The sequence below is a fragment of the Nicotiana tabacum genome, chromosome 17 (assembly GCF_000715075.1).
Source record: "Nicotiana tabacum cultivar K326 chromosome 17, ASM71507v2, whole genome shotgun sequence".
In the NCBI taxonomy this organism is placed as follows: Eukaryota; Viridiplantae; Streptophyta; class Magnoliopsida; order Solanales; family Solanaceae; genus Nicotiana; species Nicotiana tabacum.
In genome coordinates, this window is record NC_134096.1 from 48,912,008 (window position 1) to 49,056,186 (window position 144,179).

The following is a 144,179-nucleotide window of genomic DNA, read 5'->3' on the forward strand; positions in this document are numbered from 1 at the left end:
CCATCCAAACACTGATCCATATGAAATACCTCAGCTATCATGCTCAAAATCAATAACCACGCGCAATCCGACATCAAGTACTCAAAGTGCATTACCATAACCACGAAAAAGAAGATGACATAATGCCATACAAAACCCAAAAGAATATAACCCATACGCCATCAACCATGCAATGCGCAATTATTCATCTCGCTCAAATTCCATTATAAATCCCAAATAAAACCGCACCTGGTGTGCTTATACCCAACAGATCACAACTCCTCGTAGCATAGAAAAGTAACTCTCAGATCATTTCAGAACACGAATAAATTCAACAACAACCAAATGGTGCATCCCTCAACAATAGCAGTATGGAGCCAACCAATCCGGCTCGGTGTAGAATACACATCCTAACTGGGCCTAGCAATGGAACCCCAAATCAACTCCGGACACCCACAATTAGATAAATAACCCTCCGAAAGCCCAAAATGACCGAATCATAACCCATATTATCATCTGGCTAGCTTCAGCCATGACTTCACAGTCCACAACCATGAAACAAGTTGCTCTTGAGATCTCCCAGTCTCCAAATCCATAGAACACACGAATCACCATATCTGATCCCAAATCCACCGCCGGAATGTCTAACATATCTCTCATACACGATCATCCCATAGGAAATACTTATAAAATTCTTCCGTGCCACATAGCAAAATTTTAATATTAGCAGTCGATCAATAAGGACAGTGCCGCAGTACCAGTGAAGTATCCATAAATAAAAACACATTTCCCCTTCTGAAATGTATACTCTCATCAAGCCATACCAAATAGTAATATTATTTACCTAGTCATCTGAAACCGTCCATGCTACCTAAGAATTTTATGACCTTCACTTCAAAACTAAATTGTGATCTCGCTCACGTAAATCTCAATCCCACGCAGCACACCGCATATACCGTGCCATCATATGAAAAATACGAGAACTTCATAGTCCACCCTAAGTCACAAGCAACTACATACTCAAATAGCCAAGGACCTTCTATTTGATTTCATCCAGGAGAAATTCACTATACACCACATGCTCCTTATGCCAGCAGGAAATATACTCCTCGAACCATGGTAAAAACCATTGAGAACTCTTCGAAGTCCATTTGCACATAACCAAGCTATCAGAACCGAATCTCTCTAACTCAATCCAGCCACGCAGGTAGCCAAAACCCAAGAGCATTGCCACGAAACACCTGCGGAGACTAGCCACATCATAAGTACCCAAAGAACTGATTACATCCATTACTGTGCTGATCCAACCTACTATCACGCTGCCCTATTTCTCCAAGTCCCTTCCAAATTGCCTTCAAATTGATACTCCTCCTTGCTGTAACACCACGATCCTTAACCAAAATTCACCACACAAGCGACCCTAGTATAAAACCACAACGCCCTAAGGCCCGTAAGTCGCTGACTTCCCTCTTAAGCACCCCAAAACACCACAACCGCGACACTCACTCTAAAGAGACCTTATATGAACCTAAAACTGTTTCCTTCACCTTCTTGAAGCTGAAATGCATAATCCATAATGGTATAAAAATGCCACAAGTCTCGACACCATCCAATGTAACTCTCAGTTTCTAGCCATATACAAATCTTGAAAATTTCAAATCGCTACATATAAATCTTGAATCCATTAGAACCATTCTCGAGAGTCATCCACTCTACTCAAATCTCAATTAAACCGACCAAACGGACCGAACGACCTATGCCCCATTAGCACACAAACACCCAAGGGAGTAACCCACACTCCTAAGCAACCGAGAAAATTCTTAGTCCATGTACACTATATCCTTCACGAATAACCACTCAATTATTTTATGATTCCCATATACCCATAGAGTGTAATACAACCTGTATCCAGAAATTCCTTTACCCGAGTCATCCTCGATCTCGACCTCTGCAAGTCTTTACTCATTCACTAGTATACCCGAACTGAAACTAATACAACACATAACCGTGCAATCAACTCGTCGATAGCAGACTCCCCCACTTGGCTCAAAGCCATGGAATAAAACGTCTGATTACTTACAATAACCATACCCCATTACTACCATAATACCATAGTGAGATTCCACTAAATCCTTTATCCGCTCATGCAACACAAAAATCTAGTACCGCAAATCATCTGCAAATCTCACGTTCATCCTCGTAGTGGTTAAGCCAACTTCCACAAGCGATCCAAACTCAAATTTAAAAATATATGATTCATTGTAAAAGAGAACTCTCTACAAAACATCATAGGGATCACACAACCTCAGGACACCTCACAGGAGACAACCCACCTACTTTGCCTTAAACTGACATCTCCCTATACCCTTCCACAGTCACGACTACTATGCAATCACTTAATCTTCTCGATTCTGAACTCATTAACAAGACATGAGAATCTACTTTACTCCACAACTAAATAACATGAGAGATCCCTCAACACACCCATAACTCGAGACCATACGCCAAATCAAGACAGAAATCAAACACCCCATAGTCCTTGCTACATCTCAAGTAAACTCTTCTCGTCACATTCGAACAATCTGAACACATCTCGCAGTCACATCATACTCACCACATAGTCATCCAATCATAAATTCCAATAATGGGGACACTAACGGACCTATAAGTCCCAAAAGCACGTGCTCACACAATCAAAAGCTCCGTGCTCAAACTACCATCAAAACCTAGCCTCAAGTCCTCCATACTGTCCCTTCATCACCATGCCAAAATCACATCTCGCACCTCAACCATGGAATCACAAGCCGTCGACGCTCAGCCGATACCGACCGCTCACATGCGCATACGGATGCATGGAAGGAATTCAAAGAGTTACACTTCAAGCTGAATCAATGCCGTACGATAAGGAAAGAAAGATGGGAAGTATATCCTAAATGTCCTGTAGACTCTCGAAGATAGGTATGGAAGTCATCATATCGATCCGCAAGACTCTACTAGACACCTGCTCATGACTTGTAGAACCTATGAACCTAGGGCTCTGATACCAACTTGTCACGACCCCAAATCCACTAGTCGTGATGGCACTTAACCCAACCCGCTAGGTAAGCCAACTAGTAACTATCCATTTCCAATGATATTAATAAGACAATTAAACGAAAGTAATTTACCAAATCTTATACATTTCCCAAGGGCTGGTAGTATAAATCATGAGCTTCAAAGAATAGAATTCACAAAGCTGAAATGAAATAAATACATCGTTTGTTTGAAAGGTACATAAACAGAGTTTTATAGATCTAAGGCTACCACGAACAAGAGGCAGCTATAACCAGGATGCAGGTACATCCTTAATCCAGCTCACATCGATCACAGCAACATCAGCAGTCAACATCTGCATGCAAGGTGCAGAAGTGTAGTATGAGTACAACTGATCCCATGTACTCAGTAAGTAAAAAACCTAACCTTAGGTTGAAAGTAGTGACGAGCTAACGCAAAGGTCGGGTCCAACACCAATATTCCATAATAGTTCACAAAAGCATAGTACAAGTAATAAACGAGGTATCTCAAAAATATAATGCTCAGTTCGTTCACAGTTTCCAAAACAAATAGGCATGCTTTTCAAGTATCTCAGTAAAAATCCAAATCTTTTACCGAAAATGACAAAATACGAGTAAGTTTGAAAACTGTAATTTTTGCCAAAAATCCTTTCAACAATAAGTAAGATGATTCATTTTCAGATAGCATAAGGAAAGTACGTCTCTATGCCTATATATCAAGATACAAGTAAAATCATAAATGTCCCCAAAACTGGGTAGCAGAAGGAAATGCATCTTTATGCATGTATCTCAAGTACGCATGACAAATGCAATGCATCTCGATGATGAGCTCATGTACTCACACTCCTAGAGTACTCAATCTCACTGTCTCGCATTCTCTCTCACCATGCTCAATGCTCAACATACTCAATCACTCGGCGCTATACAATACATGCTGCGGCAGGCAGCCCGATCCACATATGACCATAAGGCATGTTGCGGCGTTTAACCCAATCCACATATATATAGTCGATTGCGCTCACTGGGGGTGTGCAGACTCCGGAGGAGGCTCCTTACACCCAAGCGCTATATCGCTACGGCATGTAGCCCGATCCCATAAAATATAATCAATATAACATATTGCGGCATGCAGCCCGATCCCAAAATATGTAAGAAATATAACATGCTGCGGCGTGCAGCCCGATCCCAAAATATCACTCTCACTCGGGCCCTCGGCCTTACTCGGTCATCAATCTCTCCTGTCTCACTCACGGGCTCACAATGTCATAAAACTAGCCTGACAACAATGATATGATGTATCAATAATTAATAACTGAGGCTGAGATATGGTATGAATGCATGGATATGATCGAGTACGAAATATCTATAAAATCAGTGAGATGACAATAAGAGACGACCACTATGGGTCCAAATAGTATCGGCATAATGACTAAACATGATATCTAGCATGATTGACAGCTTAACTACTTTATCACATGGTGGAAACATGGATATCAACAAAGTAGGACCACTATACAGTGCCATAGAAGCAACAGAGTCCGAATTCATATAGTGCACGCCCACAAGCCCGTCATCTATCATGTGCTCCACCTCAATACCGATCACATAATGCGTATTATGAGGTTTCATACCCTCAACACTAAGTTTAGAAGAGTTACTTACCTCGAATAAGCCAATACCAATGTCGAGCAAGCTAAATGCTCCAAAGATGCCATCACGCACGTAGCGACCTACGGATAGCCCAAAACAAACCAATAGCAACTCAAATACATCAAATAAAGCCAAAGGAAAAAATTCAAACTGATAAAGATCGAACCCTTAATCCAAACCCAAAATCGGCCAAAAACCACACCCGGGCCCACGCCTTGTAACCCAACAAAACTCACAAAATACGACAACTCATTCAATTACGTGTCCAACCATACTAGTTTCACTCAAATTCGACTCCAATTCGATGTTCAAAACTCAATAATTCATATTATGAAACTTTAAGCCAAAACCCCTAATTTCCTCTTTGAAATTTATAATCCAATTACCAAAAACGAAGGTAGATTCATGAAATATAACCAAAACCGAGTAGAGAACACTTAACCCTATCCTTGTGATGAAAATTGCTCCAAAACTCGCCTCAATCTGAGTCCCACATATCAAAATATGAAGAAAGAACAAAAACCTCGATTTATAGCTTCTGCCAGCATTTTCGCACCTGCGGCACATTAGCCGCTTCTGCGGCGTCGCTTCTGCGACATAACCTCTCCTTCTGTGGAATCAGATGAGTACTTGACCCTCGCACCTACGGACAATATATACGCTTCTGCGACCTCGCAAATGCGAGCCACCATCCTTACCTGCGAAATACCTCGCTCTTGCGCTCCATCACCTCGCACCTGCGCATCCGCATATACGCCCAAATCTCCATTTCTGCGATCTTCCTCACCCAGCATTCACCTCACCTCTGCGATGCCTCTGTCATTTTTGTGGCCATCGTACCTGCGCGAACCAGCCAGAGGTGCGATCACACTAGAACCATCAGCATAGCAAAAGTCCAAAAATGCAATGAAATGATCTGAATCTCGTCCGAAACTCCACCGAGCCCCTCGAGACCCCGTCCAAACATGCCAACAAGTATCATAACACGATGTGGATCTACTTGAGGCCTCAAAACTCACATAACAACATCTAAACGATAAATCACACCTCAAATCGAAATCTATGAACTTTGAACTTTTCAACTTCAATCTCGTGCAGAAACATAGCAAATCAACCCGGAATGAACCCAAATTTTGCGCACAAGTCCCAAATGAGAAAACGAAGCTATTCCAATTCTCGAAATCACAATCCAAATCTGATATAAAAAAGTCCACTACCGGTCAAACTTTTCAAAAATCCAACTTCCGCCATTTCAAGCCAAATTCCACTACGGACCTCCAAATCACAATCTGAGCGCGCTCATAAGTCCAAAATCACCCAACGGACCTACCAGAACCATCAAAACTTCGTTCCGGGTTCAAATTCACAAAAAGTCAAACTTGATAAACTCTCTCTATTTAAAGCTTCAACAATGAAATCTATTCTTCCAATTCGATTCCGAATAACCTAAAAACCAAAACCGACGATTTACATAAGTCATAATATATCAGACGGAGCTACTCATGCCCGTAAACTACCGAGCAAAGTGCAAATATTCAAAACGATCGATTGGGTCGTTATAATCAGAGGACCTATTCCATTTACAAGTTCTGTCTAGCTCATGCTTGACCTTGTTTAGATCCTCTTTTAGGACTCTTACCTGTTCATCCCTCTTATACAATTTATCTTTCACTTTTCCTACATTTTTTTCTAAAGTGAGTTGTGTGTTATCATCTGTCTTTTTACCTATTCCTAATTTCAATTTTTGATTTTCATATCTAAGTTCTAGGATAGTTGTGTCAAGTGCATGAACCTGGTTTTTCAACACACTATTTTCACTCTCAGTTTCACAAGCCCTAAGTTCCAGATTTTTGCACTTAGCTTTCAAAATCACACATTTGACAGTTGTTCCTTTTCATTATTCACATCCTCAAATTCATCAATTAGCTCTAATAGTAACTCAGATAACCTTTCTTTAGACAAAAATTTAATCTTTTCTTTGAGATAAAAGACACTTAACTCAGTTTCTTCATCAAATTCTCCAATGGCCATAAGTGCTTGTTCATCATCATCATCATCTACTGAGCTTTAATATGAGCTTTCTCCCCAAGCAGCGACCATAGTCTTGGTTGATCCTTTGTTATTACTTTTCTTGGGTTGAACATGTTCCTTCTTCCTATTCCTTCATTCAGCTCTTTCCTTCTTCCATTCAATTTCCCACAAAGGACAAATTTTGATGTGGTGATTAGTCTTTACACACTTGTAGCATCCATCATTGATTTTCTTCTCATGAGCTTTTGCCTTGCTGTAGCTTCCACTTCTTAAAGAACTCTTTCCTCTCCTCAGGTACTTCTTGAAGTCTTTGGTGATCATAGCTATTTCATCATCTTCCAGATCAGAACATTCAGTGATTGTGAGTACCAAGCTCCTTTCCTTTTTAGGTACATCCATTTTCATGGTTTGTCTCCTACGTTCATAGGCAGTGAGATTTCCAATCAATTTATCTAGAGGGAGAGTGACAATGTTCTTTGATTCATGGATGTCAGTGATCTTGCTTTCCCGAGTGATTGGCAGGACTCTAGTAAGTATTTTCCCAACTCTTTCTTCTTCAGGGATAATCCTTCCAAGAGATTTTAGTTCATTTGTCAATGTAGTGAACCTTGTGTACATCTCCTGAATGGTTTCTCCATCCTTCATAACAAAGTTCTCACACTGAGAATACAACAAAGTTCCTCTGGATCTCTTTACCTGAGTTGTTCCTTCATGGGCCACTTGCAGTGTGTCCCAAATTTGCTTGGCAGTGGAAAAACCTTGGATTCTGCTATACTTAACTGGACCAACCACACAAACAAGCCATTTATTGGCTTTAGCATTCTTCTCTCACTTCTTCAAGTCCTCAACATTGTAATCTGCTCTTGTCTTTTGCATATCTACTCCTTCAGCATTTTTCTTCAATGTTTCCAGTGGACTATCAATGACAATGTCCCATAACTCATAGTCTTCTCCTTGAATGTAATCTCTCATTCTGTTCTTCCACCAAGAGTAGTACTAGCCATTAAAGAGTGGTGGCCTAGCAGTGCATTGCCCTTCCCAATTTCCAGGTGGTGCACTCATCTTGATCTTCTCCTAAGGTGTTAGCCTCTTCAAGGATAACTCTCTATGATACCAATTGATATTTTATACTTCGATACTACACAAGAGGGAGTGATTTGTGTGGTGTCCAATTTTCGCATTCACAGATTATAGAAGGGCCTGGTTCTTCTATGTGTTCCTTATACTACTGTTGCAGAATAATAAATGTAGAAACTAAAGAACACAATTTTTTTTACGTGGATAACACGTGGCTAAAAAAGTAAAAAAACCACGACCTACTACCCAGTTGGATTTTTTTCAACACTATACTAAATCACTGAGCCAAAAACAACGTTTACAAAACTCTTGTAAAACTAAGGATTACCTCTAACCCTTTTATGGAAACCAGCCCCAGACTGTTGCGACAATTTCAAATTAACTCTAACTTGAACACTACACTCAGAGTACCTAGTACAAATGCTTCTAAAGAAAGCTGAAAGGTATAGCTCAAAAGACCTACTACAATTGAACTAGAATAAAAGACACACACTTGGAACTAGTTCTTCTATCTGGTTCATGTAGCTTTAGGTTCGAACACTTGAATCACACAGGAATTTGCTTGCAAAACGCCTTGCCATTTTACTTTCAACTCATGTTTAACTTTAGCATTTGTGCGTTTCTGTAGAAGAGAACAAACTGATATTTATTGAGTTAGTAGAATAGGATTAACTAGAGTTTTATTGATATACTCTTTCTTGGTGGAAGAGTTTTAGTAATCTTCAACTTCTAACTCTTTTCCTTATCTTTGATAGAGTTCTCTTCACATAAGGAGTCCTGCTCCTTATCAAATATGCAACTTTTTCGTTCAGAAAATATTTAGTATAACCGTTTATGCTTATCTCCGTCACACGCTTGCTTTGTACTTGAATCTGTCCGTGTCTGTATACACAGTGTATGGACCTGGTTCATGCGTGTGTTTCTTTATCAATCATTAAAACAAACTTACTCAGGCCAACAAACTTCCCCCTTTTTAATGATGATAAACTTCGTGCTTTTCATAAACCTGAAACCTGTTTTGACTCAACTCAACATCAACATACTGTTAGAACACTTTTCATTTTAAAGACATAAATCATTAAGGATCTAGTTTATTATGTTATAAACATCACAGTCCAAAGTAAAAGCACAACCTATCTTCCCCCTTTTGGCATCATCGAAAAGTTACATAATTATGTTAGGCAACCAGATTTTATTAGATCTTACTCATGGCCACTAGGACTACTTCAAATGCAATCATGGATTCAATTTTCTCTTTATCAATCTAAGGATATTAGCCATCTAAGAAACATCAACAAACAATTAGAGCAAAATCAGTTGATTAGCATTCACTTGGTCAATCTTCAAAACAAACTTACACGCCAACAAAGAATGACTCTTTGGCCTCATAGCTTATAGCCTAGCCATAGTAACATTCCAGCTTTCTAGTTGCTGAAAGCTTAAACAGATGACTGTTCAACCCATAGTAAAAGTGAAAATTAGTCTTTGGTGTGAAGAAATTAAGCAAAAAAATAGAGCTAATAGAACAGCCAAAATTAGTAGGAGAATATATGGTTTACTAAAGAGATTCCCACACTAGCCGCTCAACTTTCCACCAATTAAGCAGAAGCATTCAAAAGAACTCATTCTATCAACTTTTCCATCATAATTTAGCTACAGTAATTTTTTTGTGTCGGCTATCAACCTAGCACAACTCTTCTTCAAAACTATTGAATAAGGAGATTGTATATATATGAAGAAGGGACTTGGCGTTCAATAATTCCAACACGATTCTTGTTTTGGGCAAACATGAGAAGCGGTGTAGCACGATCTCAATCTCCCTGCTAAATAATTACAATAACATAGAAGGATCACATAATTTGTTTCGCCCGAAGCATTGGATCAATGATAGTACTAGTTGTTTTCAAATAAATACAAAAAAGAATATGTCACCTAGTTAGCACTATAAAACACTCTCGTACGGCATGAAATATCTAAATTTTTTGTTAGTATAAAGGTGAGATAGTGATAGCACAAAAAATTACTAGACCATGGTTAGTGTTTAGCTTGATCCTCTTATTCTTTCTTGTTCAATGAAATGAAACTTTTTAGAATACATGTTATTGCGTTTTCGATTTGATGCTGGTTTCTTTCTCGTTCTCTAGCCGAGGGTCTATCGAAAAATAATATCTTTGTCCTTCTAGGGTAGGGGTAAGATTGGATACATCTTACCCTCATCATACCCTACTTATAGAAAATTACTGAGTTTTTTTGTTGTTATTGTTGTTGCTTGTTTCTTTCTCGTACAAATTGATTCGTAAAATTCTTTCTCCCAGTTTTGCTTATTTCTTTTATTTTGTTCTCTTTTTCGGTTCCTCATAAAAACTTGTAGTCATCATAAAGTGCAAAAAGAAGGGACAAAAGAAAGTAAATCAATGAGGGACCACGTATTCTCTTGAAATAGTTTTGGGATAGTTCTTTTTTTAAAAATAAATTGTAAAGAATATATTGTTAAAAGAATAATTGTGAAATTTTTCTGCTAACTTAAAATCCGAATCGGCTTCTGGTTACAAAACATTGAAGTCTGAAGAAGAAAGGAAAAAAGGGAAGAGTATTATAATTTTAATTTGTTTCAATTTCATTTATTTAGGGTTCATAAACACTCTAATTTTCATTTTATGCTATTTATGGTTTAAATTAGGGGTGTACAAAAGAAATCGACAACCGCACCAGATCGATAATCCGAGTCAAACTGAGAAAACATATTCGACTATAGTTCGGTTTAATTTTATCACGACCCAAAACCTAACCCGTCGTGATGGCCCATATTGTGATACTAGGCAAGCCGACATCTCCAAAACACTTTCAACATTTAACAGAAATGCAACAACAACAACAACAACAACCACCCAGTATAATCCCTCATGTGAAATCTGTGGAGGGTAGGATGTACGCAGCCTTACCCCTGCCCCAGGGTAGAGAGAACATTTAACATAAATGAATTAATATATTTAAAAAAACCGGAGTCTTTCATAAAAATGGGGTAGAACCCAAAGCATAAGTGCGGAAAATAGCCCGACATCGGGGTGCCACTGAGTACATGAGCATCTATACCAGGAGAAGTCTAATACAACATCTAAGGAATAAGAACTGAAATGAGAATAAGATAATGAAGGAGAGCAAAGGCCTGCGAACGCCATGCAACTACTTCGATAGTCTCCGGAATTAGCTTCTCAAATATCAACACTCGCTACGACCGGGAATACCTGATTCTGGTGTAGCGTGAGTAAAACCAACTCAGTAAGTAACAAAATAAATAAGGAACTGAGAAGGTAGTGACGAGCTATACAATTTCAGTTGATTTTCAATAATTCCAGCATGGAATAGACATGCTTTCACATCCGTCAGTTTAAGTCAAATCAGTTTTATACAGTTAAAGTTCAGGTAATCCAGATATAGAATCTTTCAGGAATTTCACAACAATGACAGATAACAACTAAGTTTATCAACAAATGAAAAAGCAAGTAAGCCTCTCAGGGCAACAGTCACTCAATTCGTCACAACAGCTCAAATCACTCGACTCTCAGGCCTCAGTACTCACACTCAATAGGTTTGACTAGGGGTGTGCACACTTCGGAGGGGCTCCTTTCAGCTCAAACGCTATATCTGCACGAACAACTCACGTGCTGCACAGATAACTCACGTGTTGCACGGATAACTCACGTGCTATAATATCAATATGTGGATCCGCACGGACAACTCACGTGTTGCACGAACAACTCACGTGCCATAGACAGGCCCTCGTCCTCACTCAGTCATCAACCTCTCTAGTCTCTCGCGCTCTCGAAAATCACAAAGATCGGCCCAAACAAAGATAATATAGTGTATCAACAAGAATCAAGAAGAGGTTGAGATAATATACGCAAGTAAAACCATGACTGAGTACAAGACAATAATTAACAAGTAATTCAACAACTACGCGACCTCTGCAGGTCCCAACAGTACCTTGGGCGAAAGTCCCTATACCTTGAAATCCAACCCTGTAGCGCCGAAATGATCTCTCTGGAAGGCCGTATGCTATCCCCTTTTTAGGACCACCGACAACATCCAACCATATCTTCTGCACTTCTTTGTCGGAAACGGGTGGTCGCTCGCCTTCCTCATTCGGTGGCAAGCTCTGAGTGTACTCCTCCACATTAATCTTGTAGCGACCCTTTATTTAGAAGATAGAAATGTATTAACTATATAATATTATAAATATTAATTTTAAGTTATAGTATTTATGAAACTTACATATGTAGTCTCCGCCCGGTCCTCGACCCATCTACTTGGATCTGTCGGTGCCTTCTTGTTCTTGATGTGAGTCTCCATGGAGAACTCATCATGAGTCATCTTCCTCCCATATTTTTTTCCTACAAATATATAAAATATTTTAACTAGATTAAAATATATAAATAAAGTTTGATAAAAATAGAATTAAATATTTTAAGGAATTACCAGTAGTCTTCTCGCAGTCCCCATGCTCCTTGCGCCCACACAGTGCAAGAAGCCACCCTTCTTAGATGCCCGGGCCTTCTTTCCCTGTTTACTTTTATTCTCGAACTTCTCAATGGTCCACTGCCTCAGCAAACCCTCCCATATGTGCGGTAGAACCCATGAAGGCTTCTTGCTCTTCTTCCGAGCAGAATAGAAGGAATTGGATAGTCTCTTACGGCATTTGAATTCAAAGTTTTCAAGAATGACACTGTTATGCCGGTCCTCCCAGGCACACTTGGTCTGCAAATAAAGTGTATAACATTAGATGAAATTTTTTTAATATAATGCTTAAATAGATAAGAATTGTATTAAAACCTTAAATTGGTTGAACATTTGCTGCACGAGCTCTAGTGGAAAGTCACTCCAAGTCGCATAGGGTATGAACCTGCAACATAGCAATTACATTAAATAAACAAGACTAGCTATTATAATTCAGCAAAAACAAAGAACTAATAAATTAATCTTACCCATTGCCCTCAGGCCTGATGATCATCCTATGATAACGATCATATCGCACTTCCTCTGGATCATCATCCTCCGATAAATCTAAAGCATGCGCAGAAGGAGAGGCGTCTGGCTCACCGCTACTATCCCGAAGGCGAAGTCTAAAAATACTAGGAGACAAACTCCATAGAGAGGGAGACGAGGTCGCTGATGAAGATGGCTGCGATCCACACCCCTGCAACAATCTAGACTCCTGCTGCGATACAGACCACTACTGCGATTCGGCTGGCGGAAATCTAGATGGATGCGATCCCGCTGGTGATGAAGAAAATGGAGCAGATGATGGGTGTATTACCACATGGCCTTGTGACTACTGACTCGATGGACCCATGTAACTATATGCAGGATCATGTGGAGAAAGCGGGGTATAGCCCTGTGGTGGAGAATGATAAGAATACTGCTGGGAAGGCAAATGGTAGGTAATTTAATAAGTAGATGGATATGGTGGAATAGATGTGTGCCTAAAAGATTGTTGTCGGCCATCAGCAACGGAGAGATGCAAGTGTGGAGTGGAAGGAAGCGAGGGTGTAGCACTATCATCATGATTAATATGCCTCTTATCCTTTCTAAACCTACCTCGACCCCTACCGGTCATTTGGATAAATTAAAAAAAATGTTAGAATTGAGAATATAAATCTATATAAGTTGAGAGCTCTTGAAAAAACTAACATGTTAGTCGTCTTCGAAGTATCCTTCCTCGTCCGAAAATTCTTCCACTTCACTTATTTCATTTTCATTAGGTTATTGTTCATTTTCATTTTCTATGATTGTTATTTCCTCCATATCAACTTCTTATAATATGTGTTGAGGATGCTCCAAGTCATTTTTTAACTGATCATCCACCATTTGGTTAACACTTGAGGTATCATTTTGGTAAGCAACAACTAGCACATTCTCAACTTCCACCCTACCAACATGCTTAGTTTTGATTACAGCCAACCAATCAGCCTTATCCCTCCGCAATGGATATGGAGTATAATACACTTGCCTAATATTTTTTGCAATTATAAAAGGATCATAGCGATCATACTCCCTCTTTTTATTAACCTCAATTATGCTGTATTGCGAGTGTACATTTGTACCTCTTCTAGATGTTGGGTCAAACCACGTGTATCGGAAAAGTATGATCTTCTTATTTGGCCAACCTGAACATGATAATTCTAGAATCTCTTTGATCACACCATAATAATCATTTTCCCCATCCTGGTTTTCTTCATCACCTTTGACACACACCCCACTGTTATTTCTTTTTTTATACTTGGAGCATTCCTCGGTGTGAAATTTGTAACTATTCACAAAATACTTAGACATAGTTATAACCGTAGGTGCAGGTCCCCAAGATATGTCTTTCAAAAATTGATTAACACCGTTGTTTGGATTATTGACTTACATGTAGTGTTAAATAAATCACAAGTGAGAAAGTATAGTCACAAGTGACCAAGTATACATATTCACGTGTGAGAAAGTATGTAAGATGCACTTACACACTCTTTAAATAATGCCTCAAATGTAGAATATACAACATCATGGCCAAATTAACTCACGAAGTCACTAAGTGACGCATTAAAAATCTTGTTAGTTGCATCAACAAAATTAAATAGTAGTCCATGTAAATTAGTCTTACGTCAACACTTACTTAAGAAAGGGTTGAACTTCCGGACAATTTAGCAACTCATGATTTGAAGCTGATTTGTACTCTATACTACTTTGGCCCCCTTTTGTTCGATCTTTAGAATCTCGGCCTAGTTGATTGAATATGGACAATGGTGGATATAATAGATCAATCTCAGTCATGATATTGTGTCGATTGGGCTTATTTCTAGCACATGGCACATGATTGTCGAAGTAGTAAGAACAAAAATGGGCAGTTTCCTTTGCAAGATAGGCTTCGCATATGGATCCTTCAATCCTGTTCCTCTATTTAACAAATCGTTTACACTTGCCAATAGTCCTGCACATTATCATATTAGATTATAATGTTAAAAAAATTACAAGAATAAATCAAGGTTTGATAATTACCTCTCGAATGGATACATCCACCTGCATTGAACCGGCCCTCCAAGTTGTGCCTCATGTACAAGGTGAATTGGAAGGTGTTCCATCACATCAAAGAAACCACATAGAAAAATCCTTTCCAGCTTATTACTGATTACGAGAATGTTCCGATTCATTTGAAATAGGTTTTTTTCCCTTAATATGGTAGAACATAAGTCTTTGAAGAACAAACTTATCTCTGTGATGGGTTTCCAGATATTTTCAGGCAAACCACAAAATACAATAGGGATTAAGGTTTTCATGAAGATATGCCAATCATGACTTTTCATATAAGTCAGCTTTCCTTCAACCATATCGGCACATTTTCCCAGGTTCGAAGCATAGCCCCCGGGCATCTTTAGGTTTGCAACCCACTCACAAATATGTCGACTTTGTTCCAAAGTAAATGTGTAGATGGCCTTGGGCTTGAACAACTTACCATTATTCGTAGACTGCAAATGCAATTCAGGTCACCTACAATATTATTGTAAGTCCAGTCTAGCCTTCGGGTTATCTTTTGTCTTATTTTATCATCCATCACTGTTGTACTGCTTGTGGATGGATTTGGGGTATTTGGAGACCGATTCGAGAGGAAAAGGAACTTTGTAGTAGAGTTTTGCGTGGTTTGAGGTAAGTAACAATTTTAAATCTCGTCCTGAGGGTATGAAACCCCAGATTTTGTATTATATGATTGTTTGGAGGTGACGCACATGCTAGGTGATGAGCGTGTGGGCGTGCATCGGGGGGAATTGGGACTTGGTCCATTCCGTGAAACTGAAAAGTTGAATAAGCTTGTTGATAGCTATGTGCCTTCCCGTATTATAGAAATTTGACAGTAAATCATGTTATAAATCATGCTTAGGCTATGTGTTGGTGCTGTAGAGATCCATAGTGGTGGTGATACCCATTGAATCTTCCTGATTATTGTTACTTGTACTCAGTCGTAGTATTACTTGCATCTTATACCTCCGTCTTTGTTATTCCCTGTTGATACATTATATCATTCTATTTTGGGCTAATTCCTCTTTATTACTAAGGGCTGTGAGACTAGAGAGGTTGATGACTGAGTGAGGCCGAGGGCCTGTTTGTGAGGTATTGATACCATAGCACGTGAGTTGTCCGTGCGGATCATGATATTTATAATATAGCATGTGAGTTGTACGTGCAGATTCGGATATAATACTGTAGCACGTGAGTTGTCCGTTCAGATCTTGATATGATATTATAGCACATGAGTTGTCCGTGCAGCACGTGAGTTATCCGTGCAGATTATAGCGCTTGGGCTGTAGGAGCCCCTCCGGAGTCTGTACACCCCCAGTGAACGCGGGTACCTATTGAGTGTGAGTGTTGAGGGATGAAAGCCGAGTGTTTGAGCTATTCAGAGAGATTGAGTGATTGTTGCCCTAAGAGGCTGTACTTGTTTCAATTGTTGCTACACTTAGCTGATATATGTTACTGTTTCTAAAATTTCAGGAAGATATTGTATTCAGTTTTTACCTGAACTTGGTAAAGTGTAACTGATTTGACTTAAATTGCCGGAATTGAAATATGTCTACTTTCATTGCTGAGATTACTGAAATGAACTGTAACTGTATAGCTCATCACTATCTTTCAGTTCCTTATTTATTATTGTTACTTACTGAGTTGGTTGTATTCACGCTACACCCTGGACTTCGTGTGCAGATCCAGGTGTTTCCGGACACGGAGGGTGTTGATCTCGTGCGCGGTTGATTATCAGAGATTTACGAGGTAGCTGCCGGCGTTCGCAGTCCTTGTTTCTCCATCCATGTCTTCTTTTCTTTCTCTTTATTGTATTTGGATACAGACCCTTGTAGACATTATTTCCTTGACTGGTTGTTTAGATGCTCATGACTTAGTGACACCCCGATGTTGGGGCTAAATTCCGCACTGTACTTTGGGTTTATCTCCTATTTACGAAAACTCTGTTATTTAAAAACGTTTGATTTATCTTTCTATGAAATATTAAAAGTATTTTGAAAATGACGGCTTGCCTAGTACCATCGATAGGCGCCATCACGACATGTTAGGATTTGGGTCGTGACAAGTTGGTATCGGAGCGTAGGTTACATAGGTCTCACGAGTCATGAGCAGGTTTAGTAGAGTCTTGCGGATTGGTACGGAGACGTCTGTACTTATCTTCGTGAGGCTGCCGAACCATTAAGAAATTCCACATTCTTGAATTCTTGTCGTACGAATCTTTTAATTCTAGTAACTAAATTTATGTTGTTCTATTCTCTCACAGATGGTGAGGACACATACTATGGGACATGATGGACAACTTCCAGTACCACCTGTCAGGGCGGTGAGAGGCCGAGGTCGCGGTAGGGGCAGAGGTTCAGCTCGCACAGCAGCTAGGGAAGTACATGTAGATCCACTAGTTGCTCTAGTTCAGGAGCAGAATCTAGTTATGGATGAGCCTGTGGGACCAGCTCAGGCACCACCCATGCCCATTGTGATTCCAGGTCTTCAGGAGGCCTTAGCTCAGATTCAGACCATGTGCACCAGTCTTGCTCATGCGGTCTCTGTTCTGGCCGCAACAGCCACTTCTCAGGTCGGAGGAGGTGCTCAGACTCCCGCCGCCCGCACACCAGAGTAGGTGGTAGAGGGACTCCAGACACCGGGGGTACGACCAGCTCAGCCTGTTGCAGCCCCTCAGGAATATGTGGTTCCTGTCATGCCTAATGTTGAGCAACGGAGATTGGAGAGGTTTGGAAGACTCCAACCTCCATCTTTCAGTGGTAAGAGGGAGAGGATGCACAATGTTTCTTGGATAAGTGTCATAGGATGCTCCATATAGCAGGTATTCTAGAGACTAGTGGGGTCTCGTTCACTACTTTTTAGTTCTCTGGAACTGCCTTCAGTTGGTGGGAGGCTTACGAGAGGCATAGGCCAGTCGGCACAACACCCCCTACCTGGCAGCAGTTCTCCGTTCTTTTCCTGAAGAAGTTTGTGCCTCAGTCCCACAGAGAGGAGCTGCACAGGCAGTTTGTACAGCTTTGCCAGGGTGATATGTCTGTGACGCAGTATAAGATGAGATTTTCTAAGTTGGCCTGTCATGTTGTCTGGTTGGTTCCCACCGATAGGGAAAGGATCAGGAGATTCATAGATGGCCTCACTTTTCAACTGCGATTACTCATAACTAGAGAGAGTGTCTGGTGCTACTTTCGACGAGGTTGTCGACATTGCTCGTCAGATTGAGATGGTTCGCATCTAGGAGTGGGTTGAGAGGGAGGCTAAGAGGCCTCGTGGTTCCGGTGATTTCAGCGGTGTTCCTTCAGGGGGGTCAGTTTTACCGCGGTAGGGGCCATTCTTACAGACACGCTCAGATAGCTCGCCTAGTTCACTGTTGTGCATCATCTGGCCATGGTTCACACAGTTATTAGTAGGTCCAGTCTTTATTCAGTACACTACTATCATAGAGTTCTCACCATGCCTCGTCCGTTCAAGTTTCTACGTGTAGTTCCTCGGGGTATCAGGAGCAATAGTTCCGTCAGAGGAGGGGTTATTTCGAGTGCGGATATATTTGTCAAATTAAGAGAGATTGCCCTAGGTTGTTGAGTAGGACTCCACAACAAAGATCTCAGCCGATGGCACCAGCACCAGCAGCTCCACCCCTCGCCCAGCCAGCTCGGGGTGGGGTTTAGTCAGCTAGGGGTCGCCCCATAGAGGGAGGCCAATCAGGGGGCCGCCAGGCCCATTTTTATGCTCTCACTGCCAGACCAGGTGCCATTTTTTTGAATGTTGTGATCACAGGTATTGTCTCAGTTGGCCATAGAGATGCCTCTGTATTATTTGACCCTGGTTCCACTTATTCATATGTGTCCTCGTATTTCGCTCATTATCTGGATATGCCCCGTGAGTCTCTAGTTTCACCTATTGATGTGTCTACGCCGGTGGGCGATACTATTATTGTGGACCATGTATATCGGTCATGTGTGGTGACTATTAGGAGTCTGAAGACTAGAGTAGATCTCTTGTTGCTTAGTATGGTCGATTTTGATGAGATTTTGGATATGGACTGGTTGTCTCCATGTAATATCTGTTCTAGATTGTTACGCTAAGATTGTGACGTTGGCTATGCCGGGGTTGCCGAGGGTTGAGTGGAGCGGTTCTATAGACTATGTTCCCAGTAGAGTGATTTCATACTTGAAGGCTCAACGGATGGTTAAGAAGGGTTGTCTATCCTATTTGGGTTTTGTGAGGGATGTTAGTGCAGAGACCCCTACTACTGATTCTGTTCTGGTGGTGCAATTGTTTCTGAATGTGTTTCCTGCAGACTTGCCCGGCATACCGCCTGACAGGGATATTGACTTCGGTATTGATTTTGTGCTGGTCACTCAGTTTATTTCTATTCCACCGTATCGTTTGGAACCAGCTGAGTTGAAAGAACAGCTTCGGAAACTCCTAGTTAAGGGGTTTATTTGGCCTAGCGTGTCACCTTGGGGTGCACCAGTTCTATTTCTGAAGTAGAAGGATGGTACTATGAGAATGTGAATTGATTACAGGTAGTTGAACAAGGTCACAATCAAGAACAAGTATCCTTTACCGCGTATTGATGATCTATTTGACCATCTTCAGGGGGTGAGAGTGTTCTCCAAGATTGATTTGCGGTCAGGATATCACTAGTTGAAGTTTCGGGACTCATATCTTTTTAACACAGCTTTCAGGACCCGATATAGCCATTATGAGTTCCTTGTGATGTCTTTTGGGCTGACCAACACCCCAGCAGCGTTCATGCATCTGATGAACAGTGTGTTTCAGCCTTATCTTGACTCGTTCATTATTGTATTCATTGATGATATCCCGATGCACTCTCATAGCCAGGAGGAGCATGCCTATCATCTGAAGATCGTGTTGCACCGGTTGAGAGAGGAGAAGCTTTATGCAAAGTTCTCCAAGTGTGAGTTTTGGCTCAGTTCAGTGGCGTTCTTGGGGCACGTGGTATCCAGTGAGGGTATTCAGGTGTATCCGAAGAAGATTGAGGCGATTTAAAGTTGGCCTTTACTGTCCACAGCCACGGAGATTCGAAGTTTTCTTAGTTTGGCTAGTTATTACCGTCGTTTTGTAGAGGGTTTCTCATTTATCACATCGCCCTTGACCAAATTGACCCAAAAGGGTACTCCTTTTAGGTGGTCGGATGAGTGCAAGGAGAGCTTTCAGAAGCTCAAGACTTCTTTGACCACGACTCCAGTTCTAGTTCTACCATCAGCTTCCGGTTCTTACACAGTGTATTGTGATGGTTCTCGAATCGGTATTGGGCGCGTTCTGATGCAGGAGGGTAGAGTGATTGCTTATGCTTTAGTTGAAGCACCATGAAAAGAACTATCCTGTCCATGACCTTGAGTTAGCAGCTATTGTTCATGCCTTGAAGATTTGGCGGCACTGATCACTAGTGTCACGACCCAAACCGATGGGCTGCGATGGGCACCCGGTACCTTACTCAACCGAGTACTAACGTAACGTATCTTTTCATATTATACTATTATAGGTAAATGATACGGAAAGGCTGCCGTGAGATAACTAGAAGAAAACGTGAGAGAATACTCGACATAGGATGACCCAACATGTAATACAAACTTATACATATGACATATGGGCCTATAAGACCAAAATGATCACTCGTACACCAAACATAGGCCGACAAGGCCATACAATCTTTCATGTACATGACATATATCCACAAGCCTCTAAGAGTAGATAAGTACCAAAAAGGTCGGGACAGGGCCCCGCCATACCAATCAATACATGTCCAAATCATATTGACAAAATAAGCAACTCCGGAACAAATGGAGCGTACCAACACCTTCCGCTGAGTTGATAGCCTACTTGGAGGACTCTCAACCTGTTTATCGGGACATGCTGGCATGAAACGCAGCGTCCCTATGCAAAAGAGACGTTAGTACAAATAATGTACCGAGTATGTAAGGAATGAAAATCAGTAAATAAAAGACATGAGAGAAACATGGAGTATAAGACTCAACATGTAAGTCTGAATAGATCTGTGAATCATTTCATATTTATAATGTCATGCATATGCGTATAAACGTCATACCAATCATAGGTATATGCGTACATAACATCATCAAGCCTCTGAGGGCATCCCATCATAGCATCTCGACCACTATGGGCAAATTATCAACGTATACCAGCTGATCAGGTGGTGGTGTGTATATAACGCCGTAACCTTTTCCCATATCCCATATACATATAATATACGCGTATATAACGCCATGTGATCATGGGTCAATGTACATGTATAAATTAATGAGAAGCATAAGAAATATGTTAATAATATTTCTCGGAATGTTCTAAGATCAATATGCCTTTCGGCTAAACTTTATCAATTACGTATTTTTCTGAGACCCATGAACAGAAGATATAATAATAATTCATATGGGGAAACAGGAACATAGGCATCTCTAGTACTTCTATGAATAGAGTCATTTATGAAAGCTGAGCCTTTGCTCGTTTCGTTTGTATTGTATGAATTATGCCAAAAAGAAAGAAGGGATAGCCTTAACATACCTGAGCCGATTCTCTTGACAATCCCTCTAACACACGTCAATTGCGACAAAACACGTAACAGCGGATCGAAGTAGGGAAATATCCATATGATATTTTTGAGAAAGATTGTACCGTGCTCTCTTAGAATTTCATCACACGTTGCTGTAGCGTTATGAAGTTTCCATTGAACTCTTTTAACAAGATAAGAAGACCTCTTGAAGTTATAGGTTGTAGACCCCACTTTGTGGCTTAGTCTTGGCCAAAGGATTCTTTAATTATACCATCTATCTCATAAATCAAAGAGTCACCATTAGATTTTGAATCTCTTTTCACTTGCTGCCACGTGAGAGGCCTTTTAGGCTCATCCATATCCATAATTTCCAATTACATTGTTAATCCCACACCAAAAAATCTATAATTAACCAATTATCCACATAATTAAGAATTATCTTAAATTATTTAAAATACTACTCACTTTTAACACACTTTATATACCTTTTTATTATGGTCATGTGGTACCTTATATGGAACTAGTCCATAAATACAGGTTATTATAGTTTGGACCGTATTTTATCAAAAAATGTCAAACATTGACGAAACTCATTTTCTTCGATTCGCTTACCCTCTCACCTTCACTAATTTACTTATCACTTATTTTAAATAACATAATACTTATAATCTCATTCCCGAGCTTACGTCGATTAACTTACGACGAAACTTTAACGTACAAAAATGCGATATGCAATATCTTATTTCCGTGATTTCATCAATTTACTTATGGCGTACTTTCACGTACGTCAATATGGGGTGTAATATCATTCCCCCCTTTGGAGCATTCGTCGTCGAATGTTGACTGATACACTTATCATTATCATAACCAATAGCTCTTGCGAATACTTTAGTACTCTCCTTGCCATCTAGGCAACTCTTCTGTGAATAAATCTAAAGGCCAGAGCATTCCCCCCTTCAGGCCTCTTTCTCACACCATGACTTGTGGTCGGAATTCTTCCAATCTCGTAACTGTTGCTACCTTCTGTCATGCAACATGTACGATGTTTTCCTTGTATGTGCGCCTATGTAACTTTTCCCTCCAGCTTTTAGCCAATTTCTAGGCCTCACTTTGTGAACATATGCATAATTATGACAAGTTGCCCCTCTAGGAACCTATAGGTGTACTGAAGTTCTTCGCTCGGTACTTTGTTGAACTTACAAATATTGCTATATCTTATTTCATAAACCCGGTTATCTATCTGTATGATTTTACTGCATCTAGGTAGGTCATACTATACCATAACTCTTACTTTGATTTATCGCTACTGAGGTCTTCTACCAAACTCCAGGTTACTCTTGTTGCTTATCCTATATGTATAAATCTAAGTCCTGTAACGCTTCTTCATTACTGTTCATCTTAAGACTGATACCAAATCTCATCTTATACTTTGTAACTTTTATCCATCTATTGTTGATTCACCTCAATGTTGATCTACAATCTACCACTCATAACTTGACACTTCTTACATAAGACATTGCCACTAGGGCGTACGTGTCATCGGGGGATATCTGAAGGGACTTTCCTAATCCACTTAGGGGCGATATTATACTTTACTTCAATAACCGTATTTCATAGCATCCCAACGTGATTCATATTATGGGTGGGGGTATTCTAATCTCGTACCGTCCATGAAATCCCCTTTTTTTTTCTTCAAATCATTACTCAATCGAAGGCCCAAATGTCATCTTTTTTCCATCACAATTACACCCTCATTCTATTACCAGGGCAACATTCCATCTCTTCTAAATGTTATTAGTCTTAGACTCCTTTGAGTTTATTCAAGCTATACTGAGCTTTCTATAACTTAGAAAAATCATTACCTGTCTTGTTTTCATGGGCTTAATTTTGAGGACTTATCCATTCTCGTCACCTTCTCACTCGCCCTTTCTTATCCTTATTCATGTCTTCCTTAAACCTTGTCGCTTTACCATACTTTAGCTTCCGACCTACACATATCTATTGATATTACTCGCAACCTTCCTTCAACTTGCTTGCACCATAGATTTTCTTGTGTTATTCTGGAATATCAAGCGAGACATAACATTGTTTCTAACTCTTCTTTACTCTCTTAACTAGACCTCTCAGTACCTAGAAACCATGGACTGGAAGATATTCCACTGACGTTGCCGCTATCATTCCTGGATACTGAATCCCAATGTTTCTAGCCTTCTATCCACAGTAGGGACTACTCACAACCTTCTGCATTTGAGTATCCCATACGTTGTTCACCTTTACCTTACTCACCTTAAAATCTCGCATCATATCTTCTATCTCTTTCATTACCTACCTTCCATATAGGTATAATTCACATCCACAACTTGAAGCTCTATTATAGTACTTGCACCTCTGGTGCATACACAATTCGGTGGGAGCTTTATACTGACTTCTTATGAGGTCGATACTCTTCTAACTGGATTTCTCATAGAGACGTTATAGAATATAGTTGTTGTACTATCTCTCTTGTACCTATGATACTAAGAGTGATTCTGCAATATTTTCAATCACGATTTCTATAATTTTCTGGGGTCCAATAATCAGACTCCTAATTTACTTGGTTGATGTAACTCTTTAGTTTCCTCTTTCCTCTGAGCCTTTATGTAGGCTTAAGATATTTTCTTATCTGTAGTTCATGGTATTAGTTATTACTTTAGTCTTTCATGGACGCTATGGAATATCCATGATACAATCTTCTAATAATTCAATCCTTTGTCTATGACCTGGACTCAATTCTTTCTTTTAACTTATACCGGAGTCTTCTACGGCTGTATGATTGTCAACATATATGCTGTATGGATAAAACTCCAAAATTTTAAGTGCGTTCATAACGTAACTAACTCTGGATCATTGCTCGAATAATTCCTTTCGTTCCTTCTCAGCCTTCTTTAAATGTAAGCAATTACTTTTCCTGGTCGTTCTGCCACTTGCTGCATGGATACTTGGCTCATCTTAGTTCCCACACATATTGGAATTCCATACAACCCATCTGATCTTGAATACCACCTTTTGATATTTTTTTCTTTTTCCCGTTCATTAACCACGATAGGTGCCACTTTCTTATGAAGTGCATACAATATTGTTGTGAGACTGCTATTACAAGACCATTTCTTCTTCAAGTTACTATGCCTAGTTTGAAGCCTTCTTCTTTATTACCTCAGCTAGGCTTTCATTGTAGTATTTAGGGAAGACCCTATGACTTTTGTAAAGTTGCGAGCTTATTACATCATATACCCGATGGATGTTTTGATGTTCGTACTCACCTTTAATTATCCTTAGTTACTTACCTCCACACCCATGTGCTCGTACGGTTGCTTCTGAACTAAAGTTTTGACTGTCTTCCTAGGGGGACTCTCTTTTATTTCTGTAACACTCATACGGTACCTTTAACTACCCCAACTCCTTTCTGAATATTTCTCAAGGGTCACGATGTCATATCTGCGAGAATGAATTTCCTATGTTGGGTTTTACTATGTTTATCTTGTACGATCTACTGATGTGTCTCTATCCTCTTCGTCTAGCCATAACTAGGCTCTTCCTGAATCAACTACTAGCTACTCGTTGGCCCATTCTCATATCAATATTCCGCGTAATCTTTCTTGGGTTATTTTTTTTGTCTTAACTTACGTCTCGCACTGGCTCCTTATTTTATCAATAACATCTCGGGAAGGAACCCTTACTTCCTCTCCTTGACGTCGTGTTTGCATAATATTCTGGAATCGTAGCATATTTGTGGGATTTGAACAAGTGAAATCTTATTCCTTTCTTATTTTTATCGCATTCTTCCTTTACCATTCCATAATTACTAGAACTACTTAATCCTGACTTAATGTCACATAACTCCATATTCCCCATTTAGGGGAATACTAAGATTTAGTGCTACGATGATCTATGTATAGATGTTTTACCTCTTCATCTTTGCCGTCTTTTCACATCATCGATGACCCTTACTTGCCTTGCGGAAATCTTTCTGTACCAAGGATAACAAAATTCCTTACTCACGAGGGAGACACATAGTATAATTGGAACACATAGTCCCTTAAGCTTAACTTTGTTCACATTGTTTTCTTTAGGGAAGCGTCTTCCTGAATGATATTTAAAGGTTATTCTTTTGTCGTCCATTCTGTTATTGCCGGAACGCAATCTCTGAAATTCTCATGATGCCGACTATTATCAAACCAGTCAATCCCTAATTCATGCTTAGTTTATCTTGTCCACCATCCCATACTGATTTCTATTATTCTGGGGTCTAACTTTTCCTTCTGGTAATCACGTTAGAGTCACGAACTTATTTCTCGAAATGAGGATATGACTTTATGGCCTATACTCTTTTGTTGTCTTAAGGCCTGTCAACTATCATCTTTTCCTTCCCTTCACTATAGATTCTGTAACACTGTCATTTTTTTATCTATCGTTGTCGTCCATATATCACATCTTACTCATAATGCTTCATTATCTCTCTTCTTATTTCCCTGCTAATATTTCTGTCTATCACTTTATTTTGAAAACTTCAACAAGACATTCTTTCGCTTTTAGCTCCCCTTGCTCCATCTACTGGCTCTTCGGGTTGCCTAACCATCACTCTCTACTCGGGACGGGAGCCATACTAAGATAATATTTATCATTCTAGGATTCCCACTATATTCTAGAGTGCACTATCTGGGTGTCTCACAAGGAGATCCATTACCACATTTGCACTATCCTTCGCGAAATGTCAACTAACACTAACAATTCATCTACCATTTTGGGTTACTCTAACCCTAACCGGATCATGATATCCTGTCCTTCTCTTAAGCCATATCTGTTAGCTCCCATAGGGCATGACTGAGATCGGTGTGGTCAATTGTAAAAACATTTGTTACTATTGAAGGTAACACAAAATACTTATATTTTTGTGCCTGAATTGTGATACTGATAATCTTCATTAACTAGGTACCTCGTACCCTTCTTTACCTTGCTTCTTTTACTTGTTGAAACTTGTATCTACCTTCAAATTCTCTTATTCATTTTACCATATGGGTTGATATATATTTATGTCTTAGGGCTCCTTATCAAGAATCTTACACATTTTAGTACACACATGATCTACTGAAGACCTCACATTTACTCATCATAAGCACGATGCAAAATCGAGTTCCTCTGACTCAACTCTTCCACAGCTATATCTCTTACCAACCATCTTTTTGGATGTAGGTATCGTTGTATTACGAATAAAATAGAGTTTAGGAAATTGAGTTCTTACAACTGAGCTCTACCACACGATCTAGAGTAAGAAGAAAGAGTGACAATCCTAAATGCCATGTAGCCTCCTACTTGTAAGTGTGGTGTACAACACACCCATAAACAAGACTCTACTAGACACGGATTATAGACTCCATAGGACAAAACTGCTCTGATACCACTTTTGTCACGACTCAAACCGATGGGCCGTGATTGGCATCCGGTACCTTACTCAACCAAGTACCAACATAACGTATATTTTCGTATCATACTATTATAGGTAAATGAGATGGAAAGGATGTCATGAGATAACTAGAACAAAAGGTGAGGGAAAACTAGACATAGTACGACCCAACGTGTAATAAAAACTTATACATATGACATATGGGCCTATAACACCAAAATAATCACTCGTACACTGAATATAGGCTGACAAAGCCATACAACCTTTCACGTACATGACATATGTCACAAGCTTATAAGAGTAGATAAGTACCATAAAGGTCGTGACAAGGCCCCGCTATACCAATCAATACATGTCCAAATCATATTGACCAAATAAGCAACTCCAGAAAAAAATAGAGCGCACCAACACCTTCAGCAGTAGAGATGCCATTAGCGTTGGATGTTCAGGCCTTAGCCAGCCAGATTGTTAGATTGGATATTTCTTAGCCTAGTCGAGTATTGGCTTGTGTGGTCTCTCGGTCTTCTCTTTAGGATCGTATCAGGGAGCATCAGTATGATGACCTACATCTGCTTGTCTTTATGGATACGGTCCAGCACGGTGATGCTAAGGAGGTCCCTATTGGGGATGATGGTGCATTGAGGATGCAGGGCAGGCTATATGTACCCAATGTAGATGATTTGCGAGAGTTGATTCTTCAGGAGGCTCATAGCTCATGGTATTCCATTCATTCGGGTACCGCAAAGATGTATCAGGACTTGAGGCAACATTACTAATGGAGGGGAATGAAGAAGGACATAGTGGAGTACGTAGCTCGGTGTCTAAATTACTAGCAGGTGAAGTATGAGCATCGGCGACCAGGTGGGTTGCTCCAGAAATTAGAGATTCCAGAGTGGAAATGGGAGCGGATCACTATGGATTTCGCTGTTGGGTTTCCACAGACTCAGCAAAAGTTTGATGTTATTTGGGTGATTGTGGACAGGCTGACCAAGTCATCTCATTTTATTCCTGTGATGACTACCTATTCTTCCGAGCAACTGGCTCGAGTGTATATACGCGAGATCATCATGCTTCATGGCATACCAGTATCTATCATCTCTGACCAGGGCACGCAGCATAACATTTCACCCTCAGCCGGATGGACAGTCCGAGCGTACTATTCAGATATTAGAGGATATGCTCTATGGGTGCATAAAGGAGTTTTGGGGTTCGTGGGATCCATTCTTGCCACTAGTGGAGTTTACCTACAACAATTATTATCAGTCGAGCATCCATATGGCACCGTATGAGGCTCTGTATGGTAGGCGGTGTAGGTCTCCAGTGGGTTGGTTCGAGCCGGGCGAGGCTAGATTAGTGGGTACAGACATGGTTCAGGATGCTCTAGAGAAGGTTAGGGTGATTCAGGATAGACTACGCACAGCCTAGTCTAGACAGAAGAGTTGTGTGGATCGAAAGGTTTGCGATATTGCATTCATTATTGGAGAGCGGGTTCTGCTCCGGGTGTCACCCATGAAGGGTGTTATGAGGTTCTGAAAGAAGGGCAAGCTGAGCCCGAGGTTTATCGGCCTTTTTGAGGTATTGCGACGTGTTGAGGAGGTTGCTTATGAGCTTGCCTTGCCTCCCAGTCTAGCAGGAGTTCATCCAGTATTCCATGTTTCTATGCTTTGGATGTATCACAGTGATCCATCTCACGTGTTGAATTTCAGCTCAGTCCAGTTGGACAAGGATTTATCTTATGTTGAGGAGCCGGTGGCTATCTTGGACAGGCAGGTTCGAAAGCTGAGGTCAAAGAACATTACTTCTGTGAAGGTTCAGTGGAGGGGTCAGTCGGTCGAGGAAGCGACTTGGGAGACCGAGTATGATATGCGCAATAGTTATCCTCATATTTTCACCACTTTATGTATGTCTCTATACTCATTCGAGGACGAACGTTTATTTAAGAGGGGGAGGATGTAAGGATCCGGCCGGTTGTTTCGAGAGTTGTAACCTCGTTTCCCTATTTTCTGCTTCTTTTGTGTTCTACAACTGTTATATGACTTACCGGGTTAGTTGGTTCGGGTCCGGAGTGATTTTAGAGTTAATTGAGACACTTAGTCTCTTAATTAGAAGCTTAAGTTGGAAAAGTCAACCAGATACCGATTTATATGTAAACAACCTCATATTTGAATTTTAATGGTTCTGTTAGCTCCGTTAGGTGATTTTGGACTTAGGGAGGCTTCAGGATTGTGATTTGAAGGTCTGTAGTAGAATTAGGTTTGAATTGACGAAAGTTGGAATTTTGGAAAATTTGACCGAGAGTGGAATTTTTGATATCGGGATCGGATTGGATTTCCGAAAATTGGAGTAGGTTCGTGGTTCCATTTATGATGTGTGTACAAAATTTGAGGTCAATCAGACGTGATTTGATAGATTGCGGCGTCATTTGTAGAATTTGATAATTTTAAAGTTTATTAGGCTTGAATCTGTGTGTAATTCTTGTTTTGAGGTTGTTTGAGGTGATTTGAGGATTTGACTAAGTTCGTATTGGGTTATAAGACTTGTTGGTATATTTAGTTGAAGTCTCGGGGCCTCGGGTTGATTACGGGTGGTTAACGAACCAAGTTTTGAAGTTGGAAGACTGCTGAAGTTTGGACTCAGCTAGTGTAATCGCACCTGCGGAAGTTTAATCGCAGGTGCGAACCTGCAGAAGCGAAGATGGAGGCTGCAGAAGCGGGCAAGTCCAGAAAGGGTAGGGCACGCAGGTGCGTAGGATAATACGCATCTGCGAGCCCACAGATACGTGAATGGCTTCGCAGATGTAATGTTTGAAGGCTTGGGCATTTCCGCGGAAGCGGACGAAGGGCCGCAGAAGCGCCTCCTCAGGTGCGAGACTTGGAGCGCAGTTGCGAGCCCAGTGGCTTAAGTGGTTTCCGCATAAGCGGAGGTATAACCGCAAAAGCGGTTCCGCATGTGCAGATGAGAGGCCGCAGGTGCGAAAGGCCTAGGTAGAACATAAATCCGGGACTTCGAGGTTTTTCACCATTTTCACCACTTTGAGCTCGGATTTTGCAGGAGTTTTAGAGGGATTTTGAAGTGATTACTGAGGTAAGCTCCTTGTGTCCATTTATCTTCAGTAATGATGTTTTCCCACTGATTTTACACCTAGTTGGTGAGTTTTTGAGGTGAAATATGGGGGTTTAGGGCTAGAGAATTGGAGAGTGAATTTTGGGGATTTAGATGACCAAATGGTGTCAGATTTTGATAAATTTGGTACGGTAGACTCGTGAGTGAATGGGTTTTCAGGTTTTGTGACTTTTGTTTGTTTTCGAGACGTGGGCCTGGGGGCCGGTTTGAGCCAATTTCAGATTTTGGGTTATAATTTCGTGTTTTTTCTTATGGAATTGATTCCTTTAGCCTATATTAATTGTATTGTACTGCTTGTGGCTAGATTTTGGCATTTGGAAACCGATTTGAGAGGCAAAGGCACTTTGGAGTAGAGTTTTGCACAATTTGAGGTAAGTAATAGTTTTAAATCTGTTTCTGAGGATATGAAACCCCAGATTTTGTATTATATGATTTTTTGGAGGTGACGCAAATGCTAGGTGACAGGCGTGTGGGCATGCACCGTGGGAATTGGTCCATTCCGTGAAACTGAAAAGTTGAATAAGCTTGTTGATTGCTATGTGCCTTCATGTGTTTTAGAAATTTGACAGTAAATCATGTTAGAAATCATGCTTAGGCTATGTGTTGGTTCTATAGAGATCTACAGTGGTCGTGATACCGGTTTAATCTACCTGCTTATTGTTACTTGTACTTAGTCGTAGTATTGCTTGCATATTATACCACAGTCTCTGTTATTCCCTGTTGATACATTATATCATTCTGTTTTGGGCTGATTCACCTTTATTATCGAGGGTCGTGAGACTAGAGAGGTTGATGACTGAGTGAGGCCGAGGGCCTGTTTGTGAGGTATTGATACCATAGAATGTGAGTTGTCCGTGCGTATTGTGAGGTATAGATATCGTAGCACGTGAGTTATCCTTGCGGATTCTGATATGATACTGTAGCACGTGAGTTGTCCGTGTTGATCTTGATATGATACTATAGCACGTGAGTTGTCCATGCATATTATAGCACTTGGGATGTAGGAGCCCTTCCAGAGTTTGTACACCCCCAGTGGGCATAGGTACCTATTGAGTGTGAGTGTTGAGGGCCGAGAGCGGAGTGTTTGAGCTATTGAGAGAGATTGAGTGATTGTTGCCTTGGGAGGCTGTACTTGTTTCAATTGTTGCTACACTTAGGTGATATATATTATTGTTTTTAAAATTTCAGGAAGATATTGTATTTAATTTTTACCTGAACTTGGTAATGAGTAACTGATTTGACTTAAATTACCGGAATTGAAACATGTTTACTTTCATTGCTGAGATTACTGAAATGAACTGTAACTGTATAGCTCGTCACTATCTTTCAGTTCCTTATATATTATTGTTACTTACTAAGGTGGTTGTACTCATGCTACACCCTGCACTTCATGTGCATATCTAGGTGTTTCTAGATACGGAGGGCGGTGATCTTGTGTGCGGCTGATTATCGGAGATTTACGAGGTAGCTGTCGGCGTTCGCAGTCATTGTTTCTCCATCCATGTCTTCTTTTCTTTCTCTTTATTGTATTTGCATACAGACCCTTGTAGACATTATTTCCTAGACTGGTTGTCTAGATGCTCATGACTTAGTGACACCCCGATGTTGGGGCTAATTTTCGCATTGTATTTTGGGTTTATCTCTTGTTTACGAAAACCCTGTTATTTAAAAACCTTTGATATATCTTTCTGTGAAATATTGGAAGTATTTTAAAAATGCCCGCTTGCCTAGTACCATCGATAGGCACCAACACGACAAGTTAGGATTTGGGACGTGGTAGGGTCGTTTTCCTCGACAGGTTAATGGACGCATCTACGGTTCGTGTCGTTCGACACTCGCCAGTGCCCACAGTATATACATATATTTTGGATCGGGTCGTACGACCTCGGCATAAATCGTGCAAAATAATACTTGGAGCCTAATCTTCTTGATATGATTTTATTGGCTCGAGAGGTTACAATTATTTAAATGATGGAAATTGTCTTGGAATTTATGATTAGTGAAAGAAACAATTGTTTATCGCTTGTTTTGGAGATTTATGGTTGTTTACATAACTCATGCTTATATAAAAAATTTATATTTTATTGTTAGCCCATAGTAAGTGTCGGATTCGACCCCTCGTCACTACTTCTTTGAGATTAGACTAGATACTTACTGGGTACATGTTGCTTATATACTCACGCTACACTTCTGTACTAACCGTGTAGGATCTGAAGCAGGTGCATCTAGACATCATCCCGGTGCGCACTACTGATACATCGAGACTTAGCGGTGAGCTGCCTTCCGAGCTGTTCTGCAGCACCCGAAGTCTTTCTTATGTATTTACTTTCTGTCTATTTTTTTCAGACAGTAGTTTAGTATTTATTGTATTCTACTAGTAGCTCATACACTTGTGACACCAGGTCTTGGAATTTTGCTAGTAGACACTTAATGATTTTTGAGTATTTATTTCACTATACTTGATCTTACAATTTATTATGTTTTATTTTATTAAATCTTATCATCTTTTACTTATGTAATAATTAAAAATCAGCTATTTCAAAAATGTTAAACGAGTAGATACATGGTTAGTTCACTATTGGCTTGTCTAACGGCGACGTTAGGCGCTATCACGGCCTATAGGAAATTAGGTCGTGACAAGCACACAAACCCAAACGAACATTCCTCGGTTCACTAGCATAATCTGGATACGTCCTATCAAAATGCTTCCAAGCTTTCCCATATGAAGGATGACACATAACACCCAGCGGCCTTCTATTTTCATAGTGCCATCTCATATGAGGAACGGAACTCATCGATGCGTACAACCTCTTTAATCTAGGAATAAGAGGTAAATAATGCATCGATTTCACAACAACATTATTCCCGCTGGAAATCCGCTTAAAACGAGTTTTTTCACAAAATTTACACCTTTCTAAATCTAAATCAACCTTATAATACAAATGCAATCATCTTCATAACAATCGATTCTCATAGAAGAGAGTCCTAACTTAGAAACCAATCTTTTAGCTTTATAGAAATCTTCAGGTATGTTAAAAGTTGGGTCAACTAGTTCACTCATAAGGCCAATATGAGAATCCATTCGCGCTTCAGGAATATTGGTATATGATTTGATACTGAATAATATAACCGCCACAGACAAATGAGAGTGCATGCTCCCTTCCCTTAGTGGACGACTAGCGGCCTCTAACTGTTCATAAAAATATTTTGCCTCTTAGTTAGGAGGTTGTTCAACACCTTCATGGGTTTCAAAATCGAAGTGCATCCCAAAAGCATATGCAACCATTCCCTGGTATCTAGGATGTTGAACGCTATTCTCCACCGACCTACTACTTTCACCAACAACTAAGTTATAAAATACACCATCATTACCATCAACCTCTCCATGACTAATCCACACAAAATAATTATCCATAAACCCCTTTCTATAAAGATGAGTCGTAACATCCTCCGAACCCAAAAAATTCAAACACTTGCACTTCGTTCAAGGACACCTAATAATTCCTCCAATCCGAAACGGTTCAAGAGACATTGCATGCCTAATAAATTCCTTAACCCCTTCTATAAATTCTTCCCTAAAAAACTGACGATTAGGATAATTCCTATTATACATCCAACTGCGATATTCCATCTACATAAAGAACAAATAAATTATATTTATATTAATCATAATTCAAATTAATTTATAGAATTAAGTTACATAATAAACTTTAGTTACAAAGCACAACATAGTCAAACACTAGAATATTGAATTAGTTAAGCCATTCAATTAGACTAACTCACTTACTATTAATTATAAGTAATAAACTCTAAATCATAATTTAATGTGCCCTAAAAGTCCAACTATGATATTCCATCTACATAAAAAATAAATACATTACATGTTATATTAATCATTATTCAAATTAATTTATAGAATTAAGTTACATAATAAACATTAGTTACAAAATCCCAAACTGCCAAAAATCCCAAATTGTAAACCCTAGTTTATACAATTAAAATTGAAACAATTTAAATAACCAAAATTAACAAATGTAGATAACTAACCTTCAAAGAGAGGAGAGGGGTATGATTTTGAGAGTGGCGCGGCAGTGGCAGAGGAGCAGTGGTGGCGCGGCAATGGTGGCAGAGGAGCAGCCGTGGCGGAGAAGCAGTGGTGGCGCGGGAGAGACGATGTGAGGGGGTTTGATTTTGGGTGAGAAGGGAGTGGTGAGGTGATTTGGGTGGGATTTGGGAAGGGTTTATGGATGTGAAAGAAAGAGTGAGAGAAAGAGTAAAGAGGAAAATGGGGAAGAAACCCGTTCTCTGGCACGCTTAATTAGAATTTTCCGATCGACTTCGGTCAGAAAATATGGTCGGTATATTTAAGTTTCTTTTGACTGTTTGACTACCCATATCCGATCGAAATCGGTCTGTATTTCAATTTTAAATTGTTTTTAAAATTAATTTAATTAGAATACCGACCAAAGTCGGTCGGTTTTTGTCAATTTATAATATTTAATATTTAACATATATATATATATATATGGGTGTGTATGTAATTTTTTTGTAACGACCCGGCCGGTTGTTTTGAGAGTACTAGTCCCGAACCCCTATTTGTTGCTCCTTCTATTTCAGTTTTGGGTTTTGTGACTTGTCAGGAGGATTTATTTTTGGTTTTGGAGTGAAATATGACACGTAGTCCCTAAGTTGGGAGTTTATGTTCTAGGAATGGACCGTAGTTATTATTGTGTGAAGACGATTTCGAAATGGAGTTTCGACCGTTCCAATAGCTCCGTAGGGTGATTTTGGTCTTAGGTGCGTGTTCGGATGTCGAATTGGAGGTCCGTAGGTCATTTTAGCGTCAATTGGCGAAAGTTGGAAAATGGGAGGATTTTTGGGAAGTTTGACCGGGAGTGAACTTTTTTATATCGGGGTCGGATTCTGATTCCGTAAGTTGGAATAGGTCTGTAATGTCAATTATGACTTGTGTGCAAAATTTGAGGTCAATCAGACTTGATTTGATAGGTTTCGGTGCGAGATGTAGATGTTTGAAGTTTTAAAGTTCATTAGGCTTGAATCGATGCACAATTCGTGTTTTTAGCGTTGTTTGATGTGATCTAAAGGCTCGACTAAGTCCGAATGATTTTTTTGGATTGGTTGGTATATTTGGTTGAGGTCCCGGGGGCCTCGGGTGGATTTCGGGCAGTTAACGGATCAAATTTGGACTTGTGAGAATGGTTTATGGCACCACTTCTGGTACAATCACACATGCACAAGATTGACCGCAGGTGCGAGCGCACATAAGCGAGCAATGGGACGCAGATTCGGGGCTAGGGGAAATGGCCAGTGGTCACAGATGCGACGTGAAGACGGCAGGAGCGGAGTCGCTTCTGCGGAGGAATGAGCGCAGAAGCGGAAAGGCCTTGGAGGCCTGTTGGTCGAAGAAGCGGACTTGGTCCGTAGGAGCGGGTGGGCAGAAGCGTTCCTTTGCCGCTGTCATGACTTAACACTCTAACCTGTCGTGATGGCGCCTATCGATGGTACTAGGCAAGCTGACCTTTCAAAATACTTCAATATTTCATAAAAAGGATAATTCAAAGCTTTTTCATACTAGAAATTGTTTACAAAAATCGGAGTTAATTCAAAATAAAATGTGGAAAGATACCCCCAAACATCAATGTGTCACCAAGTCATGAGCATCTAGATCTCCAGTCTAATAAAAACAGTGTCTAAGTATCAACACAGGAAGGAAAGAAAACATAGAAGGAGAGACAAGGTCTGCGGACGCCGGCAACTACCTCGTAGTCTCCAGTACTCGATCGCGCACGAACTCAATGACCTCTATGATCAAACACACCTGGATCTGCACGTGACGTGCAGGGTGTAGCATGAGTACAACCAACTCAGCAAGTAATAGAAATAAATAAGGAACTGAGAAGGTAGTGACGAGCTATACAAATACAATTCATTTTCAATAATTCCAGCAAAGAATAGACATGCTTGCAAATCCGGCAGTTCAAATCAAATCAGTTTTATACAGTTACAGTGCAGGTAAATCCGGATATAGAATCTTTCAGAAATTTTACGATAATGACAGATAGCAACTAAGTGCATCAACAAATAAAAAAGCAAGTACATCCTCTCAGGGCAATAGTCACACAACTCGTCACAACAGCTCAATCACTCGGCTCTCGGCTCTCAACCCTCAGTACTCACACTCAATAGGTACATGCGCTCACTAGGGGTATGCATATTCCGGAGGGGCTCCTTTCAGCCCAAGCGCTATATCTGCACGGATGACTCACGTATTTCACGGACAACTTACGTGCTATAATATTAATATGTTAAATCGCACGGACAACTCATATGTTGCATGGGCAACTCACGTGCCATAGTATCAATATGTGGAATCGCACGGACAACTCACGTGCTATAGTATCAATACCTCACAGACATGCCCTCGGCCTCACTTAGTCATCAACCTATCTAATCTCTCGGGCTCTCGGAAATAACAAAGATCAGCCCAAACAAAGATAGCATAGTGTATAAACAAGAATCAAGAAGAGGCTGAGATATGATATGTAAGTAAAACCATGACTAGGTACAGGACAGCAATCAACAAGTAATTCAACAAGTACGCGACCTCTGCAAGTCCCAGCAGTACCATCACATAGCCTAAGCATGATTTCTAACATGATTGGTAGCCAAATTTCTATAACACAGGGACTGCATATGGCTAGCAACAAGTTATTCAACTTTACAGTTTCACGGAATGGACAAAGTCCCAATTCCTACGGTGCACGCCCACACATCCGTCATCTAGCATGTGCATCACCTCCAAAATACTCACATAATCCGGGTTTTCATAACCTCAGGACCAGATTTAAAATTGTTACTTACCCCAAACCGCGCAAACTCCTACTCCGCAATGTCTTTTCCCCTCGAATCAATCTCCAAACGCTCTGAATCTAGCCACAAGGAGTACGATATAATGAATATAGGCTAAAAGAATCAATTCCACAAGAAAAACACGAAATTATAAGGCAAAATCCGAAATCGACTCAAACCCGGCCCCCGGGCCCACCTCTAGAAATCCAATAAACGTCACGAAACCCGAAAGCCCATTCACGCACGAGTCTAACCATACTAAATACATCAAAATCCGACATCATTTGGTCCTCCAAATCCCCAAAATCCACTCTCAAATTCTCAAGCCCTAAACCCCCAAATTTCACTTCAAAAGTTTGCTAAATAGGTGGGGCAATAATTGGGGAATCAAGATTTATGATTAAAAAAAATAAGTACAATAAGCTTGCCTCAATAATCCCCTCTAAAATATCTCCAAAATCGCCTAAGTCCGAGTCTCAAATGGTGAAATAAGAATATAATCGCAAACCCTTGCCTTTTAAACCTTCTGCCTAGACTTTTCTCACCTACGACCCTATTTCCGCACTTGCAGAACCGCTCCTGCGCAAAAACATCCACACCTGCGGAACCCACTAAAAACACTGCGCTCGCACCTGCGGAGTTGCTCCTGCGGCCCTTCATCCGCTTCTGCGGAAATGCCAAACATTTCCTTTTTCACACTGCGGCCCATCCTCGCATCTGCGAGCTCGCAGATGCGCATCATTTATCGAACCTGTGCCCCCTGCCCTTTCTGGCCTTGCCTGCATCTGCGGCATCCTCTTCGCTTCTGCGTGACTGCACCTGTGCTTCCCCACGCGTAGGTTCATTTACACTAGCAGGAACAACATTTCAGCTATCCTTCAACATCAACCTTTGATCCGTTAACCACCCGAGTTCCCCGGGACCTCAACCAAACATACCAAAAAGTCTTATAACCTGCTACGAACTTAGTCAAATCTTCTAATCACTTCGAACAACACCAAAAACATAAATTACACACGGATTCAAGCCCAATGAACTTTGAAATTTCTAAATTCTACAAACGACGCCAAAACCTATCAAATCAAGCCCGATTGACCCTAAATTTTGCACACAAGTCATAAATGACACCACAGACCTACTCAAACTTTCGTAATTCCAATCCAACCCCGATATCAAAAGGACAACCCCCCGTCAAACTTCCCAAAAAATTGACTTTCACTATTTCAAGCCAAAATTAGTTACATACCTCAAATTCACAGTCCGGACACGCTCCTAAGTCCAAAATTAACCAACGGAGCTAACGTAACCGACGAAACTCCATTCCAGAATCGTCTTCACACACTTCTAACTACGGTCAAAATCCTGAGACTTAAGCTTTCGTTTTAGGCACTAAGTTTCCCAAAACACTCCGAAACCAAAAACAAGACGTCCCGGAAAGTCACATAAGCAGAAACAGATACGGGGAAAACAGTAAATAGGGGATCAGGGCTAATACACTCAAAATGACCGACCGGGTCGTTACATCGTCCCCCTCTTAAAATAATTGTTCGTCCTCGATCGAGCATAGAGACATACCTAAAGTGGTAAAAAGATGAGGATAACGGCTACGCATATCATGCTCGGTCTCCCAAGTCGCCTCCTCAACCGGTTGACCCCTCCACTGAACCTTGACAGAAGCAATATTCTTTGACCTAAGCTTTCGAACCTGCCTATCCAAGATCGCCACCGGCTCCTCAACATAAGATAAATCCTTGTCCAACTGGATTGAGATGAAATCCAATATGTGAGACGGATCATCGTGATACTTTCGGATCATAGAAACATGGAATACGGGATGAACGCCTGCTAGATTGGGAGGCAAGGCAAGCTCATAAGCAACCTCGCCAACACATCGCAATACCTCAAATAGACCGATAAACCTCGGGCTTAGCTTGCCCTTCTTTTGGAACCTCATAACACCCTTCATGGGTGACACCCGGAGCAAGACTCGCTCTCCAACAATGAATGCAACATCGCGAACCTTCTGATCCAAATAACTCTTCTGTCTGGACTGGGCTGTGCGTAGTCTATCCTGAATCACCTTAACCTTCTCTAGAGCATCCTGAACCAAGTATGTCCCCAATAATCTAGCCTCGCCCGGCTCGAACCAACCCACTGGAGACCTACACCACCTACTATACAGAGCCTCGTACGGTTCCATCTGGATGCTCGACTAATAACTGTTGTTTTAGGCAAACTCCGCAAGTGGCAAGAACTGATCCCACGAACCCCCAAGCTCCATCACACACGCATGGAGAATATCCTCTAATATCTGAATAGTGCGCTCGGACTGTCCGTCCGTCTGAGGGTGAAATGCTATGCTCAACTCCACTCGAGTACCCAACTCATACTGCATGGCCCTCCAGAACCGTGATGTAAACTGTGTGCCCCACTCAGAGATGATAGATACCGGTACACCATGAAGCCTGATGATCTTGCAGATATACACTCGTTCCAGCTGATCGAAATAATAGGTAGTCATCATAGGAATGAAATGAGCTAACTTGGTCAGCCTGTCCAGAATCACCCAAACTGCATTAAACTTCCGCTGAGTCCGTGGAAACCCAACAACGAAATCCATAGTTATCCGCTTCCATTTCCACTCCGGAATCTCTAATTTCTGGAGCAACCCACCAGGCCACTAATGCTCATACTTCACATGTTGGCAATTTAGACACTGAGCTACATACTCCAGTATATCCTTTTTCATTCGCCTCCACTAGTAATGCTGTCTCAAATCCTGATACATCTTCACGTCACCCGAATGAATGGAACACCGCAAACTGTGAGCCTCCTGGAGAATCAACTCACGTAAACCATCTACATTAGGTATACATAGCCTGCCCTGCATCCTCAATGCACCATCATCCCCAATAGTGACCTCCTTAGCATCATCGTGTTGGACCGTATCCTTAAGTACAAGCAGATGGGGGTCATCATACTGACGCTCCCTGATACGATCATAAATAGAAGACCGAGAGACCACACAAGCCAATACTCATCTCGGCTCAGAAATATCCAATCTAACAAACTGGCTAGCGAAGGCCTGAACATCCAATGCCAATGGCCTCTCTGCTACTGGAAGATATGTCAAGCTCCCCAAACTCTCCGCCCGATGACTCAAGGCATCGTCCACCACATTGGCCTTCCCGGGATTTAAGATCATAGTCCTTTAAAAGCTCCAACTACCCCCGCTGATGCAATTTAAGATCCTTCTATTTGAACAGATGCTGCAAACTCTGATGATCAGTGTAAATCTCACAATGGACCCCGTATAAATAGTGCCGCCAAATCTTTAAGACGTGAACAATAGTTGTTAACTCAAGGTCATGGACAGGATAGTTCTTTTCATGAGGCTTCAACCAGCGTGAAGCATAAGCAATCACTCTACCCCCATGCATCAGAATACACCAAATACTGAGAAAACTCTGAATCTCCGTGGATGAGGACGGTCTAGGACAACTCTGAACCGCCTCTATCTTCTTCAGGTCTACTTGAATACCCTCACTGGACACCACGTGTCCCAAGAACGCCACTGAATTGATCCAAAACTTACACTTGGAGAACTTTGCATAAAGTTTCTGCTCCCTCAATCGCTGTAACACAATCCTCAGATGTTGAGCATGCTCCTCCTGGGTACGAGAGTACACCAGGAGGTCATCAATGAATACAATAATGAACGAGTCAAGATAAGGCTAAAACACATTGTTCATAAAATGCATGAATGTTGCTGGGGCGTTGGTCTTCCCAAAAGACATCACAAGGAACTCATAATGGTCATATCGGGTTCTGAAAGGTGTCTTAAGAATATCTGAGTCCCGAATATTCATCTGGTGATACCCTAGTCTCAAATCAATCTTGGAGAACACCCTCTCTCCCTGAAGCTGGTCAAACAGATCATCAATACGCGACAATGGATACTTGTTCTTGATTGTGACCTTGTCCAACTGTTTGTAAATAATGCACATTCTCATAGTACCATCCTTCTTCTTCACAAATAGAACTGGTGCACCCCAAGGTAACACTCTAGGCCGAGTAAACCCCTTATCAAGGAGTTCCTGAAGCTGCTCCTTCAATTCCTTCAACTCCACCGGTGCCATACGATATGGAGGAATAGAAATAGGCTGAGTGCCTGACACCAAATCAATACCGAAATCAATATCCCTATCGGGTGGCATGCCCGGAAGGTCTGCAGGAAACACATCTGGGAAATCTCGCACCACTGGAACATAATCAATAGCAGGGGCCTCTGCACTAACGTACCTCACAAAGGTCAGATAAGATAGACAACCTTTCTCAACCATTCGCTGAGCTTTCAAGTATGAAATCACTCTACTGGGAACATAGTCTATAGAGTCGCTCCACTCAACCCTCTGCAACCCCGACATCGCCAACGTCACGGTTTTAGCATGACAATCTAGAACAGCATGACATGGAGACAACCAATCCATACCCAAAATCACGTCAAAATCGACCATACTAAGCAACAAGAGATCCACTCTAGTCTCCATACTCCTAATAGTCACCACACATGACCAATATACACGATCCACAATGATAGTATCGCCCACTAGAGTGGATACATGAAGAGATGAAATTAGGGACTCACGAGGCATATCTAGAAAATGAGCAAAATACGAAGACACGTATGAATAAGTGGAACCAGGGTCAAATAATACAGAGGCATCTCTGTGGCAAACTGAGATAATACCTGTAATCACAGCATCTGAAGCAATGGCATCTAGTCTGACAGGAATAGCATAAAAACGGGCCCGGCCGCCCCTTGATCGGCCTCCCACTTTTGGGCGACCTCTAGCTGACTTAACCCCACCCCTAGCTGGCAGGGCGAGTGATGGAGCTGCTATTGCTGGTGCCATCAGCCGAGTACTCTATTGTGGAGTACCACTCAACAACCTAGGGCAATCTCTATTAATGTGACCAAAATCTCCACACTCGAAACAACCCCTCCTCTGATGACGGAATTGTTGCTCCAGATGCCCCAAAGAACTACCCGTAGACACCTGAGCTGACGAATAGGGTGAGAACTCTACGCTGGTAGTGCACTGATTGAAGACATACCCCACTGATAGCGGTGTGTATCATGGCTAGATAATGCACCACGGTGAACTGGGCGACCCATCTGAGCATGTCTGAAAGGACGACACCTACCGTAGTGGAACTGCCCCCAGAAAGAACACCGCTGAAGCCACCATGGCCATGAGGCCTCTTGGCTTCCCTCTCTACCCACTCCTGGCTGCGAACCATCTCAATATGACGGGAAATCAACCTCATCAAAAGTAGCACCAGACACTCTCTCTCTAGTCATAAGAAATCACAGCTGAAAATTGAGGCCATCTATGAACCTCCAGATCCTCTCCCTGTCTTTGGGAACCAACCAGATAGCATGATGGGACAACTCTGTACCACCTGCTCTGGTGTGCGGGCGGCGGAAGTCTGAGCCCCCTCCCCCGGCCTGAGAAGTGGATGCTGCGGCCGAAACAGAGACCGCATGTGCAAGACTGGTACACGTGGTCAGAATATGAGCTAAGGCCTCCTAAAGGCCTGAAATCACAATGGGCATAAGTGGTGCCTGAGCTGGTCCCACAGTCTTGTCCACGACTGGAGCCTGCTCCTGAACTGGGGCAACTGGTGGGTCTGCAGGTATTGCCCCAGCTGTTGTACGGGCTGCACCTCTGCCCCTACTGCGGCCTCTACCGCGACCTCGGCCTCTCGCGGCCCTGGCTGGTGGTACTGGTGGTTGACCATCTTGCCCCATAGTAGGCGTCTTCACCATTTGTGTCAAAATTAGAACAACAGAAATTTAGTCACCAGAATCAACAGATTCGCATAACAAGAATTCAAGAATGTGATGTTTTTCCTAAGGGTTCTGCAGCCTCTCGAAGATAAGTACAGACGTCTCCTTATCGATCCGCAAGACTCTACTAACCCTGCTCATGACTCGTGATACCTATGTAAGATAGGCTCTGATACAAACTTGTCACGACCCAACACTCTAACCTGTCCTGATGGCGCCTATCAATGGCACTAGGCAAGACGGCCTTTCAAAATACTTCAATATTTGATAAAAAGGATAATTCAAAGCTTTTTCATACTAGAATGTTTTTACAAAAAACGGAGTTGAATTCAAAATAAAATGAGGAAAGATAGCCCCAAATATCGGGGTGTCACCAAGTCATGAGCATCTAGATATCTAGTCTAATAAAAACAATGTCTAAGTATCAATACAGGAAAGAAAGATAACATAGAAGGAGAGACAAGGTCTGTGGACGCTGGCAGCTACCTCGTAGTCTCCGGTACTTGATCGCGCATGAACTCAACGACCTCCATGATCAAACACACCTGGATCTACACATGAAGTGCAGGGTATAGCATGAGTACAACCAACTCAGCAAGTAACAGAAATAAATAAGAAACTGAGAAGGTAGTGACGAGCTATACAAATACAGTTCACTTTTAATAATTCCAGCAAAGTATAGACATGTTTGCAAATCCGGCAGTTCAAATCAAATCAGATTTATACAATTACACTGCAGGTAAATCTGGATATAGAATTTTTCAGAAATTTCACGACAATGACAGATATCAACTAAGTACATCAACAAATGAAAAAGCAAGTACAGCCTCTCAGGGCAACAGTCACTCAACTCGTCACAACAGCTCACTCACTCGGCTCTCAGCCCTCAGTACTCACACTCAATAGGTACCTACACTCACTGGGGGTGTGCAGACTCCGGAGGGGCTCCTTTTAGCCCCAACGCTATATCTGTACGGACAACTCACGTGCTATAGTATCAATATGTGGAACCGCACGGACAATTCATGTGTTGCACGGACAACCCACGTGCTATAGTATCAATATGTGGATCCGCACGGAAAACTCACGTGCCATAGTATCAATACCTCACAGACAGGCCCTCGACCTCACTCAGTCATCAACCTCTCTAATATCTCGAGCTCTCGTAAATCACAAAGATCGGCCCAAACAAAGATAATATAGTGTATCAACAAGAATCAAGAAGAGGTTGAGATAATATACGCAAGTAAAACCATGACTGAGTACAAGACAGTAATTAACAAGTAATTCAACAAGTACACGACCTCTGCAGGTCCCAACAGTACCATCACATAGCCTAAGCATGATTTCTAACATGATTTGCAGCCAAATTTCTATAACATAGGGACTGTATATGGCTAGCAACAAGTTATTTAACTTTACATTTTCACGGAATGGACCAAGTCCTAATTACTACGGTGCACGCCCACACGCCCGTCATCTAGCATGTACGTCACCTCCAAAATACTCACATAATCCAATAATCCGAGGTTTCATACCCTCAGGACCAGATTTAAAATTGTTGCGTTACCTCAAACCGCGCAAACTCCTACTCCGCAATGTCTTTTCCTCTCGAATCAATCTCCAAAACGCTCTGAATCTAGCCACAAGGAGTACGATATAATTAATATAGGCTTAAAGAATCAATTCCACAAGAAAAATACGAAATTATAAGGCAAAATCCGAAATTGGCTCAAACCCAGCCCCTGGACCCACGTCTCGAAATCCGATAAAAGTCACGAAACCCGAAAGCCCATTTACTCACGAGTCTAACCATACTAAATACATCAAAATCCAACATATTTGGTCCTCCAAATCCCCAAAATCCACTCTCTAATTCTCAAGCCCTAAACCCCCAAATTGCACTTCAAAATCTCGCTAATTAGGTGGGGAAATCAGTGGGGAATCAAGATTTATGATTAAAAAAATGAGTATAAGAAGCTTATCTCAATAATCCCCTCGAAAATATTTTCCAAAATTGCCTATGTCCGAGTCTCAAATGGTGAAATAAGACTAAAATCGCGAACCAATGCTTTTTAAACCTTCTGCCCAGACTTTTCGCACCTACGGAACCGCTCCTGCGCAAAAATATTCGCACCTGCGAAACTAACTAAAAACACTGGGCTCGCACTTGCACTCCAGGCCTCGCACCTGCGGAGTCTCTCGTGCAGCCCTTCGTCCGCTTCTGCAGAAATGCCAAACTTTTCCTTTTTTGAATTTGCGGCCCATCCTCGGATCTACGGGCTCGCAGATGCGCATCCTTTCTCACACCTACGCCCCTACCCTTCCTTTCCTTGCCCGCAACTACGGCCTCCTCTTCGCTTCTGCGTGTCCGCACTTGCGGTTCCTCATGAGCATGTGCGATTACACCAGCAGGAACAACACTTAAGATATCTTTCAACATCAAACTTTGATCTGTTACCACCCGAAATCGACTCCGAGGTCCCGGGACCTCAACCAAACGTACCAAAAAGTCTTATAACCCGCTACGAACTTAGTCAAATCCTCTAATCACTTCGAACAACACGAATTACATACGGATTCAAGCCCAAGGAACTTTGAAATTTCTAAATTCTACAAACGACGCCAAAACCTATCAAATCACGTCCGATTGACCTCAAACTTTGCACACATGTCATAAATGACACCACAAACCTGCTCCAACTTCCGGAATTCCAATCCAACCCTGATATCATAAAGTCAACCCCCCGGTCAAACTTTCCAAAAATTTGACTTTGGCCATTTCAATCCTAAATCAGTTAAACCTCAAATTCACAGTCCGGACACATTCCTAAGTCCAAAATCACCCAACGGAGCTAACGAAACCGACGGAACTCCATTCCGGAGTCGTCTTTATAAACTTCTGAGTACGGTCAAAATCCTGAGACTTAAGCTTCCGTTTTAGGGACTAAGTGTCCCAAAACACTCTAAAACCAAAAACAAGACCTCCCGGCAAGTCACATAAGTAGAAATAGATACGGGGAAACAATAAATAGGGGATCGGGGCTAATACACTAAAAATGATTAGCCGGGTCATTACAGCCGCAGAAGCTGAAGCGTAGAAGCGGACGTGCCTGGACTAAGTTAGAACCGCACCTGCGATGGAATTTTCACAGGTGCGGAGCCGCAAATGCGGTTGTGGACTCGCAGAAGCAATTTCGCTGGGCAAAAATAGGGGCATTTTTGAGGATTTATTTCATTCTTCATTTTGGACATTTTGAACTCGGTCTAGGGCGATTCTTGAGGGCATTTTTGAGGTATTTCTCTAGGTAACTCCCTTGTGCTTATTTTTTATCACTAATCTTGTTTCCCCATTGATTTACCCACCTAGATTGTGTGTGTTAAAGGTGGAATATGGGAGTTTGAGGCTAGGGATTTGGAGAGTTAAATTTTAAGATTTGAGTGGCTGCATGATGTAGGATTTTGGTGATTTTGGTATGGGTGAACTCGATATCGAATGGGTGTTCCTAATTTGTGACTTTTACTCGATTCTGAGATATGGGTCTGAATTGACTTTTTGGGCCGAATTTTTTATTCTTTGCTAAAGTCATTGTTTCATTATTTAAATTAGTTTTTTGTAGTTGTATTCATGATATATAATTGCTTTTGGCTAGATTTGGGCCATTTGGATTCAAAAAATCGAGGGAAAGTCATCCTTATCGATTGATTGAGCGAGATTTGAGGTAAGTGACTTGTCGAACCTTATGTGGGAGAAATCCCCTTAGGATTTGGTACTGTTGCAATAATTTGTGATATGTGAGCGCCGTGTACGCGAGGTGACGAGTGCGTACACGGGCAAATTGTGAAAATTTTGGTTCTTGCTAAGTTGTCATCTTTTAAATTCCTTAACTGAATTGCCTTAGCATATGTAGTGATCATGTTTAGCCTAGTATCGCATGTCTACGTGTCTTAACTCTTACTTACAATTTGTGCAACATGCTTGGTTGAATTATTTCCTTTCCTTGATTTGAGTTAAATCTTTAACTATAAGATTTCTTGCTGTAAATTTGTGTTTCTTTCGATTATCAGCTGTATATTTACTTTGGGACAACTAGTCGGTTCCTCGGAATATCCCCATGTACTGCATATTTACTTTGGGACTATGAGGCAGTCCCTCAGGATATCCCCTTGTACTGCATATTTACTTAGGGACTACGAGGCGGTTCCTCGGGAGAACCCCATGTACTGCATATTTACTTTGGGACTACGAGGCATTTACGTTTACCTCGGGAGATCCCCCTATCTTGCATATTTATTTTGGGACTACAGACGTATTCTCGGGAGATCTCCCCCCCCCCCCCCCCCGTCGTGCATATTTACATTTGAGACTATGAGGCGGTACCTCAGGAGTGCCCCTGTTGTTTACTTCTATTTACTGAAACTTCTTATTTTTTAAATTCTAAGTCATTTCAAAATATAATTATATCTTCTGCCTTACTTTTATTTTAAAACCAGTAGAGCTCTGACCTGACCTCGTCACTGCTCTACTGAGGTTAGGCTTGGCACTTACTTGGTACCGTTGTGATGTACTCATACTACACTCTGCACATCTTTTTGTGCAGATCCAGGTTCTTCCCACCAGACTAGATACCAGTGAGTTGGACCGCACGTGGATACGTCAAGGTATATTTTCCAGCATCCGCAGACCTCGGAGTCCCCCTCTATCCTTATTATGTTGTTTTGTTTATTTTTTTTAGATTCTGATGTACAAAGACACTCAATATTTACTCTTAGAAATTGGTGACTTGTTTTCACCGGGTTTTGGGGGTTGTAATTATGGATTTATAGTTTTATATTTATACATCATGTGTTGAGATTGGAGTTCATTTATTATTCATTTATTCCGCAAATCGTTAGGCTTACCTAGTCTTACAAACTAGGTGCCATTATGACATCCTACGGAGGGAAATTGGGGTCGTGATATTTTTTAAATTACTTTTATATGGACACTATATACACACACATATATATGTACATGTATTGTCACGACCCAAAATTTTCACAGTCGGGACCGTGATGGCTCCTAACATTTCACTTGATAGGCAAGCCAATGTTAGAATAATTTATTCTTTTTAACAATTTAAATTTAATTAATGAAGAAGAACGGATGTAACTGCAATAATCCAAATATAAATGCGGAACCTAAAATCATAAAAACAACTGCTACAAATCACTGAACCAGATGTCACAAGTGCACAAGCTTCTAGAGTAATACATACAAGGGTATGAAATAAATACAAAGTTATCTGAATGAAAATACACAGCTAAATAAAAATAAAGACAAGGACTTCAGTAACTGCGGACGTTGTGCAGTTGTACCTCAAGTCTTTGCAAGCTGTTCGATCTGAGCTCTCTAGTAACCGCCGCTGGGACCGTCTCCAAAATCTGCACAGTGTGCAGAATGTAGTATCAGTACAACCAACCCCATGTACTGGTAAGTGCCGAGTCTAACCTCGATGAAGTAGTGACGAGGCTAAGGCGGGTCACCTACTCTACAACCTGAACGCAGTGTATAATAATGATAGAAAATGGGAATACTGAACAGAATTAAATAGCCAATTGAAAATAATAACCACAGCCTCAAGAATAAACCAGTGTCATCCAGAATCACCAATCTTTAATAATTCAGATACAAATACGAAAAGAAAAACCAACATAGCTCACAAAATAGAAACATATAGGTTATTGCGGCGTGCAAACCGATCCCACCAGACAACACAAATTTCCTCCCTTATTTCATATATATATTGCGGTGCGCAACCCAATCCCACCATATGTCAATATCAATATCATAATTCACCCTTATTTCACCATGTAAATCCACCCTTATTCCACCTGTTGCGGCGTCCAACCCGATCCCACTGTATAGTACAAATTCACCCTTATTCCACCTTAACAAATCACCCGTATTTCACCTGTTGCGACATGCAACCCGATCCCACCATAACAATATCAGGTACTCAGTAAGCATAGTAAAACTCACAATTCAAATCATAGAAAAACCCTATTACAATTCCAAGACACCAAACTGAACAAATAGGAAGCCTTGTACAATATGATAATCTGAATAAGTAATACTATACAGCGAGATCAATCTAGAATTTACAACTACAAGGTACAGATAAACCAACTTGAGCAAACAGTAGGAGATTATGAAACCATGGAAAGAACTAATATTATGAACAGGAGAAAACAATGACTACAAATAGCAATTTGGCATGTAAACACATTTAGAGCATATAACAAATAAGACAGGGAAAGAGATAATATAAGAAGAACAGGGAAACAGGGAAAAGCAGATAATTCGGCGTCTCATAAGCACTCGTCACCTCACATATACGCCACTCACATGAAATTCACATAGCAAATAGTCTGAGGGTTCCTAATTCCCTGAAGTCAAGGTTAGACACAACACTTACCTCGCTCCAAAGGCTACTCAATGCTCAATCCCAGCTTTTCCTCTAGAATCCACCTCCAAAAGACTCGTATCTATCTACAAACGACTCAATAATATCAATTATTATTAAAGGAATCAATTACAATTCATCAATTTAGATTTCGCTAACTTTCCCCCAAAAAGTCAAAAATCGACCCCGGGCCCGCTTGGTCAAAATCCGAGGTTTGGACCAAAATCCATTTACCCATTCACCCCCGAGCCCGATTATATAATTAGTTTCAGAATCCGACCTCAAATTGAGGTCTAAATCCCCAATTCTTCCTAAATCCCTAGTTTTCTACCATGAAAGAACAAAGATTAGGGCTAGGAATTTAATGGGTGATGTTAGAAATGGAAGAAAATGAGTTAAAGGGTAAGGCCCCCATTACTTCGCATTCGCGGCCTAGCTACCGCGTTCGTGATTAAGAAAATCACCCTGCCCCAGTTTACTCTTCGCGTTCGTGAGAGTACCTTCACGAACGCGAAGAAGAAAATACCAGATAACAGCTGAATCCAAAAAAACCAATTTTTTCTAAGTTTCAAAACACTCGTAGCCTATCTGAAACACGCCCGAGCCCTCGGGGCTCCAAACCAATTATGCACACAAGTCCAAAAACCTCATACGAACTCACCCGTGCGATAAAAATACCAAAATAATGCCTAGAACCACGAATCGGACACCAAATCAAATGAAATTTTCAAGAAAACTTTAAAACATCTACTTTCCCAACCGAACGTCCGAATCACGTCAAATCAGCTCCGTTTCTCACCAAATTCGATAGGCAATTCATAAAATTTATAATGGACTTGTACTGGGATCCAGAACCAAAATACGGACCCAGTATCAATAAATCCAAACATTACTCATATCTTAAATATCATAAATCTTTCAAACTTTAAATTTTCAACAAAAAATCAATAACTCGGGATAGGGTCCTCCGAATTCGATTCCGGGCATACTCCCTGGTCCCAAATTACGATACGGACCCACCGAGACCGTCAAAACACAAATCCGGGTCTGTTTGCTCAAAATATTGACCTAAGTCAAGTTAAATGCATTTCTAAGGCAAAATTCTTATTTTTATCAGGTTTTAACATATAAGCCTTCTGAAAGAACACCCGGACTGTGCACGCAAATTGAGGAAGGCTAAAATGAGAGTTTTGAGACCTCGAAACACAGAATTAGGATTCTCCACCTCTAAAACAATCGTTCGTCCTCGAACGGACCTAGAAAATTACCTGAACTAGCGAAAAGATGTGGATATCTACTTCGCATATCTGACTCGGACTCCCACGTAGTTGCCTCAACGGGCTGGCCTCTCCACTGCACTCGAATTGAAGGACAACTCTTTCGAACCTGCCGGGCTAGAATGGCCATCGGCTCCTTCTCGTAAGTTAAATCCTTGTCTAACTGGATAGAGCTGAAATCTAACACGTGGGACGGATCGTCGTGATACTTCTGAAGCATGGACACATATAACACCGGATGAACTACTAATAACCCCGGTGGTAACACAAGCCTGTAAGCCACCTCTCCCACTCTCTCTAGAATCTCAAAAGGTCCGATATACCTAGGGCTCAACTTGCCCTTCTTTCCGAACCTCATTACACCCTTCATGGGTGATACCCGAAGCAACACTCTCTCCCCGACCATGAATGCAACATCACAAATTTTGTGGTCAGCGTAACACTTCTGCTTATACAGGGATGTGCGAAGTCGATCCTGAATAATCATGACTTTATCCAAGGCATCCTGTACTAGGTCTGTACCCAACAACCGAGCCTCCCCCGACTCGAACTACCTACCTAGCGACCGGCACCGCCTACCGTATAATGCCTTACAGGGAGCCATATGAATGCTCGACTGGTAGCTGTTGTTGTAGGCGAACTCTGCAAGGGGCAAGAACTGATCCCACAATCCTCCGAAGTCTATAACACATGCGCGAAGCATATCCTCCAAGATCTGAATAGTGCACTCGGACTGTCCGTCCGTCTGAGGATGAAACGTTGTGCTCAACTCAACCCGCGTACCCTACTCACGCTGTACTGCCATCCAGAAGTGCGAGGTGAACTGCATACCTCGATCAGAAATGATAGACACGGGCACACCATGAAGGCGGAGGATCTCGCGGATATAAATCTCTGCAAACCGCTCCGAAGAATACGTAACTGCCACAGGAATGAAATGCACTGACTTAGTCAGCCTGTCCACAAAGACCCAAACGGCATCGAACTTCCTCTGAGACTATGGGAGTCTAATAAATAAATCCATAATAAAACGCTCCCACTTCCACTCAGGAATCTCTATCTTTTGAAGAAAACCACCAGGTCTTTGATGCACATACTTTACTTGTTGACAATTTAGACACCGAGATACATAAGTAACTATATCCTTCTTCATCCTCCTCCACCAATAATGCTTCCGCAAGTCCTGATACATCTTGGCGGCACCCAGATGAATAGAATACCGGGAACTGTGGGCCTCCACAAGACTCAACTCACGAAGTCCATCCACATTAGGCACAGAATCATGACCATGCATCCTCAAAACTCATTCATCTCCGACCGTAACCTACTTGGCACCACCGTTCCGCACTGTATCCCTAAGGACTAACAAATAAGGGTCGTCATAATGCCGATCTCTGATATGCTCAAACAAGGAAGACCGAGCGACTGTACAAACTAAAATACGGCTGGGCTCTGAAATATCCAACCTCACAAACTGGTTGGCCAAAGTCTGAACATCTGATGTAAGCGGCCTCTCACCGACTGGAATGAACGCAAGGCTGCCCATACTCGCTGTCGTTCTACTCAATGTGTTGGCCACCATATTGGCCTTCCCAAGGTGGTACACTTAATATCTATTACAAGTTACATTGCCTTTTCAATCTTATCGAAAGTTCTTTCAAGGTAGAAATTCATATTGCATAATTTATATATGTATACGCACGCGGGCGCGCGCGCGCGCACACACACACACATATATATATATATATAATTTTTTATTTTCTTATTATCTTCAAACTTTTGTAATTTGAAAACTATATTTAATTCAGGATGTTATATATACGTAGATTGTAAATAACAATAATCTATAAGTGTTTGACCATTTTGACTACTAATTCCAACCGATTTATATATGTAACTTATTAAAAAATAATTAAATATTTAGTGCTATAAGATGTAGTGCTATATTAAAACTTAAGTTGTGGCAATAACAATATACATATATATATATAGATACACACACGGATCTTGTTTAAACACACACACACACACACACACACACACACATACACATACACACACAGACGGCGTTATATACGCGTATATATGTATATGAAATATGGGGAAAAGTTACGGCGTTATATATGCACCACCACCTGATCAGCTGGTATACGTTATTGATTTTGCCCACAGTGGCACCAGATAGCGTTATATACGCGTATATGTGTGTGTGTATATATATATATATATATATATATATATAAATATATAAATATAAATTAGTATTTCCGACCGATATCGGTCGGTATTTTTATAATTTTTTAAAAAAAATTATTTATTATCAAAACAAAAGAATTGACGTAGGGCCGAAAAAAATTAAATTAAAAATTCTGACCGACATCGGTCAGTATTCTATAATTATTTTAATTAATCATTTCTTTTGTAGATATTATACAAGTCTAACTAGTCTTTGGTCAAAGATTGACTATTTTCCGATCGAAATCAGTCGAAAATTTCAACTATGTCAGATAAAGTAAACTTTCTTTTTTTGTGGGATCACATAAACCGGCTGATTGCGGTCGGTATTCTTATTTATAATTTTTTATTTGATTTTTTCAACCAATTTACTTTGTTTCCGACCGATTTCGGTCGATATTTCTTTCCTACCAATGTCGGTCGGAATGCCTTGGACGCTTTTTTATAGTTTTTTTAGTAGTGTTTGAAGTTTGAACTTATAATTTTTGAATACTCCAATATATTTTATACTCCATAAAATGTTAGCAACTCAAATAAAGTTCAAACCAAAATCAAATCAATATTAATGCTAACAAAAGACATTCAATTCAATTGTACTAGGAATGATCATAGTATTGGATATCTATTTTTTAGTTATTCCATGGTTTAGATAAAATGCATAACTTTTGTTTAGTGTTTAGTCATGTAAATAATACTAGTACTTATTAGTCATAGTTATTTTAGCAACTTTGTAATTTTGGATTATATTTAATTTTATTACGGGTTATTAATAATATTTTTATGTGATTTTATTAACTTTATTATTGAATATTTTAGTACAATATCATGAATTATAGCATACTTTATGATATTCTTTTGAAATACACCTTACTTTAGTCTTACTTGTATTAAAGAAATAATTAGAGCATGAATTCTATATTTTGTATTATGAAAACTTTATGAAAAAATACGATAAACCTGAGAAAAGCGAAATTAAAAATCTACTTTTATTGGTTTGGTTTGGTCTTTAGATTTAATAATCCTATACAATTAGTTTAGTTTGATAATTAAAAATCCAAAACAACCCGACCTATATACACCACTAGTTTAAATTACCAAAACGTTAATAGACAATACTTCTAGCATAGGGTAGCTAGTCAGTGTAACGTGCTTCTAAACTAAAAACTGACGTGCTTTCTACAAACACTCTTTCTCTCAACAAAGTACAACTATAGAGTATAGACAACGAGAATCCACGCTACCGCCAGTATCATCTTAAAAAATAAAAATTAAAAGAAATGTGGTTTCCCAGCACACATATATGTATAGTTAAATGCATCTTCATATTTAATAGGGGGGGGGGGGGGAAGTGAAAAAACTGGGAATACTTTGTATTTGAGTTCAACTTTTCAAATTGGAAAATAAAGAAAGTTTAGTTTTACAAAGAGAAACGAGAGAAGGAGAAAAACAACATGATGAGTGATAGTGTTAAACTGTTAATTAAGTAGGAATAGTAATAGAATCAAACCATTCCACTATTAAAAGACATAGTGTGGAACAAAGAAATTTATCCAATGACTGTTAGCGATGTCATTATCCACTACTATGTTTTTTATAATCTTTTTTTTTTCAAATTTTCTTTCGATAGGCAATTCTTTTATCACGACAAGTTGGGAATAATTAGTATATGAATTAGCTTTTTGCATATTTTATTTACCTTTAAGTTGTATAAGCGATTGTGTAAAAATAAATTTATACTATCAATGCAGTTTAACTTGTTATATCATATTGCTTACGACTTAACTATTTTAAGTTATTAATCAATATTATTAAACAAAAGTATCTCTAATCATTTTGAAATAACTTAATGGTACAAATATACATTGACCAATGGAAATTTAGCGGGGATCTTTACATAAAGAACCGGCCATATTCATTATTTATGTTTTCTAACCAGATATATAATGTAATGATCCGACCGGTCGTTTTGAGCTCTAGCGCGTCATTCAGCAGTTTGAGACTCCGAACAGTTTCACTTCAGGTATTATGATTTGTACACGTGGTCGAAATTTAATTTCGGGAAGTTCGGGGTTTATTTGGAAAGAAAATTCTTATTTCGGAAGCTTTAAGTTGGAGGAATTGACTAAAGGGTGATTTTTGAGTAAACGGCCTAGGAATCAGGATTTGAAGGTTCAAACAGGTTCGTATGATGCTTTTGGACTGGGGCGTATGTTCGGATCGAGTTTTGGATGACCCGAGAGCGTTTCGGCGCCTATTGTGGAAAGTTGGTATTTTGGAAGGATTTCATAAATTTGGGTTGAAGTGTATTCCAATGTTATCGATGTCCGATTGGGATTTCGAGTCTGGAAATAACTCCGTATGATGATTCTGGTCTTAGGAGCGCGTCCGGAAGTGGATTTGGTGGTCCGGAACTGAGTAGAGAACCCTTACCCCAAAATCGCCCAAATCCGAGCTCCCCAACTCAAAATATGACCGAATGAACAAACCCTCGTTATATATATTTTTCTGCCATCTATTCTGCCTAAACGATCCAAAAACTCATTTTTATGCCTCCAATGGATTCCTTATAAATGTTTAGTCAAGTTAGGCTTTTGAATCACTCAATTTGACCTTATAATGAAGGAGATATATAGGTTTTAATATTTGCAAATCATGCAGATTTTTAAATACATCGTCAGTAAGAATTTCGTAATTAATCTGAAAAATCTCGCAACCTAATTCTTAGTAAAATGACCATAAAATCCTCATACGAAGTCCAAATTCGACGATTCTTTTTGCTATGGGTCCATAATTACGATACGGATCTAATGCGTCAATGAAAAAAGAAATCGGACCTCATTTTGTTCAGTATGATATCATTTATGCTTGAAGAAACGGCATCGAAACATAAGAAAAACGAGCGCAACACAACCCAAACCTATCTGAAACTCACCCGAGACCCTCGGACCTCAACCAATAATTCCAACAAGTCATATATCACTAACCGAACTTAGTCGAACCTTCAGAATACCCAAAACAATACCAAAACACCAAATCAACCTCGGATTCAAGCCTAAGAACTTCTAAACTTCCAACTTTCGCCAATTCAAGCCTAATTCTACCACGGACCTCCAAAATACATTTCGGACACACTCCTAAGTCTAAAATCACCAAACAAAGCTAATCGAATCATAAAAATCCAAAATCGAATTCTTTTATAAGTTAACTTCCAGTTGACTTTTCTAACTTAGCTTTCTAACTAAGAGACGAAGCGTTCATTTTACTCCAAAACTACTCTGAACCCAAACCTACCAACTCGATACAACTCAACACAGCTGAACAACACATAAAGAAGCAGAAATGGGGAAACAGGGCTATAACTCTCGGAACGACTGGGCGGGTCGTTACAAAATTAGACATGGAATTTGAAATAAATTATATATTTGAGTTCATGGTGTCATGGGTAAAGTTTATCTAAGAAAATATTCGGAAACCGGGCACGTGGTCCAGAGGGTGGTTTTTATCGACTTTTCAAGCGGAGTTAGGAATTGTTATAAATTGAATTATAATGAGTATTAGAGTATATATTTATGGGTTTGCACATATATTGACTAGTTTTGGAGCATTGGGCATCGGTTTGAGTTGTTGGAAGGGCTTGGGAGTCGGTTGTCGAATTTCGGAGCGAGATAAGTCTCATTTCTAACCTTGTAAGAGGGAATTAACCCCATAGGTAAAATAATTTAATATGTGCTTCTATTTATGGGGGCTACATACGCACGAGGTGAAAAGAGTCCGTGCGTAGCTACTAATATGCTTATATTCGGGTAGTCTAGGACCCATATCATGTTATAATTGCGATGCTTGCATCGTACTTGTTAATTTAAATTGCTTAAAACATATCGAAACTTGGCAAAGGAACTTTAAAAGGTCAAACTCCATTCTTCTTGACCATAAATGAGAATTTGTATTTCTTGAATAGTTGCCTTAATAAATCTTGAATTTGGTTGTTTTAAATTGTATTTTCTCTTTTGTGGAGCGGGTCAAACGCCTCGGCAGGTTAAATAGATGCATCTATGGTTCGCGCCGTTTAAACCTCGGTAGTGCACAATTTAAATATTTATGTTGGATCGGGTCGTACGACCTCGGCATGATTTGCGGATATATCTTTGGAATTGATAATAATTGATATTGCTTTAATTGGCCCGAGATACAAAAATATTAAATGACGAAAATAAATTTAGAAATTTCTTATGAACTAAGAATTGTTTAGTTATTTAATCATATTGATCTTATAGCCATTCCACGTAATCCATGCCTAATTATATCATTTTATTTATTTATAGCGCATAGTAAGTGTCGAAGTCATCCCCTCGTTACTACTTCTTCGAAGTTAGGCGGGATACTTACTGGGTACGCGTTGATTTACGTACTCATACTACACTTGCTGTAAATTTTTGTGCATGTGCATGGCTAATGGCCTTGTAGGTACAGAGGCGCAGTTATTGCGGGGAATTAGGTGAGCTGCATTCCACGTTATGACTCCACAGCCAGCAGAGTCTCCTTCAGAATATTTACATTTTTCCTGTCAAATTTATTTTCCGGACAGATGTTGTATTTTATTTTGCATTCCTAGTAAAGGCTCATGCACTTGTGACACCGGGTTTTGGGGCGACTATGGGTTGTCCTGTATTGAAATTGTTGAAAATATTATTATTTATTTTGTAAATTCCATCTTTTACTATTTAATTCAAGGAAATAATATTTTAGAAATATTAAAATGAGAACCAAATTATTTATTTATTTTTGGCTTGCCTGACAGCGGTATCCGGTGCCATCACGACCTTTAATAGATTTTGGGTCGTGTTAACATGGTATCAGAGCACTAGGTTCACTTAGGTCTCACGAGTCATGAGCGAGTCTAGTAGAGTCTTGCGGATCGGTACAGAGACGTTTGTACTTATTTTCGAGGGGCTATAGGACTGTTAGGAGCACTTCCATTCTTGATTCCTCATCGTGCGATTTGATTTCTTTGAGGCTTATGGCTTCATTCCCTTCCTATTCAGTCTTATGCGACGTGAAGAGCTTGTTATTAATTGGGGATCGAGGAATTTTAATGGTACTACTGATGTGGTGCGCGATGTTTCTCCCTGCGAATTTGATTGGGCTATTGTCGTCGCCTTGCGGAAGGCCGTTCTGTCATGGCAACTCAGTATCAGTATTACCTAAGGTTTTGATATTTGGCATTGATTGTTATGACGATTCGTGTGTTACCATCGCACCGTATTTGTGTAATGGTAGGATGTTTGTCTATGCGTCGAAGCAGTAAATAACTTGGAAGGAGGTTTACTCAGTTCATGATTCAGATATCCAGTACTTTATTTCCGACGAAGGAAAGGCAATCGGACTATAAATGTTCAGGTTTGGATTGACGGAGTAACGAAACTTGGTATTTCGAGTATGGTGGAATTGTTATCTGTGATGTGGTGTCTTCTCCCTGGATTAAATATGTTAAGTTCACCGTTGTTATGGTCTTCATCAATTTGCCTTCGGGGCAGGGTAGTGTGAAACAGTGTCGGGGAAACGGCTGTCAGAGATCGCAGTGTGCGGTGGTTCAGGACTTAATCAGTGGTTCGGGTGTTAAGGGCTCAAGGAAGATGATCTTTGGGGAGGTTTAAAGTTGGTAGTGATCTATTGGTTCAAGTGCTACAGAGTTAGATATTGAGTTAAGGCAACAATTGGGCAGCGAAGGATGAGGAAGGACATGTGGGAGGTGTCTTGCGGTGGTTAAGCTTCTAGAAGGCCAAGTGTAAGGAAACAAAAGTCGAGTAGTTGCTTAAAATAAAGGGTTTGACCAAAGTGAGAGAGTGACAAAGTAGTATATGGGTTCTGTGGTAGGATAGCTATACGCCTTGAAGAAAATTTAGAGTGATTCGGGATTGATGGTAGATAGTGACCAGGTCTACGGGCTTAATTTGGAATATTGACTACTATAAGGAGGAAGGTTGGATACGACCGAAAGGAGTTGCTTGATATGAAGAAGGATACAACATGACTTTGGATTGGAATGCATTGTCGCACCTTTAGTTGATGTCCATGAGGAGTGAATGGACTTGTACGACTGGTGAACGAGCATGGGCTCGGGATGGGTTATTGGTTTCGTGGTAATTGTACTCGGTGCAGCGTTGTTGGAAGATATCGGCATGGAATTTCCATAGGTGGGTTATTTCCGGTGAGAAGGTTAACTGTTGTGTGGTGTTGAAGAAGCTTCTACGAAGTAATTTACTGGCTATCCAGTAAGAGGTCGAATATGTAGATGTGGCTAGTGATTCAGAGCGTTCATGAAATGGTTAATATAAGGATTTCGAGAAAGTTGGCGAATCAATTGCGCGAGGTTATGTCAGTGAGGAAGAAGGAATCTTGGTAGGTTCCAGGGTTATGTAATGGTAGCTTCAAGCTTAAGTGGTAGAGACCCACCACCTACGATTGGATTGCATGGTTGTCTACTTGTGAGGTTTCTGGTTATCGGCATATTGATGGGTTATTACGACTAAGGAAAGAGAACATAAGTGGTGATTTGAGCCAAGGATTTGAGAAATGTGTGCTACAATTGGCCTTATCGATTCATGTTTAGGCTTTGGGAAGACTCGGAGTTTATGCTTTGTGTAGATGTGATGTACAAGGGAAGTGAGTCAGCCGAGTTCTTCTTTAAGAAGGTGTCACGTGCTAGCAGGGCCTTGGAGTTTGATCATAATTGGGAACAAGTCAGAGTGGGTGACTCTCAACAATGGTTCTAGTAGGTTTAAAGATTCAAAGTGTGGTGCCTAAGAATTTCGAGCCAGTAGTATGGTTAAGTATTGAGCTTTTGCAGTGGATTATGAAAAGTGGCTCGGAGTGTTCGACGTTATCTTTGGTCTGCGTTGTGGCATTGGAGGAATGGGAGAAAATAACTTCGGATTCATAGAGAGATTTTCAGAATGGGTGAACCGGTTGAAGATGCGAATATGCGCATAAGGAGGGTAGGAGATGGTTCATGGGTTTTGGAGACAACGTGGTCTCGTGAAATAAGGTCACTCAGAATGGGTGCGGATTTGGGTTCATGATGTTTTGAATGGAGCTATTATTATTTCTAGGGCAAGTCCCGAGTAAATTAAAAGAAATGGCTCAGTTGGTAATGGTTTAATCAATACGGTTATGGCAGCGACCAGGTTCTCCAGCGTGAAGTTATATGTGTAGTTTGTGGTTGTACCCTTGGGCTTGAGCGCCACCACAACTTGGTTGATTTAGGAGGTATTCGATTCGTATGGCTTTGTTGTGTAAAGGGATTTCGGGAAGAGTTATGGCAGTTTAGATTACGACATGAGGTTGTATTTTCTGCTGTTTTGGAATTTAGTTGCGTGTTGCATTGGTTCTTCTGAAATGAGCTAAGTAAAAGGTTTCTATATGATGATGTGTTTATCCTATTAGTGGATTAGGGGTTATTATGGAATTCTGGTACTCTCACGTATTGGCATGTTAGGTACAGTGAGCGACATAGGGAATTGGAAGCTGAGGATCAAGGTTGCGGTTTGGTGTTGACAAGAATGTCAGGAGCTCGGATGATCAAGCAAGAATTTAGATGGTTAGAATCAGCTAGTATTGTCTTTAGCGTCACCTAAGATCGGTGTAAGAGGCTTTTGTGTACTGATTTGCAGCTTCTTAATTTACTTTACAACATTAGTATGGACAGTGGTATGGATGTGCAGACTTGTTACCTGGTGTGGAAGGTTGTGGGAGTGTATCCTACGGGAAGGAGGTATAAGTGTGATTTGTAGTCACTTGATTGATTAAAGATTTAAAACCAAGTATGGAGATTGTGGTACTATCGCTAATGTGAGAATTTATGCTTGAAGGGCGCTCGGTTTATTTGGTTGCGGAGTGTGGAAGTTTGTTTCAGATTTGACAGTTGTTCTTCTATGTCAGGGGAAAGAGGGTTATTGTGGATCCTTCAAAGGTTATTAGCTCTGTGCGGTACGATCAAAATCGGCTTGAGGTCTGTGGATGGATCTAAATGTGAATGTGGGGTCTATATCAGGCCGGATGTGTTCATTTCAGCATAGCGTTGTTTTCGGCGGGGGTCTTCGGGCCTTGGATGATATTTTTGTTGTCGGCCTTTCCGTGTAGTCTCTATTGTGCCATGTGGGTCGTGAGGCAGTTTGATTATTCGCACTCGTATTGAGATCGCGTATAGTTTGTGGTGTTATATGAGCAGGATGGCATCCGAGATGTAGGTCATTTATTGTACCTTAGTCATGCTCGAGTTTTGTAGCGTATGGCACTATCTGTCTCCCTAGGGATGGTATTGTGCAATTGGCATGCTTGTGGTTGACATTCAGGCATTTCGTGAGTATAAGCATTACGGTTTGATGTGTGTTTTCTTTCGACTATTATGTGTGGATCGGGTGGCACGCCGCCACAGATATATGGTTGAATCAGGTGGCACGCCACCACGGATATGTTGTTTGGATCAGGTGGCACGCCGCCATGGGTATCGTGGTTGGATCGGGTTGCACGCCGCAACGATACCATGTGTGGATCAGGTTGCACGTCGCAACAGTATGATGTTGAGCACAGTTCCCTATATCTATTCCTGTATGTTTTGTCCCGCATTTTCTGAGAAAGATTCATGACACCTTTTTGGTTGTTTAATTAGTTACGTAGGTTGAGTAGTTCTTTCCAGAGTTCGTTTTCCTTATGTACCATATTCGAGTTTGTGGATTGTTGCCACATGGTGGCATCATATGAGACCTTTGGTAGTGTTTGTGGTGGCTTATTATCGGAACGACTTGTACTGGGTGAGACGAGATTTTCGGACCTGGAATCAGTGCGATTAGATTTATATAAAGCATATTAGAGAGAAAATATCGTTATTTGGTTCATAATGAGGTAATGGTTCTTGTCTAGAGAAAGACTCAATGATTTGTTGACTCGGCAGTTGGTTATGAATTTTGCACATCTCTCCCATCGTGGCAGCATTTTAAGAGTTGGAGCAGGAGTTATATTGTGGGCGTCAGATTCGTGGGATTTCGGCTATTGTTATCGGAGGATGTTATTATGGTCATGTGAATTATGCAGTGCATGGTAAGAATTTAGAAAGGGTACACGATCGTGTTTGGTGCAGTGTGTAGTGATTGATACGGTATTTGTATGTTTGAAATAGGCCTGGTGGAGAATTTCAGATGTTGGAATTTGGCTCTAAGGCTTATTTGACTAGATAAAAGTGAGGATTTTAAGGTTTGCTCGAGAAAATGTGCTCAACTGGGTTGTGGTAGCACGGTAGGTGCACGAGGTGTTGACCAATGATTTCGGACTACTCCGACGCAGTTCTTAGCACATTCGTGGATGAACGTATGTTTAAGTGGGAGAGAATGTAACGACCCGACCGTTCGTTTTGAGCTCTAGCACGTCATTCAGCGGTTTGAGACCCCGAGCAGCTTCACTTCAGATATTATGACTTGTACGCGTGGTCGGAATTTAATTTTAGGCAGTTCGGAGTTGATTTGGAAAGAAAATTCTAATTTCTGAAGCTTTAAGTTGGAGGAATTGACAAAAGGGTAACTTTTGAGTAAACGACCTCGGAATCGGGATTCGAAGGTTCCAACAGGTTTGTATGATGATTTTGGACTTGGGCGTATGTTCAGTTTGAGTTTTGGATGACCCGGGAGCGTTTCAGCCCCTATTGTGGAAACTTTTCACTTTGGAAGGATTTTATAAATTTGGGTTGAAGTGCATTTCAATGTTATCGATGTCCGATTGGGATTTCGAGTCTGGGAATAGCTCCGTATGATGATTTCGGTCTCAGGAGCGCGTCCAGAAGTGAATTTGGAGGTCTGTAGTTCATTTGGCGAAAGTTGGAATTTGAAGGTTTTCGGAAGGTTTACCGAGAGTAGAATTTTTGATATCGGGGTTGGATTCCGATTCCGGATGTTGAAATAGGCCCGTAATGTCGAATGTGACTTGTGTGCAAAAGTTGAGGTCAATCAGACGTGATTTGATAGGTTTCGGCATCGATTTTAGAAGTTTGAAGTTTCAAAGTTTATTAAGTTTGAATTGGAGGGTGATTCGTGTTTTTAGCATTGTTTGATTTGATTTAAAGGTTCGACTAAGTTTGTAATGTGTTTCTGGATGTGTTGATATATTTGATTGAGGTCCCGAGGGCCTCGGGTAGATTCAGGATAGTTAACAGATCGAGTTTGGACTTGGAAGAAATGCTAAGGCAACTGGTATCTGGTGTAACTGCACCTACGAGATTTTGGCCCCAGGTGTGGAGCCGCAGAAGCATCCAAGAGGGTCGCAAAAGCAGTTCTGGTTGGGGAAGGCTGGGACCACAGATGTGGTCATGTTTCGCAGAAGCGGGACCGCACCTACGCATGAAGAGCCGCATAAGCGGACGCGCAGATGCGCTACATGGGGCGCATATGCGGGGATTGTTGGGCCGAGCTGGAACCGCACCTGCGATGGAATTTTCGCAGGCGCGGAGCCGCATAAGCGGCTATTTGACTGCATGTGCGAAGGTCGGGCTGGGAAGATTGATTTAAGAACGGGATTTGGTCATTCTTTCCTCCATTTTTCATTTGGTTGGGCGATTTTTGGAGCTCTTGGAAGGGAGATGTTCGTCATCTATGTCAAGGTAAGTGATTCACACCTATTGCAAGTTAAATACTTGGATTATATATGGATTTAGACTTGAAAATTTGTGAAAAATTGAGATTTTGAAGAATAACCTAGAAATTTAGTATTTTTGAATTTTGACCACGAAATTGGATATGGAATTTGGAATAAATTATAGATTTGAGTTCGTGGTATCATGGGTAAAGTTTATCTTCAAAAAATTTTGGAATCCGGACATGTAGGCCCGAGGGTGATTTTTATCGACTTTTCAAGCGGAGTTAGGAATTATTGTAAATTGAGTTATAATGAGTATTAAAGTATATATTTATGGGTTTGCACATTTATTGACTAATTTTGGAGCGTTGGGCATCAGTTTGAGTTTTTGGAAGGGCTTGGGAGCCGGTTGTGGAATTTCGGAGTGAGGTGAAATAATTTAATATATGCTTCTATTTGTGGGGGCTACGTACACACGAGGTGACGAGAGTGAGTGCGTAGCTACTAATATGCTTATGTCCGGGTAGTCTAGGACCCAGATCATGTTATAATTACGATACTTGCATCCAACTTGTTAATTTAAATTGCTTGAAACATATCGAAACTTGGTAAAGGAACTTTAAAAGGTCAAACTCCATTTTTCTTCACCGTAAATGAGAATTTATATTTCTTGAATAGTTGCCTTAATAAATCTTGAATTCAGTTGTTTTAAATTATATTTTTTCTTTTGTGGAGCGGGCCGAACGCCACGGCAGATTTACTAGATGCATCTATGGTTCACGCCATTCGACCCTCGGCAGTGCACAGTTTAAATATTTATGTTGGAGCAGGCCGTACGACCTCGACATGATTTGCACATGATATATCTTTGTAATTGATAATAATTGATATTGCTTTCATTAGCCCGAGATACAAAAATATTAAATGACGAAAATAAATTTCGAAATTTCTTATGAACAAAAGAATTGTTTACTTATTTCATTATATTGAGCTTACAGCCATTCCACGTAATCCATGCCTAATTATATCATTTTATTTATTTATATCCCATAGTAAATGTCGAAGTCGGCCCCTCGTCACTACTTCTTTAAGATTAGGCGGGATACTTACTGGGTACACGTTGATTTACATACTCATACTACACTTGCTGCATATTTTTGTGCATGTGCATATATGTCTAGTGGCCTTGTGGGTGCAAAGGCGCGGTTATTGCGGGGATTTAGGTGAGTTGCATTCCACGTTACGAGTCCGCGGCCAGCAGAGTCTCCTTCAGAATATTTACATTTCTCCTGTCCGAATTTGTATTCCGGACAGATGTTATATTTTATTTTGCATTCCTAGTTGAGGCTCATGCACTTGTAACACCGAATTTTGGGGTGGTTATTGGTTGTCCTGTATTGAAATTGTTAAAAATATTATTATTTATTTTATAAATTCCATCCTTTACTATTTAATTGAAGGAAATATGATTTCAGAAATATTAAAATGAGAACCAAATTAAGTATTTATTTTTGGCTTGCCTGACAGCGGTGTCCGGCGCCATCACGACCTTTACTGGATTTTGGATCGTGACATATAAATTATACATTGATTATATACAATTACAGATATATAATATATAAATTATGCATATATTATACATCTACCGACTATTTTTAGTTCAAGAGGTTGAGTGTTTGGCTATTTGGGTTAATCTTTCAGTTTATAAGCACTAGCTAGTGATGTTCTTTTAGTGGAGCATCCTGCCTCGTTTATTTTCCCATTGAAAAAGTGTGAAGGTAGCCAATGTACACTCTTAGGAAACTTGGTTGTACTTAGGGGTGGACGTTCGGTCGGTTCTGTTTGAAGAAATTCAGTTCAGTTATTTGACTTTCGGTTTGATAAAAGTAGTAACTGAAATAGAACTAAAATAAGTTTGGTTCAGTTCGGTTTTTCAATTTTAATTCAGTTTATTTCGAACCGATTTTCGGTTTGAACATTATGATATTGGGCTCTTTCTATGTAATAATTGAACTGACGAATTTGTTAGTTTTTTTCTGAAATTTTGGACTTATTGTATTGCTTGAATGCGATAAATCATAAATCTGATTTGTTATTTCTATAAATATGATTTGTCCATATTATTGCTCAAGAATGTGATAATAAGTTTTTGCCATTTTAAGGTTCAAAGTGCAAAATATGGATTCTATTGTCCAACTAAGATGTCCAATTCATTCACTTAAAATTGTGCCTAATACTATTACCTATGGGCTTAGCTTATATATAGCTTAAAGAATTCATTTGCTAATAATTTAGTTTTTCGGTTAATCGAACCAAATAAATCAATAACCGATAACCAAAACGAATAACTGAAATTTTTAAATTTTAAACTGAAATCGATCGAAAAAACTGAATAACCGAAATCGAAATAAAAATATTTTCAATTCGATCGATTTTTTCGATTCTGACCGATATATGCCCGCCCCTAGTTGTACTATAATAGTTCATTGGTCCATCAATTGATGGATTGGTTTTTGCCCAACCAAAACTTTCTCTGTCGTTTGCAATTGATGAAAAGAAGACATTAATCTCTATTAACAACATGGTCCAAGGTTCCAATAGTAAAGGAATTTATTCCTTGGTGTAGTCTAGTCCTGAAAGGGACACCTTGTCTACTTTCCTTTTCCTTTACTTATAGTTTCAATCTATGTGAACTCATTTGACTGGCTACAGAGTTTAAGAAAAGAGAGAAGGCTTTTGAACTTGTGGTGTAAAATGAGACACATATATTTTGTGTGGCAATAAATCATTGCATAAAGGTAAATTATTTTCAAATAAGGAAAGGGGTCATTCTTTTTGGCACGGACTAAAAATAAAATAAGTTCACATATGTTATGACCCGAAATCCATTAAAGGTCGTGATGGCGCCTAACGCCGCTGTCAGGCAAGCCAACAATAATTAATTAACTTAATTACCCATTTTAGTATTTTCAAATCGTAATTTCCTTCAATTAAATAGTAAAAGATAGAACTTACGGAGTTAATGATAATATTTTCTCAACTAAAATACTGAACAACCCATAACCACTCCCAAAATCCGGTGTCACAAGTGCATGAGCATTAACTAGGGAATAAAATAAAATACAACATCTGTCCGGAAAATAAATTAGACAGGAAAGATATAAATAACTCTGATGGATACTCTGCTGACTGCGAATCGTAATATAGAATGCAGTTTACCTAAGTCTGCGCATTAACCACACCTCTGCGCCCACAAGGCCACTAGACATATATGTACCTGCACAAAAATGTGCAGCAAGTGTAGTATGAGTACGTAAATTAACGTGTACCCAATAAGTATCCAGTCTAACCTCAAAGAAGTAGTAACGAGGGGTCGATTCCGATACTTACTATGGGCTAACAATAAGATAGCAATATTATAATTAAGCATGGAATGTATAAAACAGCTGAAAACGCAATAAACAAGAGGTAAGCAAACAATTCCTTTAATAATAGGAAGTTTCCAAATTTATTTTACGACATTTAACAATTTATAACTCAAGTCAATGAAGCAATATCAATTATTATTAGTTCCAAAGATTTGTCATGCGCATATCATGTCGAGGTCGTACGACCCGATCCAACATAATATTTAAACTGTGCACTGCCGAGGGTCGAACGATACGAACCATAGATGCATCTATCTGCTACTGAGGCGTTCGGACCGCTCTACAAAAGAGAAAACACATTTACAACAATCAATTCAAGATTTATTAAGGGGCAATTATTCAAGGGAATACCAAATTCTCATTAACGGTCAAGAAAATGAAGTTTAACCTTTTACAATTCCTTTAACAAGTTTCAATATGATTTAAGCAATTGAATTAATAAGTAGAGTACAAATATTCGTAAGTACAACATGATATGGGTCCTAGACTACCTGGACAATAGTATAATTAGTAGCTACGTACGGACTCTCGTCACCCTGTGCGTACGTAGCCCCCACAAATAGAAGCACCTTTTAATTCAATTCACCTATGGGATTAATTCCCTCTTACAAGATTAGAAAAGAGACTTATCTTGTCTCAAGCCTACTTCCGATCCAAGATTTGTGCTCAAACCCTCATTTTAGTGCCAAAATGACTCGAAACTAGTCAAATATTATATAAAATAGTCGATATAGGCTCAAAAGTTCATATTCTAACTATTAAAGCGATTACCCAACCCCAATTGAAGAATTCCCAAAATTTACCTCGTGATCACGTGCCCAGAATCCGGAAATTTTTGAAGAAAATTATTACCCATAACCTCATGAACTAAAATATATTATTTTCATCTAATTCCATAATCAAATTCGTGGTCAAATCCCATTTTTATCCAAAACGTAGATTTTAATCTAAACCCTTAATTTTACCAAATTTTCACATGTTAATCTACCCATTATCTATGTATTTAACTCTTGTTGTGTAGAAATTACTTACCTCAAAGTGATAGGTGAAACCTCCTCCCCCCCCCTTCCAAAAGCTTCAGAATCTCCCAAGAGATGAAAGAAAATGGCCTAAGTCACGCATTTAATAAGCTGTGCATAAGTCTTAGATGTCGCATTTGCGATACCTGGTTCGCAAATGCGACAAATCCATCGCACATACGAACCTGGACTTTTACTGCAAAGGTCGCAAATGCCACCAAGGAGTCGCAAATTCAGACACTCTTGGGATCGCAAATGCGACCAAAGTTCCGCATATGCAAACACTACCAAGCTGCTTCTTCGCAATTGCGAAGCCTTCCTCGCAAATGCGAACAAATTTTCGCATTTGCGAGACCTGCAATAGCTGCCAAGAAACACCACAAACTCTGAAGTTTTATTAATAATCCGAACACGTCCGAAACTCACCCGAGCCCTCGAGGCTCAACACCAAATGTCCACACAAGTCTAAAAAATCATACGAACTCGCTCGCGACCTCAACTATCATCAAACAACATCGAAATCATGAATCGCACCCTAATTCAAGCTTAATGAACTTTAGAACTTCAAACTTCTACATTCGATGTCGAAATCTATCAAACCACGTCTGATTAACCTCAAATTTTACACACAAGTCACATATGACATTACAGACCTAATTCAACTTCCGGAATCGGAATCTGACCCCGATATAAAAACTTCAAATTCCATTTGTTCGCCAAATGCTCCCGAAACGATCTACGAACCTCCAAATCCACTTTCGAACGCACTCCCAATAACTGAATCACCATACAGAGCTATTCCCAGACTCGGAATCCCAAACGGACATCGATAAAATTGAAATGCACTTCAACCCAAATTTATAAAATCCTTCCAAAATGTCAACTTTTCACAATATGCGCTGAAACGCTCACGGGTCATCCAAAACCCGATCTAGACATACGCCCAAGTCCAAAATCATCATACGAACCTATTGGAACTTCCAAATCCCGATTCCGAGGTCGTTTACCCGAAATCAGACTTTAGTAAATTCTTCAAACTTAAAGCTTTCGAAATGAGAATTTTCTTTCTAAATCAACTACAGATGTCCCGAAATTCAATTCCGACCACACGTACAAGTCATAATACCTGAAGTGAAGCTACTCATGGCCTCAAATTGCCGAACAACGCGCTAGGGCTCAAAACGACCGGTCGGGTCGTTACAACATAAATTGAAACGGAGGGAGTAGTATATTACTTGTTCCGCCTTATATTAAGCATAAAATAATACATCTCTCTCTCTCTCTCTCTCTCTCTCTCTCTCTCTCTCTCTCTCTCTCTCTCTCTCTCTCTCTATATATATATATATATATATATATATATATATATATATATATATATATATATATGATTGATACTAACTTTACATTCTGCTTATAATGGTTTGAGCTATCTCTATGTCAAAGGTTGTAGAGTGGAAAAGAAAAAATATATTAAGGCATGGTTTAAATTATATTCGTTGTTGTTTGTTTAAGGTAAATGCACAAAGATATTCCTTACGGGTGTGAATCTTAAGAAGAATGTTTCAGAGGAAGTGTCAAATAATGAGGCAAAGATTTAAATAAAGTCTATTTCACAATTCTCATTAATGGTCTTTGATTTTGTCTTCTTTAGGTGTTTGTTGTATAAGTTGAAGTAGTGATTGTTTTTCAAATAATACATAGAGTTTGATATATGTTTTTTGTTGTATATATTAATACTATACAATTATAAGGTGATTTTATTTTCCTAATATATATATATAGAATTTATCATTTTTCTATATGTTCTTAATTCTTTTTGCCTCTATTTCTTTTCTTCAAGGAACTTTTTTGAACTGTTTTTCCTTGTCTAAAGTTGTTTCTCTTCTAATACTCATAACTCCTTAAATTTTCTTCAAATGAATTTCGTAAATTTATAACATGTTTACTCTAACATTCTTTTTCAAAATTCTCAATTTCTTTCTGTGTTTTCATAAAACTCAAAGATTTAATTACTTTTGGTGTTCAAAAGAAAACGTGTAACGATCCGGCCGGTCGTTTCGAGAGTTATAGCCTTATTTCCTCTATTTCTACTTCTTTTGTGCTCTACAGCTGTATTATGTCTTACCGGATTGGTTGGTTCGGTTCCAGAGTGATTTTGGAGTGAATTGAGACACTTAGTCTCTTAATTGGAACCTTAAGTTGGAAAAGTCGACTGGATGTCGACTTGTGGTAAAACGACCTCAGATTTGAATTTTTATGGTTCCGTTAGCTCTGTTAGGTAATTTTGAACTTAGGAGCGTGCCCGGAATATTATTTGGAAGTCTGTAGTAGAATTAGGCTTGAATTGGTGAAAGTTGGAATTTTGGCAATTTTGGCCGGTAGTGAAAATATTGATATTGGGGTCGGATTGGATTTTCAGAAGTTGGAATAGGTTTGTGGTGTCATTTTTGACTTATGTGTAAAATTTGAGATCAATCGGACGTGGTTAGGTAGGTTTCGGCGTCGTTTGTGGAATTTGAAAGTCTAGAAGTTCTTTAAGCTTGAATCCGTGTGTATTTGGTGTTTTGATGTTGTCTTGAGTGATTCGAAGGTTCGACTAAGTTCGTATGGGGTTATATGACTTGTTGGTATGATTGGTTGAGGTCCCGGAGGCCTTGGGGTGATTTCGGATGGTTAATGTCTTGATGAGAGCTGAGGAATTGCAGCTGAAGCTACTGCTACTAGTGTAACCGCACATGTGGAGTGGGAACCGCAGGTGTGAGCCTGCAGAAGTGAAGGAAGAGCCGCATATGCGGCTAAGGAGGATCTGGGAAGAGGACGCAGGTGTGATGGAATTCCTGCACCTACGATTGTCGCAGAAGCGGATTTAGGGGCACATGTGCGAGTTTGAACCGCACGTACGAAGTAGTTCACGCACCCGCGAAGAGAGTAGATGCGGTCACTTGATCGCAGGAGCGGAGGTAGTGTATAGGGATTTTTCCGCAGATGCGGAAATGGAGCCGCAGGTGCGAGAAGTATGGGCAGAACTAATAAAAAGAAAACTTCGAGATTTATTACCATTTTCATCATTTTTGAGCTTGGAGTTTGGGGATTTTGAGAGAGATTTCGAAGTAATCACCGAGGTAAGTTCCTTGTGCCTATTTATCTTCAATAATGGTGTTTCCCCACTGATTTTACACCTAATTGGTCAGTTTTGAGGTGAGATTTGGGAGATGAGGGCTTGGAAATTGGAGGGTGAATTTTGGGGTTTTGGAGGGGCAATTGAGGTCGGATGTTGATAAATTTGATATAGTTAAACTCATAAGTGAATGGGCTTTCGGGTTTTATGAATTTCGTCGGGTCTTGAGACATGGGCCCGGGGGGCCAGAATGAGCCGATTTCAGATTTTGGACTATACTTTGGTAGTTTTGTAGTGGAATTTGGCATTTGGCACAGACTGTAGTAGACTTTGTTTTCTAGATTGGTTGTTAGATGCTCATGACTTAGGGACACCCCGATGTCGGGCTATCATTCTGCACTTGTATTTTGGGTTTTTACCTCGTTATTCTTCTGTTAGTTTAATTGCTTTAGCTCACTTCTGTTATATATTGAAAGCATATTGAGAATGTCGTCTTGCCTAGTTCCAAGATAGGCGCCATCACGACTAGATAGGCATTTGGGTCATGACAAGTTGGTATCAAAGCCTAGGTTACATAGGTCTCATGAGTCATGACCAGGTGCAATAGAGTCTTGCAGATCGGTACGGAGACGTCTGTACTTATCTTCGAGAGGCTGCAGAACCCTTAGGAAACTCCACATTCTTGACTCCTTGTCGTGTGAATTTGTTGATTCTAGTAACTAAACATATGTTGTTTCATTCTCTTACATATAGTGAGGACTCGTACTACCGGGCAGGATGGACAGCAACCAGTACCACCAGCCAGGTCTGCGAGAGGCTGAGGTCGAGATAGAGGCCGCGGTAGGGGCAGAGGTGCAGCCCGCACAGCAGCTGGGGCAGTACCTGCAGATCTATTAGTTGCCCTAGATCAGGACCATATTCCAGTTGTTGATGCACCAGCTAAGGCACCACCCGTGCCTATTGTGACTCCAGGCCTTCAGGAGGCCTTAGCTTAAATTTTGACTGCGTGTACCAGTCTTGATCAGGCGGTCTATGTTCCGGCCGCAGCAGCCACTTCTCAGGCCAAGGGAGGTCCTCAGAATCCCAAAGCCCGCACACCAGAGTAGGTGGTACAGGGATTCCTCACATCGGGATCACCATAAACCCAGTCGGCCGTAGATGCTCAGGACTATATGGTTCCTGCAATGCCTGAGGATGAGCAGCGTAGATCGAAGAGGTTTGGGAGACTCTAGCCTCCAACTTTTAGTGGTGCAGAGGGAGAGGATGCATAGGGTTTCTTGGACAAGTGTCAGAGGATACTCCGTACAGCAGGTATTCTGGAGACCAGTGGGGTCTTGTTCACTAACTTTCAATTCTCTGGGGCTGCATTCAGTTGGTGGGAGGCTTTTGAGAGGCGTAGGCCGGTCGTCCAGCGCCCCTTACCTAGCAACAGTTCTCCGTTATCTTTCTAGAGATGTTCGTGCCTCAGTCCCGCAGAGAGGAGCAGCGTAGACAGTTTGAGCAGCTTCGTCAGGGTTATATGTCTCTGAAGCAGTATGAGATGCGATTCTAGGAGTTGGCCCGTCATGCTATCTGGTTAGTTCCCACAAACAGGGAGAGGATCAGAAGGTTTATAGATGGACTCACTTATCAGTTGCGATTCCTTATGACCGAGAAAGTGTCTGGTGCTACTTTTGATGAGGTTTTCGACATTGCTCGTCAGATTGAGTTGGTTCGCAGTTAGAAGAGGGTTAAGAGGGAGGCCAAGAGGCCTCATGGACAGGGAGGATTTAGCGGTGCTCCTTCTAGGGGTCAGTTCTAGCACGGTAGAGGTCGTCCATTCATACATACTCAGACGGCTCATCCAGTTCACCGTGGTGCATCATCTGGCCATGGTTCCCACAGTTCTCAGCAGGTTCGTTCATCTCTCGGTGCCCTCCCAGCGTAGATTTCATCCCGTGATCCATCGGGTCAGGGTTCGTCTATGCCAGACCCTTCTGCCAGTTATCCCGATGCTCGGGGCTCCCTTCAGTCCCCTGCACCAGCACTGGGGAGTTGCTATGAGTGTGGGGAGTTCGGTCATATGAGGAGAGAGTGTCCCCGTATAGTGGGAGGTCCTGCTCTGTAGAGGAGCCAGTCTATGTCATCAGCACCAACCCATCCACCACCCACTCATCCAGCCCGGGGTGGAGCCCAGTCAGCTAAGGGTCTCCCGAGAGGGGGAGGCAGATCAGGGGGTGGCCAAGCCCATTTCTATGCCCTCCCTTCTAGACCATATGCCATTGCTTTAGATGTTGTGATTAAAGGCATTGTCTCAGTTTTCCACAGAGATGCCTCTGTATTATTTGATCCTAGTTCCACTTATTCATATGTTTCCTCGTATTTTGCTCATTTTCTGAATAAGCCTCGTGAGTCTTTAGTTTCATTTATTCATGTATCTACTCTTGTGGGTGATACTATTATTGTGGACCGCGTATATCGATCATGTGTGCTGACTATTGGGGGTCTGGAGACCAGAGTGGATCTTTTGCTGCTCAGTATGGTTGATTTTGATGTGATATTGGGTATGGATTGATTGTCTCCATATCATGTTGTTCTAGATTATCACGCTAAGACTGTGACGTTGGCGATGCTGGGGTTGCCGAGGGTTGAGTGTAGCAATTCTATAGACTATGTTCCCAGTAGAGTGATTTCATACTTGAAGGCTTAACAGATGGTTGAGAAGGTTTGTCTATCCTATTTGACTTTTGTGAGGGATGTTAGTGCGGAGACTCCTGCCATTGATTCTAATTCGGTGGTGCGTGATTTTTCGGATGTGTTTCCTGCAGACCTGCGGGGCATGTCGCATGACAGGTATATTGACTTCGGTATTGATTTGGTGCCTGGCACTCAGCCCATTTCTATTCCATCGTATCGTATGGCACCAGTAGTGTTGAAGGAATTGAAGGAACAGCTTCAGGAACTCCTTGCTAAGGGGTTTATTCGGCCTAGCGTGTCACCTTGGGGTGTACTGATTCTATTTGTAAAGAAGAAAGATGGTTCTATGAGGATGTGCATTGACTACAGGCAGTTGAACAAGGTCACAGTCAAGAACAAGTATCCTTTGCCAAGTATTGATGATCTATTTGACCAGCTTCAGGGGGCGAGGGTGTTCTCCAAGATTGATTTGAGGACGGAGTATCACCAACTGAAGATTTGGGATTCAGATATTCTTAAGACATCTTTGAGGACTCGATATGGCTATTATGAGTTCCTTGTGATGTCTTTTGGGCTGACTAATGCCCCAGCATCGTTCATGCATTTGATGAACAAAGTGTTTTAGCCTTATTTGGACTCGTTCGTTATTGTATTCATTGATGATATCCTGGTGTACTCTCGTAGCCAGGAGAAGCATACACAACATCTCAGGATTATGTTACAGAGATTGAGGGAGGATAAGCTTTATGCAAAGTTCTCCAAGTGTGAGTTTTGGCTCGGTTCAGTGGCGTTCTTAGGGCACGTGGTGTACAACGAGGGTATTCAGGTGGAGATAGAGGTAGTGCAGAGTTGGACCAGACCATCCTCAGCCACAGATATTAGGAGCTTTCTTTGTTTGGCGGGCTATTACCATCGTTTTGTATAGGGTTTTTCATCTAATATATCGCCCTTGACCAAATTGACCCAAAAGGGTGCTCCATTCAGGTGGTCGGATGAGTGCGAGGAGAGCTTTCAGAAGCTCAAGACTGCCTTGACCACGACCCCAGTTCTAGTTCTTCCATCAGCTTGTGGTTCTTACACAGTGTATTGTGATGCCTCGTGGATAGGTATTGAATGTGTTCTGATGCAGGATGGTAGAGTGATTTCTTATGCTTCGAGCCAATTGAAGACCCATGAGAAGAACTATCCTGTCCATGATCTTGAGTTAACAGTTATTGTTCACGCCTTGAAGATTTAGCGGCACTATCTGTACGAGGTTCATTGTGAGATCTACACTGATCACCGGAGTTTGCAGCATCTGTTCAAGCAGAAGGATCTTAACTTGCGTCAGCGGAGGTGGTTAGAGCATCTCAAGGACTATGATATCACCATTTTATACCATCCCGAGAAGGGCAATGTGGTGGCCGATGCCTTGAGTCGCCGGGCAGAGAGTTTGGGGAGTTTAGCGTATCTTCCGGTAGTAGAGAGACCCTTGGCATTGGATGTTCATGCCTTATCTAGCCAGCTTGTCAGATTGGATATTTCGGAGCCGCATCGGGTATTGGCTTGTATGGTCTCTAGGTCTTCTCTTTATGATCGTATCAGGGAGCGTCAATATAATGACCCCCATCTGCTCGTCCTCCAGTATAGGGTTCGGCGAGGTGATGCTAGAGATGTGATTATTGGTGATGATGGCGTGTTGAGGATGCAGCGCTGGATATGTGTGCCCAATATGGATGGGCTTCGGGAGTTGATTCTTGAGGAGGCCCACAACTCGCGATATTCCATCCATCCGGGTGCCGCGAAGATGTACCAGGATTTGAGACAATACTATTGGTGGAGGAAGATGAAGAAGGATATAGTTGGGTTTGTGGCTCGGTGTTTTAACTATCAACAGGTTAAGTATGAGCATCAGAAACTGGGTAACTTGCTTCAGAGGTTAGAGATCCCAGAGTGGAAGTGGGAGCGGATCACGATGGATTTTGTAGTTGGGCTCCCACGAACTTGAAGGAAGTTCGATGCTATTTGGGTGATTGTGGATCGACTGACCAAGTCTGCGCACTTCATTTAAGTTGGTACTACTTATTCTTCAGAGCGGTAGTCTAAGATTTACATCTAAGAGATTGTTCGCTTTCATGGTGTCCCAGTTTCTATCATTTCAGATAGAGGCACACAATTTACATTGCAGTTTTGGAGGGACGTGCAGCGAAAGTTGGGTACTTAGATTGAGTTGAGCACAACCTTTCACCCTCATACAGACCGGTTAGTCTGAGCGTACTATCCAGATATTGGAGGACATGTTATGCGCTTGTGTCATTGAATTTGGGGGTTCATGGGACTAGTTTCTGCCGCTCATGAAGTTTGCATATAACAACAGTTATCAGTCGAGCATTCAGATGGCTCCATACGAGGCTTTATATGGGAGGCGGTGTAGATCTCCAGTGGGATGGCTTGAGCCGGGTGAGGCTAGACTCTTGGGTACAGACTTGGTCCAGGATGCATTAAAAAAGGTGAAATTGATTCACGAGCGGCTTCGCACGGCGCAGTCTAGACAGAAGAGCTATGCTGGCAAGAAGGTCCGTGATGTGTCTTTCATGGTCGGGGAGAAAGTTCTGTTGAAGGTATCACCCATGAAGGGTGTTATGAGGTTTGGGAAGAGGGGAAAATTGAGCCCTCGGTTCATTAGGCCTTTTGAGGTACTTCAGCGGATTGGAGAGATGGCTTACAAGCTTGCCTTGTCACCTAGCTTGTCGAGTGTGCATCTAGTATTTCATGTTTCTATGCTCCGGAAGTATATCGGCGATCCGTCCCATGTTTTGGATTTCAACACGATTCAAATGGATGGTGATATGAATTATGATGTGGAGCCAGTGGTCATTTTAGAGCGGTGGGTTTGGAAGTTGAGGTCAAAGGATATAGCTTCAGTGAAGGTGCAGTTGAGAGGGGTCATCCTGTGGAGGAGGCAACTTGGGAGACCAAGCGGGAGATGCGGAGCAGATATCCACACCTATTTGAGACTCCGGATATGTTTCTAGACCCGTTCGAGGACAAATATTTGTTTAAAAGGGGGAGGATGTAATGACCCGGCTGGTCGTTTCGAGAGTTATATCCCTGTTTCCCCTATTTCTGCTTCTTTTGTGATTTAAAGTTGTATTATGTCTTACCGGATTGGTTGGTTCGGGTCCGGAGTGGTTTTGGAGGGAATTGAGACACTTAGTCTCTTAATTGGAAACTTAAGTGGGAAAAGTTGACCGAATGTCGACTTGTGGAAAAATAACCTCGGATTTGAATTTTTATGTTTCCGTTAGTTCCGTTAGGTGATTTTGGACTTGGGAGCGCGTCCCGAATGTGATTTGGAGATCCGTAGTAGAATTAGGCTTGAATTGGCGAAAGTTGAAATTTTGGCTATTTTGGCCGGCAATGGAAATTTTGATATCGGGGTTGGATTGGATTTCCGGAAGTTGGAATAGGTTCGTGGGGTCATTTTTGACTTGTGTGTAAAATTTGAGGTCAATCGGACGTGGTTTGGTAGGTTTTGACGTCGTTTGTGGAATTTAAAAGTTTAGAAGTTCTTTAGGCTTGAATCCAGGTGTAATTGGTGTTTTGATGTTGTCTTAAGTGATTCGAAGGTTCGACTAAGTTCGCATAGGGTTGTATGACTTGTTGGTATGATTGGTTGAGGTCACGTAGGTCTCGGGGTAATTTCGAGTGGTTAACGGCTTGATGGGAGTTGAGGAATTGCAGCTGAAGCTACTGCTACTGGTGTAACCGCATATGTGGAGTGGGAACCACAGGTGCGAGCCCGCAGAAGTGAAGGAGGAGCCGCAGATACGGCTAAGGAGGATCTTGGTAGAGGACGCAGGTCTGATGGAATTCCCGCACCTGCGATGGTCGTAGAAGCGAATTTAGGGGCTGAGGTGCGATGTAGTTCCGCACCCGCGAAGAGCGCAGATGCGATCACTTGATCGCAAATGCGGGGGCAGTGTATAGGGATTTTTCTGCAGAAGCGGGGCTTTGCCCACAGATGCAGAAATGGAGCCGCAGGTGCGAGAAGTGTGGGCAGAACCTATAAATAGAACACTTCGAGATTTTTCACCATTTTCATAATTTTTTAGCTCGGATTTTTGGGATTTTGGGAGAGATTTCGTAGTTATCACTGAGGTATGTTCCTTATTCCAATTTATCTTCAATAATGGCATTTTCCCACTAATTGTACACCTAGTTAGTGAGTGTTTGAGGTGAGATTTGGGAGATTAGGGCTTAGGAATTGGAGAGTGAATTTTGGGATTTGTGAGGGGAAATTGAGGTCGGATTTTGATAAATTTGGTATGGTTATACGCGTGAGTGCATGGGCTTTCAGGTTTTGTGACTTTCGTTGGGTTTCAAGACGTGAGCCCTGGGGGCCAGGTTGAGCCGATTTCGGTTTTTTTACAATACTTTAGTAGTTTTCTTGTGGAAGTGATTCTTTTAGCCAATATTGATTATCTCGCACTGTTTGTGGCCAGATTCGGGGTTTTTGGAGGCCGATTCAAGAGGCAAAAGCATTTCAGAGTAGGATTTCTGCGCGATTGAGGTAAGTAACAGTCTTAAATCTAGTTTTGAGGGTATGAAACCACGAGAATTGGTATGATGTGAATATTTGGAGGTGACGGGCGTGCGAGTGTGCACCGTGAGGGATCGTGATTTGGTCCGTCCCGTGAGACTGTAAAGTCGAGTAGCCATTGTTATTACTTGTTTTTCCTTGTCTTTGAGCAATTGATTGCCTTTCATGTTAGAAACCATGCTTAGTCCCTATGATATCACTGTTGGGACCCGCAGCGGTCGTATACTTGTTGAATTGACTGGTAATTGCGGTCTTGTACTCAGTCATAGTCTTACTTGTGTATTATATCTCTGTTCCCTCTCATTTCTTGTTGATACTTGTTGTATTCTCTGTTGGGCTAATTATTATAATATTCTGTCAGCCTGAGGGGCTGGAGAGGTTAGTGACTGAGATAGGGCCTGAGTGCCAATCTTTGAGGTATATGGATCGGGTTGCACGCCGCAACAAACCTTCGGGATATATATATATTTGGATCGGGTTGCACGCCGCAACAATATTGGATCGGGTTGCACTCCGCAATAATATTGGATCGGGTTGCATGCCGCAATAATATTGGATCGGGTTGCGCGCCACAACAATATAGCGCTTGGGCTGAAGGAGCCCCTCCGGAGTCTGTACACCCCTAGTGAGAGCAGGTACCTATTGAGTGTGTGTATTGAGTGCTGAGAGTCGAGAGTATGAGCTGTTGAGATGAGTTGAGTGATTGTTGCCTTGAGAGGCTGTACTTGCTTTTATTTAATGTTGCACTTAGTTGTTATCTGTTGTTGTGAAATTTCTGGAAGATTGATATATCTTTTACTTGAGCTCGAACTGATTTGACTTATACCACCGAATTTGAAAGCATGAAAACTTTTGAAATGATCTGTATTTTTATAGTCTGTCACTGCTTCTCAGTTCATTATTTAATTCTGTTACTTGTTGAGTTGGTTGTACTCATGCTACACCCTGCACTTCATGTGTAGATCCATGTGTGTACGGTTCTGGTGGTCGTTGAGTTCATGCGCGGGCTGTAGTAGTTAGATGCTGGTGGTTGTACTCATCCATGTAGATGGCACAGATTGTAGTAGACTATGTTTTCTAGATTGGTTGTTAGATGCTCATGACTTGGTGACACCCCGATGTCGGGCTATCATTCCGCACTTGTGTTTTAGGTTTTTACCCCATTATTATGTAAACCTTCAGTTAGTTTAATTGCTTTAGCTCACTTCTGTTATATATTGAAAGCATATTGAGAATGACGGCTTTCCTAGTTCCATGATAGGCGTCATCACGACTGGTTAGGTAGTTGGGTCGTGACAAAAAGAAAGAAACAAAAGCAAATAACGATGAGATCAAAAGAAGAATAGCGCTACAAAGAAAAAGTGTGGTGTTGTGACCTTTCTTGAGGAACAAAGATAATTCTACCACCATCATCGTAAAGGTTTACTTGTATTACGAAGATTGTGCCAAAAAATTCAAACGTTCAATTCACTAGGCATTTTAATCTATGACATTGACATTTATAGGTAACTTTAAGTTAACATATAATGTAATCTAATTAATTAAGAAAATCACATGTTATACATTTAATAGTTTAAAAATCACTAGACAACTAGTTAGTAGCTTTATGAATAAAGTATTTTTGATTTTCAGGTTATACTATAGATGATTGAAAACTTATTGAAGTTCATAATCAACTATCAAACAATACTCATTATTCTAATGTTAGGATTTACACACAATTAATTTTGGTTCTTATCTTCTTAAGTGTTATTGACAGATTTGTTTTATTAAAAAGAATGAATGGTCCTGCGAATGCTTGGTGAATTTTATTCTTTAAAGTGTGTCATTATCTCTAATTTAATAATGCAATTACTCAATTAAATGTATCCCATAAAATCATGCTTTAACTACCAGAATAATGCAATAATTTAACGGAATAAAAGTTTTAACATTTATATTGCAAGGTAAGAGGAGGAGGTCCTCCTAATAATCTTTTGTCCAAAAGTATATAGTTTTTCTCATAGAAATTTTCAGCTTCCCAATATGCAACTACCAATAATTTAATTTATTTTATTTGTGTAGTTAGTAGTTTTAAGAATCTATGCAACTTTTATTTTAACTTTAGTTTTTAATTTTATTAGTTTTGGACTTTCTTAATTAGATAAAACTTAATTAATCTTCATTGGTAATATACAATTGACTATACATCACATAGATTATTTGCTATAAATGAACTTACTAAATTAATGAATTAAACCGAATATAATTTATTTACTGGTGATTTTATTTCTCAGAAAAAGAAGGATAATATTTGTATTTGTTATTAACTTGATAATGTTTTTAAATTTTATTAATGTCTCTTAAACCCCGCGCAAAGCGCGTGTAAGTTTACTAGCTATACAAAAATTAACTAGTAATGCAAGATTTTATACTTCATACCAAAGTATTATTTGAACTTCTATACCATGATTGTTTTTACTTATAATACTTGTAACTAAACCTGCCCACATATTATTAATCATTGTGTAACAATAATTATTATTATTTAAATAATTTATTGCATAAAGAATCCAAATACTATAATTTTTCCATTACTAGTACTCCCTCCGTTCCAAAAAGGAGTAATATTTTTCGGATTTCGAAAGTCAAAATTCTGAATTAAACGTAAATTTGAATATAGAATCTTGAAATCTTTTTGAAATAATATTTATATATTTAAAAATTACATAAAAAGTACAATATTTCACAATAATTAATAACGTAACTAAAGATATTTAAAAGACATATGAAAAAGTCGCGATCAAAGAACAACTCGTTTGACTCTCGAAATTCAAAAAGTGACATCCTTATTGGACCGGGAATGGGAAGTAGGGATGTACAAATGAAACCGACAAACCGCACCAACTCGATAATCCGAGTCAAACTGAGAAAAAAAACCCGACTATGGTAGGTTTGATTTGGTTTGGTGTTGGAAAAAATAAATCCGACCATATTTGGTTTGGTTTGGTTTGGTTTTAACTAAAAAAAGTCAAACCTAAATCAAACCAACCCGACATTATATGTATAGAAGTTTTAAATATATTTAATATATAAAAATATTTATTGTAATGTATTTTATATATATTTCTTAAGCTTTTTCATAGTTTTATCTTTTAACATATTATTTCAAGTTTGGGCTTATAATTTTTGGATGCTCCAATAAGTTTTATAGTCCATATATGTTAGTAACTCAAATAAATCCTAAACCAAAATCAAATCAATATTAATGCTAATAAAAGACATTCAATTCAATTATACTATGAATGAAAATAGTGTTGGATATTTATTCATATTTAGTTTTTTCATGGTTTAGATAAAATGTATATAACTTATTTTTCTTGTAGTGGTTAGTCATGTAAATAATAGTACTTATTAGTCATAATTTTAAATTATGTTTGTTTTCATTATGGCTTATTCATAATATTTATTTTATGCGATTTTATTATCTTTATTGTTGAATATTTTAGTACAATGCCATGACTCATCTCATATTTATGTTATTTTATTGAAAAACACCTTATATAGTTCTGTCTTACTAGGATTAAAGAAATATTTGGAGCACAAATTTTACGTTTTGTTCTATGAAGACTTTATGAAGAAAAACCGAAAAAACCCGAAAAATCGAAAAACCCGAAAAAACCGAGATTAAAAAACCTGACTTTTATTGATTTGGTTTGATATTTAGATTTAATAACCTAATACAATTGGTTTGGTTTGATAATTAGAAAATTCGAGCCACCCTGACCTATGTACACCAATACCGGGAAGTATAATATATGAACCGATCCCTTTGTAATGGAACCAAAGAATGCAAAGCATCACGCATCACCATCAAAGGGTAGCACTAATATTTAATTGGAATAATACATTAGATGCACCATGTACTTATTCGAAAAGGTCAGTTTTACAATAACCTTTACGGGCATCCTATTACCACCATATTCTTGTCCAAAGTGAATTTAATACCATCTTGTGAAGCATAATACCACTTTCATGGAGTGAGGTGCTCACACGTGTGTGCCACGTCAGCGCCATGTCAAAAATACAAGAAATAATTATTTTTATTATTTTTTCTATTTCCTTTTTCATTCACATATTTTTCCTTTTTTCTTCCATAACTACCTCCATTACAAACAGGGTTCTTGCTGCTTGATGCTTCTTTCTTTTGATTTAATTTCTTTTGGTTTACAAGTTCAATTATCATGAAATTAACAACGAATTTAGTATTAGTGGTATTTGGACCAAATCCCACACTGCACAAACATATTTCAAGATGAACAACTAAAACGCCACCACCAACTTCATCAGTGGAGTGTGCATTTTTAGGCAGAATAATTGATAATTATCTAGCTGGCGAAGTTTCCTTAATATTGGGTCTTCACTCTGTTTTACATCTCAATTGAATCCTTTTCAAAAAAGATGTGTCACGATCGCAAATCCACTAGCAGAGTTTTATAGATCTAAAGCTACCACGAACAAGGGGAAGCTACATCTGGGACACATGTACATCTTGAATCCAGCTCCCATCGAACACAACAACATCAGCGACCAATATCTGCATGCAAGGTACATAAGTGTAGTATGAGTACAACCGACCTCATGTACTCAATAAGTAACAAACCTAATCTTAGGTTGAAAGTAGTGACGAGCTAACACAAAGATCGGGTCCAACACCAATATTCCACAACAGTTCATACAACATAGAACAAGTAACAAATGAGTATCTCAGAAATAAAAGGCTCAGTTCGTTCACAGTTCTAGAATAATAGGCATTTCTTTTCAAGTATCTGAGTGAAAACCCAAATCTTTTACCGAAAAAGCCAAAATACGAGTAAGTTTGAAAACTTTGATTTTTCCCAAAAATCCTTTCAACTATAAGTAAGATGTTTCATTTTCCTTTCAGATAGTAAGTGTAAGATGACTCTCTATGCCCATATATCAAAATGTATGAGAGGTCATAAATGACGTGATACTATACAACATGAGGAAAAACGCATCTCTATGCCTGTATGTCAGGTGTGCATGCCAAATGCGATGCAAATCAGTGATAAAGATCATATGCATACTCTCAGAGTATCAATTCACTCCTTTCTCCCAGTCACTCAGCACTCACACTCAGTAGGTACCTGCGCTCACAGGGGGTGTGCGCACTCCGGAGGGGCTCATACAACCCAAACGCTATAATCTGCATGGACATCTCATGTGCTGCACGGACAACTCACGTGCCATAATATCAATATATGGAATCCCATGGATAACGCACGTGCTACACGGATAACTCACGTGTTGTAGTAATCCAATCTGACCCGCTGCGGCGTGCATCCCGATCCCATAATCTTCCTCGCAACCAGGCCCTCGGCCTCACTCAGTCATCAATCTCTTCAGTCTCTTGGGCTCACAATGTCATGATACAAGCACAAAAACAATGATATGATGCATCAATAAATAACAACAGAGACTGAGATATGATATACATGTGAATCCGTATGACTGAGTATGTAATGCAATGAAAGCAGATTACTCAACAACAGAAATGACCTCAGTGGGTCCTAACAGGATAAGCATGTAGCATAGACATGGTTTCTAACATAATCACAGTTCGATAACTCTAGTACGTAGAGATTTCATGATTTCAGACAAGTTCAAGTAACTACACAGTACCACAGAAATAACGGAAATCACAGTTCAAACAGTGCACACCCACACGCCCGTCACCTAGCATGTGCGTCACCTCAAAATCAAATACATAACACGTGTATTTAGAGTTCATACCCTCAGCTCCAAGATTAGAAGAGTTACTTACCTCGAACAAGCCATTACCAATGTCGAGCAAGCCAAGCGATGCTCCAAAGATGCCATCCTACGCGTTTCGACCTCCGAACGGCTCGAAACTAACCAAAATAGCTCAAGTACATCAAAGAATGCTAAAGGAACCAATCTCAATCGAAAAAGATCAAATCTTGAATCAAAATCCCAAAACCAGGCAAAATCCCAACCCGGGATCGCACCTCGGAACCCGACAAAATTTACAAAATCAAACAACTGATTCAATTACGATTCCAACCATACTTGTTTCACTAAAATCCGACTCCAATTCGATGTTCAAAACTCAAAAATTCACATTATGAAACTTAAGGTCAAAACCCCCAATTTCCTCTTTAAAATTCATCAACCAAACGCTAAAATCAAAGATAGATACATGAAATATAACAAAAACCGAGTAGTGAACACTTGCCCCAAACCATAAGGTGAAAATTGCTTCAAGAATCGCCTCAAACCGAGCTCCATAGCTCCCAAAATGCAAAAATGGTCGAACCTCTCGAAATAGAGTACTTTATAATCACTGAGAGAATCAATGAATCGCGATCGCGGAAATACCCTCGCAATCGCAAAGAAGAAAATGCACTGCCCCTGAAAATACACTACGCGATCACATAATAAGTTATGCGATGGCGAAGTACCAACTGCTCAGTCTCGAAAAGAACCTACGCAAACGCGATGAAGAAGCCATGAAGACCTGTCCAGCTCAGCTCTACAATGCGAACGCGTGCACACCTATGCGAACGCGATGAAGAAGCCATGAAGACCTACCCAGCTCAGCTCTACAATGCGAACGCGATGCTCGATCTGTAGTAACCTATGCGAACGCGGACCCATATTCGCGAACACGATGAAGATACACTCAACCTCAATTTTCCCTTACGTGATCGCATCCCTCAGTCCGCGATCGCGAAGAACACTGGGTGCACCAGACATCAGCAGAACCAACAGTGAAGAATGAAGGAAAGAAATAGCCTGAAACCCGTCCAAAACTCACCCGGGCCTCTCGGGACCATGTCCAAACATACCAACAAGTACCATAACATAACACGGACCTACTCGAGGCCTCAAAACGCACATAGCAACATCAGAATGACAAATCACACCTCAATTCAAATTCAATGAACTTTGAAACTTCAAACTTCCACAACCGATGCCAAAACCTATCAAATCACGTCCGATTGACCCCAAATTTTGCACACAAGTCACATTCGACATTACGGCCCTGCTCCAACTTCCGAAATCGGAATCCGACATCGATATCAAAAAGTCCACTACCGGTCAAACTTTCCAAAATTTTAACTTTCGCCATTTTAAGCCAAATTCAACCACGGACCTCCAAATCACAATCCGGACGTGCTCCTAAGTCCAAAATCATCCAACGGAGCTAACAGAATCATCAAAATTCCATTCCGAGATCAAATGCTAAAAAGTCAAACTTGATCAACTATTTCAAATTTAAAGCTCCCTAATTGAGAATCATTTTTCCAAATCGGTCCCGAATAACCTGAAAATCAAAACCAACGATTCACACAAATCATAATACATCATACGGAGCTACTCACGCCCATAAACTACCGAGCAAAGTGCAAATTCTCAAAACGACCGGTTGGGTCGTTACATTCTCCCCCACTTAAGCATACGTTCATCCTCGAACGTGTCCAGGGTTGTTTTCAAAGTCATCAAACTGCCATATAACATTTTCATGCACATACCCGGGGGTGATCTCACGTCACCCTATCCATATAGGTTTGATAACATAACATAACTGAGATTTCCTTAATTCAGCCTAGCCCATAAGCCTTAGAATCCAATTCCCAGCATTCAGAACTTTCTATAAGATCAGAATCTCGCATCAACACTATGTTTAAGTCAGAACAAGCTGTATCAAGCCATATCCATAACCCAAGATGTAATTACATAATATGCTGCATAACTCAAATACTCATAGTAATGATTTCTAATCACATCAGTTGTCCAAAACAAACCAATTCTGGTAATAACCTCATATCAAACCAAACCTCATCTTAAAACCTTCGTACACTGTCGATGATGAAAGAAACACGCGGAAACTCATAACCATTCATCAGATCAACCAGTCATGGAACTCCATCTCCTTCAACAAGAACTATAGCAAATTTCTAAGATGACTTTCGATATTATCCTTCCAACCATGTTGTAATCAATTCTGATAGTATCCATTCTAGGTACAATGACCTCATCTCATCCAACACGACCACTCTAGTGACATGACACACCCATACAATCTAAAGCTACAACTCGTGCAATCCGTGCACCAATCATGGAAAAATGACTCAGACAAGAGAACTGCCCGCAAGCTTAACAAGTATCGCCACAACGAAATGCTTAAACCCATCACACACTATAGAACCATAACACACGAATCTAACACAAAGGATCATACTTCCACATAACTCTGTCGCAGTGTACGACCTCATCCAAACACTGGCCCATATGAGACACCTCGAGCCACCATGCTCAAAATCAATAACCATGCACAATTCGACAACGAGTACCCAAAGTGCATTACCATAACCACGGAGAAGCAGATGACACAATGCCACACAAAACCCAAAAGAACATAACCCATAAGCCATAAACCATGAAATACCAATTACTCATCTCGCTTTAATTCTGCCATAAAGCCCAAATAGAACTGCACCAGGTATGCTTATAACCAACGAATCACAACTCCTCGTAGCAAACATGAGTAACTCACTGATCATTTCAGAACACGAATAACCTCAACAACAACCGAACGACACATCCCTCAATAATAGCAGTACGGAGCCAACCAATTCGACTCGATGTAAAATAACCATCCTAGTTAGGCTTACCAATGGACCCCCAAATCAACTATAGTTACCCACAAATAGATAAATAACCCTCCGAAAATTCACAACGACTGAATCAGTATACATACTATCATCTGGCTAGCTTCGGCCACGACTTCACAGTCCACAACCATGAAACAATTTGCTCTTGGAAACTCCCAGTCTCCAAATCCATAGAACACATGAATCACCATATCTGATCCCAACTCCACCGTCAGAATGTTTAACACATCTCTCACATACTATCATCCCACGAGGAATACTTCTAAAAATTCTTCTGTTCCACCTAGCAAAATTTGAATATCAACAGTCGATCAACCAGTAAAGTATCCATTGATCAAAACACATTGCCCCTTCTGAAATGTTTACTCTCATCAAGCCATACCATATAGTAATATCATTTACCTAGTCATCTGAAACCGTCCACGCTGCCTAAGAATTTTTATGACCTTCCCTTCAAAACTGAACGGTGACCTCGCTCAGGAAAATCTCAATCCCACACAACACACCGCATATACCATGCCATCATATGACAAAATAATATGAGAACTTCATAATGCACTACGAGTCACAAGCAACTACATACTCAATTAGACAAGGACCTTCCATTTGAATCCATCCAGGAGAAAATCACTATGCACCACATGCTCTTAACGCCAGTAGGAAATATACTCCTCGAACCGTGGTAAAAACCATTGAGAACTCTTCTAACCCCATTTGTACATAACCAAGCTATCAGAACCAAATCTCTCTAACTTAACCAAGCCACGCAGGTCGCCAAAACCCAAGAGCATTGCCACGAAACACCTGTAGAGACTAGCCACGTCATAAGTACCCAAAGAATCGATTATATCCATTACTGTGCTGATCCAACCTACTACCACGTTGTCCTATTTCTCCAAGTCCCTCCCAAATTGCCTTCAAATTGATACTTCTCCTTGCTGGAACACCACGATCCTTAACCAAGATTCACCACATAAGAGACCATAGTATAAAATCACAACGCTCTAAGGCCCATAAGCCGCTGACTTCCCTTTTAAGCACCCCCAAAGCACCACAACCCCGACACCCACTCTAAGGAGACCTTATGTGAAGCTAAAATTGTTTCCTTCACCTTCTTGATATTGAAATGCATAATCCACAACGGTATAAAAATGTCACAATTCTCGACACCATCCAATGTAACTCTCAGTTTTTAGCCATATACAAATCTTGAAAATTCCAAATTGCTACATATAAATCTTGAATCCATCAGAACCATTCTCGAGAGTCATCCACTCTAATCAAATCTCAATTAAACCGACCAAACAAACCGAACGACCTGTGCCCCAATAGAACACTAGCACCCAAGGGAGTAACCCACACTCCAAAGCAACCAAGCAAATTCCTACTCCATGCACACTACATCCTTCACGAATAACCACTCAATTATTTTATGATTCCCATCTACCCATAGAGTGTAATACAACCTGTATCCTGAATTTCCTTTACTTGAGTCATCCTCAATCTCAACCCCTGCAGTCATAACTGATTCACCAGTATACCTCAAACCGAAACCAATACAACACATAATTGTGCAATCAACTCGTCGATAGCAGACTCCCCCACTTGGTTCATAGCCAAGGAATAAAGCATCTAATAACTTACAATAGCCACCCCCATACTGGCATAATACCGTAATAGGATTCAATTAAATCCTTCATAAGTTCATGGAACACAAACCATATAATACCTCAAATCGCACAAATATAACCCACTAGTAGAAAAGAAAACCTCCACACAACATAAAAAAATCACACATTCGTAGATTACCTTATAGGTTATAACCCACCTACTTCGCCTCAAGCTGACATCTCTCTAAACCCTTCCACAGTTACAACTACTACGCAATCAATATTCCTGATTCTGAACTCATCAACAAGACTTGAGAATCTATTTTGTTCCACAATTGAACAACATGAAAGATCTTTCAATACACTCATAACTCGAGACTATGCGTCCCATCAAGACAGAAACCAAGCATCCGATAGTCCTTTCTACACCTCAAGAAAACCCTTCTCGTCACATTCAAACCATATGAACACATCTCGCAGTCACAACATACTCATCATGTGCCATCCAGCCACAAATTCCACTAATAGGGACACTACCGGACATATATATCCAAAAGCACGTGCTCACACAATCAACATCTCTGTGCTCAAGCCACAGTCAAAACCCGACCTCAAGTCCCCCAGACTGGATCATCATCAGCATACTGAAATTCCATCTCGCACCTCATCCAAGGAATCACAAGCCGTCGATACACAGCTGATACCAAGCACTCACATGCGCATACGAATGCGTGGAAGGAATTCTAAGAGTTACGCTTCAAAGCTGAATCAATGTTGCACGATAAGGAAAGAAAGATGGGAAGTATATCCTAAATGTCTTGTAGCCTCTCGAAGATAGGTATGGACGTCATCATACCGATCCACAAGACTCTACTAGACACTTGCTCATGACTTGTAGAACCTATGAACCTAAAGCTCAGATACCACCTTGTCACGACCCCAAATCCACTAGTCGTGATGGCACATAACCCAACCCGCTAGGTAAGCCAACTAGTAACTATCCAATTTCAATGATATTAACAAGACAAATAAACGATAGTAATTTACTGAATTTTATACATTTCCCAAGGACTAGTAGTAAAATCATGAGCTTCTAAGAATAGAGTTTACAAGCTGAAATGAAATAAATACATCATCTGTTTGAAAAGTACATAAACAGAGTTTAATAGATCTAAAGCTACCACGAACAAGGGACAGTTACAACCGGGACGCAAGTACATCTGCAATCCATCTCCCATCGAACACAGCAACACCAACGACCAACATCTGCACGCAAGGTGCAGAAGTGTAGTATGAGTACAACCGACCCTATGTACTCAATAAGTAACAAACTTAATCTTAGGTTGAAAGTAGTGACCAGCTAACACAAAGGTCGGGTCCAACACCAATATTCCACAACAGTTCATACAACATAGTAAAAGTAACAAACGAGTATCTCAGAAATAAAAGGCTCATTCCATTCATAGTTCCACAATAATAGGCATTTCCTTTCAAGTATCTCAGTGAAAATCCAAATCTTTTACCAAAAAAGCCAAAATACTAGTAAGTTTGAAAACTGTGAATTTTCCCAAAAATCCTTTCAACAATAAGTAAGATGTTTCATTTTCCTTTCAGATAGTAAGTGTAAAATGTCTCTCTATGACCATATGTCAAAATGTATGAGAGGTCATAAATGACGTGATACTATACAACATGAGGAAAAATGCATCTCTATGCATGTATGTTAAGTGGGCATGCCAAATGCGATGCAAATCAGTGATAAGGATCATATGCATACTCTCAGAGTATCAATTCACTCCGTCCTCCCAGTCACTCAATACTCGGCACTCACACTCAGTAGGTACATGCAATCACTGGGGGTATGCAGACTTTGGAGGGGTTCCTACAGCCCAAGCGCTATAATCTGTACAGACAACTCACGTGCTATAGTAAGCCAATCTGACCTGCTGCGGCATACAGCTCAATCCCATAATTATCCTCACAACTAGGCCCTCGGCCTTACTCAGTCATCAATCTCTCCAGTCTCTCGGGCTCAAAATGTTAGGATACTATCCCAAAAACAATGATATGATGTATCAATAAATAACAACAGAGACTGAGATATGATATGCATGTAAATGCGTATGTCTGAGTATGTAATGCTATGAAAGCATATTACTCAACAACAGAAATGACCTCAGTGGGTCCTAACAGGATAAGCATGTAGCCTAGACATGGTTACATAATCACAGCTCGATAACTCTAGTACGTAGAGATTTCATGATTTCAGACAAGTTCAAGTAACTACACAGTACCACAGAAATAACGGAAATCAAATTTCACACGGTGCACACCCACACGCCCGTCACCTAGCATGTGCGTCACCTCAAAATCAAATACATAACACGTGTATTTAGAGTTCATACCCTCAGCTCCAAGATTAGATGAGTTACTTACCTCGAACAAGCCAATACCAATGTCGAGCAAGACAAGTGATGCTCTAAAGATGCCATCCCGCACATTTCGACCTCCGAACGGCTCGAACCTAACCAAAAATTGCTCAAGTACATCAAACAATGCTCAAGGAACCAATCCCGATCGAAAAAGATCAAATCTTGAATCAAAATCCCAAAACCGGCCAAAATCCCAACCCATGCCCGCACCTCGGAACCCGACAAAATTTACAAAATCCAACAACCCATTCAATTATGAGTCCAACCATACTAGTTTCACTAAAATCCGACTCCAATTCAATGTTCAAAACTCAAATATTCACATTATGCAACTTTAGGCCAAAACCCCCAATTTCTTCTTTAAATTTCATCAACCAAATGCTAAAATCGAAGATAGATTCATGAAATATAACCAAAACTGAGTAAAGAAGACTTACCTCAATCCATAAGGTGAAAATTACTTCAAGAATCGCCTCAATCCGAGCTCCATAGCTCCCAAAATGCAAAAATGGTCGAAACCTTCGAAATAGAGTACTTTATAATCACTAAGCGAATCAATGAATCGCGATCGTGGAAATACCCTCGCGATCACGAAGAAGAAAATGCACTGCCCCTAAAAATACACTACGCGATCGGGTAATAAGCTATGCGATCGCAAAGCACCAATAGCTCAGTCTCGAAAGGAACCTACGCGAACGCGGCCCCAGACTCGCGAACGCGATGAAGAAGCCATGAAGACCTGCCCAGCTCAGCTCTACAATGCGAACGCGTGCACACCTACGCGAACGCGATGCTCGATCTGCAGTAACTATGCGAACGCGGACCCATATTTGTGAACGCGATGAAGAAACACCCATCCTCAAATTTTCCTTACGTGATTGTATCCCTCAGTCCGCGATCGCGAAGAACACTGGGTGCACCAGATATCAGCACAACCAGCAGTGAAGAATGAAGGAAAAAAATAGCCCGAAACCCATCTGAAACTCACCCGGGCCTCTCGAGACCACGTCCAAATATAGCAACAAGTCCCATAACATAACACGAACCTACTCGAGGCCTCAAAACATACATAACAACATCGGAACGACGAATCACACCTCAATTCGAATTCAATGAACTTTGAAATTTTAAATTTCTACAACCGATGCCGAAACCTATCAAATCACGTCCGATTGACCTCAAATTTTGCACAAAAGTCACATTCGATATTACGAACATGCTCCAACTTCCGGAATCGGAATCCAACACTGATATCAAAAAGTCCATTCCGGTCAAACTTTCCAAAATTTTAACTTTCTCCATTTTGAGCCAAATTCAATCACGGACCTTCAAATCACAATCCGGATGCGCTCCTAAGTCCAAAATCACCAAACAAAGCTAACAAAACCATCATAATTCCAATACGAGGTCAAATGCTAAAAAGTCAAACTTGGTCAACTCTTTCAAATTTAAAGCTCCCTAGTTGAGAATTAGTCCCGAATAACGTGAAAATAAAAACCGACGATTAACACAAATCACAATACATCATATGGAGCTACTCAAGCCCATAAACTAGCGAGCGAAGTGCAAATGTTCAAAACGACCGATTGGATCGTTATAAGATGTGACAATGTGTTGTGTCAGTTGGAGCAACTCTCTGAAATATCAAAACATTCTTAAACTCAAGAATTTTTCTCCACACTTGTTCAAGCAATCCTTGGATCTGTCAATGTATTTTTAAACTTTAGGAATGTTTCATGGTTATTAACAAGGCGTGTCTTAACTGCGAGGATGTTTGGGTAAACTTATATGAAGAAATGATTGTAAAAATGAAGAAGAAAGGAAAATAGAGAAGAAGGAAGTGGGTGTTGAGACGGAGAAGAAAGGGGGAGGGGTGGTGAAGATGAAGAGCGAGGGAGGGGGTGCAAGAAAATCTGCTCTTGCCCCAGAAAAATCATTTTTTGGCTTTAAATTTGATAATACGCACCTCCTTTTTTCTTTATATTTTACTTTTGCCACATCAGCTTTTGGGATAATATTAAATTTACTTTAGACAAGTGATAATAAGACAGGTAAGAAGACAAGTACATAATGTATCTTACGTATTATCCCTTAATAATAAGATGAGAGAAAAAAGGGTAGAAATGGGCCACAAACTGGTGACTGTGATGTCACTGTAGATAAAGTGATGGCCAACAAAAGAAAAATCTGTCCTCCAAAATAAAGATTCTTACTGTACATTGTACAAACAATGCTACTACTAAAATGTTCTGTTGCAGCTATTATTATTATTATTATTATTATTATAACACTACAAAGGTCTAATCTTCTTTCAACCACTCACTTTACAATAAAACAAGGAACGAAAACCAGCCAAACCTCTTTAGGCTTTTTGGATAGAAAGATTCCAAAAGAAACTAACAAGCAAAATCATAGACTCATATAGAAAAAAATCCCTTGGCTGTTGATTTCATTGCCAAAAAAGGCATAAACTGTCTTCCATTTGATCATGCCCTTTACCTTCCCTAAAATCACCATCTATTTTCCTTCTTCTCTCTCTAGAAAGAGAATACGTAGTAGTAGTAATAGTAAAATTTACTAGTAATAGACTTTTCACATACATCCTCTGATATATCTCAAAATGGGGCTGTTGAAGTTCGATAGAGAGAGTTCTTTTTTGGAAGTTGAGCAGCTGCTGCTAACCATAACTGACCACAATGAAAATGATCAGTCTTTTGTATACATACACTTGTTTCCAAATTCAAGAACTAATTTAGTAATAAAAGAAAAAAGATTAGCTCAATAAGGAAATCAGGATGTCTTCTAGGGATAACAAATTTTTTATTATAGCAGTAAAAAAAATAATACCTGCTGTTTCTGCTTCTTGAGCCTGGCATTTTCTTCCATCAAATGGGCAACTTTTAGCTCCAATTCATTCGTATAAGCCTGCAAGTTATACACAGGAAAACACTGACCAAAACAGAACAAGAAAAATTCATTAATAAAGATTAATATCCTTTTAACTTCTTCTACCTACTTGCAGTTTGTATAATCCCCATTTACATAATTAATGTCCTTTTCTTACACATTTTTTGGACTTTCTTTAGCTACTAGATATGTAAGAATTACTACTAGTATTTAGTTCAAAAATGGAGCTCATCAAATAAATGATTCTTTTTCATAGGCTTGGAGTGTGATTGGAGATAAAACTGAAGCCCGAGACAGGTAATAAAATTCAAACTCAAACTCAGACTCAGGACCAGACCTCTACTTACCATGTTGTATTATGTAGAACAGACATTTATTATTGAACTTTTTGCCGTTGAAAACAAAATTAATTAAATAAAAGTATACTTTTTCTCGCAACTTAAACAAACTTTTAGATGAAATGAATCACACACAATTTAACATGGTATCGAAGGTAGATCGAATCTCATCATCACCCAATATAAAAAAAAACAAAATCCGCGTGCTTAACCTATATAAAAGAATCGAAGTGTGTTTTTTCACACAACTTAAGTTTTTAGATGAAACATAACAAGTTAATTACACTGCTGTTAAAACTGCACTTAAAATAGATAAAGAACACATCTTTATGGAGAAGCTACACTTTCCTGCTTTCTAGCCCTTGATCGAGCAGCAGACTCACGGTTCTTGATCATCCTCTTGTTTTTCTGGTCAGTTGAATTGTTATCAGACTCACCGCACCTCTTTCTTCCATTAGCATTCCCTCCAACTGGTGAAGCCAAAGCCTCAAATGACCTACTCGAAATAGTAGCTTTTTGCTGCTGAGAACTTGAGGTTTGCCTTAAGTTACCAAAGACATGAAGTCCAGCGCCAGAGTTTAATGTCAACACAGTAACAGCAGGAGGAGGAGGAGGAGCAGGGGAGACATAGTTTTTTGCTGCTGTTTGAGGGTTATTAGCAAATGGCCTAGCCAAGAAATCTTGTAAAATCATGCCACCAAAATTGGTAGAATTACTAGTATTTTGTTGTGGATCAAGAATATGATCTCTAGAAGAAGAAGTAGTGTGGTCATTTACAGAAGAAAGATTTATGTCTTTCCAAACTTCTTCCATGGTTTTATTATTAAGTCTGTGATTATTGCTAGTAGGTGTACGAGATGAAGAAGAAGAAGACGTGGATGATGACATAGTGGATTTCCTGAGAGTGAAAATTATTGAGAAAAAAACAAATTGGACTATGTTTTTTCCCTGCTTGTTGTTTTCTTTTTCTAGTACTACGTACTATAGTAGATACACAAATCTTTACAAGACTTATAACCTTAGATTTTCTAGTCCGGAACCAAAATGTGATTCTTTTTTACTCAAATAACAAAAATGTGATTCTTTTGGACTCAAAGAACCAAAATGTGTGAAAAATAAACTTATTGACATTTTTATATATAACGCCATTTTAAAGGGCGCTATACCTTAACGGCCGTTTGCCCAGTTAAGTATAGCGCCCTTTTAAAAGGCGCTATATAGAACGCAAAAAAGCGGGAATGTATAGCGCCTTTTATTAAGACGTTATAGTATAGCGTCTTCATAAAGGGCGTTATACATATATAAAAGTCGTCTCTTTCTCCTTCCCCGCCGAACAGAATCCTCCCCCCTCCCAAATTAAAAATCCAACAGGGGTCCCCCCATTTTTAATCAAAAAATGCTCGTGTGGAGCCTATCGATCCCACAAAAAGTGTAGATTCTCGGTCTCACGTCCTAGGTAAGGCGTTATCTCGGAGTGGGTTGCTTGTTTCGGCTCCAAATCACCAAATCTTCAATTTTTCAAAAACTTTAAATCGAGGTATTCCGACTTAGTTTTTGTTAAAACTCGTATAAAAATACATATTAGTTATTTTTAATGCGCTCTATGTTATTTTATAATTGTTTTGCGATTTGACTAATTTGTTATTTTTTATCCGGACTATAGTATTAGTGCGCTAAATAGTAAAATAGAGAAATTGTTATTCGTTGTTAAAAAAATATTAATTAGTTACTTTTTACTGTGGTATATGTATTTTCGTGATTGTTTTGTGATTAAATTTATTTGTTATTTTTATCCGGTTTAGATTATTTATTTGTTTGAAGACTAGTAAAATAGATAAATTGTTACTTTAGTTCCCTGTAGTGGTATCTTGTAGTCTAATGTAGGGAGTGCTCCTATTTGTAATGTAATGCCCTTTTAGCGTAGTAAAATATAGTGTCCTTTAGCATAGTATCCTTGTAGTTATTGAAATTAATCATTGAAGTATCTCTTATACCCAAAACTACGTCAACAAAGCTGATAGTTCAAACACAAACTTTCTCCAATTCTAGTCAACAAACGTAAGAAAATAATATGAGAAAACAATAATATTTGTCAAACTAAGTATTGTTATATAAATATTTAATAATTAAATCCTGTATAGTTATGAAAATTAATTATTTAATTTTATTATAGTTAAAAATAAGTGAGTCATAAACAAAAATATAAAATAATAAAACTAACATATAAACTAATAAAACTAACATATACAGTAATACACTAACATTTAAAATAACAGACCTGTTGAGTGATAAATCGGGAAAATGTTCTCATCATGAACACAAGAATTCAGGATATCTTGGTGCTACTGGGCCTCAAATATCGAGCCTGGAACTAATATATGAATATTTAATAATTAAATCTTGTATAATTATGAAAATTAATTATAGGTGAGTAACAAACAAACATATAAAATAATAAAAATAACATATTAAAGTAACATATAAAATATAAAATTATAATATTAAACATGTATCAATCTAATTAACAATATAGTAACAATAACATATAAAATTATAATATTGAAGGTATTGTAATATATTTAAGCAATGAAAAAGAAAAATAATATAATTAATATTGTTCAATTTACACTAGTCGACATGGAGGTTCCGCCTTTGCATCCCGGACCTGCCTCGCTAGAGCTAATGTTGCTACAGGCCGAGCATAGGTCTTCCCACATATGGGAGGGACAATTACTGGTCCAGACGTTCCACGCCAAGAGAGTAGACGATATGTGGGACTTTCATAGGGCCCACCATCTCCATTCTCGTATAGTCAGACGCCTCCGGGATACATATTTTTATAGGATTATGGAGATCGGCCGGCTGCAGCTGGATTGGTCGTTGATCACGGCTCTGATAGAGCGGTGGCGACCGGAGACGCACACATTCCATTTGCCCATTGGCGAGGCCACTATCACGCTTCAGGATGTGGAGGTCCTGTATGGGCTGCCCGTTGATGGACACACTATTGCTTTGCCGAATTCCATCAGAGAGTAAACGGGTTTGCAGTGCCTGGAGATGCTGCAGCGGCTCACCAATTTCTAGCCACCGAATGAGACTGCATTGATTGGGGCTAGTAGTCTGCAGTTGACACCCGTTCGGCAGCATTTGGAGGCGATGCACGTTGACATCACAGATGATACATCGAAGCTTCATATTCACTGGTACACGAGGTTGTTGCTGCTGCTGCTTATGTTTGGAGGGGTTTTGTTCCCGAACACTTCGGGGAACCTAGTCAGCTTGAGATTTCTTCATCATCTTGAGCGGCTAGATGATTTACATCATTACAGCTGGGGTGTTGCTGTTCTCGATTACTTGTACAGGCAGATGTGCCGGGCGATCATGGGCACCCAGCGAGACGTTGCAGGATTTTTGCCGCTGCTGCAGGTGAAAACATAGTCGAATACTCTCTTCATTATAACATACCTAGTAAAAATATACCTTAAATTTTACGTCCACGTTGTATATTAGGTTTGGGCCTGGTAGCGGTTCCTGCAATTGCAGCCACCTCTACCACCCTTAGCTCCGGATGCACCACCTCCGTTTCTCCCTTTAGCTAGGAGGTGGGTTGATAAGCGAGTATATGGACGAGAGTACGAGGCTCTACATAATCTCCCCTATTGTAGGGATTTATTGGATTTGCTGGAGGGCGCACAGGTAAATGTATACCTAAGTTTACTTGGCCTGGCTTTATATGTGTTGTGTACACTCACGTTTCCTGTTTATACTTAATAGGTCATTTGGAGGCCAGACAACGACGAGCTAATAGATGGTTTGCCTTATTATTACTCAACCGGCCTAATTATATGGAGCTCTTTCGTCCTGTTGATGTGTCTAGATAATGTCAAGCATCATGCCACCGAGCGAGTACTTTGCTAGTTTGGTCGCCCGCAGCTTGTACCGCCACTACCCGCTAGGCATATGACACAATACCAATGGAATGATCATTCCAGGGTGGACCAGACATATGTGGCATGGCTAGAGGCGCATATCGATACTTGGGACCAGTGACGTGACCTGATTCCACCCCCCCCCCCTGACCGGTTGGATGGTGAGCATGAGTATATGGGCTGGTACCGCAGCGTTACCCGACTTTTCATCGGGAATCCCGTTTATCGCGCTGGCGGTCGGTACGTTCCATACGCCGGGAGGCACAAGGCACTGGTATGTTATTTGGTATACTTACTAATAACATTAACCTAGCGTTCCATAATTTATATTGTATATGTTGTGCATGCTATTGGCCTATATCTGTTCCACCAGTTGGGACTGCAGATGCAGCAGCATACCGACGAGGGAGAAGCCGCTTTGCACGAGTATGGCCTACAAGTTACCGATCTGGCTTCCCGGACATTGAGGCGAGCCGGAGATGATGAGCGCTTATGATACGAGACTTAGTATATGGCGCCAGAGTAAAACCATCATGGGCTACCAGTGGAGCCGGAACGTGGTCGATGTAGCAGGCGTGCCCAGAGAGGTAGGGTTATCCCACGAGGTAGGGGTGTCCCACAAGGTCATGGGGGCCGGCAAGGAGGTGGTCCACAGTAAGGGGTTGAGGCACCTATTGAGGATGTTGGAGTTGATCAGCTGGGTAACCTTCATAAGCCAGACCATGCTCATAATGATATGTCGTCATTCAGCCTTCCGTTTACTCCAAGGACTTCGCAGGTGATCCCGTCATCTCCATTATTGATCGTGGGCACGGCCATTATGCGAGAGGATTGGGATCAATATTTTCCTGACCCATCGACTGTTGCTGATGATCGTCCGACACGAAATGTGGATAATGGGCGCCGACTGAGCTATGGTTCATCATCGAGGGATGCTGAGGATCTTTCACAGGAACAAGTTTGTTTGTATTACTATTATTTATATTTATTTTTATCTCATTGATTAGTCATAAATATCTAAATATTTTTAAGGCTTCATCCTTGCCCATCACGGAGGCTACCTTGTGCGATACTGACATGGCTGCAACGGATGATTATATTCAGGAGCTTGATGAGACTATGGTAAAACAATTTAAATTTATGTGACTTAACACGTACATTACTAATATATATTTCATATACTAAAATATCTTAATATTTTGTAGGTTACTGCTGGACCGACGACCCCTTCTACCGAGCCTGCCAGCCCTACTAACGATCATGTTGTAGCGCATCCTCCGATAAAGAGGCGACGTGATGAAGATGATCCTGATAGTGTAGCCGGGCTGGATGGGATGCGCCTCAGGCCAACGACTGCTTTAAAGTATACAGGATGTGGGATACAATAATTTATTTTTTATTTTATGTACATATGACATTCAGTAATGTCACGACCCAAAACCTAACCCGTCGTGATGGCGCCTATCGCAATACTAGGCAAGCCGACCTTTCCAAAACACTTTCAGAATTTAACAGTAATGAATTAAGACATTTAAAATAACCAAAGTTTCTCATAAATACGGGGGTAAAACCCAAATAAAACTTAAGTGCGGGAAAATACCCCGACATCGGGGTGTCACTAATTCATGAGCATCTAATAACCAATATAGAAATAGAGTCTACTACAGTCTATGCCAAATATATATACAAGAGAGAAAAGATAATAAGAAAGGAGAAACAAGGACTACGAACGCCGGCAGCTACCTTGTAAGTCTCCGATAATCAGCCTGTGCACGAACTCAGCGACCGTCAGAACGGTACACACCTGGATCTGCACATGAAGTACAGGGTGTAACATGAGTACAACCAACTCAGCAAGTAACAAAATTAAATAAGGAACTGAGAAACAGTGACGAACTATAATAATACAGATCATTTCGAAAGTTTTTAACAAAGAGTGAATATGCTTTCAAATCTGGTGGTATAAGTCAAATCAGTTCGAGCTCAAGTAACACATATATGAATTTTCCAGAAATTTCACAACAACAACAGATAACAACATAAGTGCATCAACAAATAAAAGCAAGTACAGCCTCTCAAGGGAGCAGTCACTTAGCTCATCTCAACAGCTCATACTCTCGGCTCTCAGCCCTCATTACACACTCTCAATAAGTACATGCGCTCACTGGGGGTATATAGACTCCGGAGGGGCTCCTTCAGCCTAAGCGCTACATTGTTGTGGCGTGCAACCCGATCTAATCTTGTTGCAGCATACAACCCGATCCAATATTGTTGTGGCGTGCAATCCGATCCAATATTGTTGTGGCGTGCAATCCGATCTAATCTTGTTGCAGCATGCAACCCAATCCAATAATGTATAGCCCGAAGGCTTGTTGTGGCGTGCAACCTAATCCATATGCCTTACAGCTCGACACTCAGGCCCTATCTCAGTCACTAACCTCTCCAGCCCCTCAGGCTCATAGATTATCATATTAATCAGCCCAAACAGAGAATACAACAAGTGTCAACAAGAAATGAGAGGGATCAGAGATATAACACACAAGTAAGACTGTGACTGAGTACAAGACAACAATTAACATTCAATTCAACAAGTATACGATGACTGTGGGTCCCAACAGTGATATCATATGGCCTAAGCATGGTTTCTTACAAGAAAGGCAGTCAATTGCTCAAAGACGAGGAAGGACAAGTAATAACAATGGCCATTCGACTTTACAGTCTCACGAGACAGACCAAGTCGCAATCCCTCATGGTGCACGCTCATACGCCAGTCACTCACCATGTGCGTCACCTCCAAACACTCACATCATACCAATTCTCGGGGTTTTATACCCTCAAAACCAGATTTAAGACAGTTACCTACCTCAAATCGCGTGAAATTCTACTTTGCAATACCTTTGCCCCTCGAATCAGTCTCCAAATGCCTCGAATCTAGCCACAAGAATTACGAGATAATTAATATAGGCTAAAGGAATCAATTCTACAAGAAAAATATGAAATTACAAGCCAAAATCCGAAATTGGTCACAAGCCGGCCCCGGGCCCACGTCTCGAAATCCGACAAAAGTTACAAATCCCAAAAACCCATTCATTCACGAGTCCAACCATACCAAATTTATCCAAATCCGATGTCAAAATCCCAATCAAAACCCAAAATCGTAGTTGAAGAACTTCTTCTTATTTTCCCCAATTTTTAACCCAAATTCGAAATTTAATGATGAAATTAATGATAGATTAGTGGGATACAACCAAAATCAAGTGTAGAATCATTACCCAATCGATGTCTCTTAAAATCTCTCAAAATCCCGTCCAAATCCGAGCTCCCAAACTCAAGTTTTGATAAAAATGGCCAAACCACTCGTTTTTGAATATTTATAACTGCCTAGTTAATTCCTTCTTCGCGAACGCGGTCAAAGACTCGCATTCGCGTTGAACAAAAAAATGTTGACCAGAATTCCTATGTCGCGAACACGAGGACCATATCACGAATGCGTAGCCTCGGGGTTCCACATCCTCGCGAATGCGGGAACCACATCACGAACGTGAAGAGTAACTCAGCTGACCTTCCCAGATACCTTACGCGAACGCGAGAACTCCCTTGCGAACGCGATGAAGAAAATGTCTGCAACAAAACACCAGAAAATCTGCTATCTTCCAAAGTCCAAAAGGTGATCCGTTAAGCATCCGAAATGAGGTCCCCGAGACCTCAACCAAACATACCAACCAATCCTCAAACACAATACGAACTTAGTCGAGCCTTAGAATCACTTAAAATAATGGTAAAACACCAATTACACCCGGATTCAAGCTTAAAGAACTTATAAGCTTTCAAATTCCATAAACGACACCAAAACCTACCAAACAATGTCCGATTGACCTCAAATTTTGCACACAAGTCACATTCAACATTATGGACTTATTCCAACCTCCGGAATCGGAATCCGACCCCGATATCAAAAAGTCAACTCCCCGGTCAAACTTTCCAAAATTTGACTTTCTCCATTTCAAGTCTAAATTAGCTACAGACCTCAAATTCATAGTCCAAACATGCTCCTAAGTCCAAAATCATCTAACATAGCTAACGGAACCGACATAACACCATTACAAAGTCATCTTCACACACTTCTGAATACAGTTAAAATCCTAAGACTTATGCTTCTATTTTAGGGACTAAGTATCCCAAATCACTCTGAAACCAAAAACAAGACCTCCTGCCTAGTCACGTAAGCAGAAACAGATACGAGGAAAACAATAAATAGGGGATCGGGACTAATAAATTCAAAATGACCGGCCGGGTCGTTACAAATAAATAATAGCAATATTTTTTATTGTTTATATTATATGAGCATTATCTTTTTATTTCTCCGGTTCTTCGTTATTTTAATACTACAACACAAACACAAATATAACAACTTAACATAATTTAAATTCAGTACAACTAATAACGTAGTATTTCACCGCGCTATGTGTCGCGTGTTAAAGATTCTTTCGGGTACAATACAGATTTTCCAGAAGACAGCTTTTACATGCGAGCAACTTTTTAGGTCGATAAGACAACACACATAACGTAGTATTTCACCGCACTATGCTTTGCGTGTTAAAGATTCTTTCGGGTACAATACAGCTTTTCCAGAAGATAGCTTTTGTAGGCGAGCAGCTTTTTCAGGTCGACAAGACAACACACATAATATGGTATTTCACCGCGCTATGCTTCGCATGATAATGGTTCTTTCGGGTATAAGACATCTTCTTAAAATGAACCAAGTCATCCGTATTTCAAAGACCATTTGAATAAAAATTAGAACATCTATTTTTAAAATGCCACTAACATTTAACAAGTGGTTCAATAAGAGGCAAAGGGGTGAAGGTAGTTCAATAGATCCCCATGGAACACGTCTTAACACTATCGATCCATACCTTGAAAAAGATATGCTAGGTTGCTACACTAACTTGGTTGATGATAAGTGGTATGGTGCTCTGCATCCCTTGGAAAATAAGCCTATCAACATACACACCGATCTCAAAGTTGCAGGGCACATTATTGAGGGTGACACGCATTCTATAAAGCTTGAAGGTAACCGAATATGGGGCGAAAAACTACAATAGGCTTGTTGTGCCATAAGAACTGTCTACAACCTTCCAAACAAACACACATAAAGATGAACCGAGAGTGATTCGATATTTTTAAGGAGATTTTAGAGATGGAAAAGGCACTAGTTGTTCATCATGCAATGGATGATCTTAACTTCCTGAGAGGAATGGAGGATCAGTACTGGGATTTGTTAGAAAATGATAAATTGCATAGAGACAATGATTATCCTGTTTTCCCAACAATTGTCGAGTGGGAGGGACTACCTAAGTTTCTACAACAGACGTTGGACGTTGGAGTCCCATATTGTTGTAGAAATCAAGCAAGTGGTCTTATTGATGATAGCGATAAAATACGAGAAATGTGTATGAATTGGGGCCTAGATTACGATGCCCTCGGTCCCAATGGGTGCATACACGTTGTTGCCGAAGAAGATGAAGATGAAGACAGTAGCATTTAAATTGTGCGAGACAACGACGATAATGGTGAATGACAATATTTTTTTTTAATTGGGTTTATGTTAGATTGTTGTACTGAAGTATTAATGCTAAATATTAATAAGACTTAACAGCAATGGCAACATAATTTTATTTCAAACATTCTGCAAGATAAACAAGTACATACACTTATTACAACAAATTACGAAAATAAAATACTACGTGTATCCTTGATAATTGGGCACATTAGATGAACTTTCACCGCCACCCAAACTACCTGAAGGACATTTACGATGGTCGTGTCTTGTTTGCGAGCATATGCCACATTTACGCGCATAAATGGTATCACTAACATCCATTTGGTTCCTTATACGCGTTTGTTTTTTGCATTTGTCGTTGACATACATACTCCTTGTTACAAACCATTTTAAATGGTTCCGACGGCCAATAATGCTCAGCACCCACTGGCTGCAACTTTCCACTATAGGTGTTTAAGTATGCAGCATTACTATATTCTTTATCAACGTAGTTGGTTGCCCCTAAACCTGTATGTTGAAAGCACTTGATGGCATGTGAGCTCAGCATGTGGTATATGGACCATTTCCCACAAGAGCATAACCTTCTGGCTTCATTTACGGTGTGTGTATTATTCCCCGATTTTGATGGATAGCGGTGCGAACTTCAAAAATATTTCGCTCGTTGTAATACTTTAAATATGAATGCCAATGTACTCGCCGCCTGTATTTCTCAAATTGTTTTATTGGTATTGGCATAAATTCAACAAACTTCTCCGCCATCTGCTTGAATAACATCCGCACCATGGAAGTGACATGCAATCCACGTGCAGATTTTAATAACCCATTGAAAGACTCGGACACATTTGTAGTCCGAATTACCCATATTATGACACCATCCGCATGCAAAGTCTATTTGTCAAGCTCATGTCACATCAACCAACGATAGGCTCTCTCGTCTTCCTGCCTGATAGATTCCATGCGCCTCCTGAATTTACACTCTTGGTGATCTATTGCAACCATCCACATTAAATCATGCAAATCCTTCTTAGGATATGCCTTTTGGAAATTGGCCTTCAAGTACCTCATATAGTAACGGTGGTGGGCATACGGTTCTTACCATGCACAAAATTTCTGTACAGAACTTAAAATACCACCATGTCGATCAAATATTAGACAAATACATGAACGTTGTTTGATAACGTGCTCTTTCAAGTGGTTCAAAAATAGTGTCCACGTCTCTTGTCTTTCATTGGCACAAATAGCAAAATCTAAGGGAAATATACTTCCATTAGCATCTACTTCAATGGTGATCAACTACTTAATATCATACTTTCCATAAACATGAGTGTCGTCTATGGATATTACCAGCCGGCAAGGCAGAAAACCATCAATTGCTGGTTCAAATGCCCAGAACACATATTTGAATATATGTTCTGGTAATCCTGGACTCCGCTCAAGATTCCATTCAACAACAGTCCCGGGTTTAAAGTGTTGCAACGCGGCCATGTACGTGGGTAGAGATGCAAAGGACTTATCCCAGTTACCATAAACAATTTCAATTGCACGTGTGCGCCCGAGAAATGCCTTTCTTTTGGTAATGGTGCACCCATATTCCTGGTGGACAGATGTTATACACTATTTGATCCTGTACCTTATGGATGCTTCAATGTGTGGAATCAAGACAAGAGAAATCAAGTCAACATTCAAGTTAAAATGATTCCCACTGAATGTATCTAATTCACAATTGTGGGTGCCAATGTATTTACCCACAACCCACATATTTGTTTTCTTCTTCCTCGCGCGCAGCATCCAATTACAACTCGTAAACCATCTACGACAAACTACCTTATATACATCTGGATATGACTCGCGTACCGTGATCTCACGACACTCTTTTACGCCGTACATTAGCACCACCCTAGATAGGCGCCCTTTTATCGGGAAAAAGCATGCCCTTTGACAACACCGTTGCTCTAGATTCATCCCACATTGCTGTCCGAATTTTGTCAATATCCCTTGTGAGGGCATCTAAATCCGGCATACTTGGAAAATGATCAAGGTAGGGAATCTCCCTGGAATGAAACGATACGTGAAACTCGTACACTCTTGGTCTAACGGGGGTGGAACATGCTCCCTCATCAAATCAGGCTCATCATTCTCTTCCTCCTCCTCATCACCCTCATCAAGGAATGGTGTGTCATCTCCAGACTCATCGGCATAATTGTCATAATCACTATTCTCTTTCTGACTTTATGCATCTGCCAGATCCTGATTAAATATGACGTCTTTAGGAAATTGAGTAAGGACAGGACCTTCAAGTTGCTCGTTTTCACTGCACAACCAACAAAATAATGAGTTACTCAAATTCATCCAAACTTTACATATTGCTATATCACTTCACTTACAAATCGTAATGTGTTGACATCCCATGATGGATATTATCCTGTTGGTGATGACTCTCGGATGGACCGCTATGATACAACACACCAGAACTAGGCATATTCCAATTGGGCATCGGTTCATAACTTGTAAAATTCATATTTGGCCGGTACCCCCTATGAAATATATGAGTGTTAATAAAAATTCAATACAACAAAAATAAACATCGTAACACAAAGGAAAATTGAAGTTTAGCACTCGTCTTGTGGATTATGTAAATTAGGAGAGAAATTATCTCCTCGCTCCTCATTCGCCCGTGGAGATAAGTTTAGATCAGGCCAAACTCTTTCAGTCGGAACCTGTTCGGCTAAAACTGCTCCAAAATAACCACCCGGTGAATGAGGGATATCCCTTCTTTGCGCAAACTCATTATTGCAAACGTCTTCAACCTTGATGTACATTTCCAACATTTTTATCACAAGAAATTCCCAGTATTCATCCGGAGTCCTCAAAAATCTCTCAAAGTTTCATCATCCTCGATGTTAAACTCAGCATAACAAGCAACCCTTTGTGGAGTGATAGAATACAGATATCTTCCGGTTACTTTAAGGTTCACCGAACGTTTGCTCACACTCATTTTTTACATAACAACGATACCAATGTATCATACTCCATTGTAAGTGGAAACTTAATATGACACTGTGGAGACAAACTATAGGTTACTGAGTTATTCGCCACCACAATCTCACTGTAACAACCCGTCCGGTCGTTTTGAGAGTAATAGCCCCGATCCCCTCTTTACTATTTTCCCTGTACCTTTTTCTGCTTATGTGACTTGTCGGGAGGCTTCGTTTTGGTTTTTAGAGTGTTTTGGGACACTTAGTCCCTAAAACGGGAGCTTAAGTCTTAGAATTTTAATCATAGTCAGAACTATGTGAAGATGACTCTGAAATGGAGTTTCGTCTGTTCCGTTAGTTTCGTTAGGTGATTTTGGACTTAGGGGCGTGTCTGGATTGTGTTTTGGAGGTCTGTAACTTATTTAGGCTTGAATTGGCGAAAGTCAAATTTTTGGAGTTTTGGACCGGTAGTAAAAATTTTGTTATCGGGGTCAAAATCCGATTTTGAAAGTTGAAGTAGGTCCGTAGTGTTGAATATGACTTGTGTACAAAATTTGGGATCAATCAGATGTGATTGGGTTGGTTTCGGCATCGGTTGTAGAATGATGAAGTTTCAAGTTCTTAAGTTTTGAATTGGAGGGTGATTCGCGATTTTTAGCGTTGTTTGATGTAATTTGAGGACTCGACTAAGTTCGTATGGTGTTTTAAGATTGGTCAGTATGCTTGGTTTGGGTCCCGGGGGCCTCGGGCGTATCTCGGATGCTCAATGGGTCATTTTGGACTTAAGGAGTTGGCATTTTTTGCTAGTGTTCTGCAGCTGGTTTTCTTCAACGCGATCGCATGAGAAGGCTCGTGATCACGTAGAGTAATAGAGAGACCAGTTGGGTTTTCTCTTCGCGTTCTCCAAAAATGGGACGCGGTCGCGTAGGTTCATCAGGTTATGCATCGTGAACGCGTGGGCTAGGTCGCGTTCACAAAGAAGAAATAAGGCAACAGTGGAATTGGGTGTAGTTCTTCGCGATCGCGTGAGGTCAGTGGCGATCATGTAAGTCTGGGGAGCTATTTCATCGCGTTCGCGTGGAGAGCTACGCGTTCGTGTAGAGTAAAATAATGGGGTAGCGAAGTTGTTCTTTGCGATCGCGAGGGTGTTTCCGCGATATCGCGATTAAGGAAAAATATCTCGGCAGAATTAAAGCTCAAAATCGAGGGTTTTTGGTTCATAACTCAAAATTTGATTGAGAGCTCGGTAGAAGGCGAAATTTGGAGAGATTTTCGGAGGAAGTTTTTGGGTAATGATTCCTAACTCCTTTGTGGTTATATTCCACTAATCTATGGTTGATTTCATCATTTAATTTCGGATTTTGGGGTTGAAATTGGGAGAAATTTGGAAGTTCTTCAATAAAGATTTCGAGTTTTGAAAGGGGATTTGTGGTCGGATTTGAGTAAATTTTATATGATTAGACTCGTGAGCAAATGGGTGTTCGTATTTTGTAACTTTTACCCGATTCCGAGACGTGGGCCCCACGGGCGATTGTTTTGAGTTAATTTCGAAATTTTTGTTAAAGTGTTGATTTTATTAATTAAATGAGTCTATTATTGTTGTATTTATGATATATAATTACTTTTGGCTAGATTAGCGCCATTCGGAGCCGTATATTCGTGGGAAAGGCATTGTGACCGATTGATTGAGCTTGATTCGAGGTAAGTGGCTTGCCTAACTTTGTGTGGGGGAAATTTCCTTAAGATTTGGAACTATTGTGATATGTGAGCGCCGTGTACGTGAGGTGACGAGTACGTACACGGGCTAGTTGTGGAAAAACCCGATTTTCTTACTGAGCAGCAACATGTTTTCCTTTTATTTTGAGTTATACCATTTTAATGAGTATTAATCTATTTTTATTCTTAATTGAGTTATTCCAATATGTGTAGCTATCCTGTTTAGTCTAATACAGCATGTCTACGTGACTTGATTGCTTATGTGAACTCAGTGCAGCATACTTAGTGAATTTCCTGCTTCTTCCTTCACTGATACTTAGTCTAAATCGTAAGATTTTGTGATGTAGTTGTATTTCTATTGTTTGCGCTTGCATATTTACTTTGGGACTACAGAACGGTATTTCGGGAGATCCCCCTGTACTGCATATTTACTTTGGGACTACAAAACAGTATTCCGGGAGATCCCCCCATGTCTTGCATATTTACTTTAGGACTACGGAACGGTATTCCGGGAGATCCCCCTGCACATTTACTTTGGGACTACGGAATGGTATTCCGGGAGATCCCCCTGCACATTTACGTTTGGGACTACGAGACGGTATCTCGGGAGATCCCCTGTTGTATTTCTGTGTATTGAGCTGTTACCTTCTATAAATTCTTTCTTGTTAAATTTCAGTCTTTATTTTACTGCGATATTTCATTTTTGCCTTGCTTTATTATCATATTCCAGTAGGGCCCGGACCTGACCTCGTCACTACTCTACCGAGGTTAGGCTTTGCACATATTTTTTGTGCAGATCCAGGTACTTCTTATCAGCCCCGCTACTAGCTGAGAGTACTTGCTGCTGTACGGAGATTTCAGGGTATATATGTTGCATCCGCAAACCTCGGAGTCCCCCTTTTTTCCCTCCTATGTCATTACCATTCCTTACTTCTGTTATTAGACTATGGTGTATAAAGATACTAATTTCCTTCGGTAGCTTGTGACTTATGATTTTCCGGATTTTGGGATTACTATGTATTTTGAACAGTTAGTTGTTTAATTCATGTTTTTATTTTATTATTCTGCAAATGTTGGGCTTACCTAGTCATAGAGACTAGGTATCGTCACGACGTCATACAAACGAGAAATCGGGTCGTGACACTCATCCTCCCTCCTAATATAATGAAACCCTTATTCTTCGCTCTTCAAACATTATGACAAAATGTAAAATAACTTAACGAAGAAATATTTCAGAAGACTTGAGAATATTTATGAATAGATTTTTAAAAAATCCTTAACCTTTTTAAATAAGGCAAAAACCAATCTGGGAGTATAATGTTTTTAGGTATAGCGCTTTAAATAAGGGCGCTATACCCAGTTGAATTATCGTTATGTCAGTTAAACCCAAAAGAATTATTGGTTGGCCCACATAATATATATATATATATATAGCGCCTTTCAAAAAGACTTTATATATATAGCACATTTTAAAAGGGAGCTATACTTAACTAAGCAAACAGTCGTTAAGGTATATCGCTCTTTAAAAGAGCGTTATATATAAAATTGTCACTAAAATATTTTTTTTCACGTATTTTAATTCTTTGAGTCCAAAAGAACTACATTTTGATTTTGGTTCCATAAGAAGTAGTGTGGTCATTTAGAGAAGAAAGATTTATGTCTTTCCAAACTTCTTCCATGATTTTATTATTAAGTCTTATGATTATTGCTAGTAGGTGTACGAGAAGAAGAAGAAGAAGAAGAAGAAGAAGAAGAAGACATAGTGGATTTCTTGAGAGTGAAAATTATTGAGGAAAAAATAAATTGGACTATGTTTTTTCCCTGCTTGTTGTTTTCTTTTTTAGTACTACGTACTATAGTAGATACACAAATCTTTACAAGACTTATGGCAAGTTGTCTCAAACAGTGGCAATGTTTGTTTTTTGTGAATTGTCAAGTCGGAATTGTACGATGAAATACGCGCCCCAAGTACGTGATGCTTTGGCTATGGACGTTCGATTTTTCCTGTCACACTTACGGGTAGTATGGTAGAGTGTATAAGAATAATGCTGAATATGGTGTATTAGTGATGCTGGTATTAGTTATGTTTATATTAGTTATGCTGACATATTTTTTATCTATTGTTTGGTTTGATATATTAAAGCATTGCACATGTCACGATCCGAAATTTCCACCTTCAGTATCGTGATGGCATCTAACATTTCACTTGCTAGGCAAACCAACGTTAGAATAATTTTAATTATTTTTAATAATTTGTTTTAATTAAATAGTAAAGAAATCAACAACAACAATAATATTTGAATTTAAATGAACAAACCAAAATGGTATCGATGTCTAAATACCATCCCAGAACTGGAGTCACAAGTGTACGAGCTTCTACAATAATACAAACAATGGTCTAAATAAAATAAAGTTGTTTGAAAAAAAGCACACAGTTAAGATAAAGTAGGGGATTTCAGAGCTGCGAACGTCGTGCAGTTATACCTCAAGTCTCTTCTGATAACTGAATCTGAGCAAATCTACAGTATACCGCTGGGACGAACTCCAGTATCTGCACAAGAAGTGCAGAGTGTAGTATGAGTACAACCGACACCATTTACTCTGTAAGTGCCAAACCTAACCTCGACGAAGTAGTGACGAGGCTAAGGCAGGTTGCTTACATTAACATGTACGCAATAATAATAATAATAATAATAATAATAATAATAATAATAATAATAATAATAATAATAATAATAATAATAATAACGGGAATAGAGGTAAGACAGTTAAATCATATCAATAACTGAATCAATTCAGCAATCATAATCCTTCAATTAATTTCCGTTGTGGCGTACAACCCGATCCAACAATATAATTTGTCAATTAAATTTCGTTTCGGCGTGCAACCCGCTCCAATAATATAAACTTAAATATAATCTGTTGCGTCGTACAACCCGCTCCAATAATATATTCTTTCCAATAATTTATGTTGCAGCGTGCAACCCGCTCCAACAATATAATTTAACAACACCCATGTAAACCTACTTCAATAAATTCAACAATTAATACGTAAATATGTGGCAACAAAGCATACAATAATTATGATTTATTTAGGAGACAAGTAATGACAGGTAGCAATTAATTGTAGAAATCAGGGAGAAATTGGCAATTTAATATTTAATATGCTAAATTTCAAGTAGCAATTATGACACATAAGTCAAATAAGCATGCAACAATTATAGCATAAATTCAAGACATAATATTGGGCAAGGAATATGAGAGAAATAATTAATACAATAATTAACTCATAATTTAAAATAATTTATGATTTTCAGATAAATATGCAAACAATATATTTGACGACGTATAGGCACTCGTCACCTCGCCTATACATCGTTACACATGAAATTAACGTAACAAATAATTCAAGGGTTCTATTCCATCAAGTCAAGGTTAACTACGTGTCACGACCCAAACCGATGGGCCGCGACGGGCACCCGATACCTTACTCAACCGAGTACCAATGTAACGTATCTTTCGTATCATATTATCATAGGTAAACGAACTGGAGAGGCTGTCGTGAGATAAGTAGAATAAGATATGAAGAAATACTCAATATAGGGTGACCCAACTTGATATACCGACTTATACATATGACGTACTGGCCTATAAGGCCGACATGATCCTTAATATACTCAAAACATAGGCCGACAAGGCCATACCAGTATCTGTATATATGACATATGTCTACAAGCTTCTAAGAGTACATAAATATCATAAAGGTCGGGAGAGGGCTCCGCCACACCAGTCAATACATATTCAAATCATACTGACCAAATAGGCAACTCCGGAGCAAGTGAAGTGCACAAACACCTTATGCGTAGCTGATAGCCTACTAGAAGAATTCACAACCTGTCTATCGGGATCTGCGGGCATGAAACGCAGCGTCCCCAGAAAAAAAGGAACGTCAGTACAAATAAAATACCGAGTATGTAAGGCATGATAGTAGTATATAAAAGACATGAAAGAAACATGGAGTAAAGAACTCAACCTGCAATTCTGAATAGCTCTATGAATCATGAAAAATTTATAATGTCATGCATGTGTGTATAAATGCCATACCATGCATAGGTATAACATCATATCATCTCAGCCACTGTGGGCGAAATCATCAACGTATACCAGCTGATCAGGTGGTGGTGCGTATATAATGCCATAACATTTCCCCATATCCCATATACATATAATATACATGTATATAACACCATCTAGTCATGGGTCAATGTACATGTATACATGAATGTAATGCATAATGAAGTAAGTCAATAAAATCTCATGGAATGTCATAGGATCAATATGCCTTCAGATAAACTTTAGCAACTTATGTATTTTTTTGAGACCCATGAAGAGAAGATATAATAATAGGACACATGGGGAATCAAGAACATAGACACCATTAATACTTCTACGAATAGAGTCATTTATGAAAGTTCAGTGTTTGTACGTTTCATTTGTTTCATATGGATCATGCCAAAAAAAAAAAGAATGGATAGCCTTAACATACCTTAACTCCGTTGAGTCCTTAATACCTTCCAAGAAATTCTTCAAACAACTCAACTCAATCTACTACAGCATAAGGAGATTTAAAATAAGTGCTGAGTAAAGGCTAAGTCCGCAACTTAAACTAATTGCTCGTTTACGTAAATTTGGGTAGCATCTCCCCTGTAACTAGGCCCTCCTCCAATACCATTTACCAACAACAACAAGAACACAATAATAACAACATATAAGCATCATTTTCCAACCTTATCTCCATCACAATATACCACAAAATAGCCCACACACCCTAGTCACTACATACATAAAACGACAACCAAAGTAGTGTCAAACAACCTAAAAATATATAACGACGAAATACCAGCCCACCATTCCGTCATTATGTGATGTTTCTACACAGAATTTATACTCAAAAAATCCATTAAACAGTAACAAAATATACATTGCAAAGGTAACACGAAACAACCCACAAAACAGTCCACTACAAGTCAATTAACTCGAACTCACGGCTTCCGATCACCGTCCTATGAGTTCTAACTAGGCATATTTTTAACTATTAAATACATTCCAAATCTTAAACTACAAAGAAAAAGAGAGACGATATAGGGATACTTACATCGTAGGGATCGTTTTAATGTTATCGCTACTTGATTTCGTGCCCGGGATGATAATCTTGTTTGAAGCACTTGTAGAGAGCTTAAGGGTAATTTTAGGGGTGTTATTAGGGCGTGCTCTCTGGAAAAATGGAGAAAGAGACGAGCTAAGGGAGGTAAATATCCCATTTTTTAAAAAGTCAAAAAGGTGCTACTTGGCACCTTATGATTGGCCCTTGTTTCAGACGCTTATATCTTTTTATACGTACGTCATATGAAAGAGCGGTTAATATCATTGGAAACTAAATTCCAATACCTTCAAGTTGGTATATAATATGTCCCAAAAACACGTCATAAAGCTTACGAAATGTACTGCTCAAAAAGCTTCATTACAAGGCAAATTCTTAGTTGATGTTTCCGCAACTTAAATCCGATTTTTCCCAAACTTTATATTTCATATGAAAATATCATATATAGTCATATAATGACTTTAAAATAATTTAAATAATGATTAAAAAGTCTCATATTCATCTTAACTTACTTAGGATTTCGGTAAACCTTTCTTATCCTTGTTGAAGGATTTCGCCCTTTTTGATCTTACACATTAGATAATCATATAATAAAAGTGACGTCTGAAGTACGGGGCGTATCAACATTAAATCACTTTATATACTTTCAAAGAGGATCTAATTTTCAATCTTACATCACTTGACTTACAACGTACTTTCACGTACAAAACTATGGGTTGTAACATCATTTCCCCTTCTGGAACATTCATTCTTGAATGTTGACTGATGCACTTCTCATTCTCATAACCTATATATGGCTCTTATGAATACTTTAATATTGTCCTTTTCCATATAGGCAACATTTCTATGAATAAATCCAAAGGCTAGGGTATTCCCCCCTTTAGGCCTCTTTCTCACGCCACGACTCGTGATCGAAATGCTTCCAATATCGTAAATATTGCTACCTTCTATCATGCAGTATGTACGACTTTGTCCTTATATGTGCGCATATGCGACTCATATCTCCCTTTTCCTTCAGCTTTTACCCAATCTTTTGGCTTCACTTTGTGAACATATACATAACTATGACAAGATGTCCCTTAGGGCATATATATGTATGTTAAAGTTCTTCGCTTGGTACTTTGTCCAATGTACCCATATTTCTATATTCCCTAGCCTTGGTTATCTGTCCTTATGGCTTTAGTGCATCTAGGTAGGTCATACTGTACTATAACACTTACTTCAGCTTATTATTACCGAGGTGTGCTACATAACTCTACGTTACTCTCTCACTGCTTATCCCATAACCTACTCGCGCAACCCTATCACATTAGGAACACATAATTGACCTCGATATCTAAGGACTCCATCTACTCTAATATCAAATGGTGTCTTCTCCTTTTGAGGGGTTGTATCTTTGTAATGAGCTAGCACAGGATCTTCATACTGGCATTACTTCACTTCAGTTACCAAAGAGGATGTTTCCATGTCCTCAATAGTAACTCAAGTACCACTTGAATCTAGTAATCAAACACAAGCTATCTCACTCTTCTCTGGCTGTAAATATGATAGGCTACCCATAGATCTACGACTGAAGGCATCGACTATTACATTTGCCTTCCCTGGATGGTATAAAATATCAACATCATAGTCTTTCACTAGCTCCAACCATCGCTTCTGACGTAATACATTATCACTAGGGCTCACGTCTCAGCGGGGAACATCTAAAGTGATTTTCCTGATCCACCTAGGGATGATACTATACTTCAATAACTGTACTTCATATCATCCCAACGCGATTCATCCTATGGGGGTATTATAATATCGTTCCATCCATGAAATCTCTTTTCTTTAAATCATTACTCAATCAAAGGCCTAAACGCCATCCTCTTATCTATCACCATTACACCCTTATTCTACTACCAGGGTTGTATTCCATCTCTTATAATTGCTCATATTCTTAGACTCCTCTGAGTTCGTTCAGACTGTACCGAGTTTTCTATAACTTATGAAAACCATCAGCTCTCTTGTTTTGATGGCTTAATCTCTAGGCCTTACCTGTTCTCGTCACCTTCTCACTTACCTTTTCATATTCTTACTCTTATCTATCTAAAACCTTGTCGCTCTATCATACTTTAGCTTGCGACCTACACACACACACACACACACATATATATATATATATATATATATATATATACTCACAATCTTCCTTTAAATTGCTAGCACCTTAGATTTCCTTTTGTGCCTTCTCAGTTGTCTTTAAATATAAGAAATGACTTTTCCTGGTCGTTCTGTCACTTGTTGCATGAATACTTGGTTCATATTAGTGCCCACATATGTTGGAATTCCATGCAACCCATATGATCTTGAATATCACCTTTTGATTTTTTTGTTCTTCCCGTTCATTAGCCATGATAGGTGCCACATTCTTATTGAGTGCATACAATATTGTAGTGGGACTGTTGTTACAAGACCATTTCCTCTTTATGTCACTATGCTTGGGTGGAAGCCTTCTTCCTTATTTCCTTAACCAGTCTTTCTTTGTAGTACTTAAGGAGACCTTTTGGCTCTTGTGAAGTTACGAGCTTGTTATATTATATACCCTAAGGAATTTTCGATATTCTTACTCACCTACAAATATCCTAAGTTATATACCTCTGTGCCCTTGTGCTTGTAGGATTACTTCTGAACTCAACTTTTGATTATCTCCTTAGTGGAACTCTCTCTTATTTCCGTAACACTTATACGGTACCTTTAATTACTCCAACTCCTATCTGAATATTTCTCAAGGGTTATGATGTCATATCTGCAAGGTTGAATTCACTATGTTAGGGTTCACTACGTCTGTCTTGCATGATCTATTTATCTATCCCTAACCTCTTGTCTAGCCATAACTAGACTCTTCCTGAATTAACTACATGCTACTCGTTGGTCCATTCTCATATCTATATTCTGTGTAACCGCTCTTAGTCTATGTCATTTATCTTAACTTACCTCTCGTACGGGCTCCTTATGTATCAAGTGTTCATTCCCACTTATTTATCAATTTCATCGGCTGTGGAACCCTTACTGCTTCTCCTCGGCGTCATGCTTGCATAATGTTCTGGAGTCATATCATATCTGTAGGATCTGAATAGATGCAATCCCATTCCTTTCACCTTTTTACCGCATTCTTCCTTTACTATTCCATAATTACCTCTTCATCTTTGGAATTTTTTTTCATATCTTTATTGACATCTTATTCGCCTTGCGGTAACCCTTCTATACTGGGGATAATTGAATTTCTTATGCATAAGGGTGACACTTAGTGTAACTGGCACACTTAGTCCCTTAAGCTTAACTTGGCTCACAGTGCTCGTTTTATGGAAGCGTCTTCCTGAATGACCTTTAAATCTTATTCTTTTGTTGTCCATTCTATTATCGCCGGAACGTGATCTCTAAAATCCTCATGATGCCGGCTATTGTCAAATCATTCAGTCCCTAATTCATATTCATTTATCTTATTCACCATCTCATACTAATTTCTATTACCCCGGGGTCTAACGTTTCCTTATGGTAATCACGTTGGAGTCACCAACCTATTTCTTGAAAGAAGGATATGACTTTATGGCTTATACTCTTCTATTGTTTCAAGGCATGTCTCCTCTTATTTTTTTCCTTCACTTGACTATAGACTCTGTCATCGTGCCATATTTTGATTTACCGTTATCACCCATATATCACATGTTACTCATGATGCTTTATTTACTCTCTTCTTATTCTCCGGATAATATTTTTGTCTATCACTTTATTCTGAAAACTTCAACAAAACGTTCTTTCACTTTTAGCTCTCCTTGCTTCATCTCACTGGCTCTTCGGAATGCCTAACATTCTCTTCTTTTTTACTTGGGGATGGAGTCATACTAAGGTAAATATTTATCCCTTCTAGGATTCAACTGCCTATCTTCTGAAATTTCTGAACATTCTAGTATTCATATCTGACTGTACTATTCTATAGTTCACCATCTCGATGTCTTACAAGGAGATCTATTACCATATTTGCACTATTTTCGAAAATGTTAGCTAATGATAACAATTCATCCACCATTTGTTTGGGTTACTCTAACCCCAGTTGGATCTTGATATCCTATCCTTCTCTTAAACTATATTTGTTGGCTCTCATAGGAAATAATTAAGATGAGTGTGGACAATTGTATATAACTCTATTACTGTTGAAAGTAACTCATAATGCTTGTATTTCTTTGCCTGAATTGTAAATACGGTTAATCTTCATTAACTGGGTACCTCGTACCCTTCTTCACCTTGCTTCTTTTACTTGCTAAAACTTGTGTCTACCTTCCGATTCTCTTATTCCTTTTTATCATACGAGTGTATAGATATCCTTACCTTAGGGCTCCTTATCAAGAAGCTTATACATCTTAGTACACACATGATCTGCTGAAGACATCACATTTACTCATCATAAGCATGATGAAAAATCGAGTTCCTCTAATTCAACTCTTCTGTAACCACATTCAATCTCTTACCAACTGTCTTTCTGGATATAGGTATTGTTGTATTATGAATAAAATAAAATTTAGGATTTTGAATTCTTACAACTGAGCTCTACCACACAATCTAGAGTAAGAAGAAAGAGTGACAGTCTTAAATGCCCTGTAGCCTCCTGCTTATAAGTGTGGTGCACAACACACCCATAAACAAAACTCTACTAGACATGTCTTGTAGACTCCCTAGGATAGAATTGCTCTGATACCACTTTTGTCACGACCCAAACCGATGGGCCGCGACGGGCACCCGATACCTTACTCAACCGAGTACCAACGTAACGTATATTTCGTATCATACTACCATAGGTAAATGAGCCGGAGAGACTGTCGTGAGATATGTAGAATAAAACATGAATAAATACTCAATATAGGATGACCCAACTTGATATACCAACTTATACATATGATGCACTGGCCTATAAGGCCAGCATGATCTTTAATATACTCAAAACATAGGTCGACAAGGCCATACCAGTTGTAATGACAAGGCCGGTTATTTTGAGCCCTAGCGCATCATTCGGTGGTTTGATGCCATGAGTAGTTTCAATTCATGTATTATGACTAGCACGCGTATTCAGAATTTAGATTTAGGGAGTTCAGAGTTGATTTAGAAAGAAAATCCTCACTTCGAGAGCTTTAAGTTGGAAGAATTGACTAAGTTTGGATTTGTAAGTAAATGATCTCGGAATCGGGATTTGAAGGTTCCAACAAATTCGTATGATAATTTCGGATTTGGGCGTATGTCCGGATCAGGTTTTGGAGGACACGTAAGCGTTTCGGCATCGATTGTGGAAATTGGAATTTTGGAAGAAATTTATAAATTTGGGTTGAGGTGTATTTCAATGTTATCAATGTATGTTTGGGATTCCGAGTATGGGAATAGCTTCGTATGGTGATTATGGAATTGGGAGCGCGTCCGCAAGTTGATTCGGAGGTCCGTAGGTCATTTTGGAGTCATATGGCTAAAGCTAGAAATTTGAAGGTTTTTGAGAAGTTTGACCGAAAGTGAACTTCTTGATATCAGGGTTGGAATCCGATTTCGGAAGTTAGGGTAGGCCCGTAATGTCAAATATTACTTGTGTGCAAAATTTGAGGTCAATCGGACGTGATTTGTTAGGTTTCGATATTGAATGTAAAAGTTTAAAATTTTAAAGTTCATTAAGGTTGGAATGGGGTACGATTCATGAATTCAGCATTGTTTGATGTGATTTGAGGCCTCGAGCAGGTCCGTGTTATGTTATGGGATATGTTGGTGTGATTAGACGGGGTCCTGGGGGCTTCAGGTGTGTTTTGGGATAGTCTCGGACCATTTTCCTTAGTTTTATGATTGCTGGTTTCTGGTGTATCGGGTATGCATCGTGATCGAAAAATGGAGGACGCGATTGCAAAGAGCAAATTGGACTGGAGGGGTCATATGTTCTATGCGATCGCGGAAGTGGACTCACGATCGCATAAGAGAGAGTTCTGAGCTGGGAAATCACGTCTTCGCGTTCGTGAAGTTTGGTCTGCGATTGCGTTGTTCTGGATTGTTGTATATCGTGAACACATGGGAAAGTTCGCGTTCACGAAGATGAAGCTTTTGCGCAGCTGGTTGTTGGCCTTCGCGATCGCGAGGTGATTTTCGCGATCGCGAAGTGTAAGGGCCTGAGCAGTGTTCTTTTAAAATCGGGGATTTGGCTTCTTTTCACTTCATTTCTTCCATAGGAGGCGATTTTGGAGCAATTTTGGAGAGTCATTTTCATCAACTACTATGGATTTAGACATGAAAAGTTGTAGGAAGTTTTGGGATTTGGAAGAAAACCTAGAAATTTATATTTTTGGATTTCGACCACGAATTTGGGCATGGAATTGAGAATAAATTATATATTTGAGTTCGTGGTGTTATGGGTAAAGTTTATCTTCGAAAATTTTTGGGATCCGGGCACGTGGGCTCGGGGGTGATTTTTATCGACTTTTCGATCGGGGTTAGAAATTGTTATAAATTGGAATATACTGGAGTATATATTAATGGGTTTGCATAATTATTGGCTAATTTTTGGGCTTTGTGCATCGATTCGAGTTGTTTGAAAGGTTCAGAAGCCGGTTATGGAACTTCAGAGCAAGGTAAGTCTCCTTTCTAACCTTGTAGGGGGGAATTAACCCCATAAGTAAATTAAATTATTGTGTGCTTCCATTTGTGGGGGCTACGTACGCACGAGGTGACGAGAGTTTGTACGTAGCTACTAGCTATGCCTACGTCCGATTAGTTTTAGGCTCACATCATGCCTTGTTGATATTGTTACTGATTTATGTTTATTGTTTGCCTTGAGAGGGAGAGAGATTGAGTCTTCTTATTAAATGTTTTGAAAGAAATTGAAATTGAAGAACTTAAGTTTTTAAAGGTTTCATTTTGACTTCGTAATTTTAAAAAGAATTGAGGAATAATATAACAGCTGAATTTTCCCTCATTTTGAAAAGAATCAAGAAAGAGATATGATTTTAAATGTTAAATTTATGTTTGACCGTGTCATACGTATGATTCGCGAGCGGGGTATTTCCTACTACTCTCATGAGAGCGGGTCGTTCGCCTCGGCATATTAAATAGATGCATCTATGGTTCGCGCCATTTGACCCTCTGGCAGTGCACAGTTTAAATATTTGTTGGACCGGACCGTACGACCTTGGCATGATTTGTGCATGCTTGTATTGCTTGCCTTGATATTTTTAAATAATGATATTGCCTCCCTGGTCTTAGATAAATTGATAAATGATGAAACAGGAATTTAGAAATCTCTTATTAACAAAAGAATTGTTTACTCATTTCATGATATTGGGCTTACAGCCGCTCTTCGTGATCCATGCTTAAATTATATCATTGGTATATTAAATATAGCCTATAGTAAGTGTCTGAGTTGACCCCTCGTCACTACTTCTTCGAGATTAGCCGGGATACTTACTGGGTACGCGTTGATTTACGTACTCATACTATACTTGCTTTGCATTTTGTTGTGCAAGCACATATATATTATTCGCCTTGTGGGCGCAGCGGCGTGGTTGATACATGGACTTAGGTGAGCTGCATTTTGTGAGACGATTCGCAGCCACCAGAATCTCCTTTAGAGTATTTGTATTTTTTTCTGTCCAAATTTGTATTCCGGAAAGTTATTATGTTTTATTTTATACCTTAGTAAATGCTCATGCACTTGTGAAACTGGGTTTTGGGATTGATTATGGGCGTTCAGTATTGAAATTGATAAAAATATTATTATTTATTCTGAAAAATCTCATCCTTTACTATTTAATTTGAAGTAAAATATGATTTCAAAAACATTAAAGATGATGACCAAATCTAGTATTTATTGTTGGCTTGTCTGACAGTGGTGTCCGACACCATCACGACCTTAATGGATTTTGGGTTGTGAAAACATGGTATCAGAGCACAAGGTTCACGTAGGTCTCACGAGTCATGAGCGAGTCTAGTAGAGTCTTGCGGATCGGTACAGAGACTTCTGTACTTATCTTCGAGGGGCTACAGGGTTGTTATGAGCACTTCCCTTTCTTGATTCCTCATTGTGCGATTTGATTCCTACGAGGATTATGTCTTCATTTCTTTCCTATTCGATCTTATGCGACGTGAAGTGCTGGTTATAAATCGGGATTTGATGAATTTTAATGGTACTAAAGATGTGATGCGGGATGTTTCTCCCTGCGTAATTGATTGGGCTATTGTCGTCGCCATATGGAAGGATATTCTGTCAATTCAGCTCAGTAGTTGTACTTATGAGAGCTTTGAAGTTATGCACAGGTTACGATGATGCTCATGAGTTGTTATCACACAGTATCAATATGATGGTAGGATGCTTGCCTATGTGTCGGGGCAGTGAATGTCTTGAAAGGAGGTTTACTCAGTGCATGATTCATAGATTCGGTATTTTACTTCCGACGGAGGAAAGGCAATCGAACTAAGAATGTTCAGACTTGGGTTGATGGAGTAGCGGGACTCGATATTTTCAAGCGTAGTGGAATCTTCGCCTGTGATGTGGCGTCATCGTCTTTGATTGGTTATAATGTGCTAAGTTTGCCGGTATTATGCATTCCTTCAATTCGCCTTGAGGCAGAGTATTATAAACAGTGCCAGGGAAGCGGCTGTCGGAGATCACAGTGTGCGGTGGTTCAGGACCTAATCACTGGTCTGGGTGTTGAGGGCTCAAGGGAGATGATCTTCAGAAATATTTAATGTTTGGTAGTGATCGATTGGTTCAAGTGCTACAGAGGTAGATTTTGAATTACGGTAACAACTGGACAGCGAAGGATGAGGAAGAACATATGGGAGGTGTCTTGCGGTGGTTAAACTGATAGAAGGCCGAGCGTAAGAAATAGGAGTCAGGTGGTTACTTAAAGGAGTGAGTTTGACCAAGTGGGAGAGTGGCAGAATAGCATGTGGGTTCTGGGATAGGATAGCTACATGTCTTGAGGAAAGTTTTGAGTGATTTGGGAATTATGGTGGACGGTGATTGGGTCTATGGACTTAATTTGAAACATTGGCTATTACACAGCGGAAGATTTGGATACAACAGAAAGGAGTTGCTTGATATGAAGAAAGATACAACATGACTTTGGATTGAAAGGTATTGTCGCACCTTTAGTTGACGTCCGTGGAGAGTGAATGGACTGGTGCAGCTGGTGAATGAGCTCGGACTTAGGATGGTCTACTGATTTCATAATAATTATACCCAGTGCAGCGACGTTGGAATATGTCAGCATGTAATTTCTACATATGGGTTATCTCCTGTGAACAGGTTAGCGGTCGTGTGGTGTTGACGAAGCTTCTGCGAAGAATTCTACTGGCTACCCGGTAAGAGATTAAATATGTAAATGTAGTAGTGGTTTAGAGTGTTCATTAAAGGTTAATAGAAGGATTTCGAGGAATTTGGCGGGGTTAGTTGTGCTAGATCATGTCGATGAAGGAAGAATTTTGGTGGGTTCCAGATTTATGCAATAGTAGCTTCAAGAAGTGGGAAAGTCCCACCGGCTACAGTTGGATTGCATAGTCGTCTATTTGTAAGAATTCTGGGTATTGGCATATTGATGGGTTATTATGACTAAGGAAAGAGAACATCAGTGGTAATTTGAGCAAGCGATTTGAGGAATGTGCGCTATAGTTGGCCTTATCGATTCATGCTCAGGCTTTGGGAAGACTCAGGATTTATGCTTCATGTAGAGGTGAGTTAAAAGGAAGATAATTCAGCCTGGTGCTTATTTGAGAGGATGCTCATGTGCTAGCAGAGCCTTGGAGTTGATTATATTCGGGACCAAGTTAGAGTAAGTAACTCTCAATAACGGTCTTAATGGATTCAAAAATTTAAAGTGCGGTGCTTAAGGATTTTGAGTCCGTAGTATGGTTGAGTATCGAGCTTTTGCAGCAGTCTATGAAAAGGGGGCTTGGAGTATTCTACGTTACCTTCGTGTTGTGGTGTAGCATTGGAGAAATGGAAGAAAATAATTTCGGATTCATAAAAGAAGAATCGGAATGGGTGTACCAGTTGAAGATGTAAAAGTGCGTGCAATGAGGGGTATGATATGATTCGTGGGTTTTGAGACAACGCGGTCTCGTGAAATAAGGTTACTCAAGGCAAGTGCGGAATTGGGATTTTCTATGTTTTGAGTGGAGCTATTACTATTCCTAAGGCAAGTCCGGACGTAAATTAGAAAAAGTCGGATCGGATAGCAATGGTTGAATTGGCATGATGGTGTCAATGATCAGTTCCTTCAGTGTGTTGGGTTATTTATGTGATTAGTGACGGTACGTGCGAGGTTTGACGGTTACCAAAACTGATCTTATTTGGTGGTTTTTGAGTATTATGGCATGTTATGTGTAGATGGATCCCGGAAGGGTTATAGTGGTTTAGACCACTACAAGAGGTTGGTATTTTCTATAGATATGGGGATTCAATCGCGTGTTGAGATGGTTCTCTTGGAACGAGTTAAGTAAAAGGTTTTTTTTGTGGTGAAGTATTTACCCTATTAGTCATTCGGAAGTTAAAATGAAATTCTTGTATTCTTGCGCATTGGCATGACTAAGTGCAGTGATCGGCATGGGATTCAGAAGTTGAGGATCAAGGTTATAATTTGGTGTCTACAAGAATGTCAAGAGCTCGGATGAGCGGAAAAGGATTCAGATGGTTAGAGTAAGCCGGTATTGTCTTTGGCATCACCTGAGATCGGTGCCTGGTGTAAAGAGGCTTTGCATACTGAATGTGGATTCTTGAATTGCTTTACAGCGTTGGTATGGCCGCTAGTATGAATGTACAGACTTGTTACCTGATGCGGAAGGTCATGGGAGCATATTCCACGAGAAGATTGAATAAGTGTGACGTGTAGTCACTTAATTGATTGAAGAATGGAAACCAAGTATGAAGATTGTGGTAATATCGCTAATTGGGAATTTATGCATGGAGGGTGTTCGGTTCATTTGGTTATGGATTGTGGGAGTTTGCTCCGGTTATGATAGTTGTTCTCCTGTGTTATGGTAAAAAGGGTTATTATGGATCCTTGAAAGGTTATTAGCCTAGTACGGTGCGATCATAATTGGCTTGAGGTTCGTGGATCGATTTAAATGTGGATATGGGCTCTATGTTAGGCTGGATGTGTACATTTCAGCATAGCGCTCCCTATGGTAGAGTATTCGTACGTTGAATGTTATTTCGCCACCGACTATCTCATGTAATATTATACTGTGTCGTGTGACTTGTGAAACGGCTTGGTGATTTCATATGTGTTGAGGTTCCGCGTAGCGATGATGTTATATGAGCAGGATGGCTCTCAAGAGTTGGATCATATATCGCACCTTAATTGTGCTTGAGTTTTGTAGCGTATGGCGTTGTATGTCTCCCCAGGGATGGTATTCGGCACTTAGCGTGCTTGTGGCCGATATTCGGATATTTTGTAATAATGAGCATTCTAGCTCAGTAAGTATCTCTTTATACAGATTTTATGTGTGGATCGGGTGGTACGCCACCACGGGTATGTTGTTTGGATCGGGTTGCATGCCGCAACAGTGTGTTATTGAGTACAGTTTCCCTTATCTATTATTGTTTATTTTGCTTCTCATTTTCTGAGGAAGATTCTTAACATCCTTACGGTTGTTTAAATTAGCTATGTGGGTTGAGTGGTTCCTTCCAAAGTTCGATTCCTTATGTATCACATTCGAGTTTGTACCTTGTTGGCACGTTGTGGCATCATATGAGACTTTTTGCAGTGTCTGAGGTAGCTTAATGCCTGAGCAACTTGTACTGGGTGAGACTAGATTATTGGACCTGGGATCAGTGCGATCAGATTTATAGGAAGCATATTAAAGAGTAAATATTGTTATCCAGTCCAGAGTGAAGTAATGGTTCTTGTCGGGAGGAGAGACTCCATAAATTGTAATACGGCAGGTGGCTATCAGTTCTACACATCTTCTCTGTTGTGGCGGTATTGGAAGAGTTGGAACCAGACTTATATATGTCATAAGGTTCATGGCGAACATCATATTCGGGGAATGTCGGCTATTATGATCAAAGAATGTTATTATGGTTATGCGAATGTTGCGGTGCATGGTGCAAATTCAGCAAAGGTGCAGTCATGTTCTGGTACATCGTGTGGTGATTGATACAGTGTTTGTATGTTAGAAGCAGGCCTAGCAGAGAATTTCGGATGTTGGAACTGGGCTCTAAGGCCAATTTGACTAAATAAAAGGGGAATTCTTCAGATTCACTAGAGCAGTGTGCTCAACTGAGTTTTGGTAGCACGGGTAGGTGCACGAGGTGCTAAACAGTGATTTTGGACAACTCTAGTGCAGTTCTTAGCACGTTCGAGGACGAACGTGTGTTTGAGTGGGAGAGAACGTAACGACCCGATCGGTCATTTTGAGCCCTAGCGCGTCATTCAGTGGTTTGAGGACATGAGCAGCTTCACTTCAGGTATTATGACTACTACGCATAGTCGGAATTGAGATTCAGGGAGTTCAGAGTTGATTTGAAACGAAAATCCTCATTTCGGGAGCATTAAGTTGGAAAAATTGACTAAGGTTAGATTTTTGAGTAAACAATCTAGGAATCGGGATTTGAATATTCCAGATGGTTCGTATGATGATTTCGGACTTGGGCGTAAGTCCGGATCGGATTTTGAAGGACCCAGGAGCGTTTCGGCGCCTATTGTGGAAATTGGCATTTTGGAAGAATTTCATAAATTTGGGTTGAGGTGTATTTCAATGTTATCGATGTCCGTTTGGAATTTCGAGTATGGGAATAGCTCCGTATGGTGATTCTGGAATTGGAAGTGCGTCCGGAAGTGGATTTGGAGCTCCGTAGGTCATTTTGGAGTCATTTGGCTAAAGTTAGAAATTTGAAGGTTTTTGAGAAGTTTGACTGGAAGTGGACATTTTGATATCAGGGTCGGAATCAGATTCCGAAAGTTGGAGCAGGTCCGTAATGTCAAATGTGACTTGTGTGCAATATTTGAGGTCAATCAGACGTGATTTGATACGTTTCGACATCGAATGTAGAAGTTTGAAATTTTAAATTCATTAAGCTTTGAATGGGGTGCGATTCATGAATTTAACATTGTTTGATGTGATTTGAGGTCTCGTGCAGGTCCGTGTTAAGTTATGGGAAAGGTTGGTGTGATTAGACGGGGTCCTGGGGGCCTCGGGTGTATTTCGGGATGGTCTCGGACCATTTTCCTTAGTTTTATGATTGCTGGTTTCTGGTGTATCGGGTATGCATCACGATCGCGGAATGGAGGACGTGATCGCGAAGAGAAAATTGGACTGGAGGGGTCAAATGTTCTATGAAGTGGACTTGCGATCGCGTAAGAGGGAGCTCTGAGTTGGGAAATCACGTCTTCGCATTCGTGAAGTTTGGTCTGCGATCGCGTTGTTCTGGATTGTTGTATATCGCGAACGCGTGGAAATGTTCGTGTTCGCGAAGAAGAAGCTTTTGGGCAGCTGGTTATTGCGAAGTGGAAGGGCCTGGGCAGTGTTCTTTCAAAATCGAAAATTTGGCTCATTTTCACTTAATTTCTTCCATAGGAGGCGATTTTGGAGCAATTTTGGAGTGTCATTTTCATCATCTACTATGGGGTAAGTGATTTCTTCTCATTGTGAGTTAAATACATGATCTATATATGGATTTAGACATGAAAATTTATAAGAATTTTAGGATTTGGAAGAAAACCTAGAAATTTATATTTTTGGATTTCGACCACGAATTTGGGCATGGAATAGAGAATAAATTATATATTTGAGTTCGTGGTGTTATGGGTAAAGATTCTCTTTGAGAATTTTTTGGATCCGGGCACGTGGGCCCGAGGGTGATTTTTATCGACATTTTGATCGTGGGTTAGAAATTGTTATAAATTGGAATATATTGAGTATATATTAATGGGTTTGCATAATTATTGGCTAGTTTTGGGGCTTTGTGCATCGATTCGAGTTGTTTGAACGGCTCGGAAGCCGGTTATGGAACTTCGAAACGAGGTAAGTCTTCTTTCTAACCTTGTAAAGGGGAATTAACCCCATAGGTGAACTAAATTATGGTGTGCTTCCATTTGTGGGGGCTACATACGCACGAGGTGACGAGAGTTCGTACGTAGCTACTAGCTATGCCTACGTCCAAGTAGTTTTAGGCTCACATCATGCCTTGTTGATATTGTTACTGATTTCTGTTTATTGTTTTCCTTAAGAGGGAAAGAGATTGAGTCTGCTTATTAAATGTTTTGAAAGAAATTGAAATTGAAGAACTTAAGTTTTTAAAGATTTCATTTTGACTTCGTAATTTTGAAAAGAATTGAGGAATAATATAACAGCTGAATTTTCCCTTATTTTGAAAAGAATCAAGAAAGAGATATGATTTTAAATGTTAAATTTATGTTTGACCGCGTCGCACGTATGATTCGCGAGCGGGGTATTTCCTACTACTCTCATGGGAGCGGGCCATTCGCCTCGACAGATTAAATAGGTGCATCTATGGTTCGCGCAATTCGACCCTCTGGCAGTGCACAGTTTAAATATTTGTTGGACCGGACCGTACGACCTCGGCATGATTTGTGCATGCTTGTATTGCTTGCCTTGATATTTTTAAATAATGATATTGCCTCCCTGGTCTTAGATAAATTGATAAATGATGAAACAGGAATTTAGAAATCTCTTATTAACAAAAGAATTATTTACTCATTTCATGATATTGGGCTTACAGCCGCTCTTCGTGATCCATGCTTAAATTATATCATTGGTATATTAAATATAGCCTATAGTAAGTGTCTGAGTTGACCCCTCATCACTACTTCTTCGAGATTAGCCGGGATACTTACTGGGTACGCGTTGATTTACGTACTCATACTATACTTGCTTTGCATTTTGTTGTGCAAGCACATATATATTATTCGCCTTGTGGGCGCAGCGGCGTGGTTGATACAGGGACTTAGGTGAGCTGCATTTTGTGAGACGATTCGCAGCCACCAGAATCTCCTTTAGAGTATTTGTATTTTTTTCTTTTCTATCCAAATTTATATTCTGGACAGTTATTGTATTTTATTTTATCTCTTAGTTAATGCTAAAGCACTTGTGACACCGGGTTTTGGGATTGATTATGGGCGTTCAGTATTGAAATTGATAAAAATATTATTATGTATTCTGAAAAATCTCATCCTTTACTATTTAATTTGAAGAAAAATATGATTTCAAAAATATTAAAGATGATGACCAAATCTAGTATTTATTGTTAGCTTGTCTGACAGTGGTGTTCGGCACCATCACGACCTTAATGGATTTTGTGTCGCGACACCAGTATCTGTATACATGACATCTATTTATAATGCTCTAAGAGTACATAAATATCATAAAGGTCGGGACAGGGCCCCGCCATACCAATCAATACATATTAAAATTATACTGACTAAATAGGCAACTTCGGAAAAAGTGGAGTGCACAAACACCTTCTGCTGAGCTAATAGCCTACTAGGAGAACTCTCAACCTATCTATCGGGACCTGCGGGCATGAAAATCAGAGTCCCCAGGCAAAAGGGACGTTAGTACAAATAATATACCGAGTATGTAAGGCATGAAAGTAGTATATAAAAAGACATGAAAGAAACATGGAGTAAAGAACTCGATCTGTAATTCTGAATAGCTCTGTGAATCATGAAAAATTTATAATGTCATGCATGTGTGTATAAATGTCATACCATGCATAGTTATATGCGTACATAACATCATCAAGCCTCTGAGGGCATCCCATCATATCATCTCAGCCACTGTGGGCGAAATTATCAACGTATACCAGCTGATCAGGTGGTGGTGCGTATATAACGCCATAACCTTTCCCCATATCCCATATACATATAATATACGCGTATGCAACACCATCTGGTCATGGGTCAATGTACATGTATAAATGAATGCAATGCATAATGAAGTAAGTCAATAAAATCTCTTGGAATGTCATAACATCAATATGCTTTCGGATAAACTTTAGAAACTTATAAATTTTTCTGAGACCCATGAACAGAAGATATAATAATAGGACACATGGGGAATCAATAACATACACACCCCTAATACTTCTAAGAATTGAGTCATTTATGAAAGTTCAGCGTTTGCACGTTTCGTTTGTTTTATATGGATAATGCCAAAAGGAAAGAATGGATAGCCTTAACATACCTTAACTCTGTTGAGTCCTTAATATCTTTCAATAAATTCTTCAAACAACTCAACTCAATCTACCACAGCATAAGGAGATTTAAAATCAGTGCTGAGTAAAGTTTAAGTCCGCAACTTAAACTAGTTGCTCGTTTACGTAAATTTGGGGAGCATCTCCCCTGTAACTATGCCCTCCTACAATACCATATACTAACAACAACAAGAACACAACAATAATAACATGTAAGCATCATTTTCCAACCTTATCTCCATCACAATATATCACAAAATAGCGCACACACCCTAATCACTTCATACATAAAACGACAACCAAAGTAGTGTCAAACAACCTAAAACAATGTAATGACGAATGACCAGCCCACCATTCCGTCATTATGTGGTGTTTATATACACTATTTGTCCTCCAAAACGCCATTAAACAGTAGCAAAATATACATCCCAGAGGCAACACGAAACAGACCACAAAACAGTCCACTACAAGTCAATTAACTCAAACTCACGGCTTCCTATCACCGTCCCGTGAGTTCTAACTATTAGGAAATAAATTTATCAACCTTTCTTGATATTTAAAACCTTAAATACAGAAATTATGCATATTCTTAACTATTAAATACATTCCAAAACTCAAACTACAAAGAAAAAGAGAGGCGATATAGCGATACTTACATCGTAGGGATCGTTTTAATGTTATCGCTACTTGATTTCGTGTCCGGGATGATAATCTTGTTTGAAGGAGTTATAGATAGCTTAAGGGTAAGGTTAGGGGTGTTATTTGGGCGTGCTATCTGGAAAAATAGAGAAAGAGTCGAGCTAAGGGATGTAAATATCCTATTTTTTTAAATGTCAAAAAGGTGCTACTTGGCACCCTATGATTGGCCATTTTTCAGATGCTTATATCTTTTTATCCGGACGTCGTATGAAAGAACAGCTAAGAGAGTTGAAAACTAAATTCCAAGTCCTTAAGTTTGGTATATAATATGTCCCAAAAAGACATCATAAAACTTACGAAATGTACTGCTCCAAAAGCTTCATTACAAGGCAAATTCTTAGTCAGTTTTTCCGCAACTTAAATCCGATTTTTCCCAAACTTTATATTTCATATCCAAAAATCACATATAGCCATCCCATGACTTTAAACTCATTTAAATAATGATTAACAAGTCTCATATTCATCTTAACTTACTTAATATTTCGGTAAACCTTTCTTATCCTTGTAGAAGGATTTCGCCCTTTTTGATCTTACATTAGATAATCCTATAATAAAAGTGACGTCTGAAGTACGGGGTGTAACAACATTAAATCACTTTATATACTTTCAAAGAGGATCTAATTTTCAAGCTTACATCACTTGACTTACGACGTACTTTCACGTACAAAAATATGGGGTGTAACACCACGACACTTATCTCGTTTCGCAATTTCAAGTGATCACTCGACCACATCTTTCCTTTTGAATTAGTCTCCAAACCAATCAAACCTATCAAATTATTGGCCAACAATTTAATTAGAGCTTTTAAAATTATTCACATTTCAAAAGAGACTTAATTTAAGTCATTTTCAGAAAAGTCAACCAAAGGCTAATGTGGGACCCACTTTTCGGAACCCAACGAAAAATCACGGAACCTAGACACCCGTTCCGATACGAGTTAAACCATACTAAAATTATCAAATTCCGACATTGGACTGTCTTTCAAATCCTAAATTTTCGTTTTTGAAAACTTTTACAAAAATTTTAATTTCTTCCACCCAAATCTGAAATAAACGATGAATATAAATATGAATTTATGAAATATAATCACTTTCGAGTATAGAAGACTTACCCAAGTCGAAGTCGTGAAAAACTCTTTTGAAATAGCCCAAATCCGAGACTTAAAACTCAAAAATGAGTAAAAATGACAACTTCCGAATTTATGGACTCTGTCCAATCTTTTTCACATCTGCGGATACAAGTTGCGCATCTGCGGACTCGCATTTGCGAGAAAAAGCTCGCATTTGCGATGCCAGGCTGCCAGGTGAAGTTCCGCATCTGCGGACATTCCTGTCGCATTTGCGACTGCGCAGAAGCGCTGATGGAGCCGCAGAAGCGGGAGGTTCCGCATTTGCGGCCCTCCGTTTACAGAAGCGGTCGTACACCTACACGATTCATCTCCACAGAAGCGAAGCCACAACCCAAGGCCTATGTCTCAAAAGCGACCAGCTTCCCGCAGAAGCGGCTGCGCACCTGCGGTCACCATTTCGCTGGTGCGATTACACCAGGTTCTGCCAAGAACCAACTGCTTTCAACATGCTCTAAACGATCTGAATTTCATTTGAAACTCACCCGAGCCTCTCAGGACCTCGACCGAATATTCCAACAAGTTCTGTAATATAATACGGACTTACTGAGGGTATCAAATAACGTCGAAATTACAATTCACACCTCGATTCAGACTTATGAGTTTCAAATTTTTCACTTTACAAAACCAGTGCCGAAACATATTAAATGCATCCGGAATGATTTCAAATTTGGCGCACGAGTCATAAACGACATAACAGAGCTATTCCAACTCTCGAAATCTCAATCCGAGTCCGATATCGATAAAGTCAAGTTCAAAGTCAAATTTTGGAAATCTTAAGCCTTTAAGTTTCTAGTTTTCAATAAATGGCGATAACTCAAGCTAGGGACCTCCAAATTAAATTTCGGGCATACGTCCAAATCTCAAATTATAATACGGACCCACCGGGACTGTCAAAATACTAATCCGGGTCCGCTTGCTCAAAATATTGACCGAAATCAACTTAAGTGAGTTTTAAAGTACTATTTCACATTTTTATCAAATTTTCACATAAAAACTTTCAGAAGAATTTACGGACTGTGCACGCAAGTCGAGGTATGCTGAAAGTGCTATTCGAGGTCTCAGAACATAGAAATGAATGTTTAAAATTAAAGATGACATATTGGGTCATCACATCACAATTTCTAAAAGAATTGTTTGTTTACAAAAATACCCTCATAACTAGTCCATCACTTTATCTTTTTAAAAAAATATATGTTGAGGAATGTTTGTATATGAAAAAGGTTTAAACAAACTATTTGATTTGTCTACATATATTATAGTATAGAACTTAATATTTATTTATAAAAAATAAATATGCTAAGTATTTATTTATTTACTACGGATATAATTTTATTTCTCACTTTCTTGGCTTATTTCAAACTTGAATTATATAATAACATATTTTAATCAAGTATAAATTTTGAAGGACATGTTTGTCTTTAACTAAGTTAATGCATGCATTAAAACCCATTGCATTGTTAATAGTTAATACCATGGTTTCTTATGCATTAGTTATGCATAGGATAATACCAAATATGGTATATAGCTAATGCTTGCATAACTAATGCAAATATTCAAAAAATATACCAAATAAAATATTACTAATACACAAAGTTAATACATACATTATTTTATCTAATGCATCCTACCAAACGAACCCTTAGATTTACCAAGTTGGGTCAAGAGATACTGTCTTGCTTTTGTTTGTATGGTTGCAGAAATTTTCTATTTTAGTACGATGCGATTAATAAGAGTAATGTTTCTAATTATTGGCGAGAAAATGACAAAAATGATCTATTTTGTTTGAAAATAAGTTCACATATGCTCTCTTCAAGCCTGCTAGGTAAACATAGGTGGATCGAAAATTTAAATTCTATGAGTTCAACATTTAAAAATTTTAGAATTGTACCAACTTATCTTTAAATTTATAGGTTCAGCCCTACTATTTTTGACAATTTTAGTAAACGTTTATACATAAATATATACTGCGTCAAAAATATTGAGTACATATGAACCCGATTTCGCTATACTACATCCTCCCTGTATGTAGAGAGTAAGGTAATCTCAACTGTAAGCTATTATTTATCCTATTCAAAATATGAAAAGTTGCGTACTGTTGTGATTTGTGAACAGCAGTTCTTTTTCCCTGTAATGATATTATTAAATTTTTATGTCGTGATCAAATAGTTATATATTTATATTTTGTGATTTATGGAAGTAGCAATCATGACTTTAACATTCTGAGTTCGCCTCACTAGCAAACTGCTGACATAATGTTACATTTCCCTTTTAAGTAAACAATCAAATTAAATCGAAGCGTAAGTACCTTTTTTTTATTTTATTAGGATAGTGTCCAAATTATATAACGCGTATCATGACTATTTGATCGAATACTTACTATCTCCCATCAAAAGAGTTACCCAACGAACTAAAGCCTTACCTGCAAAAGGTACAAAATCTACTTAGATGAAGATTGAAAGAGAAGGTTGTAGTAATTGAGAGCAAGAATTTCAATAATATCACTGCAATATTAATGTAAATATACGGATTGGCTTGAGTCGTGTTGGGCACTGTCCTAAAAAATTATTTCAGCAGTGTGAAATATTACTCCAGGATTAAATAAGCCTACCTGTATTTAGGAGGATACAAACTCAGCTATTTAAAAAGGGGAACAAAGAACTCTCCATATGAACCTACTTCATCCTCTCAATTAGTAGCAGTTAAGCACTCTCCTTTAGTGCTTTAGTGCCAATATCGACTTGTTATTACCCATATGAACCTACTTCATGGGATCTCCAATTACATAGGTTGGGTTACCATCTCTATTGACAACATGTCGGCCTTAACCCCATCTCTTTGGATGTTTGAAGAATTAATTTTCTTCCCACTGGTTTAGTCAGAGGATCGGCCAAATTCAGAGATCCAGTTTGCATCACTGTACCCTTCTAAAATAGAAGGAAATCCACTATATAGGATACTATAATCCATGGTTCCTCTCAAATATTTCATTAGTCTAGCTAATGCAGACCAATGCTCATTGTTGGGATTATGAGTATATCTACTCAGTCTACACACATCATAGGCTATATCAGGACTTGTAAAATTCATTAAATGCATCAGACTCCCAATAATTTGAGCATATTTAGTATAATCCCACTAGTGGGGTCTGAGGAGGGCAGTGTGTACGCAGACCTTACATCTGCCCTGGGGTAGAGAAGTTGTTTCCAATAGACCCTCGACATCCTTCCCTCCAAGAATTTCCCACATTGCTCTTGGGGTGGCTCGAACTCACAACCTCTTGGTTGGAAGTGAAGGGTGCTTACCATTAGAGCAACTCACCTTGTCAAACTCCCAATAATCTGAGCATATTTAGACTAAGCAACTGGGTCACCATATTCTTTTTCAATTGAGAATTAGCATCAAAAGGAGTGCTCACATGCGTGACATTAAATATGCAAACTTCTTAAGAAGTCTATCAACATAGTGTTCTTGTGACAACATTATTCCATCCTCACTCCTTATAACTTTAACTCCCGATATTATATTTACTTCACCCAGATCTTTCATATCAAAATTAGCAGACAGAAATAATTTAGTACTTTGCACAATATTTAAACTTGTACCAAATATAAGCATGTCATCAACATATAGACATATTATCACATAATCATTGTCTACCACTTTAGTATAAACACATTTATCCACCTCCGCTGAAGTGTCACGACCCCAAATTCCCTCCGTATCGTGATGGCATCTAGTCTCTAAGACTAGGTAAGCCTATCAATGCGGAATAATAATAAAAATATGAAATAAATAAATCTGCAATTCACTTAATTACAACTCCCAAAACCCGGTAGAAATAAGTCACAAGCTTCTAAGAATTTATCCTCAATGTCTCTATATATCAACTCCGTACACAGGTAACTCACTGATGTCTGGGCTGGTAAGATCTACCTAGATCTTCAAAAAAAGATGTGCAGAAGCGTAGTATGAGTACACCACAGCGGTACCCAGTAAGTGCCAAGCCTAACCTCGGTAGAGTAATGACTAGGTCAGGTAAGGCCCTACTGGAAAATAAATAATGGCATGGAAAAATGTTTATCAATATAATAAGATAAAATGACACTGGAAATGAGTCAAGTAGTATGTCACCATTTAATTACACCAAATAATGGCAATTAATACCTCGTGGAAACAAAACATAATTCTTTTCAACTTTAAGAAAATCACAACAATAATCAAAGGCAACTGCGGCCATAAATCAATATCAACAAGGGCACTCCCGAGGTACCGTCTCGTAGTCCTAAATCATAAATAAATTCACAATATCTCATTTTCTTTATATCACCGCGGGAGCCTTCACAATTTATTTTAAAGAAAATATTTTTTTCCGAAATAGCATCCCGCCTTTTAGCCACCCTTATCACACCGCATGACTTCTAGTAATTTTCCCTACTAGCCAAGCTTATCAAGCCACCCTTATCTCACCATATGCATTTCAATACCCAGACCTTATACCACCGCATGCGTATCAATATCACAATATATCACAATTTGCACCTCAAGTACCCAAATATTTTAATTTACCAAAATAAATTAACAACAATATTGTTTCATAATAAAGAGCTCACGGCTTATGCCAAAATAATTCAACAATAATATTTTTCCACAATAAAGAGCTCACGGCTCTATCACAATGAGTACAAAAATCTCACAAAATATTCGGGAATAGATAACTCAATAAAATAATATTTCAAAATTTTAATACGCTGCTTCAATACCAAATTTAAAATGTCAAATAATTCATATTAATAATATTTAATTTAAAGAAAATCACCCTTCAAATAATACACAGAATAAAAAAAAATCAAATTTCAACTAAGCAGGTAAAACAATTAGCAGGAAAAGGTCAAGCAAATTTAAAGTATAAACATTTAAATCAATGGTGAAGAATATAACAAGGTAAACTTATTTAATTAATATGCAACAGCGATCTACACAATTTAAAGACATAATCTTTCACATTTAACTCGTGTACACACTCGTCACCTCGTGTACACGACTTTCAACACATTTTACTTTATCACTTCAATACCAATCCTAGGGAAAATTTCTCCCACACAAGGTTAGACAAGTCACTTACCTCGACTTGCTCCAATTTAACCAAGTAGTATGCCTTTACCTCGATCTTTCCGACTTTGATCGACTCGAATCTACTCATAATTAATTCGATATAGTCAACAAAAATTATAGAATCAATTCCATAAGAAAATACTATATTTTTCAATAAAAATCCGAAATTGACTCAAAAATTACCGGTGGGGCCCACGTCTCAGAATCTGGCAAAAGTTACAAAATATGAACGCCCATTCAACCACGAGTCTAACCATACCAAAATGACTAAATTCCGATAACAATTCGACCCTCAAATCTATCCAAGAAGGGTTTCAAATATTTCTAACTTAAATAATCAATTAATTGTTAAAAAAAGTGATGGATTCGGGTAATCTAACCAAGATTGAGTTAAGAACACTTACCCTTATGTTTTCTCTGAAAATCTCCCACAAATCGCCTCAATCCGAGCTCCAAATTGTTAAAAATAAAAAATGGGACGAAGTCCCATTTTCAGAACTTAAACTCTCTCCCAGGCTTTTACTCCTCGCGATCGCGAAGCACAAATTTTCACTGCCAGACTTAACTCTACGCGATCGCTGATATCCCCACGCAGTCGCGAAGCACAGAGTTCTCAGCTCTACGCGATCGCATCCCTCTTCACGCGATCGCATAGAGCAAACGCGTGACCTCCACTCCTGCTCCGTTACTCTATGCGAACACGACCTTCTTCACGTGTTCGCGGGTCACAAAATATCAAATCTACGCGATCGCATCCCACTTCACGCGATCGCGAAGCACAAAACTCAGCAGCCCTCAATAAACCTTACACGATAGCAAACAATGCCACGCGATCGCGATGTACAGACTGGCCCAACCTATACGATCGTGATTGACCTCACACGATCACGAAGAAAAAAATCAATATTGCCTCAACTAAGCCTACGCGATCGCGAAGAAGGTTTAAAATACCATAAATCAGCGGCTACCAGCAGTACCAAAATGAAGAAAAATACTCTGAATACCATCTGAAACACTCTCGAGCCCCTAGGGACCTCAACCAAATATACCAACAAGTCCTAAAAGATCATACGAACTTATTCGGGTCTTCAAATCGCATCCAATAACACTAAAAATACGAATCACACATACATTCAAGCCCAATCAACTTTGAAACTTTCAATTTCTATAAATGATGTCGGATCCTATCAAATCAAGTTCGATTGACCTCAAATTTTGCACACAAGTCATAAATGACATAACGGAGTTATGAAAATATTTGGAACTGAATTTCGACCCCGATATCAAAAAGTCAACTCCCCGGTTAAACTTCCAAACTTAAATTCCTATTTTAGCCATTTCAAGCCTAATTTAACTACAGACTTTCAAATAAAATTCCGAGCACGCTCCTAAGTCCAAAATCACCATACAGAGCTATTGGAATCATCAAAATTCTATTCCGGGGTCATTTTCTCAAAATGTTGACCGAAGTCAAACTTAGCATTTTAAGGCCAACTTAAGGAACCAAGTGTTCCGATTTCAACCCGAACACTTCCAAATCCTGAACCAACCATCCCCGTAAGTCATAAATTTATAAAAGCACATACACAGAGTTTCATTTAGGAAAACGGGGTTCTAAAAGTCAAAATGACTGGTTGGATCATTACATGAAGAAAAATCGTCTCTCAGTAAGACTTGTTTAAATTTCTCATACCACTGCTTAGGATCTTGTTTAAGGCCATAAAGAGATTTAATTAATTTACAAACTATATTTTCTTGTCCAGGAATGACACAGCCTTCACGTTGAACCATATAAATTTCTTCTTCTAAATCACCATTTAAAAAAGCAGTTTTGACATCCATTTGATGGATAAAAAGCTTATGGATAGAAGCTAAGGCAATTAAAACTCGAATAGAAGAAATTATAGTCACTAGTGAAAACGTATCAAAATAATCTATATTTTATTTTTGAGAAAATCCTTTTGCTACTAACCGAGCTTTATATTTATCTAAAGAGCAATCAGGATTAAATTTCTTTTTGAAAATCCATTTATAACCAATAGGCTTTGCACTAGGAGGTAAATCTATTAAAATCTATATTTTATTTTTTAAAATAGAATCGATTTCAACTTTTATTGCCTCTTTCCAATAATTAGCTTCTAAAAATGTTATAGCTTCAAAATAATTTGATGGTTCATTATCGACAAGAAAGATCTGAAAATCATTTCCACAAGAAAAATATTCTTTCCTAGGCCTTTTACTACTTCTCAGTTCCTCATTAGAGGTAATTTTATTATTTGTTTCAACAGGTGTATGAGAAATTTTATCAGACAGTGGATAAATATATTCAAAAAACTCAGTATTTTTTGTCTCAATTATAGTATTGCAATCGAGCACATCACCTTTTAAAACAAGAAATCTATATACAACACTATGTTCAGCATATCCAATAAGTATGCAATCAGCAGTTTTAGAACCTATTTTTCTCTTTTTAGGTTCAGGTAAAAGGACTTTAGCAAGGCACCCCTACACTTTTAAATATTTCATGTTAGGTTTATAACCCCTCCACAATTCATACGGAGTTTTTTCAGTTCTTCTATGTGGTATTCTATTTTATAAGTGACATGCAGATAAAATAGCTTCACCCCACAAATTATCAGGTGTATTAGAACTAACTAACATAGAGTTCATCATCTCTTTCAATGTTCTATTTTTCCTTCCAGCTACTCCATTTGACTCAGGTGAATAAGGCAGAGTTACTTCATGAATAATTCCATTCTTTTCAGAAAAATCATTTAAAGAAAAATATTCCCCACCTCTATCAGATCTAATTCTCTAGATTCTTCTACTAAGTTGATTTTCAACCTCAGTTTTATAAGAAATAAAAGCATTAAAGGCATCATCTTTATTTCTAAGCAAATACAACTTAGTATATCTAGAAAAATCATCAATAAATGTCACATAATATCTTTTACCACCTCTAGTCATAATCTGCTTCAAGTCGCCTAAATCAGTGTGAATTAAAGATAACAATTCAGTTTCTCTATTTACGGAAAAATAGGTCTTTCTAGTACTTTTAGATTTAGCACATATTTCACACTTGTCAATATTATTTGAGTCTAAACCAGATCTTAATCCTAGTGACTGCATTTTCTTTATATATGCGATATTAACATGTCCTAGTCAAGCATGCCATAAAGAAATAGACTCAACCATATAAGCAGAAGCAGATGCATTTCAATTGATAACATCAGAAAAATTAAGTACAAAGAGTCCTTGGTTACAATAGCCCTTTTCCCACAAACACATTGTTTTTGGTCATTATGATCTTATCAGATTCAAATGACACTTTCACTCCGGCTCTTCCCAACAAAGATGCAGAGATCAAGTTTGCCCTCATAGTAGGAACATGTAGTACATCAACAAGGGCTAAAGTTTTCCCCGAAGTGAGTTTCAGGAGAACCTTACCCTTACCCAAGACTTTGGTAGTACTTGAGTCTCCAAGGTAGACCTCTTCTCTATCATCCTCTATAGGAGTATAAGAGGAAAATTCTTCTCGATTTGAACAAATATGCTGAGTAGCCCAAGAGTCTACCAACCATTCTTTTGCATGTGCTACAATGTTTACTTGAAAAATGTCAGATGCAATAATATCACCTCCTTCAGCTAAGTTAGCCTTAGGAGTATTAGTTTTTCCTTTGTCATTTCCTACTTTGTACCTGCACTGTGAGGCATGATGGCCTGGTTTTCCACAAACAAAACAAGAGCCTTTTTTCTTTTAAGGTTAGGATTTTTAGTCTTGTAACCTTGAGACTTATTCTCGTACCTTTTGCGGTTGTTGTTGTTTCTTTGCACTAAGTTTGCTTTAAGAGATGTCATCCTAGCTTTGGCAGATTCTTTTCTGTTGGAATCTTCAATTAGGATGTGGGTCACAATTTCCTCAATAGTGAAATTTTTCTGTTTGTGCTTTAAGTTATTTTTGTAGTCATTCCATGAGTCAGGCAGCTTCTCAATTAGCACTCCAGTAGCAAACTTTTCTGGTAAATACATCCCCTCGGCCTTCAAGTCTTATAACAATATTTTAAATTCATTGATCTGTACGTTCATCTCTTTATCATCTCTCATATGCCACTGATAAAATTTTCCTACTACAATTTTTTGTTTTGTAGCATCTTTAGCACTGAATGTTTTAATTAAGGCTTCTAATATAGCTTTTGCTTCTTGATAACTGCAATATACGTCAAACAGTTCATTAGATATAGTTTGCAATATGGTATGACGGCATATCTTGTTGGCATGTTGCCATGATTTCACTATTTTATTATCAGTGTCTGGACTAGATTGTGGATGCAGCAGTGCATGTGCAACACCATGGACACCGAGCAGTGAGAAAATACGTTCTTGCCAACGCTTGAAATTTTCATTGGCGAAAATTTTGATATTCGACACATCTGAAAATGGCCTGGCATATGATAGTGCAAATGGAACTGGGGCAGCGGCGGTAGCGCCAATATTGGTAGTATCAGTAGTATTTTCAGCATCAGTATTGTTTGCCATAGTTTCTTAGATTGTAGTAATTGAGAGTAAGAATTCCAATAATAACACTGTAATATTAATATAAATACACAGATTGGCTTGAGTCGTGCTGGGCATTGTCCTAAGAAACTATTTCAGCAGTGTAAAATATTACTCCAAGATTAAACAAGCCTACCTCTATTTAGGAGGATACAGGAATCGGCAAAATTATAAATTACAAACCCAGCTATTTAAAAGAGGGAAACAAATAAAGTAGACTACAAAAATTTAAGAAGGAAAGGAAAAGAAGCTGAAGAGGAACGAAAAAAGCAAAGGAAAATGCTGATAATTGATGCTTAGATCACGACAAGTGTACATCACTTGTCTTCAATTTTTCATGCAAGAATGCCACATAGAAGGACATTTATCCATTTTTTGGAAACATCACAACTATAACGACCCGACCAGTCGTTTTGAGTATTACAACCCTGTTTCCCCATTTACTGCTCAAGTTGGGCTTTACAATTGTTGTGTGACTTACTGGGGTAATTGGTTTGGGTTCTATGAGGTTTTGGAATGAATTGGAACACTTAGTTCCAAGGTTTAAAGCTTAAGTTAAAGTAGTGACCGGATGTCGACTTATGTGTAAACGGCCTCGGAATTTAATTCTGATGATTCCAATAGCTCCGTATGGTGATTTTGGACTTAGGAGCGGGTCCGAAAAATTATTTGGAGGTTCGTAGTGGAATTAGGCTTGAAATGCCGAAAGTTAAATTTTTGAAAAGTTTGACTGGGGGGTGACTTTTTGATATCGAGGTCGGAATCAGATTCTGGAAATTGGAATAGCTTCGTTATATCATTTATGACTTGTGTGAAAAATTTAAAGTCATTCCGGATTAATTTGATGTATTTCGGCACAAGATATAGAATTTAAAAGTTCAAAGTTCATTAGGCTTGAATTGAGGTGCAATTCGTAGTTTTAGCATTGTTTGATGTGATTCGAGGTTTCGACTAAGTTCATATGATGTTTTAGGACTTGTTGGTATATTTGGTTGAGGTCGCGAGGAGATCGGGTGAGTTTTGGGGTGGTTTCGGACCATTTCTAAGCCATTCTTAGTTGCCGATGTTTGGCCACAGAGGTATGCATCGCGATCGCGGACAAATGGTCGCGATCGCGAAGAGCAATTTTGTTGTTTGGGCACTGTGAATCGCGATCGTGGAAGCCTTTTCGCGATCGCGTAGAGGAAAATCCTGCTGCATTAACCCGACTTTGGAAGCTTATATCTCGCAATCTATAAGGAATTTGGAGATAATCCAAAAATGAAAGTTATATCCCTTTGTGTCTAGTTTTTCAAAACGTAAACCATTTATCATTTGGAGTTGTGTACCAAATGTTATGGTAGATAAACTATAGGTTGTCCGGGAAGCATTTGGAAATCTCTGTTCCATAGGGCTGACATTGGAAGCTTATATCTAAAAATATATAAAGAATTGGGAGTTGAGCAACAAATGAAAATTGTATCCCTTGGTATCTAGTTTTCAGAAAATTAAACCATTTGCAATTTGGAGTTTGGTACAAAAGGTTATGACCAATATACTAGATATTGTCTTGAAGAGTTGGGGGAGTTTGTTCTTCACGATCGCGATTGGTTTTCAGCGATCGCGAAGAGTAATTTTGGGGCTGAAAAATTTTGTGCTTCTCGATCGCGAAGCATTTTCCGCGATCCTGAAGAATTTTCCACGATCGCGAAGAGTAAATGACTGGACAGAAGATATATTTTGAGATTTCGGCCATTTTAACACATTTGGAGCTATGGAGCTCGGATTGAAGCGAGTTTTAGGCGATATTCACCATATGGATTGGGATAAGTGATTCTAACTCGGTTTTGGTTAAGTTACATGAATCTATTGTTGTTTTTATCAATAAATTAGTGTTTTGGGTTGAAAATAGTAGAAAAATTCAAAGACTTTGATTGAGGATTTAAAGGCCGAGTTGTGGTCGGATTTAAGTAATTTTGGTATAGTTGGACTCGTGGTTGAATGGCGGTTCGGGTTTTGTGAGTTTTATTAGATTCCGAGATGTGGGCCCCATGAGTGATTTTTGGGGCATAATATCAGATTTTTGGAAAATATTAGTATTTTGATATGGAATTAATTCCAATAATTTTTGTGAGCTGAATCAAATTAATTGTGACTAGATTCAAGCCGTTTGGAAGTTGATACGCGCAGAATGGAATTTCTGGAGCATTGCTTAGCTTGCTCGACATTGGAATTGGCTTGTTCGAGGTAAGTAACTCTTCTAATCTTGGAGTTGAGGGTATGAGCCCTGAATATATGTATTATGTAAATCGTTGGGAGGTGAAGCACATGCTAGGTGACGGGCGTGTGGGCGTGCACTATAGAAATTGTGACATAATTGTTTCTGTGAAACTTTGTAGTTAAATAATCTTGGCATTTTCCATGTAGTTTTATGTGTTAAAGAAATTGAGCTGAAAAGCATATTAAAAATCATGTTGAGGCTATGTGCAGTATTATTGGGACCCACGGAGGTCATATTGCTGCGAATTATTTATTTAAATTAAAAATACATACTCAGTCATATTCATTTCATTACATATCATATCTCAGTCTCTGTTGTTATTTATTGATACATCAAATCATCATTTTTAGGCTACTCTCATGACATTGTGAGCCTATGAGGGAGAGACTAGAGAGAGATTGATGACTGAGGGAGACCGTGAGCCTGATTGTGAAGATATTTTTTGGATCGAGCTGCACGCCGCAACAGGTCATGTTGGCTTTGTATATATTATTACTATTATATGGATCGAAGCTGCCTGCCTGCAGCAGGCCTTATTGGCTTATTATGGCATGTGAGTTGTCCGTGCGGATTCTGATATGATATTATAGCACGTTAGTTGTACGTACATCACATGAGTTATCTGTGCAGATTATAGCGCTTGGGCTAAAGGAGCCTCTCCGGAGTCTGTACACACCCCCAGTGAGCGCAGGTACCTACTGAGTGCGAGTGCCGAGTGCTGAGTGACTGGGAGACATGAGAGATAGTGAGGCATGCCCGAGGGGCTATTTACGAGTGATTGTGAGGTATGCCCGAGGGGCTGTTTACGAGTGA

At 39.5% G+C, this 144,179-nt stretch overlaps 1 protein-coding gene across 1 annotated transcript; it reads right to left on the reverse strand.

Annotated features, from left to right (window-relative positions):
• Window positions 1-93,151: 93,151 nt before the first annotated feature.
• Window positions 93,152-95,038, reverse strand: LOC142171539 (protein FD-like). The gene is made up of 3 exons (XM_075234263.1): window positions 94,400-95,038; window positions 93,655-93,731; window positions 93,152-93,494 (listed from the first exon to the last, which is right to left on the reverse strand). The coding sequence occupies exons 1-3, from the start codon at window positions 94,938-94,940 to the stop codon at window positions 93,423-93,425; spliced, it is 690 nt and encodes a 229-aa protein (XP_075090364.1). The 5' UTR covers window positions 94,941-95,038; the 3' UTR covers window positions 93,152-93,422.
• Between the last annotated feature and the right edge of the window lie 49,141 nt (window positions 95,039-144,179).

Excerpts from the sequence above, each read along its gene's own strand:
- LOC142171539 (XM_075234263.1), bottom strand. The coding sequence starts at position 94,940 with ATGTCATCATCCACGTCTTCTTCTTCTTCATCTCGTACACCTACTAGC. Across the intron at positions 93,732-94,399 it reads ATCAAGGGCTAGAAAGCAGG|CTTATACGAATGAATTGGAG; the intron begins AAAGTGTAGCTT and ends ATAACTTGCAGG. Across the intron at positions 93,495-93,654 it reads TCAAGAAGCAGAAACAGCAG|TTATGGTTAGCAGCAGCTGC; the intron begins GTATTATTTTTT and ends CATTGTGGTCAG.